At 43.3% G+C, this 144,179-nt stretch overlaps 7 protein-coding genes across 11 annotated transcripts; 3 read left to right on the top strand and 4 right to left on the bottom strand.

Annotated features, from left to right (window-relative positions):
- The first annotated feature begins 2,539 nt into the window (after positions 1 to 2,539).
- Positions 2,540 to 18,404, top strand: LOC109407990 (glutamate-rich WD repeat-containing protein 1). Its single transcript, XM_019681199.3, has 2 exons — positions 2,540 to 3,706; positions 17,934 to 18,404. The coding sequence occupies exons 1-2, from the start codon at positions 2,674 to 2,676 to the stop codon at positions 18,290 to 18,292; spliced, it is 1,392 nt and encodes a 463-aa protein (XP_019536744.3). The 5' UTR covers positions 2,540 to 2,673; the 3' UTR covers positions 18,293 to 18,404.
- Positions 18,353 to 38,517, bottom strand: LOC109403658 (mismatch repair endonuclease PMS2). The gene is made up of 4 exons (XM_019676477.3): positions 37,528 to 38,517; positions 36,616 to 37,400; positions 18,592 to 19,517; positions 18,353 to 18,513 (listed from the first exon to the last, which is right to left on the bottom strand). The coding sequence occupies exons 1-4, from the start codon at positions 38,373 to 38,375 to the stop codon at positions 18,421 to 18,423; spliced, it is 2,652 nt and encodes an 883-aa protein (XP_019532022.3). The 5' UTR covers positions 38,376 to 38,517; the 3' UTR covers positions 18,353 to 18,420.
- Positions 38,518 to 47,289: 8,772 nt separating this feature from the next.
- LOC109407991 (uncharacterized) lies at positions 47,290 to 52,332 on the bottom strand. Its single transcript, XM_019681200.3, has 4 exons — positions 51,981 to 52,332; positions 49,558 to 49,921; positions 49,039 to 49,496; positions 47,290 to 48,970 (listed from the first exon to the last, which is right to left on the bottom strand). Exons 1-4 carry the CDS (start codon positions 52,221 to 52,223, stop codon positions 47,390 to 47,392), a joined length of 2,646 nt encoding a protein of 881 aa, XP_019536745.3. The 5' UTR covers positions 52,224 to 52,332; the 3' UTR covers positions 47,290 to 47,389.
- Positions 52,333 to 53,687: 1,355 nt separating this feature from the next.
- LOC109407993 (WD repeat-containing protein 89) lies at positions 53,688 to 63,179 on the top strand. Of its 2 annotated transcripts, none has more exons than XM_062853294.1 (5): positions 53,688 to 53,714; positions 53,772 to 54,708; positions 54,775 to 54,877; positions 62,520 to 62,775; positions 63,044 to 63,179. In XM_062853294.1, exons 1-4 carry the CDS (start codon positions 53,705 to 53,707, stop codon positions 62,670 to 62,672), a joined length of 1,203 nt encoding a protein of 400 aa, XP_062709278.1. In that variant the 5' UTR covers positions 53,688 to 53,704; the 3' UTR covers positions 62,673 to 62,775; positions 63,044 to 63,179. The 2 variants fall into 2 exon arrangements, with proteins under 2 accessions (XP_062709278.1, XP_029735119.2); XM_029879259.2 differs by having other exon boundaries at positions 62,520 to 62,780; positions 63,044 to 63,178.
- LOC109403652 (calcium and integrin-binding protein 1) lies at positions 63,107 to 88,209 on the top strand. Its single transcript, XM_019676465.3, has 3 exons — positions 63,107 to 63,295; positions 87,732 to 87,989; positions 88,062 to 88,209. The coding sequence occupies exons 1-3, from the start codon at positions 63,107 to 63,109 to the stop codon at positions 88,170 to 88,172; spliced, it is 558 nt and encodes a 185-aa protein (XP_019532010.3). The 3' UTR covers positions 88,173 to 88,209.
- Positions 88,197 to 103,978, bottom strand: LOC109407994 (mitochondrial thiamine pyrophosphate carrier-like). 2 transcript variants are annotated; one of them, XM_062853295.1, is made up of 3 exons: positions 103,456 to 103,978; positions 101,822 to 103,387; positions 88,197 to 89,352 (listed from the first exon to the last, which is right to left on the bottom strand). In XM_062853295.1, the coding sequence occupies exon 2, from the start codon at positions 102,746 to 102,748 to the stop codon at positions 101,825 to 101,827; it is 924 nt and encodes a 307-aa protein (XP_062709279.1). In that variant the 5' UTR covers positions 102,749 to 103,387; positions 103,456 to 103,978; the 3' UTR covers positions 88,197 to 89,352; positions 101,822 to 101,824. The 2 variants fall into 2 exon arrangements, with proteins under 2 accessions (XP_062709279.1, XP_062709280.1); XM_062853296.1 differs by having other exon boundaries at positions 101,822 to 103,384.
- Positions 103,979 to 111,003: 7,025 nt separating this feature from the next.
- On the bottom strand, positions 111,004 to 131,817 carry LOC109407996 (uncharacterized). 3 transcript variants are annotated; one of them, XM_062853293.1, is made up of 7 exons: positions 131,376 to 131,817; positions 131,244 to 131,316; positions 129,333 to 130,432; positions 129,094 to 129,267; positions 128,331 to 129,000; positions 112,005 to 112,165; positions 111,004 to 111,854 (listed from the first exon to the last, which is right to left on the bottom strand). In XM_062853293.1, the coding sequence occupies exons 2-7, from the start codon at positions 131,304 to 131,306 to the stop codon at positions 111,290 to 111,292; spliced, it is 2,733 nt and encodes a 910-aa protein (XP_062709277.1). In that variant the 5' UTR covers positions 131,307 to 131,316; positions 131,376 to 131,817; the 3' UTR covers positions 111,004 to 111,289. The 3 variants fall into 3 exon arrangements, with proteins under 3 accessions (XP_062709277.1, XP_062709276.1, XP_019536751.3); XM_062853292.1 differs by having other exon boundaries at positions 131,394 to 131,817; XM_019681206.3 differs by having other exon boundaries at positions 131,398 to 131,817.
- Positions 131,818 to 144,179: the final 12,362 nt, after the last annotated feature.

Here is a 144,179-nt window from a genome sequence, read left to right as displayed (position 1 = left end):
CTAACAAGTCTGTCCTTAACGATCTTTTTAAATTTTCATAGTTGTGGCTTTCACAACCAGAGGCGCGCGCATCGTTTTTCTATGCGTTTGACGTTTCACACTAGCGCCTTCTGTTGACGATATTGCACAACACAGTGATTCGTGCAACTTTTCCACCAGGTGATGGTAGTGTGAACTGGGCGATGGATTTCCATGAAAATCGTTCAAGGTGTTACGTCTGTTTGTCTGTGGTTTTTCTATGCGTTTGACGTTTCACACTAGCGCCTTCTGTTGACGATATTGCTCAACACAGTGATTCGTGCAACTTTTTCACCAGGTGATGGTAGTGTGAACTGGGCGATGGATTTCCATGAAAATCGTTCAAGGTGTTACGTCTGTTTGTCTGTGACACAGTGATGCGTGCAACTTTTCCACCAGATGATGGTAGTGTGAACTGGGCGATGGATTTCAATGAAAATCGTTCAAGGTGTTCAACCTACTGACAGGCATTGTTGTCAACATCTCTTTTGTTAAAACGGTCCCAAAATGGGGTCCGGTACGTTTGGCATAAGGCCGTTTGGCATAAGGACATTTGGCATAAGGACGTTTGGCATAAAGGACATTTGGCATAAAGGACATTTGGCATAAAGTACGTTTGGCATAAAGGACATTTGGCATAAGGGACGTTTGGCATAAAGGACGTTTAGCATAAAGAATATGTGAAATATATTTTCCCTCTGGAGAAAAATTAAAGAACAGCTTTCAATGGAAAGAAGGCAAACTTGTTAGTGGTGCATTATATTGGATCTTTTATTTTCGAAATAACCTTTTGCTTCTATAAATTTGATTTTTTTTTCCGGAAAGGGAATGTTCCTTCTTTTGTATATAGGCTGTTCTTTATCGATACACGCAATTTAGATTCCGGCAATGGTTCTTTGGGGCTGTCCATAAACTACGTAGACTCTGAGGGGGGACGGGGGGGGGGTCTGGCCAAAGTCTACGGTCCTTACAAATTTCGAAAATTTTGTATGGACGAAAGTCTACGAGGGGGGAGGGGGGTTCTGAGATTGCCAAAATTGAGTCTACGTAGTTTATGGACAGCGCCTTTCCAGCAAATCATCCTTGTTTGCATTTCATGTAGACTCAATGGAGTCCGATGGAAGTTAGGTTCAAATATTGTGGATTTGGAAGAAAACCGAAAAATGAGCATCGCTCAAACTTCACTACATTACTAGCGAACTTAAGGGGAAATGAGACGAACTCACCATGGTAGTCAGAAGCATTTTTCCATGGTGAAAACAAAAACTAATTTCACACAAAATTCCGAACTTGCTAACCTATTGTACCCGTGCGCTTACTATTTTTAATAAATTAATACTTTTCAGTTTGCGTTTTCGCAAAAAAAAAGCCGATCGACATAACCGAAACAATTTTTCTAATTAATAGCGGTTAGCGTACCGTTTCACCTTAACCACCAACACCCATGCTCACTCACGAAAATTTTGGCGCGCTCGCACTGACAGACGCCCAGGTAGGATAAAGTCGTGATTGTCGACACGGCGTCGGACTGAAAACGAAAACATCAGGGATGCATGTCGGGTCGGATGAGGAATGACAGAAACTTCGCTGAAAACTTCGCTTCTCTAGTGCAACTGGCGAACTCCGATTTGGTGCTGCGAGGTCAATACAAATACAAATACAAATTATATCCAGAAAAAATAATGCATTGTATTATCCTTCTTTAGAATGTATTATCCTTCTTTAGAATACTTTTCCTTCTATGACGATGTAGTTCATTTTTTACTGAAATCAGTTTATGCCAAACGTATTTTATGCCAAATGTCCATTATGCCAAACGTCTTTTATGCCAAGTGTCCTTTATGCCAAACGTCCTTATGCCAAACGGCATTATGCCAAACGGCCTTATGCCAAACGTACCAGACCCCCCAAAATGTGCTGGTCAAACGAAAGTGGGCCCCTGATGTCACTACTGTCACTTCATGCTATAGGTATACACGGAGAGACGAAACTACCCAAAAGTGAGTTCTTTCCACTCAACTTCGGGGTTGCGTGCGTCAAGCCACTTTTGAGTTGATGGAATCGATGTGTTTGTTGGGTTGTTCCCGCTTGCTTCCATGTGAAAGGAATACCTAATTTTAGGTTTTTTTCACCCAACCGAAATTTTGACTAGGTTGTATTCACTCAAATTTGAGTACTGTGCTAGAAACTCAGTTTTGGCTTGACGCACTGAACTGCAAAAGTTGGGCTGTTGCTCTCTTCACTCTCTGACAACATTAGAAAGAGCGCATGAAAAGGGAGACGAAAAAGAACTCAAAATTGAGTTTAAAAGTACCTAATTTTGAGTTTTTCAGTTTCTCCGTGTAGGCGTGTCAATGGCGTGGTTACGTCTGTTTGTCTGTGGTGTAATGATCCTTCCATGCCCGTCTCGCCCATCATTCCCCTTTGCATAGTTTCCGACAGTGACACCTTGACGGCGCCACTGTCGCAATGTTTACGATGTTGCATCACAAAAGGAACGTCAAAACGCGACACCGCAGCCAGAAAACATGTGCGCGTGATTTTCGTCGGATGAGTTGTGCGGGTGGTGCGTGAAATTCAAACCGTTTTCGTGACGATTTCGTGAACATTAAAAACTGATTTTGTGCAAGTACTGTGAAGGAATCCGTCGTCAGAATGTCGTCCAAAGACGAGGAACGTATGGAAGTGGCCGAGGACCAGAACATCGAGGATGCCATCATAGCCGGCGAGAGCGATGGCGATGACGATGACAACGAGCAGGAGGACGATGCCATGGAGAATGAAGCGAATGGCCAGGTTTATTTGCCCGGTAGGAAGCTGAACAACGACGAGGAGTTGGTTTGCGATGAGTCGGCGTACGTTATGCTTCACCAGGCACATACCGGTGCGCCGTGTTTGAGCTTCGATCTGATTTCGGATCCTCTGGGAGATGATCGGGAAACGTTCCCACTGACGGCATTTATGGTGGCTGGAACCCAGGCTGCTAGGACACACGTCAACAGCGTGATCGTGATGAAGATGTCCAACCTGCATAGAACATCGAAGGAGCGGAAAAACGACGATGATGGGGATGATTCGGACTCGGAGTTGAGCGACGATGAAGATGAGCATGAGGATAAGCGACCGCACATGAACTGCGCGCTGATTAAACACGCCGGATGTGTGAACCGGATTCGCGCTACAACGTTCAATAACACGCACTATGTGGCCACCTGGAGCGAAATGGGACGGGTTAACATTTACAACATCAACGATCAGCTGGCTGCCGTGGACGATGAGCAGGCCTGTAAGACATACGAAAACAACAAGGTCGGGGACGGAGTGAAGCCGGATTTCACCTTTTCCGGTCACCAGAAGGAAGGGTTCGCCATTGATTGGTGTACCACGACTCGTGGAATGTTAGCGACCGGGGACTGTCGCCGAGATATTCACATTTGGCGCCCGAACGATAAGGGATCCTGGACCGTGGATCAGCGGCCACTGATTGGGCATACGGATTCGGTGGAGGATATACAGTGGAGCCCGAACGAAGCTAATGTGCTGGCGACTTGCTCGGTTGACAAATCGATTCGCATTTGGGATTGTCGGGCGGCACCTTCCAAGGCCTGTATGCTGACGGCGGACAATGCTCACGAAAGTGACGTCAACGTGATCAGTTGGAACAGGAACGAACCGCTGATAGCTAGTGGTAAGTTGGAATTAGAATGTATCATGGCCTTTTAAGATTTTAAGTAAAGTAGTGTGGCAAATTTCAGCAAACTTGGACACATGAAGGGATTGTTTATATCCTGTTAGAGTAGCTGGGTCATTTGCACGCCAATGGCACGCCTATATCAATAGCATTGAGTAACAGCAGAGACATCCGGGGTCTAATTTCGGTTGATCAACACATTTGGGCTGGTCATTTGCCTATCGCTTAAGTGTTCTACAATAGCGAAGTTAGCCAAAAATGTCGTTTTGAAAAGCTTGTGACAGCGGGAAGACCGGGACACTTATAGCAATTATTTTGGAAAGAAGTTTAACCCTTATTTGACCGACAGGGTACCCGGGTACCCAGCGCCCATTTAAAAAGCAAAACATTTTTTGGATACATAATGGTTAAATAGGTTCTTGAACTATTTGCTTTGATATAGGTATAAACTAATGGTGAAAATCGGAAATACTCTAAAAACAATTTCATAGTCTTAACAAAAATTCATGTTTTTCATAAAATATACGAAGACTTTAAGAAAGATTTTAAATTATGCCGTGAAGCGACTCTAGTTTTTTTTACTAAAAAGAAGACAGGCTTTCCGTAAATAGAATTTAAAAGTTGGTTTAGTAATGTTTGGAAATCACTGCGCCTGAAAGATTCTTCAAGAACTTCTCCGGATGTTTTCCCAGCAGTTTCTCAAGGAATTCATTGCCCCTGTAAAGATTCCTTTCTGGAATTTCTTCAAGTGCTCTTACAGGATTTTGTGGGCTATTGAGTACTGCAGGAACTTCTGGAGGAATTCCTAAAAGAATGGCTGGATCAATTCCTGAACAAAACTGCTGGTGGGATTCCGAAAGAAAAAATCCTTGATCCAAAGATGCCTAAAATATCCTTCATGAACTCTTGGAAAACTTGCTGACGAAACTCCTAAAAGAATGTCTAGATGAAATTTAGAGAAATTAATGAAAAAAAAACTTAAAAGCCTAACAGGATTCATGAAAGAACTTTTTTAAAAGGATTTCAAGTGCAGGAATTATGTACTTGGCTCTCTGAAACTTGCAGAGAAAGACCGGGATAAAGCAGATACCGAAAGATTTCATAGAAGAGCTCTTGAAAGTCTTGCTGATGAAAATTTTCTTGAGGAATTGTCCCAGGGCCATTTAACCGTTATGTGGCCCGCAAACTTTTTGCTTTTTTCTACACCGTGTATTTTAAATGGGTGCTGGGTACCCGGGTACCCTGCCGGCCACGTAAGGGTTAATTTATTTCCTGAAGGAACATTTGGAGGGATTTCTGGGCGAAACATTCGTTTGTAGGTACAGTAGACGTTCACTCGTTCAAATGCTTTTTAACTGCAAGTCCGGTAAGTGCAACAATTTTGCAGTTATCGCACGGCCATCCGTCGGACACAAAATGACAGCAGGATCCCGATGCACTTTTAGTTACATTGTGGTGTTGCTGAAAAGATTTTGACTGCGTTCGAAACCAAGTGACAGCAATTTGACGTTTTCAGTTGTTGCACTTATCGAACGTCTACTATACTGTCCCCACTCGCATAACAGTCCCATTTGTGAAAAAGTAGGAAACGGCATTTGAAGTTTGAAAACTTGTTTTCATATAAAACTTTGAAAAATCGTTAAAATTTGAAAAATATTTCGATCATCTCGAAACTTTTACAGATTGCTTTGCACGAGAATATATAACTGTGAAAAATATTAGAATCACTACAAAGTTGTTCAGCTTTGTGTTACGTGACACAAAAATCCATGATGGGACAGTTATGCGGGTACTTTTGATATGGGACGCTCATGACTTGGAATTTTTTTCACAATGACATAAATATTCGTATTTTTTTCATTTTTTTTGGAAGTACATCGAAAATGATGACTATTCATAACGTTAAAGTGATGAAAAGTGAAATGGGACTGTTATGCGTGTGGGGGCAGTATATTATTTAAAACAAATTTATGGAACTTTGCAGAGGAAGCTTAAGGAATTGCTCGATTCTTCCTGGAGTTTCTTGGAGGAAGTTATAGACCGAATTCTACTGGAATTTACAACTCACATTTAAGACGAGTTGGATTGGATCCTTGGGATGAACTCCTGAAATACATTTAGGAAGAATTCTTGAAGGATTTTAAGAACGAGTTCCTAAAGAAGTTTTTACATTACATTTATTTGAGAAAAAATATTAAAATTTAAATTAACCTGAAAGCTCTGAACCGAAGTGTATCCACTCGTATTCACATTATTTCGAGTATGATTTCTACAGTAACTTCTACGTCGGTAACAAACGGTGTCACGAAGAGATAGGGTATTTATATTCACCAATAGTATGCCGCTTAGTAGCTGGAAATTGCTCTGGTCGTGAAAGCAATATGAAAATCTAATTGCATTGTCTTTATCAATAATTGCGCAACAGATTCTATGTCTTTCATACATATGTATTGTACACAAAAACCAACAAAAAACACCTTATACTTCTCATAAAATAATCATTTCAAATCTGGCTTAAATTATCCTATAGTGGATCCCCGGGGGGGTTCATTATTGGGTTGTTGGGGTCCAGAGAAACAGATCGGGAGAAACAGATTTGAGCAGGAAATTTAGAAAAAAAATAAGAGGGGTCCACTGTTGGAGAAAATACCATATTGCCGCGAATCATCGCGGATTCGCTCTCTCTACAGTCCTCAACGCCAGAAAATACTGAATCTCACACACGTCATCCACCATCCTCGTTTACTGGGGCACCAATCCAGATTTTTCACGATCTTCAGCATACGGGAAGTACTTCTCATTGACATCCCGAGCAATAACAATTCGTCTGGTCGATTTGTTCCATAGCATGTACCCATGTGGCACGTATATGCGACTATCGACAGAGCGGGAATCCACGCGAAAGCTTGACAGGCGAAAATTCTTAACTTCTGCAGTCAAGGTTTCTCTTCATACCACGATTTAGCGGGGCTCAGATTCCCTGGAATTGCTGCAGTCGGACTCCGATTCGTAATGCACACGCTCGTCAAAACATCTTCCCCCAGAGTGACTTCAGAACCTTGAAATCGGAAGCTATGTATGTACCTTCTCCACCAATGTCTGATTAAATTGCGCTCCGCTATTTCTTTTTGTTACGGGGAATAGACAATCGTTTATTCGATCTGTAGTGTTCCTTTGGCTGCATAGAATTTGCGTTGACTTCCAGAGCAATATTCGTTTCCCTGGTCAATCGTTAGCTTCGAGGTTGCCACGTCGTGTGCCGCTGCAATTTCGCAAAAACATCACACTTTATTCTTGATCAGGTATACAGCGGCGTAGTTATAATCGTCAATGAAAGATACAAAATAACGGCTACTGTCCCAGCATATCGTTTCTATTGGTCCGCGCACGTCCGAATGAACCCGTTGAAGTGATCTTGTTGCTCTTTTCCGCGAGCCGTTGAAAGGATCTCTGCAATGCTTACCGAGGACACAGACTCCGCAAAAGTTCAGTTTCTGTGGTATGCACATCAGCTGAAAGAACTTCTAGAACTAGCGCCGTCATGCTTCCTTGACTAGATGGCCGAGGCGACGATGCTACAGCTTGATGTCTTCAACATTTGCCAAGTTAGCAACTCAACTGTGCGCTTCCAGGCTCAGAACGTTTAAATTTCAACGCACTAAGCTCGGCATCTTTCATCAGGGTTGCAATGTTTACATTGAACTGGACTAACGCCAGTGTGTGTCAGCATCTTAACTGATAGAAGTCGATAAAACAGTTCATGTAGATGCTGAGCTACCTACTGTATTACAGCACAGCTGACAGGACGAAACCCAGTGGTAATAGCGAGTGACTTGAATGTCTGGGCCGTGGAATAGGGAAGCGGTTTCACGAACCAGCGCGTTCAGATTCTGTTAGATGTCGATCTGGCTAATGTCGATACTAAAAGTACATTTTACCGGAACGGAGCGGAGTTGATCATCACCGTTCCTTTTTTGTAGTCCTGATCTAACAAATAGTTCGCACTGGAGCGTAGAGGACATATTTTGAACTCAGCGGTACCACAATATATTTTGAACACTTCCGTTTGTTTTTGCCGTAAGTGTCCAACATATATTGGCGCGTTGGTTCCCGAACAGCTCCGAACAGTCTTGTACTCTTGTCCATAGATTATGTTAAGACGACCTTTTATCGGCTATCGTCCAAATCGTCCTGGAGCTACAAAGGAGGTGGCGGGTTAGATTTGAGAAGTGGCTAGTTCATGTGCAAGTCAAGAGGTGGTCCAAGGGTTCGGAGTCGTCTACGCAGGTCATACCGGTGCCCTGCGGTTAAACTCGAACCTTTTATCGAACAAGTGGCCGCGGGGAGAACATTATGGTAGTGTCGCTATCGTGACGTCGATCTACTAGGTTGGATCAGTGCCCGTGCATTGAAAGGGGTCCCCGGCAAGGTCCGGTACTGGTTGAGGCCCCATGTCAACAAGTCCTTCTGTGTGCTAGTAAATAGGGTGTTACTTGCGAGAAGATCAAATCACGGTGCACGGGGTATCAGTTCTTAATACTTGCAGTCTCTGAGCGCTCTTGGAAGAAGGTGTGGTGTCGGACCTGTCTCGCCGTCCAAATACAAAGAGAAAGGCCTGGTAGGAAGTCGACAATGCGCCAGCACCTTACTTGGTGTTTGTTGCTACAAGGCTACAATTTTCGTAAAAATCTATTGCCCATCTCACACTACCATAATCTGGTGAAGATGTTGCACGAGACACTGCGTTGTGCAATAAAATCAATAGAAGGCGCTAGTGTGAAACGTTAAACGCAAAAAAAAACATGCACTTGCCTCTGGTTGTTATGGACACAACTATGAAGATTTAAAATGATCGTTAAAAGCGTGGTTGATATAAATTTTACCAGTACCACGTCTGCTTATCTGTAGAAACATGTTTACCAGATCGTGATAATGTAAACTATACGATGAATTTTGCGGAAATTTATTTGCCCTGAAAGATGAGATTTCGATCAACGATCAAACGATCAAATCTGACTATACATGTCAATGCACTAAGGGCCAGAATCGCAATCTAGCGGAACAAAATTAATTACTCCAAAACGAAGCATTTCCGAAACATGGTATCTTCGGCAAAGTTGCTTGACATCAGCTGGGGAATGTTTGTCTGTGGACATAGCACTTGTTTACGTTTTTCGCCGGTGTTAATTTTTCAATTTTCCTTGTGTAAATTCGACTGAATCGTGTTATAAATATTACCTGTTTGTTGTTAATTGGTGGTTGCATATATGTTTGATGGGCGATCGCGTCTAGTGTGTGATAATATTGTGAAATTACAATTCATCAACAAACACTTTTTCGAGACAACGCACTCTTTTTCGCTGCGAACATTCAGTGTCGCCTTGCTGCACTTTTCGGGCTACCGTAGTTTCACGTGTTAGAGCATCTCCACCGGTTTCACATATTAGACTAACTCCACCGTGGTTGTGTTATTTGACGATTAGAATCGTGAATCGTTGCATTATGTCTCTCGTGTGCGGTTCGTGCGCCGGTGATATCGACGATGTGAAAGTCGTATGTCGCGGTATTTGCAAAGCGGTATTTCACCCCGGATGCTGCGGTATTTCTGCCGAAGTGTTTGAAGAGGTGATGAAAAATCCCCAAGTTTTCTGGTATTGCCCATCATGTACGTCGCTGATGGAGGACATGCGCGTGCGTAACATCATCTGTGCTGCGTATGAAACTGGTCAAAGCCAAGCATTAAATTCGCATAGCGGTATTATGCAAGACTTGAAATCCGAGATCATGGTGGAACTTAAGGAAGAGATAAGAACTAGTTTTGCGAGGTTGATCAACTCTAGCTCGTTTACTCCGAAGTCTTCCAAACGTGTCGGTATCAATCCTCGGTTAACCCGAAGCCGACGGTTGTTCAGTGCTGCTGACGATGGAGTACCGAAACGACCTCAACCGCTGTTACTCGGGACTGGCAGTACTCCCTCCCCATCAATGGATATTATTACAGTTCCTCCGGCGCAACCAAAGTTTTGGCTGTATTTGTCACGGATCGCAAGGGATGTTACAGCTGACCAAATTTGTGCCCTAGCAAAGAAACGTTTAGGCTCAGATGATGTCCAAGTTACTCGACTTGTCGCAAAAGGAAAAGATGTGAACACTCTGTCGTTCATTTCATTCAAAATTGGGATGAACATGGAATTGAAAACCAAAGCCCTTTCGACATCTACATGGCCGAGGGGAGTTCTCTACAGAGAGTTCTCCGACAATAGGTCGGGAGGAAATTTTTGGCGACCAGAGCTTGTCAATATACCGGACGACCCGCTGATTATACCGACAGACGAGGTCGTAGGAATGGAATAGTAAGCAATATACTAGCCAGCATACCGGGACGCACAACTGCCGCAGGCCTTGAGGAAGTCTCTATCCCTCTCAATGCAGTCGAGCCCCTCCAGCCAGCGACCAGCAGTCGTCCCGGTCCTGCATTTGAGAAGGGAGACGAGATCTTCCGACCTCCAACCTCAGGCAAGTACGCAACTCTTTCAAGCCCTTCGCACCCTGATTCGTGCAACAATTCCAGCCAATTTCCTTCAAGCGGCCCTCGGATAGCCTCGCGGAACCGGACACCGGGACGCACACTTGCCATATGCCTTGAGGAAGTCTCTATCCCTCTCATTGCAGTCGAGCCCCTCCAGCCAGCGACCAGCAGTCGTCCCGGTCCTGCATTTGAGAAGGGAGACGAGATCTTCCGACCTCCAACCTCAGGCAAGTACGCAACTTTTTCAAGCCCTTCGCACCCTGATTCATGCAACAATTCCAGCCAATTTCCTGCAAGTGGCCCTCGGATAGCCTCGCGGAACCGGACACCGGGACGCACACTTGCCATAGGCCTTGAGGAAGTCTCTATCCCTCTCATTGCAGTCGAGCCCCTCCAGCCAGCGACCAGCAGTCGTCCCGGTCCTGCATTTGAGAAGGGAGATGAGATCTTCCGACCTCCAACGTCAGGCAAGTATGCAACTCTTTCAAGCCCTTCGCACCCTGATTCGTGCAACAATTCCAGCCAATTCCCTACAAGCGGCCCTCGGATAACCTCGCAGAACCGGACACCGGGACGCACACTTGCCATAGGCCTTGAGGAAGTCTCTATCCCTCTCATTGCAGTCGAGCCCCTCCAGCCAGCGACCAGCAGTCGTCCCGGTCCTGCATTTGAGAAGGGAGAGGAGATCTTCCGACCTTCAACCTCAGGCAAGTACGCCGCACATCCGAGCTATTTCTCTTCTGAGACGTCCATTGATTCTAGCCGATCTTCTCCAAGTCAACACCGTCTCATTGGCGAGAATGTTTTACCGGTACGCACGGTTACTGTACATTCCGAGAGACGAACCACCGGTTCCACCCAGGCAGTTGCCTCGCGGTTTCAACGGACTTCCAAAGATCTGCTAATTTATTATCAAAACGCCGGAGGAATGAACACCGATGCCAATAGATACTTGTTGGCAACTTCGGACGACTGCTATGACATCATCGTTTTGACTGAAACTTGGCTCGATTCCCGTACCCTGTCCAGCCAAGTGCTTGGGCCTTCGTATGAGGTGTTCCGTTGCGACCGTGGACCTAGAAATAGTCTTAAGAATATTGGTGGCGGTGTTCTTGTTGCGGTAAAAAAGGAACTAAAATCCAAAACGATCGATAGTGACTCCTGGGCAAGTGTGGAGCAAGTGTGGGTTCAAATCAAACTATCAGACCACAACGTGTACTTGTGTGGAATTTACGTTCCTCCTGATCGCACCCGCGATATCGCTTTAATTGACGCACATATCCTATCGACTATGCATATGGTTGATGTAGCGACTGCTACTGATGAGATTATTGTGATCGGAGATTTTAACCTTTCCGGTATTTGTTGGAAGTCGTCCCGCGACGGTTTCCTTCATCCTGACCCAAGCTGTTCTACCTTCCATGCTGGTGCAACCCGTCTTATCGACAGTTACAGTACTGCAACGCTGCAGCAGGTTAACAACGTGATGAATGAAAATGGACGTTGTTTGGATCTTTGTTTCGTCAGTTCGAAAGATGTGGCTCCGTTGTTAACAGCTGCCCTGTCCCCCTTGGTTAAGACTGTTACACATCATCCTCCACTTGCACTCGTTCTCAACTATAATGACGCACACATCCAGGAAAGCATTTCTTCGGTCTCGTACGATTTCAACCGGGCGAACCACCAAGACATAGCTGAATTTCTTGGTTCAATAGACTGGCTTGACGTTCTGGATTTGAACGATGTGGAAAATGCTGCTCTAACACTTTCGCATATCATGGGACATGCAATTGAAAGATATGTACCAAAAATAAATCATTCCTCCTGTGGCCCACCTTGGCAAACTCAAGAGCTCCGCAGAATGAAGACTACAAAACGTGCAGCCCTTAGACTGTATTCCAAACGCCGAACGCTCCTTCTACGTGACCATTACTTGAGGGTGAACAACGAATATAAGAACACTAGCAGGCGCTGTTTCAGAAGATATCAGCTACACATCCAACGAAAACTGAAGTCGAAACCCAAAGCGTTCTGGCGATATGTGAATCAACAACGAAAGGAGTCTGGGTTGCCTTCCACAATGACGCTTGAAGGTCGAGTGGCCTCTGATAGGAACGATGTGTGTCGTCTTTTCGCCAGTAAATTTGCTAGCGTGTTCAGTGAGGAGGTTCTATCCGAAGAGCATATAATGCTTGCCGCTAGTAATGTTCCACTGAACGGTGATGTACTAACCACGATTGGTGTTGATGATACAACGATTGTGAGAGCAGCCAGGCAATTGAAATCATCGTTCAATCCCGGGCCCGACGGTATTCCATCATCTTTCCTAAAAACGCATATTGACCAATTAGTCGACCCTATCCGGTTGGTGTTTTCTTTGTCCCTAACTAGCGGAATTTTTCCGTCAGTCTGGAAGAAAGCTATCGTGTTTCCCGTTCACAAAAAAGGCGATCGAAAGGATGTCAGTAATTACCGAGGAATATCATCTCTCTGTGCCATCTCGAAACTATTCGAGCTTATTGTTATGGAACCACTGATATCTCATTGCAAGCCGTACATCAGTGAAAATCAACATGGTTACATCTCGGGTAGATCCACTACCACCAATCTCTTGAAGCTTACATCTCACATTACGGACAGCATGGCTGAACAAGCCCAAACTGATGTGGTCTACACGGATTTGAGCGCTGCATTTGACAAGATTAATCATGCTGTGACGATCGCTAAACTTGAGAGACTTGGGATCGGCGGCCAGACACTACGCTGGCTCTACTCCTACCTCACAGAACGCTTTCTGACGGTTGGAGTTGATGGGCATTTCTCGGAAACTTTCAAGGCTACTTCTGGAATACCTCAAGGGAGTCATCTGGGTCCCCTAATTTTCCTGCTGTATTTCAACGATGTCAACTACGTTATCAAAGGCCCACGATTAAGCTTCGCAGACGATTTGAAAATGTTCCTGCGCATCCGTTCTATCTGTGATGCTACGATGCTTCAAGCTGATTTGAATGCCTTCGCGAACTGGTGCAGTTTGAATCGTATGGTAGTTAACCCCGAAAAATGCACCGTTATTTCGTTCTCTCGGAGAAAACAGCCAATCCTGTTTAACTATCAGTTACACGGAACAGAACTTCAACGAGCTGATCATGTGAAAGACTTAGGTGTAATTCTGGACGTTCAGCTGACTTTCAAACACCATTTGTCGTATGTTATTGCGAAGGCTTCTAGGACTCTAGGATTCATCTTCCGTATTGCCAAGGACTTTACCGACGTCTACTGCCTTAAGTCACTCTATTGCTCGCTTGTTCGTTCGACTCTAGAATATTGTTCCGCTGTCTGGCTTCCATACTATCAGAACGGCATAGAAAGGATTGAATCGGTTCAGCGTCGCTTCATCCGTTTTGCACTTCGCAGGCTTCCCTGGCGTGACCCTCACCGATTGCCGAGCTATCTTAGTAGATGTCGATTGATACACCTCGAAACGCTACAAACACGCAGAGATGTTAATAGAGCGATGATAATCGCAGATTTGCTGCAAGGGAGAATAGATTGTCCTGCTATTCTTGCACTGATCGACATTAGTGCTCGCAGCAGAAGGCTACGGGCTAATGCCATGTTACGATTGCCGCTCCGACGAACTCTCTTTGGACAAAACAGTGCAATGATTGGCCTGCAACGTTGTTTTAACAGAGTAGCGTCAGGTTTTGACTTCCATCTTCCCAGGCAAACCATCCGCCGTAATTTTATCGAAGAACTCACCTCCAGAATAGTATAATGAATTGTATTGTAGTTGTTTTGTTCTGTTGTATGTATTATTTTTTACTGCTACTTGACCGAGCTTTGTTGTTATTTTTAAGTACTAACCATCATTGGGATAATAAGTCTGTTGATGTATTAATAATAAATAAATAAATAAATATTGCTAAGAACGTAGTAGTTCGCAAATCATCCGCATAGGTGGCGCCACTATCTAACTTCTTTGTTTTACGTCCTAGAGTATTGGCGTCTTCGGCAAAGTTGTTCATTTTGGCAAAATAAACAACTCTTTCTCAGACGTCAAAATTCCACAGCCTACTGTTTTCGAGTTATTTTAAAAATAAAATACATTCAATGAAAAAACAGTTTTTAAAGCTTATTTTGACATTTTTACTAGAAACCATGTGAGTTTAATTTTTTTCCTAATGCAAATATGTCAAACCAAACACATTCTATGGAAATACATTCAATATTATCATTAAAAATATAAAATTAAAATACAAATTCGAAAAAATAGTGTGAATTTCAAGCCTTAATATCTCACAAAGCGCAAAAAATCGCAACTTGAAATTTTCAGCAAATACGAAGCAATACTAGGTGAACACACTGTCAAAAATTTGGAGAGGTATTTTTTGGTGTTTTTGAGATAATAGATTTTTAGTAACACCATAAATATAAGTAGTACCAGCGCGTAACTTTTTACTGTTACACATAAGAGAGTTTATGTCTTCGAGAAAGTTGTTCATTTTGACTAAATAAACAATTGTTTCTTGTAGTGTCTACCTAATGGTTGTGTGCATAGGATATCTACCTACATGAAATACTATTCATTACAGTACCTAAATGTCTAGGTATGATTCATTATGTCTACCTATGGTGGTATAAATACGTGTGGTCATTGGACCGCACAGGAGAGACTGCACAAGCCTTGGACTTGTCAACATCTTTATTATTCTTCTTTTGAAGGATATAAAAGTGGCGACGAGGATCAAAGAACGTGTAAATTTCTTTTGAGTTATTCCGAAATTATTTCCTTTTGGTTTTCAGGTTGTTGTAATAACAAATTGTTATTTTTGTGGAGAACGGAATTGTTCTTTTATGGGTTGCCATTATGTTGTGAACAGAATGTTCGTTTTGGCCGATGTTGCATTGACGAAATTGTCCTTTTGTTTTGGTAATAACGAAATGTTATTTTTTGTGGTGAACGAAATTGTTCTTTTGTGGCGGAATTGTCGTATGTTATGTTTTGGTGAATGAATTTGTGTTATTTGTACTTTTTGGTAAAGTTGCCGATATTAAAATGACGAGATCGTCTTTTTGTTTTTGTAGTTTTGTTAGCGAACAGATTATTTCAGTTCAGTTTATTTGTGCTATTATTAATTTGGTGATGACTTTCTGAGATTTCTAAAGGGGAAAGGGCTGTAGTGTCTACCTAATGGTTGTGTGCATAGGATATCTACCTACATGAAATACTATTCATTACAGTACCTAAATGTCTAGGTATGATTCATTATGTCTACCTATGGTGGTATAAATACGTGTGGTCATTGGACCGCACAGGAGAGACTGCACAAGCCTTGGACTTGTCAACATCTTTATTATTCTTCTTTTGAAGGATATAAAATTTCTTAGACGTCAAAATTCCACGGCCTACTGTTTTCGAATTATTGTATATAAACTAGATTTTATTGATAGAAATTGTCAATAAAACACATTTTGATGCAATAGTATGGACTATTTTTTTTTGTTTTAATTTTTACGATACATAGTAGGTCATGAAAATGTCAGTATACTATTGTCAGCATGGCTCAAGGTAACTTTTAATTTTTTGCATGTTAAACTTAACCTTTTTTGTCAATCATTTTAAAATTAAGAGCGCAAAATATCTTGCCGAGAGCTCGTGGATTTGTTCCTGGATGGTAAGGACGTTTATCAATCTCTAGAGATTGTGAAACTGGAGCTCCACGAAACTGATATTTTCAAGACCTACTATGTATCGTAAAAATTAAAACAATAAAAAATAGTTCATACTATTGCATCAAAATGTGTTTTATTGACAATTTCTATCAATAAAATCTAGTTTATATACAATAATTCGAAAACAGTAGGCCGTGGATTTTTGACGTCTAAGAAACAATTGTTTATTTAGTCAAAATGAACAACTTTCTCGAAAACATAAACTCTCTAATGTGTAACAGTAAAAAGTTACACGCTGGCACTACTTATATTTATGGTGTTACTAAAAATCTATTATCTCAAAAACACCAAAAAATATCTCTCCAAATTTTTGACAGTGTGTTCACCTAGTATTGCTTCGTATTTGCTGAAAATTTCGAGTTGCGATTTTTTGCGCTTTGTGAGATATTAAGGCTTGAAATTCACACTATTTTTTCGAATTTGTATTTTAATTTTAAATTTTTAATGATAATATTGAATATATTTCCATAGAATGTGTTTGGTTTGACATATTTGAATTAGGAAAAAAATTAAACTCACATGGTTTCTAGTAAAAATGTCAAAATAAGCTTAAAAAACTGTTTTTTCATTGAATGTATTTTATTTTTAAAATAACTCGAAAACAGTAGGCTGTGGAATTTTGACGTCTGAGAAAGAGTTGTTTATTTTGCCAAAATGAACAACTTTGCCGAAGACGCCAATACTCTAGGACGTAAAACAAAGAAGTTAGATGGTGGCGCCACCTATGCGGACGAGTTGCGAACTACTACGTTCTTATCAACAGATGCCCCTACTGATGTAAAGCAACTTTGCCGAAGACACCATGTGTCGGAAATGCTTCGTTTTGGAGTAATTAATTTTGTTCCGCTAGATTGCGATTCTGGCCCTTAGTGCAATGGTTGCTACTCCGTTATTGATCTGAGCTGGTACCAATTGCACTGAGATCCAAATGAATAAGGGCTGGGACACTCCACTTATTCTCAAAGTGCAATTCCAGCAGCTCATACATTTTGGATCAATACCGGCGCCGGCCACGTCCTTATAGTCAGTTGGGAAGGGAAAGGAATGATAGAGTGTGCTGGTTGTTGCTACTAAATACCGAGATCACCTCTGCATCCCCACAACCAGCACGGACTGGGGTATTTGTTAGACGGAAAGGATGGGAGATCTGGGAGTCACCGTTGGGTCGGTGATGCGATCCATGGATAGGGGGTTATTTATAGTGTTCGTAAGATGATAGATTGTGTGGTGAATGAGGTGAATAAGGTTAAGCGGCACAGCACGCTTTGGTTGCATAACTTGTAGGCGTTATATATACACTGTGCTGTGAGTGGAAGTTGGAAGGGAGGGAAACGACTTTTATTTCAATTCGTTCCTGGTTCTAACGATGGCTATGAACATATGAATATACATGAGTTGTATATGTAGAGAAGAGAGAGAGAAAGTGGATAGAAAGATACAAAGTAGGATGAAAGGGACGGGCCAGGGATTGAACCCATGATCTTCTGTATACGAATCAGAAGCGGTAGCCACTAGACCACCAAGCCCGTCTTTTATTTGCCCTGAAAGATGATTTGTCTATAAAATACTTTATGCAATTCAGTATTATAATTTAAATTCTATATAACTCATTTTGATATCATAATAGCCAATTTTTCCGAAGTGGTTCATTATGCAACTGAAATGAGTTGCATAATGAAAAATAGTTGTATAATGTTCATAATGCAACTCATTTGAGTTGCATTATGATCATTATGCAACTCAAATGGGTTGCATTATGAAAAAATCGTTGCATAAAATGTTGTATGGAACTCGTTGCAAAACTCGATTTTTTCAGCACTCTTCGCATTTATCCAACTCGGCAAGCCTCGTTGGATAAATGTACGACTCGTGCTGAAAAAATAAACTTTTTGCAACTCGTTACATAAATACACCATGCTCACTATAAGAACTTTCAGTAAGCATATTTTTCATTATTCACAGGTGGCGACGACGGTTTCTTCCACATCTGGGACCTACGTAACTTCAAGTCGAAATCCACCGTGGCCACGTTCAAGCACCACACCAACCACATTACCACCATCGAGTGGCACCCGAAGGAATCGACCATCCTGGCTACCGGAGGCGACGACGATCAGATCGCCCTGTGGGACCTTTCGGTGGAACGCGACGACGAAGAGGAACGGGTCGACCCACAGCTCAAGGACCTACCGCCGCAGTTGCTGTTCATCCACCAGGGCCAAACGGAAATCAAGGAACTGCACTGGCATCCGCAGCTGAAGGGCGTTCTGTTTTCGACGGCCCACAGCGGTTTCAACGTGTTCCGAACGATCAGTGTATAATAGAGTAGGTCAGTGGCAAGGAGATTCTTTTCTCTGTTCTCCGGATGGATGATGGCCATGTCCCGTTTGTGTAACATTTAATATGAATCAAAAATAAAAGTTATCAAAGGAACTTACTTGTGTGACGCTCACTCGTCTTCTTCCGGTTCGATCACTTCTCCCTGCTGTATCATTGAGAGATTCACGAGGTGTCGCATGGTTGGTCGACCGTGGGGACAGTTCTGCAAAACGAATTCAGTTGTGGTAAGGATGAATTTCGTATGTCAAGTAAGAATATTGCTCAGCAATTTCACACCTACCCACGGTTGTTCAATCTCTCCCATGTGGGTCACGAGCCGTCGCATCTCGGCCTTGGACAGCGCCTTGCCAATCATGACCGACTTGCGGCACGCCCTGGAAGCGAACATCGCTCGCACCCGCGACGGTCTGCACACCGAATTCGGCGCATCCTGCAGCATAAAGATCAACTCGTCGATGTCCTCCTTGCCAAACTCCCAGTTCTTGCTGAACGGCTTGGCCACCAGTTTGATCTTCCGCGTAGGTTCCGCCGAGCCATCGATCTCAAACTTGAACCCATTCATTTCGAAAATCTCCAAATTGTCCATCAGGATCATCTCGTTGACGGCCGTCAGCTCCAGCTGCTGGGGAACCACTAGCTTCTGGTTCTGCAGCACCGTCGTTCGCTGGAGATCCTCGAAGTTGTACTTCTCGTCGGTTGCATGTTGATCGATAATGAACAGGTCCTGATCGAGACGGGCGATTATGAAGCCCAGATTGAACTGTCCGATGATTTCCATTTGGGTGAACTTATCTTTGGATATCTCCGTCTGGAGCTCATCTTCGGCGGCTCGGTTGTTCGATGGATTTATTTTGCTTTTGAATTTGAGACGGCTCAGAGAGACATTTCGAGAAGCGGCGTCAGCCGCCATCAACTGTCGTTCTTCTTCTATCAGAGACTTCAACGAGGACAAGTCGATATCCAAACACTTTTTGTTTGTCGCGTGGAACGATTCTTCCTTCAAAGACGGTTGATCGACTTCGAAAACTTCCGGCTTTCGGTCCACGACGGGGCTATCAAGTGCAGGTTCTTTCTTGGGACTGAATACTGTGACCTTGGGCGTAGGTTCGAAGTCCGGAATTGCTTCAAATTTCAGTTTCGGGTGTTCCTCGTCAGGTACTTCGTTGCGGCATCTGATTAGATGTACATCTTCAGGTGCATGTGAGGCTGAAAAAATGACGATTTTCTTACTTTAATACGTACATACTACAAATGATGAAGGGTGAGAAGTGAGTAATGTTCAATGAGAAGAATGAGCAGTGAAGAGTGAGATGTGAACAATTCAGGATGAGAAATGAATAGAGAAGAATGAGCAGTGTAAGGTAAGAAGTGACAAGTAAGGAGCGTAAAGTGGCGAGTAAGAAGTAGGAGGAAGGAACAGTGAGAAGCGTGAAGCAGTGAGAAATTAGCAGTGAAGAGTGATCAAAGAACTGGAACAGGCAGTGAAGTGAGAAATGAAGAGTGAGTAATGATGAGCGAACAGTGAAGAGTGAGGGATAAGTGAAAGTAAGGAGTGAAAAGAGAGGAGTGGGAAGTAATTAGGGTAAGTGTGCCCATCGTTGTGGTATTAAGGTAAATTCATTTTAAGAACAATGATCGTATCATCTAATGAAAAGTTGCAAAACGTTAGTTGGTAGTTTTCTATCCAAATTTGCTTGGAAAAATATAAAAACTATCGTTTCTTTCTGTTTTCGATCATAAATCGCTTACCACAACATTAGGCACACTGTTCCTATTATGGAGGTAAACTTTAATTTTGGTTCCTATTGTTGCGGTATCCCATTGAAATCATATGGGATACCGCAACATTAGGAACACTACCGCAACAATAGGAACACAGCAGCAAAAAATTTAAGGAAAATATTTTTTTAAATAGGTTTTTTGGGCATATCTTAAGCACACAAATGGTGCAATCTCATAATTTAAGCATAATACATCTATTAAAAATGCCTTTTGGTAACATTTCAGTCGAAAAAGTGCTCAATTGTCACTACCGCAACATTAGGTACTACCACAACGATGGGAACAATTACCCTAGTGTGCAGTGAAGAGTTAAAATTGAACAGTGATGACTGAGCAACGAGAAGTGTGGAGCAGTGAGAAATGAACAGTGAGGAGTGAGCAATAAAAAAAAAGTAGTGGTCTGAAAGGAATGGGTAGTAAAATTGAAGTGTGAGGAGTGCGATTAAATAAGGAGTGAGAAGAGAGAAATGAAGAGTGAGCAGTGGAGAGTGAGTGAGAAGTCAGTAGTAAGCATTGAAAAAAGAATGAAAATAAAAGTGAATCCGTCTGGAGCGAAGAGTGAAAATCAGTGACGTGTGAAAAATGAAGAACCAGAGGTGAGTAGTAAACAGTGAGGATTGTTCCGTTTTTGCCACTATCTGGTTTCGTCAACATATTAAGCCGTTTTTGTCAACACTCTAAGTTTTATCGTTATATCAATTTTTTCCTCAAATATTAGATATTTATAGTTTAACATTAATCTTGAGGTAATGCATCTATCAATGAATTAGAATAAATCACACATGATTGTGTTCCTTCCGGGGACTCCTCCACGATGTCCATTAGTATGGGACAAACATCGAATCCTCGCTCCAGTCGACTTTTTTGAATCCATTTAGGTCCCATATGAACTGTACAAAATTTCAGCGCAATCGGTGAAACTATAATTTAGCGCAAGCGGTTCAAAGTTTTCATAGGATTTACTATGGGAAAAGTTACACTTTCAGATAAAAAATCCCAGAGGTCGCCCCTTGTCCCCTTAATTCAAATCGATCAATGCTTCTTGTAGAAAAATCATTTATCAAACTTTCCTTCGAAGACCGCAAAACGATTGGATGCTTGTGGAAAAAGTTATTGATTTATTACCGATTAGTGATCGAACGAACGGCTTTTTGTTTTGTTTTATTAGCAGCACTGTAGCTGCTGCCTTGGCTGCTGCTGTTTTTGGGGGTGGTGATGCCTCCCACCACCCCATGCAACAACGGCAGCAGCAGTGCTGCTAATAAAACAAAACAAAAAGCCGTTCGTTGGATTACTAATCGGTAATAAATCAATAACTTTTTCCACAAGCATCCAATCGTTTTGCGGTCTTCGAAGGAAAGTTTCATAAATGTTATTTCTACAAGAAGCATTGATCGATTTGAATTAAGGAGACAAAGAGCGACCTCTGGGATTTTTTGTTTGAAAGTGTAACTTTTCCCATAGTAAATCCTATGCAAACTTTGAACCGCTTGCGCTAAATTATAGTTTCACCGATTGCGCTGAAATTTTGTACAGTTCATATGGGGCCTAAATGGGATCTAAAAAGTTGACTGGAGCGAGGATTTATTTTTTTCATACAAGCGAGTCCCACACTAATGTCCATCTAGTTATTCCTCTAAGAACTTCCTTCTGGTGATTCTAACAAAGTTTATATCCGGGATTTCATCTTTCGATTATTCCAAAAAATGCAATCTTGCAACCATCAGTTACTCCTGCTAGGGATTCCACCCTGTATGTCTTCTGTGGATTCCTCCAGATTCCTTAATGGATCCGTTCTGGGAGTTTCTTCAGAGGTTCCTTTAGAGAGTTTATAGTCTGTTAAGAAGTCAAGCCTAACTTTACCAAACACCGTATAAAACAAAATCCACGAACGGAGAAAATCGAAGGGGAAGTTCGCTGTTCCCATAGTAACTGAACATACGAATTTCATAAAGTAAACTTTATGAAACAGCGTGAAAAATGAATAAAATATGTTCATAGGGCAGCTATGATTTTTCGTAACGACCATGCTGATTTTCATAGAACTGATGAACCTTTTCAATGCATCTATAGTTAGACAATCATAATGTGCTTCATGAACTGTTTCAGTTTCCAAAAGTGAGGAACTAAATTTGCACCACGGCGACATCATTGTCACAAGTATGCAGCGGTTCGTACGGAACAGTTACCGTAAACCATCTTCGTAAAATTAGGAGAGGTTTGACTCTTGAGCGAAAGCTTCATCCATGAAACTGAACAATTAACAAAAAATAAACTAGTTCCGGATTCAAAATGGTTCAGCTCATGCGTAAAGCAATCACTCTAGAGTCAACTTATACGTGCATTGCATCATTCCACCCAGAATCTAATTCCATGCTAAGCGCTACGATTTTCTTAATTTGGCTACTGAACTTCATAATTCAGCAACAAGAAATCATTAAACAACATTATGAAACCATAATCAAGCTCTGATGAATTCATTAACACACGCTATGGTTTCATAAGGTCTCATTTGAAATCTAGAGAGAACATTATGAGTTTCATAATGTGACATAATGAATTCATATGGGCTTGTCTATGATTTCATAATACAGTTTTAAGGATACCGGCAATTTAATCTGTTCCGTTTCCACATGTTTCATAATGAGTATTGCTGACTGCACCCCAAATTGGACTGACACAATATTGCGATTATTTTGTATAGTTTTTCTTTCGTTGCGCAATTTGCGCGCCGGGCAGTTACGCGCAGCTCCACTCCAGTTGCGCGCAGCCAATCAGGAGCAAGAAAGCAGACGACGTCGTAGCGCGCCAAAGCTATACGCAGCACGTTTCCATTCCCAAGTAACCAGTAAGCATTTAAAATAGCATTCCTTCAGCATTATAGTAGCCTTTACGACAAGACGTTCAATGCTATTTAGCCGTATATGCGCCTATAGTGCTACCTCACAGCAGGTTTTGGCAAAATAACGGGCTGTCTTAGTGCTATCCCTTCAGGAACGTCGTGACGAAATGTCAAAGAAGCGTAACGCCTCGTAGAGCAAAAAAAAAACAAAAATAGATTGACGTCTGCTTCTCGTTCTCTCAGCCTGCTTCCCCGCTTCATCGTCCTTCCATATTCCAGTCGGTGCTAGGTGGTACTTTTTTGCTGATTTTTGTAGTGATGTAGATTTGAACTTACGCTCCGGTGATTGATTAATCATATCTGCTTCGGATTCTGTTGCTCCTGATCCACGATGCTAAAGCTGTCCCGGTGGCGTGCGTTGATTTAATCGCCAATATAAAGAATGATTCGATAGCAGCTTCAGATTCAACATCCAAAACTTGCTTTCATTGAGATATTTCATTGTGATATAGGGTAAGTGTGCCCATCGTTGTGGTATTAAGGTAAATTCATTTTAAGAACAATGATCGTACCATCTAATGAAAAGTTGCAAAACGTTAGTTGGTAGTTTTCTATCCAAATTTGCTTGGAAAAATATAAAAACTATCGTTTCTTTCTGTTTTCGATCATAAATCGCTTACCACAACATTAGGCACACTGTTCCTATTATGGAGGTAAACTTTAATTTTGGTTCCTATTGTTGCGGTATCCCATTGAAATCATATGGGATACCGCAACATTAGGAACACTACCGCAACAATAGGAACACAGCAGCAAAAAATTTAAGGAAAATATTTTTTTAAATAGGTTTTTTGGGCAAATCTTAAGCACACAAATGGTGCAATCTCATAATTTAAGCATAATACATCTATTAAAAATGCCTTTTGGTAACATTTCAGTCGAAAAAGTGCTCAATTGTCACTACCGCAACATTAGGTACTACCACAACGATGGGAACAATTACCCTAGCATTGCGATCCCTTCTTATAAATATCTGTGGAATATGATTGTTTCTTCCCTCTTTCAAACAATCCTATGATCCACCAAAGCATCCACCTACTCGGCACATATTTTCCGACGAAATGATTAATAATTGGTGATTTTTTGATGGACAAGTTCCCAATCGAATCCAGCTGCAGTAATGTTTTTTGTGCTTTTGGATGAGTAGGGGAAAATGAAGAAACAAATAAGATGCACAAATTTGTAAACAGAAGCATAGGCTCTGTAAGAAAGAGATAAAATGTGTTGCCAAATGCGTAACATATCTCCCAACCTTTTTGCTCCAAGCATTTTAAGAGCAGTTGAAAAGCATTCTGCATGCTCCCAAGTGAAACCACTTCAAGCAGTTGAAATGCTAATTAACAGCCGAAAGCTTTTGAGCAGCTTTTGAGTTAGCATACAAGGCAGCTATGCATTCGAACTGCTTATGTAGGGCAGCAAGCAGTTTAAATGCGTAATACGGGCTGATACACGGCTTATTCAAATGCTTAGTGGTTACCTGGGTTGTCTGCGACCAAAACAAACATCGACGCTCGCTCACCGGCTGATCGTTGTTGTTGATAACTTGCGTGGAAAGGTAAGTTAACTCATTATGGTCCCTTCCGAGATTGTTTTAATGAAACGGAAATAAAATAATATTTTCTGGAATTGGGTTTTTAAATTATGAAAAATGTATTGATTTTTTGGTTTTATACAAAAGAGCACCTTTTTCTGAGTCACTATGACTTTTTCAGATTTTTAGAACATTGTTTTGGTACCTTAAATCAATTCCAAAGAGATTTTTTGAAATCACCTTTTGACAGCTGGGCAACTGTTTGACAGCTCCGCCCAGTACAAACTGCGATGAGGGGTGATTCGACAAATCGCTCCCATACAAACTTTAAATTGATTTTTAAATAGGTTCCCGGACACCAAAATTCATGAAAATTTGGATTTCGGGTCAGTTTGACACAAGCTGCAAAAATCTCTACAGTTTCAGAAAAGAAGAGTGTCATTCGCCGCTCGATGCTTGAAATCAGTATACAGGGCCCGTTTTACCTCACTCTCTCTCATTTTTACCTTTTTAGAAAAATCGTTAAGTGTAAAATGCATGATTTATTTAATTCGTGCTTGTGTAAAAACTTCCGTAGTATCGAATGGAGCTGTTTTGGCTCACCGCACGGCCTCAAAAATTAAAATATCTTCAGTTAACCCCGATGACCCCTATTTCTTTAGAATTTCTCATGCATCTCCACCCGGAGTGGAACGAAATTGATAAGAGCAGGACCAACCTTATGTCAAATTGCCGATACTATGGAAGTTTTTACACAGATATGAGTTAAATGAGTCATTTATTTTGCGCGCCAGTCGGGAATAGATGAGAATTTACTCAAAAAGATGTGTTTGAGAGAGAGTGGGGTAAAACGAGCTCAATACACTGATTTCCAGCAACGTGCGGCGAATGACACCCTTCTTATCTGAAACTGTAGAGATTTTTGCAGCTTGTGTCAAAAATTCATTCAAATCCATCCACTCCGAGCAGCGATATTGAATTTATTCGCGTTTTATGCCTATTTTTTCCCACTGTGCAGTGCTTCTCCACCGTATTTTAAAAGCTCGCTTGGTAGTTGATCTGCTCCAGCGGCTTTGTTGTTTTTCAACCGGCCAACCCCCTCCTCAATCTCTTGGAGGTCAGGGGCCGGAAGTGTTGATTAGGTGGCCGTCAATCGAGAATTAATCGGAAAACAGAGTTTCAAAGAAAACGATAACTTTATTTAAGCGAAACGATGTTAACACTTCGAACTTTAGTTCACGAATGAAAAAACTCAAAACTGTACTCGCGTCGCGTCGGCGGTGATGCGAGTTACTTCCTCTCTCGTTTTGTTATGTTGGCTGCGCTGCTTTGCTCCCGTTTCAGTTCATTGGATGCGGTCGACGAGGGGTGCTCACTGCTTGCACCAACACTCCTCCTCAGTGAGTAACACTCATACCGATCTTGCTGGCGAACTTTCGTTGCTTCACGACGCATAGTGGCTTCGTTAAGATATCCGCCGTCATTTCTTCTGTAGGACAATATACTAGCTGGAGTTCGTTTCGTTGGCACAAATCCTTGACAAAATGTTCACGGGTTTCAATGTGTTTCGATCTCTTGGTTGACCTTTCTGAACGAACAAATGCAATACAACTCTGATTGTCCTCGTTGATCAAAGTTGGCTTCTTCTGCGCGCATCCCATTTCGAGTAACAGCCTTCGTAGCCATATTACTTCTTGGCACGCTTCACTCAGTGCCATATATTTACTCGGCCTCCATTGACGATAGAGTCACTGATGGTTGCCGACGACTAACCCAAGATATAGCTGCTCCTGCCAATAGGAAACAGTAGCCGGTAGTAGACTTCCGAGATTCCTGATCGCCTGCCCAATCAGCATCACAAAATCCAAGAAGGCCCTCTTCTGTTCCGGTGAATTCCAGTTTCCAATCTCTCGTTCCTAGCAGGTAGCGGACAATTCTTTTTGCTGCGGTCCAATCGGTATCTGATGGACAACTTACTCTGCGTCCCAATATGGATGTACTTACGGAGATGTCAGGTCTGGCGTGTACAGCGATATACAGCAAAGCTCCTATCAAGCTACGGTACACAGTGGAGTCTTCTAACGGTTTTCCATAGTCAGTCAACTTCAAATAACCACTGTCCATAGGTGTCTTCGCCGGTTTCGAATCCTTCATCCCAAAACGATTTGCCACATGGTCAATATAGCCACTTAGACTGAGACTATACTTTCCATCTTTTCTGTCGATCTGCATCCCCAAGGAATAAGTGAGGTCTCCAAGGAATGCAATATCGAATGTTTTCTTCAGATACTCATACACTTTTATGGATTCAGACTCGTTCTTGCAGCCCACCACTATGTCGTCAACATAGATTAAAACGTACACCATGTTTCCGTCAACGATTTTAGTGTAGAGGCAGGGATCCGATTGACTCTGCTGGAATTTCATCCTAGTCAAGGCCTCATGCAACTTGCGGTTCCAACACCTTGCCGACTGCTTGAGGCCGTATATGCTTTTTCTCAGTCGGCACACAAGATGTTCTCGTCCAGGTTCCTCGAATCCCGGCGGTTGTCGCATGTATACTTCTTCCTCAAGCTCACCATGGAGGTAAGCTGTTTTGACGTCCAGATGCTTCAAAACGATTCCTTCCCGACTGGCTATAGCAAGAAGTGCACGGAACGTCGTTTGGTTTGTTACTGGAGCAAACACCTCATCGAAATCAATTTCATACTGCTGAGAGTAGCCCTGTGCTACAAGTCTCGCTTTATGTCTGATCACGTTCCCTGCTGCATCCTTCTTCAACTTAAAAACCCATCGACTTCCGACTGCCTTCCGGCCTACGGGCAATGGCACTAGCTCCCACGTTCCATTTTCAAAATGACTTTTCAGTTCCGATTTCATAGCGGCTTGCCAAGCTCCTGAGTTCTGCGACATTTTCACCTCTCTCAAATTCCTGGGTTCGGGTTCATCCTCTGCTCGAACAACCTTTGCTTGTTCGCCGAATCTTTTCGGCGGAACTCCTTTCGTCGTACGATTCGATCGTCGCCGACACTCTTCCTCCGGAAATCCTCTGAACAACGATTCACTGTTTGAATCACCCAGCATTTCAGAAGCACTATCATAATCACTTTCGTTCATTTCAGGCAACGCTGCATTTTCGTAACCATCATTCACATCAGGAAATTCATGTCCAGCACCGCCCTGTTCCTGCTGCTCCTCAAGTTGGCAGTCGACCTTCTTTGGAGATTCACCACCACTTTCGAGATTCACCACCACTCCACGTTGACCCGAAACATCGATGTCACGAACCGCCTCCTGCGTCTTCATTTCCGATTCCAGGAACACAGCATCTCGGCTCACGATGATTCGATTCGTTGATTCCTCGAGGAAACGATAGGCCTTCCGGTTCTCCTCGTATCCCACGAATATCAAACGAACAGCCTTCTTGTCCAGCTTCTGGCGCTTTTGGTCCGGCACATGGACGAAAGCATGTGAACCGAATACGCGCAAATGACCATACGAGGGCTTTGATCCATGCCACAGTTCAAAAGGAGTACGTTCAATGGAGGCAGATGGGAGACGGTTCAACAAATAGTTCGCAGTCATGACTGCCTCCCCCCAGTATTTTCTGTCCATGCGGCCTTCGGAGAACAGGCACCGCATCATCTCCATTAGAGAACGGTTCTTCCGCTCAGCAGTCCCGTTCTGCTGCGGACTATAGGGAGCCGTTTGTTGCAAGGTTATCCCGTTTTCCTTCAAGTACGTCAACAGATGCGTGCTACTGTACTCTCCCCCGCCATCGCATCGTAGTACTTTCGGCTTCCGTCCGAATTTATTCTGCACGTGGTGCACGTACTCGCGTATCTTCTCAAATGCTTCAGATTTGTGTTTAAGGAGATAGATCATGGTGTACTTACTGTGGTCATCGATCATGGTCATGACGTAACGGTTGCCTCGTGGTGTGCTCACCTCCAACGGTCCCGCCAGGTCCGTATGGATCAGGTCGAGACGGACGACGACGACAACGACGACGGTACCAACCACGCCGTCGACATCAACAACGGAAGCATCGTTTAACAACACCGTAGCTGCCAGGGGTTACTACGCAAACCCTTGGCTATATACCATAATTGCCGCAACGGTAGTGATTACAACATTAGTGTTAGCCATCGTCATATGGCACAAGCAAAAGCAACATAAAAGGAAGGAAGCATACAGAGAACTCATAAGGGTTATAATAGCAGCTCAAATGTCTGTGATCACTAATCACAAATCAAACCAAGAAGACGAGATGCAGTAAAGTTATGCCGACATCTGCTACTGGAGAACAAGTACGGTGAGACAAGCTGAGACAACGAAGCACTGTGTACAACAACAAGTTAAGTAACCTAGATTAATATTCTGCAATTAGCAATATTTTTCCTTATATACATCTTTGTGGGCTATAATACAAATTTGGATCTAACTGAGTACAAACCCAAAGTTTTTTTTTCGAATGACAATAATAAATCAGAAACGAATCCTAACTGAGTGCAAAACCAATGTTTTTTTTTGTGAGTGACAATAATAGTTTTCGATGAGAAATCTTGAGTGTAAAACAAATTCCTCCACATGAATCGATTATTAGAACTCAAACTTCAAATCGATAAAGAATACAACAATTTACGAAAAAGCATCTATCGAGCTAAAACCGACGCACTTATTAAGCGGAAACAGAAACTTTTTAACGATTGCATATATGAATATAAAACCTTGCTAATTTCAAGCCGGGATACGGTAGAAACAGCAGAGTTTAATAACCTAGTAATAGAACTTGAAGCTTTAAAAGGGAAGAGAGAACACGCATTTGAAATTCTCAACAAATCGGTGATAGTTCCACCCAATTACCAATTTCAACAATTGGCAAAACGCGCCCTGTTGTGGAAAAAACAAAATTTAAAACCAACCATGCCGTTCGATATAAAAGAAGCCACCGCCGTAGTGCAGCCGTATGATGGCTCGCCAAGCAGTTTGGATACCTTCATTGACTCAGCCAATCTTTTGAAGGAACTGGTGGATGACGCGAATCTAGCAACAGCGATAAAATTCTTACGTACCAGATTAACCGGTAAGGCACGATTAGGCCTACCTGAAAATTTTGCAACTATCGACGCTCTGGTTGACAATGTTAAATCAAGGTGTGAAGAAATAGTAACACCCGAAAGCGTTTTAGCCAAACTGAAAACAACAAAACAAAAAGGAGATACAGACAGTTTCTGTAATGACGTCGAAACTCTCTGTAGTAAGCTCCGAGCGACTTACATAGGGAGCGGAGTACCTGACGATGTGGCAAAGAAAATGGCTACAAAAGCAGGAGTAGAAGCGCTAACTGCTGGAATAACCAACCACGAAACGAAAATAATTTTGAAAGCCGGAAATTTCACAGACGTGAAACAGGCAATTCAGAAAGTTGCTGAAAACGCGAACAGCAACACAAATAATTCACAAATTTTGAACTTCAATTCATATCGGAACCAGTTCGGCTCCAATCGAGGCCGCGGGAACCGACATTACAATAATGCCTACAACAATAACCAACGCGACTATCGCAACAACAACTTCAGACGCCAACAAAATCAAGTTAGAGACAATGCTGGCAGAAGCGACCAAAGAGATCATGGATCCTATGGAGGTCATGGATCCTATGGAAATCATGGATCTTATGGATCCTCTAATACAAACCGCAACAATCGCGGCAGAGGAGGTCAAAACTCCTACCGCCGCATATACGCCACCAACGTGGTTGAAAATCCAAACCAACCACAACTAGTACAACAGCTTACGAATCCAGCACAGATAATGCAACCACATGTGCAGCCAGTAACTCTAAATGGCAACTCTTTTTTAGGGAATTTGGCACCCCAAGCCAATCTGGGACAATAATATATGCACTAAATTTAAGTGCAGCGAATTTCATCAACATATTTGTTGGTATGACCGACTCAATATGTTCATTTATAATTGACAGCGGAGCCGACATATCAATCATAAAGGTCGATAAGCTCCTACCACACCAAATAGTTGACAGAAGCAAGAATTACCGAATAACTGGAATAACGGATGGTGTTAAAGAAACACTAGCGGAAGCAATTACCCCACTAAAATTTAATAACGGTTTAGTAGTCAATCATAATTTTCAATTAGTAGAGCCTAATTTTCCTATTCCAACCGATGGAATACTGGGACGTGACTTTTTGACCACATTCAAATGCACCATCGACTACGAGCATTGGTTACTAAATTTCAAAATTCAAAATACGGACATATCAGTACCGATCGAAGATAACTACAATGGAAAAATATTGATACCAGCAAGATGTGAAGTAGTGCGAAAAATTCCAAATTTCAATATTTCAGAAGACACTTTAGTGCATTCACAAGAAATACTCCCTGGAGTTTTCTGTGGAAGCACTTTAGTTTCTCAAAGCTCACCTTGCATAAAATTCATTAACACGACCGAGAAAGAAGTGTTTATACAAAACTTTAAACCAAAAATTGAACCACTAAATCATTATGTAATCATTGAAAATAATCAGTCGAGTATCACGCATAAATCAAATCGCGTGCAGGAAATTATCTCACAAATAAATGTCGACAAAATACCTCAATTTGCAAAGAAGAATCTCCTATCACTCATCACAGAATTCCAAGACATATTTAGTCTACCCGATGAAAAGCTATCTGCAAACAAATTTTATAGTCAAAGTATACATGTTAACGACAAAATTCCGGTGTATATTCCCAATTACAAAAATATACACTCTCAAAATGGCGAAATGGAAGCCCAAATTAAAAAAAGTGTTGAATGATGAAATAATAGAACCATCTATTTCATCATACAACTCCCCAATTTTATTAGTTCCGAAAAAATCGGACAATGATACAAAAAAATGGAGACTGGTTGTCGATTACCGACAGCTGAATAAAAAAGTGTTAGCAGACAAATTTCCTCTTCCACGTATTGATACAATACTTGATCAATTAGGAAGAGCTAAATATTTCAGTACACTAGATTTGATGGCAGGGTTTCATCAGATAACACTGGATGAAGACTCTCGCAAGTATACAGCTTTTTCATCAGCTTCGGGGCATTTTCAATTTACAAGGTTACCGTTTGGACTGAATTTAAGCCCAAACAGTTTCCAGAGAATGATGAATATAGCCATGGCAGGTTTAACCCCAGAATGCGCATTTGTATATATTGACGATATCGTTGTCATAGGATGTTCTGTCAATCATCATTTTGAAAATTTAAGAAAAACATTCGAACGACTGAGACATTACAACCTTAAGTTGAACCCGAGTAAATGCAATTTTTTTCGAGTAGAAGTGACTTATCTAGGTCATAAAATAACAAGCAACGGAATTCTTCCAGATGATTCCAAATTTAAAGCTGTGGAAAATTTTCCCACGCCTACAAATCCAGACGAAGTTCGTCGATTTGTAGCATTTTGCCATTATTACCGCAAATTCGTCCCGAATTTTGCGAACATAGCAAAACCCCTGAATGACCTATTGAGAAAAGACACAAAAGTTGAATGGAATTCAGTACATCATGAAGCATTTAACAAACTAAAAATGCATCTATTATCACCTCAAATTTTAAAATACCCAGATTTCACTAAAGAATTTATCGTGACCACCGACGCTTCAGATACGGCTTGCGGAGCAATCCTCTCGCAACGCTACGAAGAAGGTGATTTGCCCATAGCTTACGCCAGTAAAAGTTTTACAAAAGGCGAAAGGAATAAACCCATTATAGAAAAGGAATTGACCGCCATTCATTGGGCGATCGATTACTTTAGACCTTATTTATATGGACGTAAATTTAAGGTCCGTACAGACCATCGTCCATTAGTATATTTATTTAATATGAAAAAACCAACATCTAAGCTGACTAGAATACGACTAGATTTAGAGGAATTTGAATTTGATATAGAATTCGTTCCTGGGAAAGCAAACGTGGGTGCAGATGCACTTTCACGAATTGTCCGAAATTCCGAAGAACTTAAGCAATTATCCATTTTATTTGTAAATACTAGATCTATGGTAAAGAAACAAAATTTAGGGCAAGAGAAAGCGATACCTCGAAGGTTAGGCGAACCACAATTACAGACTGATCACCTGGTTGTGCGTGAAACTGAAAACCCTTCTGAGGTTCAAAAACTTTTAAAACTTGATTGTGTGGTGCACCATAATCAATTAACGATAATATTATTGAATAACAACAGTAGAAAAATTCTTAAACAATTTACAACGAAATTTACGCGCGAAAATGGAAGTCAAGCTTTAGAGTTTGCTCTTCTAGAAATTATGAAACTTATGAAATTTTACAAAAGAGACAAGCTTGCATTATCAATTGATAATGAAATCTTCAAATTCATCTCGTTACACACATTAAAGGAAATCGCAAACAACGCCATTTCCACGTACGAGATAATTTATCTATAAGCCTCCGACGTTTATAGAAAACGAAGAAGAAATTTTGAAAATTTTATCACACTATCACATGACACCTACGGGAGGTCATGTAGGCCAACACAGGCTATATCTAAAACTTAGGGAAATGTACAAATTTAAAAACATGAAAAATTTAATCTCCAATTTCGTCAGAAATTGCGAAAAATGCTAAATCAACAAAGTAACGAGACACACTAAGGAACCCGAAGTTGTTACTACAACTCCAACTAGACCATTTGAAGTACTTTCAGTGGACACTGCAGGACCACTGACAAGAACAAATAATGGAAATCGATATATTCTAACAATACAATGCAATCTAACTAAGTACATTGTGCTAATTCCAGTACCAACTAAGGAAGCAGCAGTACTAGCTAGAGCATTGGTCTACAATTTTATATTGACTTTTGGAACATTCTTAGAAATCAGAACCGACCAAGGATCGGAATACAACAACGAGGTTCTGGAAAAGATTTGTAAACTATTAGAGATAAAGCAAAATTTCTCCACCGCCTATCACCCACAGTCCATTGGAGCATTAGAGAGAAATCACAGATGTTTAAACGAATATCTGAGATGTTTTACTAATGTTCATCAAACAGACTGGGATGATTGGGTTAAATTTTATGAATTTACATTCAACACAACACCTCACACAGAACATGGTTTTACTCCTTACGAACTAGTATTCGGCAGAAAGGCAAGATTGCCACAAGATTCCAAAAATTTGCACTCAGGTAGAGAACCAATATATGATTTCGAAAGATATGACGCAGAATTGAAATTTAAACTCCAAAACAGCAATAAAATAACCAGAGAAAATTTGATTAAAAATAAAGAAAGCAGAAAATCACTAGCAAACACAAATGTGAACCCCATTACATTAAATCCAGGAGATAGAGTTTACATCACAAACGAGAACAGGAAAAAACTTGATCCATTTTACATTGGCCCATATGTTATTGTAAATACAGAAGAACCCAATTGTATTATAAAGCATACAGTAACACATAAAGAATCAAAGGTGCACAAGAATAGACTAATTAAATCATAAAAAAATATATACAAATAGATTACATCAAATTATTCACATTTTCAATTTTCTTTTTTTCGAATGGTTACACCATTCTCCTAAAGGGGGGAGGTGTAGCATACTGGATATGTTAAAACTATAGATAAGCTCATTAATAAAAGAATAATAAAATCTTACAAGGGTCAGGAATTTCCAGGTCGTAAACAGATGCAAAAAACCCGACCGTTATAAAACCTTTTGTTTATAACGCCATAAAGTAAAAAAAAACCAAACTACCCAAAACAGTCATCATCACATTTTGTCCAATGTCAAGAGCGAATAGCTACCCGCTATTCGCAAACACCCAAACAGTTTTTACAATGTCACGAACGAACAGCTACCCGCTATTCGTAAACATGAAAACAGTTACCTGACTAATTGTAAGCTAGTATTTAAGACTTTTGTGCAAATAAACGACAGACAGTTGATAACCAAAAAATAGTGTGCGGACACGCCGTCCGCTGTTCTTATTTAAACATCACAACCACAACCCATCTGAAGACTCTGTTATCGGAATATAACAAGAGTATACGAAAGTACTACCTATGGCGGATCGGATGTCCCTCCAGCCATCTTCAAGTGTAGCTGCGCCAAGCTACTCTTCCGTTGGTAAAGCCACTGCTAACTGCTGCGCGTAGTCTTGAGCCACTTCTACGTTACGCAGCTGCTCGATGTTGAGCCACGGCGTTCGACTTCGACGCGTGGTGATAACTGTCGAAAGTTTTGAGCGCATGCATACAGCGACTATAGTGATCCGAATCTATATTCGCATTGCGGTCTGTGCGGACATTGATTATATCCGAGAAGAATTTACCATCGATTAGAACGTGGTCGATTTGGTTTTCTGTTTGATGGTCGGGTGATCTCCAGGTGGCTTTGTGGATATCTTTGCGGGGGGAGAAGGTGCTTCGGAGTACCATACCACGAGAGGCTGCAAAGTTTACGCATCGCTGGCTGTTATCATTCGATACGGCGTGCAGGCTGTTCCTCCCGATTACCGGTCAGTACATTTCATCCCTTCCTACCTGCGCGTTCATGTCGCCGACAACGATGTTCACGTCACTCGGCGAGCAACCATCGTATGTTTGCTCTAGCTGCGCGTAGAACGCTTCTTTCTCGTCATCAGGTCTCCCTTCGTGTCGGCAGTGGACGTTAATGATGCTGTAGTTGAAGAAACGGCCCTTAACTCTCAACATGCACATCCTTGCGTTGATCGGCTGCCACCCGATCACACGTTGTCGCATCTTGCCCAACACTATAAAACCTGTTCCCAGTTCATTGGTGGTGCCACAGCTTTGGTAGAAGGTAGCCGCTCGATGCCCGCTTTTCCACACTTTCTGCCCAGTCCAACAAAGTTCCTGCAACGCCACGATGTCGAAGTTGCGGGGATGTAGTTCGTCGTAGATTATCCTGTCACATCCTGCGAAATGTTCCAAGTTTCCAATCGTAGTCCTTATTTCGTCGCGTGGGTCTTTGCCGATTGTATCGAGTCGTATTTTCTCCTATGTTATTCGCAATGGGGATTTTTACGGGTGGCTTATTGGGCCTACACCAACACTCCTGTCTCGCCGGAGGGCCATCGTGCCAGTTGTTTATCGTCTTAACCAACACTGGGATGACCACGCTGATGGGGCTACCACCTTGGATCTAGCTGGGCGTGGTGCAGCGTTTCTTATTCAGCCGCTGGATGCCAGAACAGACGCTGTTTGAGCCGCACCTCCTTGGTGAACAAACGCTCGGGTCGTACCTCCTTAATCTAGCTGAAGTCAGAAGGATAACAGTGCCCATGCTGCACTACCAGCAAAGCACACAACTCTAAGCTGGCGGTCTTTGTCATCGCTTGACCCGTGGAAGCATGAGGTAGGAACTAGCGAGGACCAGAGCTATGTTGGACGCTCTCCTTATCGACTCACCGTTTTGCAGCTCAAGGATTTATGCTATCACCGCTATTGATCCTCTTCGTAATTGACGAGATCATGGACTGAATCGTGAGCTACATTTGGCAGCACATTACTATGGAGCATCTGAATGACTTCGACTTGGCCGATGATGTTGCCCTACTAGCCCAATGGCCAACTGGAAACGTGGCCGCGAACGCTCCTCTGCGGCGTGTTTAACCATCAACGTTAACAAGACCGCCAACTTAACAGTAGCAGTGGAAAAGGTCGAAAACTTTCAATATCTTTGCAGCCAGAAGTCGTCAGACGGCGGTATTAAGATTATAAGAAACTGTTTTCAAATACTCAAAATAAACTTTGTAAATTAGAACGTGATCGCTTGTCACAAACTGTTTTCATTGTTCATAATAATCATCCATGCTGAAAATATGTTTATATTGCGAATCAATGTTTAAAACAAGTGTCCATCTTGCCCCATAATTCCTCATAGGTACCTAATATTTTTACTGCTATTCTGCAAATGATTCTCTCAGAAAATAGCGGGAGAGTGGATGTAGAACGCTACTGTGAAAACCGATTCTGTCCCATTTGAGACGTAATGCCGTAAACACAGAAAAAGAATGCTAGTTTATTACGCTTACCTTTCGGAGTGGAACTTCCGGCAATCTCCAGCGGATCAAGAACCTTCACAATGTATGGCTTGCTGTCAGCAACCACTCGGCTTGTGATCTCCTCAGTCATATCATCTTCCTCAATCATCGTCGAATTCCGAGCAATTTTCGGTAACGTTTCCAACTCTTCTTCCTCCACTGGCTCCCTTTTAGCGATCCCGTCCGTTTCTGACGCCTTGGGCGTCACACTTATGAAATCGTATATCTTCGGGGTGGACGCGTTGTCTTCGCGCTTTCGCTTCTCCGCCTTCGCCGGTGTACTATCATCACTGGTGCTTTTTCCGGCCGCCGCACCCCGATGGCTAAACGCCGCCAGCAGTCGTTTAGGGTTTGGGGCAGCCATGCTTTCGTTTTCGAACGACTCGTCATCTCCACCGTCTTTCGATTTGACGGAAATGTCCAACAAGCGAGACGTGGCGCTCACATCCAGATTCTGCATTTTGAACGTCGACGGAATGGTTCCGTAGGTTTTCATGAGGGACTTCTTCAACGCGAGCAGAAGGATTTTCTCATTGTTCACCAGAATCTGTCGCTTGTCCGGCGTAAGATTGACGTCCACATCCGAGCGGGCCATTTTCAAGTTTAGGTACACGAACGGACACTGGTTCACGTTGTACTTGTGGTAGGTTTCGTTGACCAGTTTGATGATCGCTTTCGGTTCGCATGGCCTCGAGTTGACGAAGAAAAACTGACGATCTTTTGAGGATCGACCTGATCCATGTGCACAACTGGAAATATAGCCATCTATGGTGTACCTGTAGCAGATAGTAAAGAAATGGATAAGAAACGGCGAATCATAAAATTAGTGACTTGACTAGTGATTTCACAAGAAAAATTTTGTTGTTAATAGTACCCACACCCTATGTTCCATTTCATATTTACCTGGACAGATTAAATTTATCCACCTCCTCCTGTGTCAACGGCAGACTATCGTCAAAGTCACTCTCGTTCAAATCCATTATCTTGCCACTGCTGCTGATGGCTGGCTTCAGCTGGATTAGCTCCGTTGCCTGCTTGGAGCCAAACACCGTTGTAATGTTGTCCAGTACCGAACCCGTTCCCTGCGTACTCATGATGACACTTTTGACCCCCTTCTTGTTCTGATTGCTGCAGATGATTCGCACTCCAACCGACACCAAGCAGTACGCCTGCAGAATCTGACACATCCTGATGAACTCCCGTTTGATGTTTTTCTGGAACTCCTTCTTCCGCACCGGAAGTGTCGAGAACAAATTCGACAAGGACACCGTCGTTCCAACGGCTCGGGCGCAGGGGCTCCTCTTAACAATCGCTCCCCGATGATCCAAATCCAGCTTGGTTCCATGGGGTGCCGTCTCGTGCCGGGTAACGACCACCATATCGGACAGGGCACACAACGAACTGAGTGCCTCCCCTCGAAAGCCGAACGTTTCGATGCAAGCCAAATCAGAGAATTCCTTCAGCTTGGAAGTGTGATACTTGGCCGTCAATCCTTCGAAATTCTTCTCCTCAACCCCACTGCCATTGTCAGATACCTCTACCAGATCGGCGCCTTGCTCCTTGAGTTTCACTTCCACAACCGTTGCGCCGGCATCGATTGCATTCTCGACCAGTTCCTTTACAGCTGTGGCCAAATTTAGCACCACTTGACCGGAGCATATCTTGTGCACGGTGTCCCTGTCGATGGCACTGATCTTCTTCGAATCTTCACTGGTTGGGGTGGGATCGATCACATCCTCGATTTCGATCATTGTTGATTTGATTTATAGCTTTTAAATGTAATTTAATTTAATTTATGCCGATCAGCTCTTTACATTAGTTGTTTTGATTATTTCCTGTTCGTCCTTCCTGTTCCCAGGAAGACGCGCGCGCACTGGTCTGGCTGCGTACTTGAATGTGTGCTGCATACGGAGAAAACCGAGAAGACGAGAGAGATCCGGAGAGAGCAAAACAAAAAGTTTTCCCTTCAGAAAAGTTATGCCGTTTTTCTTTATTATCCAGTTCCAACCTGGGTTGGAACTGGATCAGATCACAGTTTCAACCCCAACCCGATTTCGGTTTCGCTTGTACTAAAGTTTGTTTGACGTTGTTTGTTTACACATTTTCCGTCAATCCAGTTCCAACCCAGGTTAAAAAAGAAAAACGGCATTAATGCCGTTTTTCTTTATTATCCAGTTCCAACCTGGGTTGGAACTGGATCAGATCACAGTTTCAACCCCAACCCGATTTCGGTTTCGCTTGTACTAAAGTTTGTTTGACGTTGTTTGTTTACACATTTTCCGTCAATCCAGTTCCAACCCAGGTTAAAAAAGAAAAACGGCATTAATGCCGTTTTTCTTTATTATCCAGTTCCAACCTGGGTTGGAACTGGATCAGATCACAGTTTCAACCCCAACCCGATTTCGGTTTCGCTTGTACTAAAGTTTGTTTGACGTTGTTTGTTTACACATTTTCCGTCAATCCAGTTCCAACCCAGGTTAAAAAAGAAAAACGGCATTAATGCCGTTTTTCTTTATTATCCAGTTCCAACCTGGGTTGGAACTGGATCAGATCACAGTTTCAACCCCAACCCGATTTCGGTTTCGCTTGTACTAAAGTTTGTTTGACGTTGTTTGTTTACACATTTTCCGTCAATCCAGTTCCAACCCAGGTTAAAAAAGAAAAACGGCATTAATGCCGTTTTTCTTTATTATCCAGTTCCAACCTGGGTTGGAACTGGATCAGATCACAGTTTCAACCCCAACCCGATTTCGGTTTCGCTTGTACTAAAGTTTGTTTGACGTTGTTTGTTTACACATTTTCCGTCAATCCAGTTCCAACCCAGGTTAAAAAAGAAAAACGGCATTAGGTTCTTCGTGTGCGATTTTTGACAAAGGACTACAGTACAGTAGACGTTCGCTCGGTGCAAACGGTTTAAGGCTCAAGCATCCGTCATCATTTTTCGGAAAATAAAAAGCAGTTTTCTCGCTGCGAATCAAAACAAGGATCATCAAAATATATTCACTGCATTATATTCCTCATGTGGAGTACAGTGAATATATATTCATAGCATAAACTTTTGTTTTGAACGAAAAAACTGCTTTCAATTGTTTGATGATGACGATGATTTCAATGACGAAAAGTTCAACGTTAACTGCAATGCTTTTTAACTGCAAGTCCGGTAAGTGCAACAATTTTGCAGTTATCGCACCGCCATCCGTCAAAAACAAAATGACAGCAGGGCCTTGATGCACTTTTAGTTGCATTGTGGCGTTTCTGAAGGGATTTTGGCTGCGTTCGACGCCAAATGACAACAATTTGACGTTGTCAGTTGTTGCAGTTAGCGAATTTCATTCGATAACTGAAACGTAAACACGTTGCACTTATCGAACGTCTACTGTAATAGAGTTAATAAACTATAGAGGACGAATGTCGCTGCTGTTCCCTTTGTTCTCACTCGCAAACATGTCGGGTATCTATCTGTCAAACTGCATACTTTTTCGCTTTGACACTTATAGCCCGGCCTATCTCCGCCAGCAAGAGATGTTTCGGCAGCGACGCCAGCGACATTCTTCCTCTATAGTTTATTAACTCCAGAGAAAATAGGTAGAGAAGCGAAGAGTGTGAAGCCAAAAATACCTTATCGAACCGTCAAACTGGTATCCTATCGAGCAAAATCAACAAACCTTGACGATTACCGTATAAGTGAAGATAAGTATTGCAATCATTTGAAACATATTTTTACCAAAGTTTTTAAATATCATGGATAACAGTATAAATAACATTGATTCCTTGAATTAATGAAAATTGTTCCATTTTGGAACATTAGTTTGATAATGCCTAGTAAATAAAACAACAGTATGAATAGTTTTCAAATGCGGTATGCGAGATAGGCACTACTTTCGATGGGTGGATTAATCTGCTTTGCTGCGGTTGCCAGCATCCGAGCGATGAAATCAAAACAGAAAAAGTGTTGCCGTTCTGGCGGCTGTTCACTCTTCGCTTCTCTACCTATTTTCTCTGATTAACTCTATTATTTTCGGGCCGCCACCAAACCGGACTTCGCACAATCAAGTCGCGACGCAACCCAGCTCGCGACGTTTTTTAATCATGTCAAAAGTAGTGCGCATCCTTCCCGTTGTTGTCAGCAACACAGCGCACTAGATGCGAAACAGTTGCGACACTTGTGGACCAAGAAAATTGCAATTTTTGATTGAATGTCGGTCTTGATTCCAACCGGATAGACAGTACCCAAGTAACCACAAGCATTATATCATTGCACGAATTATACCGAATATCAACCTTCGCAATGCGAAATGCAGTAATTCCACACTTGTCATGCAATAATCCTTTAGATTGCCATTATCAATGTAATGATGCATTGCATTTTTCTTTACATTAAAGTTCATTAAAAGGTGATATAAGATAATTCAACAATTCAACACTGCAAAAACTGAATAAATGCAATGCACAAACTGACAAAGTTTGCTCTAACGATGCAATTATAAAATCTTGACTCTAATGGTAAACAAATGTAACCAAGAAGAGTGAACAACTTTACTCTAGCGGTCATCAACACGTCTGGTTCGACTTCCGACCAACTTAATCACCGTTTGAACCACCGATCGACAACTTTTTTTTTTAGAAAAACCATTTTATGAGATTACCTTTTCTCTTTTTTGTTGGCTGCTATCACATGCCAATAATGATGGAAACCACAATTAGCATGTGAGCAGTATGCGAAGGGTGTTTTAATTTTCTTATAGGGTGCGGGCACCGGTTTTGGCCAGTCTAAGGAAAATTATTTTTATTAAAATATCCAATCATCCAATGAAAACAACCAATGTGTTAAATGAAAGGTTTTGATCTATACTTTATTAGAAAAATGCAGAAATCAAGCAAATACTTGATTTTTGTATTAAAAGTGGCACTGGCCAAAATAGAAGCATTGCCGCAGTTTTGGCCATATTCTCAGCTTTGGTTTCTATTTTGGCCAATCACGTGTATTTCTTATGGGAGTGGCCAAATTAGAAGCACCCTGGCCAAAATAGATACAGTAGACGTTCGATAAGTGCAACGTGTTTACGTTTCAGTTATCGAATGAAATTCGCTAACTGCAACAACTGACAACGTCAAATTGCTGTCATTTGGCGTCGAACGCAGCCAAAATGCCTTCAGAAACGCCACCATGCAATTAAAAGTGCATTGGGATCCTGCTGTCATTTTGTTTTTGACGGATAGCGGTGCGATATAGGGCCCATATAGCCGAGGCGGTAAACGCACGGGTATTCAGCATGACCATGCTGAGGGTGACGGGTTCGATTCCCGGTCGGTCCAGGATCTTTTCGTAAAGGAAATTTCCTTGACTTCCTTGGGCATAGAGTATCTTCGTGCCTGCCACACGATATACACATGCAAAAATGGTCATTGGCAGAGGAAGCTCTCAGTTAAAAACTGTGGAAGTGCTCATAGAACACTAAGCTGAGAAGCAGGCTTTGTCCCAGTGAGGACGTTACGCCAAGAAGAGGAGAGGAGGACGGTGCGATAACTGCAAAATTGTTGCACTTAACGAACTTGCAGTTAAAAAGCATTGCAGTTAAACCGTTTGCACCGAGCGAATGTTTACTGTACGAGGGAGCTAATTTTTTAAGGAAAATTATTTTTTTCTTCCAGTTTTAAATCAAAATGTATGGTTTTCACAGCTGTAATCATCATATTATATTAGAATCTACAAGTAAAAAATAAATTTATGCCAATTTAGATCGTAACAGGCTGAATACCGCACTATGGCCAAAACTCCGGGCTGGCCAGAACTGAAGCTTCTACCCTATTGATTGAATATATTCTAAAATGCATTATGTATTTATCAGTGATTATCAGAATGTGATTACAGGGACTCTATTACATATGACATAGTCGTTTTGCCCTCTACTGCAATGATTGAGACAGAAGAACAGTCTCCTTTAGTTAATGAAATATCTGTTGTTATCACTGCAGCAGAAACGGTTCAAGGAGCCAGCGCGTATGGAACTCATCTAGCGGTCTTCAACAATTCTGGTTCGACTCCCGACCCAACGACAAAAAAGTAATGGTTAAACATTCATGTGTGGGGCATTATTGTAAGTTGCTTTCATAACAAAACGCGCTGCCAACTTCCAGTCGGCATTTCTGAATCATCGCAACGAATCAAGCACCATCTCTGCTGCTGATTGTGTTAGTGAGATCGGAGAAACGTCAGACTCCTGTCTGCTGATTGGCTGCGACGACTCTGGCGACGGTTTCATCCGCGACGGATTCAAATCGTCGCGTTCGATAAGGGGGGAAACCGTCAATAGTACGGCCGATAATGAAGCGGTGCTAAAAATAGATTTTTGTTTTGGTTTTTCGTGTTGCACGTATTTAGCATGTATAAATGCAAATGTACAGCACATGCATTTATGTTACTTTAGCAATGGCTGTCAACGTGCTGCAATATGTGGCATTAATTTGATTTTAGTGGGGCCCTTTTCGACTTTAATATTGCTTCAATGGGGTGTTTAAAGTAATGCAGCATTATATTCACAATTTTAAATATAAATATATAGCAAAATTGATGCACTCATATACGCCTCGTGGTTACTTGGGTACTACAGTAGACGTTCGATTGATTGATGCACCAAGCGAAAAGAAGAAGTTTTGACATCCAAGCGGTGTGCCGTCGATAAGATCCTCGTCGCTGATTGGTCGATGGATGTAAACGGCACACCGCTTGGATGTCAAAACTTCTTCTTACCACTTGGTGCATCAATCAATAAGGGGCTGTCCATTAATTACGTAAGGGTTTATGGGGGGAGGGGGGGTTTGAGAAATCTTACGCGCCATACAAAAATATTTGGATTCTCATACAAAAAATCTTACGAGGGGGGGAGGGGGTGTCGAAAAATCGTCAAATTTCCCTTACGTAATAAATGGACAGCCCCTAAGTGCAGCATGTTTAAGGACAGACTTGTTAGAATCCCAAAATGGCCGCCACAATCGCCGACTTTGGCACCTACTCACGATTTTGAAAGCACAAATCTCTTCGTAAACAAAACCATCGCCCCTGAGCTTCTTATTTTAAGCTTATTACATGTGAGCAAGAACAGAATAATAAAATGCACTGTTGTTTGAAGCTTGCTTCTTAAGATTTGTGGGTCTGAAGTTCTGATGCAATGTTGAAACGGGATTTCAAGACGTTTGTCCTTAAATACGTTTTTCCGAATTTGCTGTAACTTTGGTTTGCGTCGATGGATTGAGCTCAATTGTTGACACGGAATTACTAATATGCTGAATTTTATACGTATACGAAGTACAAAATGTTTTCGTTCACAGGTTTGTGCAAAAGTAATCGGACAGTGGCACGCGTCCATTGGCGCAAACCAAAGTTACAGCATCTCAAACTTGGCCATTTTGTATGAAAATCGTCGTTTGTCCGATCAATTAGGCACCACAGTGTACACACTCTTTACACGCGGTTAAATGGAAGCATGTACGCATATGGCCTCCACTTTAGCATCCTATAAGAATTTGTGGGTGGGCCATTTCTGGCGGGATTACCTTAAATTGCATGTGAGTGATGACGACGATGAAGAAGCGAAAGCACAGACAAACAGACGTAACACCTTGAACGATTTTCATGGAAATCCACCGAAGGCGCTAGTGTGAAACGTCAAACGCATAGAAAAACGATGCGCGCGCCTCTGGTTGTGAAAGCCGCAACTATGAAAATTTAAAAAAGATCGTTAAAAGCGTGGTCGATGGAAATTTCGCAAGTGTTACGTCTGTTTGTCTGTGGCGAAAGTATCCTCGGTGCACACGAAAAATCGTCTACCGACCCACGATGAACGAAACATTTGTTTTGCTGCTACTGGAGGAAAAGAACATGAAGCGAAGGATGCGAATGATGATGAATTCTAGACGAACATTTGAAAAGGGCCTATCTGCTTTTTGTAAACAAACATGTTTCTGTTTCTGCAGGGCCCATCTGCATCCACCCACGCACATCAACACCCTTAACAGATAGCTTGAAGAACACTCTTTCTGATAAGGGTGTTGTTGTGCGTGGGTGGATGCAGATGGGCCCTACAGAGACAAAAACATGTTTGTTTACGCAAAGCAGATAGGCCCTTTTCAAATGTTCGTCTAGAATTGTGTTTAGATTCCGGTTGCTTGATGCACTTGGCTGGAAACGTAGTTGGTTAGATTAGTGGCCTGCAAAAGAAAAGTCGTTTTGGCAGATTTACTCTATAGAGCAATGGATACGGCAAAATTGACATTTAGTAGTGAAATCAACAAACGAGTCATTCCGGTTGGAAATGTTTCACTTTTGTTCCTGGATTAGCCGGTAATTTGTTATCTGTTAGTAAAATTGTGGAAAGAGTCTTTAATGTGAGTTTTGAATCTAGAAAGTGCCTGATTGTGAAAGGAGAGGTGATACCAATAGGCAAAAGGAAGAAGAATGGATTGTTAATCGTTAATTAAAATGTATTTGTAAAAAGTTCAGAAAGTTGTCCAGAAAGAAGTGGTGCGAGATAGAGAACATGTTTAGAGAAAAAATGTTGCAGGAGGAGCGACAAAATGAACATTAAGAAGATATGTAATAAAATGAATGTATTTGTTGACGATAGCAATGGAAGTTATACGGGGCTTACACTGAGGAGTGTTGGATGTACAGTGAGCGCCCCATATAAACTGGCAGCACTGCCACGATGAGCATGTGTTATTTTTTTATTATTATACCTTTTAGTCAATAAGTAAACGTTCCGAGAGAAACACCAAACATGTATTCGATAGTCCTTCCCGCATAGAAAATAACAATTTGTCATAGATTCCAAACAGTATGTGTCCTTTAAATGTTAATGTAAGTTTATCACAAACAGTTGCTCTAATGTTGAATAATAAGATTCCTAATTGTTTCGACAATGAAAAACAGTTCCAGTAACCCATATCAGATTGTGACATTCTGTCATCGTGTCCACACATTGTTTACAATATGAGAAAGCAAACTTGTCGCATATTGTCGAAATATTGAGCTACCCTCTGACAAATGGTTTGGTTTTCTATTAGTGCAACACATTCACATATATGCATTTAATAATACACAACTCATGTTCAACAGTATGACAAATTGTTACACGCTTTGGTAGTAGTGAACTTTACAAGTTGTGTATTCGCAAATTTTCACCGCAGAAATTTTTTTGTGATTGTTTTGTTTCGCTTCCGTTGAAAGTAAACCTTTGGAGAAAAAGGCTCCCGCAACTTTCAAAAACACCTTGAACCCGTGCAACCTAGAAAGGTGAGTCATCCAGTTATGAATCAAACAGAATTGCTTATCCCGTATCGTTAGTAATGCCTAAATCCTTCTGTTTGCAATCATTCCAGCTGCCACAACGAGCAATGAAACGCAACGTTTTGTGCTGAACACTACGGGCGGAATAATTCCGGCTTGGAGGCGCTCCGCAGGTTGCTTAAAATACAAAGTGGATGTTTTCCTTGGTGTTTCCACTATGACTGCCGAACTTTTATATGGTAGCGGATGCAGGAATAATAGTGCGGATGTAGCTGGTGCAGAACAACGGATTGGTCGGCACAGGAGCCTCGGAATCGAATGCGGGGAAGGCACACCTGAGGTAGCGCCAGTGTCAGCAACCCCGAGAAAAGTGAAACGGGGAAAGAAATATACCGGATGAAATGTTGGTTCCGTTCATGGCTAAATGGGAACTAAATTCTCCTGATGTAACCGGAACCCAAGTCGGCGAATCAAACATCGTTTTTCGCATTTTTCTGTGGGAGACGACGACGCTCCGTTTCGTGTCCCTGCTACTATCTCAGGGTATGGGACCATTTAGGCAGGGCATCCTTTTTTGGGCACTTTCCGCTTGTAACGCAGTCAATTCACTTATGTTCGTATACGGTGAAATACTGCACATATATGCACATGCCAATAAATTCAACGATTGGAGACGTCAAAAAAAAACTCAACGATTTTGTGCTTTTATTGTTACTTTCTGCGATAGTCCAGTAATGAATTAAATGCGCTATAAAAAAAATTTCCACATTCAATTCACTACTAGACTACCGCAAAAAATAGTTATTTGTAGTTTTTATTCCTCTACTAATAGTACAAACGTACTCGGACCGTAAATCGTAATGTTATTACAACTGTATAAGAACTGTATACTATAGGACTAAGAAACCATAATACACAATAAGGCAATTACTACACATACATTGATTATCTTTTCTAATTTTATAGTTCAACTGTTCTAGAACAGTTTGCTTAACATTAAACAGAGCAAAAAAATGGATAGTATATTGACCTTATGGCTTACTGTAATCGGAAAATTTGTTCGAGAAAATGGGCGATTTTTTATGGTAACATAACTTAACCGCCTATTCCACATACTGTAATTTGCTCGAAAACCATCTACCACACTGTTGAAACCGTTTACGGTAATGTTGGTTTATTGTTACTTTGGGTGTTATACGATACTGTTGAGATACTGTAGTTAATTGTTGTGAACAGTATGGTAAACAGTACTGGTATGGTTCATGGTTATGCAGGTTAGTAACATCGCGCGTAGTCTTTCTTTTGTTGTCGTGTAATCTTTCTTCATTTTGGAGGTCGGCCAACACTACTGTACCCTACATGAAGTTCAAAGAAATAAGAGATTAAGAAGGTTCTTTTACATTGCTTTATTTAAAATGGAACACTATACACTTCTGGCTTTGTACAAAAAGGCATACTGTTTAAACCCGGAACGCTGAACTAAGTTGCTGAATCATGTATGAACTTAGGAAAACCAGCCAAGATTTTTCCAATCTCGCGTATTTCCGTTAGCTGATTTGTGCTCAACATGTTTTGCTCGTGTAGCCGTTGCAAAATATCGATCTGTTGTCTCATTCCACCAATTGCTTCCTCAAACGTCGTACTCCGGACTTTCTGATGTGACTTGCCAATATCAGTCATGCTTTTGGAACAGTTCAACTTCAACCGTTTAGCCTCCGGACTTGATTCTGTCAAGGATTCTGCACTACGCGTTACCTGTTCCACACGGAAACCGAAGTCATCATCTTCGTCATCGGGAAACAGTTCGTCTATTCTATCGCTAATGTGTTGGGTGATTTGAACTGCTTCGCATTTCTTTTCACATCGATGTTCAGGCGTCACGATATCGTATGACCTTTGTTGGAAATCGTGGGTCAAACTTTGCTGGTTTTTGTAAATTTTCGCTAATGCTGAAGAAATGGAAATACTGATCGTTGAACACTCAGATTGTTTAAGATTTGCAGCGTAATGCAATGTGGTTAGTTTTACAAGTACATTTTGGTCTTCAGTTAGAAAAGGCAGAATTTGTTCAGCTTTTTCTGGGATAAAGCTCATAAGCTCTATCACCTTTATCCTTGAAGAATCGCTTAGTAAATCGAAATATTCCGTTACTTTTTCGAAGCAAGCGATTTTTAAAGCATTTGAACAAATTTGAAACTCCGCCAATCGAATGGTAATAAGCAAAAGCGTTTGAATTAATGTGTCACATTTTGCTTTGTATCGTCTATCAATCCTTATCCGTCGCCATAGCATAAGCACATCACTTTCCAACCCTTGTAAAAGGTGTGCATCGTGACAAGTTGATAGTAGATGTAGCATTACCAGACATTCGTAAAACTTCTCAACTGAACACTTTCCAACTAAATCAGAACAGTTCTGTTTAACGCGTCGCACCAGAGACTCTCCGATTGCCTTCGTAACGCTTTTGTCCACCGATTGTAAACCCACAGCTATCCACAATCTATGGTTCTTTTCGTCCATTATCGGGTATTCCGCCACCAATTTTTGCTGCATACTGTTTGGTAAGAACAGATACATGTTGTGGATCAACCTCCTTACAAAAACAACTTTAGCCTCTGAGGCAAAAGATGAGAATCGATCATTAACGGATTTCCAAAACGCCAAATACTGCCACAGTAGCTCCACTGAATGGTAGCGTAGATATATACTCCAGATGTCCAGCCCCATCAATCCGACCCAATACGATTCATGAAGGACCATAGTCACTAGTGTCCCCTCTAACAATTTTTGACGCTGCTTCGGAGGATTCTTCGAACACATGAGAACGAAAGCTGATAGATGCACCAATAACTGACGGTAAATTTGCGGTTGCTGGTTGAAAACGCGATGGCTCTTGGATATGTAACCGACACAATTCTCCAAAAATCCACAATCTGTTACATATAAATCGATTAAAGTTGGGCTATGCTTTTCGGCGAGTACTTTTAGGATAACAAGTTGAATGATCTTGTAGAAAGCAGTTATTTCCTCTGTCGATTGGTAGTCCGTCGATGTCAGAGCCTATTGATAATGGAGAATGAAGTTATACGAGACTTTTTTGTAATTTTACGACTATACTGTTGGGTTACCTCGACAAAGCTCTTCGTCCTGAAGATTAATCCAATCACGTTCATATAACCAACGAGCAAATACTGTCGAACTGCGTTAGTCAACTCTTCCTCCGTGTTTCTCGACTTTAGTGCATCCTCAATCGTGACAATGGTTTTTAGAATGCTAGGATATTCGTTGTACTCGTCGACATTTATGAGCTGCAAAAGTTTGATAAAAACGCGCAACATGAGGTTGATAAGCTTCAATTTGACCATGTCATTTTTGGTAAACTCCTTATTAGTCAGCAACATTTTGAATGATGCCTCGATGTCAGAGTTGGTTTTGAATAGTAGTGGGTGTAGCCACTCAGTATCATTATGTTTTATTGCGCCTTCATGTAAAGAACACAGTTTCCCGACAGCTTTCCACGCTTCCGTACACCGCATGTTGTCTAGTCCCATAGTGAGCGAACCAATTTTACAGAATGTGGCTATGACTAGAAGAGATAAGCAGCCAATGAACTAACGAGTCATGTTCTTTAAGAAGTAGTTACCTACCGTCTTTCAAGCAGCAGAACTGTTCTTCCACATCAGTGTGCTGGAAATAAGAGCCCGCCTTTTCGGACGGCGCCAACAGATGCATCATGATGACCTGAATTTTCTGGCAAATTGTAAAGATCTGCTGAACGATGTCCTGTTCGTTCGACTCGTGCTGTACTGACGTTTTGCTCCGCTTCACTATTTCATAGCTTCGCACGAGAAATTCCAAAAATATGGTTGCCGTTCGGTACAGTTGGTAGGTTTCCGACACTTGGAACACATACTCGGCAAAGCTCAGCAATATGTTTGCGAACGATAGAAACGATTTGAGGTTGTCTATCAGAAAACAGGAAAGTGCATTGTCCTTCAATTCGATGAGGATCTAAAATTTGAAGAAAATACGATAACGTGAAAATACACCGCCATGTATTGAGAGGACGGCAGACTGTGTAACGATCAGAATTCTTCAGGATGTAGCAGTCGAGCCCGGTACCAAGACCTGCAACTTATCTGAAGCAAGAGAACAAAAATAATAAGTCAGTAATGAAGGTTTCAAGTACGGAATGTTTAGGCACTATGCGTCGGAATGTCCAATGAAGACCACTAACAAAAGCGAGACGAAGCCTCTGGCTGAAGACGATGTCCGTGTCTTTTCTAATACAGTAGACGTTCGGTCGGTGCAAACGGTTTAACTGCAATGCTTTTTAACTGCAAGTCTGGTAAGTGCAACAAATTTGCAGTTATCGCACCGCTATCCGTCAAAACGGTGCGCCATGTTAGCCCAAATGAACAATTGAATGAATTTTTCGTTCATTTAACGTCAATTGATGGGTTGTTGACGCCTATCTGACGTTGCAGTTATCGAATTTTGTTCGCTAAGTGAAACGTAAACATGTTGCAGTTATCGAACGTCTACTGTACGCAAGCTTCTTCTTCTTTATGACTCTACGTCCCAACTGGGACTTGGCCTGTCTCGCTTCAACTTAGTGTTCTTCGAGCACTTCCACAGTAATTAATTGAAGGGCTTTCTTTGCCTACCATTGCATGAATTTGTATATGTATTGTGAGGCAAGTACAATGTTACACTATGCCCAGGGAGTCGAGAAAATTTTCCCGACCGGAACGGGAATCGAACCCGCCGTCTCCGGATTGGCAATCCATAGCCTTAACCGCTAGGCTAACTGGAGACCTAAGCTACGCAATCTTGTGAGGATTAATTTCAAGACCAACAATTGAAAAGCCCGCATCAACATTGCGTAAACAAACATGTTTCTGCCGATTTGAGGCCTTCTGGGATCCACCCACGCATCTCACCACCATTAACAGAAAGCTTGATGTTTGCGCTTTCTGATAGTGAGGCACCATGGTGAGATGTGTGGGTGGGGTTCAGATGGCCTCATGTCGGCAGAAAGATGTTTGTTTACAAAATGTTGATGCGGCCTTTTCAATTGTTGGTCTTGATTTGTTAGTTTGTTGACTGCAAGTCCGGTAAGTGCAACAATTTTGCAGTTATCGCACCGCCATCCGTCAAAAACAAAATGTCTTCAGGCTGTGAACCATTTCGCTGGTTCGTTTAACTTTTAGTTAAAATTTGACACTTCGATAGTTATTTTGAAAATAACCCTACTCCCGAGCAGGGTTAGCCTTGACAGTTCGATAGTTATTTTTTGTTCGCAATGATTTGGTTGCGTACTGTATTTTGTTCCAAATAACTACTCGTCTGTCACATTTCAAATGGGCCACCCTCGTAGTTATTTTTTAACCATCCGATGGAAAATAACTACCAAAGTGTCAAATTTTAACTAAAAGTTAAACGAATAAGCGAAATGGTTCACACCCTCAGAATACAGTAGACGTTCGATAAGTGCAACATGTTTACGTTTCACTTAGCGAATGTAATTCGCTAACTGCAACAACTGACAACGTCATATTGCTGTCACTTGGTGTCGAACGCAGCCAAAATCCCTTCAGAAATCCCGGAATGCAACTGAAAGTGCATCAGGATCCAGATGACATTTTGTTTTTGACGGATAGCGGTGCGATAACTGCAAAATTGTTGCACTTACCGGACTTGCAGTTAAAAAGCATTGCAGTTAAATCGTTTGCACCGAGCGAACGTCTACTGTACCGATGCACTTTTTGCTGCATTGTGGTGTTTCTGAAGGGATTTTGGCTGCGTTCGACTCCAAGTGGCAGCGATTTGACGTTGTCAGTTGTTGCAGTTAGCGAATTACATTCGTTAACTGAAACGTAAACATGTTGCACTTATCGAACGTCTACTGTACGAAGTTTGTTGAATTCGCTATTTTAGCCCAATGCCCCTCTAGAGCTCTGATCTTATTCTAGTACTGCACTATTTTGTGCGCCATCATCCGAAATAAACAAACAAAACCAGATTTTTTTTCATGGGATAAAATTTCAGAGCATAAAACTGTACTCACCTTATCCAAATGTTTCTGCACTTCCGGCAGCAGAACCGCCGACACTTCCGTCTCGAACTCATCCGGATCGAACCGATGCACCACCTGCCCGAAGATGAACTCGTACACCTCCAGGTCGCTCTCCTGCCGGCGGAGGCTGTTCAACGATATGCGGCACACTTTCCGCAGCGGGATCCGATCCAGCTGGTCACCGACCAGGCGCAGATCGGTGAAACTTTGCACTTTGATGTCCTGGTCACTCATATTTTCCCCGGCTGGGAAACTGTTCCGATAAATTTTACGCGGAACCGATCGGAACGGACACGCACGGAATCTCAACTGAAAACAAGCGAAGCGATCTGTCACGATCTAAACAAAACACGCTCGTTGAAAACTACTCTCAAGTGAGTAAATTATACTCACTTTCAAACTTTTGCTAAATCTGTCAAAGGTGAGTAACATGCATTTGCCAAAGTGAGTTATTAACTACTCTGTCACATCGGATCTTTGCTTTACTCACTTTTGAGTAAGGCGTTTTTTCTACGAAAAACTCACTAGCCGTTGTGATGCAAAAAAAAAAACAAGTTGCAGGAAATTCTTGTGTGCCAAGATGTAAGCCGGCGAAAAACATGAAATCGACGCTGAAATAGATCACGTACAACAGCAGTGGACCCGGAAACTGTCCAACCAACAGGTGAGACTTGAAAAAAAGTTAATTAATGACGCCAATTGATGACATGTAAAATTGCTGTCGCAGGTTATGTGGCTGAGCGGCGGAGCTGAATCGCCACTTCTGGGAGGTTCACTTCCTTAACGCCAGTTAATCAGCTAACAATTCGTATGTTCAGAATATAGGAGCATATATAGACGGTTCAATACAAGGACCAAAGAGGAAGATTGATGGAGCAGGTTTCCAAAGAACGAACGGCAACGGCAACACAACACCGCTTATTCGTAATGGTAAAAGTAAGTTGTATTTAGTATTTAATGAGTTGTAATGATCATCTATTTTCTAGTTTCAGTCCACGACTAACAACGGCGAAGATTCGGCTGATAAAGTGCGGTAGATCCGCACAGCTTGCATAAATCAGCCACTTCAAATAAGGCAACTGTTCGTAGTAATGAACAGCCAATCCCGAGGCCAATCCAAAGAGCATCATCAAAGTTGAGATCAAAGTCCAAAGGAAGTGATTTTATAACTTTATTATATATAATGTTGTATTATATTTAATTAATACTAATAGAATAAAAAGTAGGCAAGATTTTTGCTCAACTTAATTTTTTGTGTTTTTAAATATTTGAAAATGAAAAACAATTCCAAAAACCATCCCGAGGAATTTTTATCTACTCACTTTCGCTAGTTTTGCAAAAAAATAAAAGTGAGTAAATAGTACTCTCTTTCAACAAAATCAATGATTACTCTAAAGAGAGTGAATCCGCTTTACTCTCTTTTGAGCTGATGCACTTTGTAATGAAGTGAGTGGAATTCTACTCACTTTAGAGTAGTTTTCAATGAGCGTGAATAATGCGCGCGAGCGTGATTCACTTCCTGATCGAGGCCCTTCGGAAACGGTGAACGACGCCGGCGTCGTCAAACAGCTGATTGGCTAGTTGGCTGCGTCCTTACGAGCACGTGCTTCTGTTTATGTTTACTTCGCGGCATAAAAAAAAAACAGCGAGTACCGGCGTTTTCCATAAAAAAAATCGGTGTTTTAGTGACTATTTTTTATTACAAACCGGGCAGAATGTTTGAAGGTAAGTTTTCAAAGTCCAGGATTACAAAAAATACTCACGTTGCTTCTTTATTTGCAGACGATGCCCACAGCTCCGACGAAGAGAATCCCGTCCCAGATTCCGACTCCTGTAAGCCGAAGGAACTGAACCGATTGTTCGAGCAACGCATCGAGCCGAGTTCGGAAACAGCAGCCTCGTTGAAGCGGACATGTGGCCTTCACTTGGCGCTGTCCAACGATAGCCGCAAACTGGCGGTAGGTTTATCCCGGAAGGACCTCCAGCTGTACGACCTGGGTACCAACGGGGATTTGGTGCTGAGTGAAGCTAGCTTTGCCACGTACGAGAGTGCAATCAAAGGTGTTCGATTCTTTGGGACCGATCCCAACTCGCTGATGGTTTGCACCGAGGAAGGAAACGTTAGCTTGTACGATTTGCGTTCCGGAGCTAAGGCGATTCATGTGTTCGACGATACCTCGGAAGGGCCCAAGAAGACCATGACCGCCTTCGACATCAATCAGAATGATCGGGTGTTGTGCGCTTCAACGGAGGTTCAAAAGTGCGGGGACACTTTTCTGCTCTTCTTTGACATCCGGGAGCGTACGTTTCTGGGAAGCTACTGGGAGTGCCACAGCGAGGACATAACCAACGTTAAATTCCACCCGACCAATCCGGACCTGCTGAGCAGTGGGAGCGTAGATGGTCTCATCAATGTGTTCGACATCTCCAAGTCCAACGAAGACGACGCCATGCAGACCTGCTTCAACGTTGAGGACTCTATCGAATCGATCAATTGGCACACGAGTCCAACCGACCAGGATTGGATATCGTGCATCACGACCACGAACAACTTCCACCTGTATGACACCGAAACGCAGGACATGATCGTCGAGTTTGATAGGGCGAAAATTACGGAATCCATGAAGAGGACCTCTTCGATAGACTGCAATGTGATCAACAGCCACAACGATGGGAACGGGGGATTCTTCCTGCTGGCGGGGTCGAACTTTAACAAGGGGTAAGCATATTTGCTAGAGTATAACGAAGATCTCCTGAAAATAATTCCTAAATTTCATTCACACAGGGAATGTCTACGCTCGCTGAAATACGACAACAAGCACTTCCTACCGCATCGGAATTTCCTACATAACAGGCAAATCATTCGGGCCAGCGTGTACAACGAAAAGGTAAGCAATAAGCATTCGTCACTATCATATACATATCTTTATCATTTATCTATTAGTGGGTATTGCACGTTCTTATCAGTTTCAACAACCACTCTGCAGACGGCAGGCACGGTCCTCCGGTGATAATAAATTGGCTATCGACGACATGCTGTCGTTGTTGGTTGTTGGCGTGATAGCCAACCCATCCACTTATCACACATACATTTTTTTATCACTTTTCCGCTAGTATCTACATGTACATATCGTACAAACAATCGAGCTTGTTGAAAATTTACCAGTGCATCACATTTCTGGTATGTAATTTGTTTAACTGAAAGGTGATGGAATTAAAAAAAAAAATCGGTATAGAAGAAAAGGTAGGGGAAAGTTAGGTTTACATGGATTGTCTATCCATCACGGTACAACGGAAAATCAACTTTTTTCCGCTCTGCTCTCAGATTTTAACTTTGCTTGCGACCAGAAACTTATTACATCCGGATCCGACGTTTTAAGCCTCTCCATTTTGGGAATTGCTGTCCCTTATTGGATTTTCCAGCATATGAAAAAAGCTATCCCACAAATGATAAGGAGTAACAAGTGATAAATTTGGAGTGAGTAGTGAGCAGTAGAGAATATAGAGTAAGAAGTGAAAAGTGAGAAATTGCAATAAGCTGTGAGGAATAACCATGAATAAAAAGTGAGAAATATAGGACAGTACGGTGTGCGAGGTGAGCAATGCGGAGTTAAGGGGCTGTCCGTAAACTACGTGGTCATGAGGGGGGGGGGGGGGGGGGTTCGGCCAATGACTATTTTGTATGGACAAATAAAAACTTTTGTATGGACTAATGACCACGCGGGGGGGGGGGGGGGGTTAAAAAGTCCCAAAAAAATGACCACGTGGTTTATGGACAGCCCCTAAGTGTGAAGTTTTAAGTGAGTAGTGAGCTGTGATCAGTTTGGAGTAATTATTGTAGAATTAACTGTCACAACTAGCCAATGAGACAAGCCGTATGAAGCTTGAGATCCTGGGACTGAGCGAAGTCCGTTGGCCGAACTTTGAGGAATACAGTTTGGCGTCGTGTCAAATTCTGCTATACTTTTTCCTACCAAGTGAACAAGTACCTGTGGACCACAGATGATACCTGGAGGAAGACAGAGGAGCGAAGGAACGCCAAAGCCGCGATAGAGCAAGCGAAAACACGAGGAGCCAAAGCCGTAGTCCGTCAGCGCTATTCGGCTCCTCGAGAAGGAAGTGAAACGCTCATGTAGACGGGACAAAAGAGCGTGCGCGGACTCCCTAGCCGACGAAGGCGAGAAAGCCGCAAACACTGGCGTGGCGACATCCGTCTCCTCTACGATGTTTCACGCCGCCTTAGTGGGACTATGATGAATGCTACGATGCTCGTGAAAGACACGTTTGTAGTTACTGACCGACCCGGCTGACCAGTTGAAACGCTGGTTCGAGCACTTTGGAAACCTTTTTCAAGTGTCGGCCCCGCCATCAGCACCTCAGTATGATCCGCCAAGTGTTCGACGCATTACCCCAGCAGGAGATAGAAACATCCGTAGCATAAAATCGACTAGGGCCCCAGGGGTCGATCGCATATCAGCTGAGATGCTCAAAGCTGACCCCGTAGTATCCGCACAACTACTGCATCAATTATTCTGCAGCATATGGGAAACCACGACATTTCCGGCCGACTGGATGCAAGGCGTCTTTGTAAAGGTGCCCAAAAAGGGTGACCTGACTGTATGCGATAATTGGTGGGGCAGCATGTTACTGTGTATCGTTCTCAAAGTCCTCTGCAAAGTGATCCTTAACCGGATACGGGAGAAGATTGACGCAACTCTCCGAAGGCAGCAAGCAGGATTCCGTGCCGGACGACCCTGTGTGGACCATATTGTCACGCTCCGTATCATCCTGGAGCAAATCAATGAATTTCAAGAGTCTCTCTACTTGGTGTTCAGTGATTACGAAAAAACTTTTGACCATCTCAATCACGGAAACATGTGGGAAGCCCTCAGGCGCAAGGGTCTCCCTCACAAAATCATCGGCCTCATTGAAGCATAGTATGTACAGGGCATTTTCGTGCAGAGTACTGCACACCGGTGTTTTGTACGATCCCATCCGGGTTACCCGAGTGAGGCAAGCACTGCCGTGAATCGCATATCAGTCCCATCCTTGCTGGGTTTCCTATGCAAATGGGACAGATATGCGATTCACGGCAGAGCATGTATCCTATCACCGCTACAGTTCCTCATTGCAATCGACAAGATCCTGGCAGGTGCGATTGATCGTGACCCAAATCGTGGGTTGCTGTGGCAGCCCATTGCCCCACCCAAATGACCCAACTGGCTGATGGCGTTGCTCTCTTAGCTCAACGGTGCTCTGATATGCAGAGTAAGTTCGACGATTTTGCCGATTGCTCCTCGGTGGTAGGTCAACAAGACCAAATCGTTGGATGTAAACACAGTCCAGCTTTACACACTCAAAACAGATTCGCGGGCTCGGCAAAATCGCGCACAGCCGTCTGCTCAGCAAAATCTTTATCTGGTATCTCAGCAAAAAGTGACGATTGTTAGCTGATTCTCAGCAAAACGATTGCCGACTATCAGCAATGAACTGTCAAAATTGCCGAGATCCCGGCAAAATGATTGTTTGCTGATTGCTCGGCTGTGCGAATCTCGGCAAAAGTTTGAAAAAATGCTGACATCCCGGCAATCTGAATTAAGTGTGTACGATAGCTGGGCAAGCGATGGAGAATGTTGAAAGCTTTAAATATCTTCGGCATGCTTGACCAGCCGAAACATCCATGTAGGTGGTTTCTTTGAGATGTCCATGCAGAAAATGCCCGTGCCCATGCAGAAAATTTGATGGAAAAAACTTGTGGTGAACTTGGCAGCTAGAACAAATCGAAACGTGGACATTTTTAGGTTTCCTCGACATTCGTAGACATTCGCTCGGTGCAAACGCTTTAACTGCAATGCTTTTTAACTGCAAGTCCGCTAAGTGCAACAATTTTGCAGTTATCGCACCGCTATCTGTCAAAATGAAATGTCAACAGCGATGCGATGTTTTTCGCATGAGCTTTTGTTGCATTGCGATGTTTTCTGAATGCACTTTCGCTGCATTCTGCAGCAACTGACAGCTCTTTGACGTCTGTCAGCTGTTGCAGTTATCGAATTTCATTCGGTAAGTGAAACGTAAACATGTTGCAGTTATCGAACGTCTACTGTATCGTCCTGCTTTCTGGAGATAGCCTTTCGCCCTTGTTTTCGTCACTAATATGACTTTGTAGCAGTTCTCGTCTTCCTTCAACCAGCACACCCATTTCGAATTGAGAGGTTTAACGCTTTCTAGACACGTTGTTAGCTACCACATGCTGTTGAGGGATTCCTGCCCACCGCTCGTATAACCAGTCCTCGCTATATCTTCTTCTATTCTCCATCTTCCGGCAATCTCGTCATTAATGTGGAATATCTGTGTCTGTGAAAAATTAACCAATCCACATTACTGTGTGGTAGTGGTTTGTGTTCAAATTTCCCGTGTTAATCTATCTGTAAGAACTTTGTGAACATCTTTTGTTCTAACGTATATGGATAGGCTTGCAGTTGGTTTCGTGAGACTTTTTTTAGACAACTCAACAAAGTAATCGAAAAACTTACCAGGAAACGTGTGCTCCCGTTTATTAACGCTTGTCCACCGAACTCGCAGCGTTCTGGACACGAAAGGAAGCGCTGATGGATCATCGATTTGAGCCTCAACGTGATGGAAATGGTCATATGCGTCCTCAACTTCGAAAGGTTAAATACGCCCACCTTCCTCCTCTAGTTCGACTGGGAATACACGATACGATAAATTACTACTATCTATGGGGTCTGCGACATTTCGTTCGACTCAGCAGCATAAGGGACATAGATGGTTACGATGATTCATCGGTGTTAGCGTCCCACAGTCTGTGGCCTACACAATCATTGTTCTGATTTTCTTCTTCTTGTAATTCTGAGATTCATAGATCATTCAAAATAAAATTATGTGTAATGTCGATCAGACTAAGGCCGGGGTGGCCTCTGCTGTACATAGTAGCCGTCTCCATTCCACTCGGTCCATGGCTGTTTGTCTCCAGTTCCGCACTCTGTGTAGGGTCCGCAGATCGTCCTCCACTTGGTCGACCCACCTAGCTCGCTACGCTTCACGTCTTCTTGTACCGGTCGGATGACTCTCGAGAACCATTTTAGTCGGGTTGCTATCCGACATCCTAATGACGTGACCCGCCCACCGTAGCCTCCCGTTTTTTGCGGTATGGACGATGGTTGGTTCTCTCAGCAGCTGATGCAGCTCGTGGTTCATTCGCCTTCTTCAAGTCCCGTCTTCCATCTGCACTCCACCGTAGATAGTACGCAACAGTCCAATGTTGCATTTGAACGCGATCAACTTGCGTTCATGTTCAAATTCGGCACGCTGCGATCAAAACGATTTGAACATTGTTCAGTTCAAAATTTGGAACGCGAGCGAGCTCGAAATTGAACGCACCTTGAACAATGAGCAAGAACTGCACCAGTAGGTATAATGCCAACATGCTAACATGGTACCCTGGTACCCGCTAAACTAAAATGGTCATATTTCTGCCATTTTTTCACCAATTCTAGCAATCTTCTTGGGCTGATTGGATTCAGAATCTGACCTTCTGTGAAGGGGAACCGGTCCTGTCACCGTGTGGATTGCGGATAATCCGTATTTCGGTGCAGAATCTTGCCACAATGTCCTAGGTCGTATGGCGCATTTTTCCGTGCAACAACAAGTGTATGCAAATGCGTCACAAAGTCCTAGGAGAGAAGGCTTACAGGATTTGATGATGCATCAAGTGACGCATCCAAGCTTTTACATAAAAGCGCGTTGTCACCCCGGACGTTTCGATCCGCTCCCTTCCCAACCCCACAGTGCAATGTACATATTGCTAATATGGTATTATGTGGTACAGTAAAGGGACATATTTCAAGAAGTCTGATTTCTGTGGAACTCTGGACGACTGGACCGATTCATTAGCTTTACATATTGATAGAATAGTGCATTAGAACATTGGGCCGAATGGGGATCTGAACGGGCGTTCTTGAGCAGTGAAAAGCTCTGACACGCAAGTTCAATGTTTACTGCGTTCACGTTCAAAAAACTGAACGCGTTAAGTTAATTTTTGGCTCGCGTTCAGTTCAAATGCAACACTGCGCAACACCTTCCGTTCGAAAACTGGTACTCTGCACGTAGGGTCCATGCTTCGTGCCCATAGAGGACTACCGGTCTAATCAGCGATTTGTAGATAGTTAACTTCGTGTGACGGCGAACTTTGTTTGATCGTAGAGTTCTGTGGAGTCCAAAGTAAGCTCTATTTCCTGCCACACTGCTGGTATCGTTGTCGGCGGTCACCAGTGAACCCAAGTACACAAATTCTTCAACCGCCTCGATTTCATCACCGTCGATATAAATTCAAGGTGGCGGGCACAATGATTCCTCCCTGGAGCCCTTTGCCATCATGTACTTTGTCTTCGACACATTAATGACTAATCCGATACGCCTGGCTTTACTCTTTAGTCGGATGTACGTTTCCGCCATCGTTTCAAATTTATGAGCAATAATATCAATATCATTAGCGAAACCAGGCAGCTGAACAGACTTCGTGAAAATCGTCCGACTCGTGTTTATCTCCGCTCTCCTTATTACACCCTCTAACGCAATGTTGAACAGCAAGCACGAAAGACCATCACCTTGCCGTATTCCTGTGCGAGATTCGAAGGATTCGAGAGTGTCCCTGATACTCGAACTACGCACATCACTCGATCCATCGTCGCTTTGATCAATCTTATCAGTTTATCCGGCAATCCGTATTCGTGCATAATCTGTCATAGCTGTTCTCGATCGATTGTATCATAAGGTACACCGGGGCAAGTTGAAACGGGTGGGGCAAGATGAAACAGCGGGTTAACCCCAGGCTTGACAGAAACTCCCTCGCGAGAAAATGAGGAAGCGATTTTGGCGATTTTCTGAGGAGTGAAAATAAAACTCAAAAATCACAACGCATATCCTCAACAGCACCGAGCGTGAGCTTGCCGCGCAGCGAGGAGTTCGTCCTACACTCATAATTGCTTGTTGTGTTTCTCACGTCCACTCACACTCAAAAAGCTCTCGCGAGTTCCACTCCCATACAAAGATAGACTCTCGAGGCGAAAATCGCACTCGAAAACCCGAAATAATCATCGGCTCTTTTTTCGTTCCCCTCTTCCTCGCTCAGTTTTTATTGCCTCTCTGTTTGGGGTTCGTTCGCTCCCTCGCGACGAGGCAAAAGCAAAACACCGCTCTAGAGCATGTTGCAAAACTCTTTTGATTTCGAGGAGGATTATCAAGCCTGGTTAACCCTTTATAAGGCCGAGAGAACCAGGCACGGAATCCACTCGTTCTACATTGGAATATAAAGTACATGTGGTGTAATGAACAAAAACGTTTAACGTTTAACAAAAACGTTTAATCGATGGTCGATTTTGTATGAAAAAAATTGGTCTAAATTTCAACTTTTTGTCAACAAAGTTTAAAATGTTATTTTGTGATGCGTTAATCAATCATGCTGATTTTTTGACAGGTTATTGCCCTAATATTCATGAGTTACTTGTGTGGATTTGAACTCGATTGGTCAATTATTTTGGACGTTATGGCAATTTTAGTACATGTCCATTTATTATAGTACATTTTACATGAGTTTCTAATAATAATGAAGCCATCAAGTTGAAATTTTGTCCACAAGTAAAAGGAACATAGGCCTTTCATTCCCCATCATTCGATTGTCAATTCGCTCACCATAACAGAATTTCGAGCTTATAATCCTTCTTGCACTCAAAAATGGATGTTTTTGGAGACATTTTGTTCTAAAAAAGCCCATTCATATTTGTTATGGCTCAAAAAAATCATGAGTGTTCACAAAGGCCTAGTGTGCCCATCAGTTAAAACAGAAGTTGTAAAAATTTCCTAAACGAGCAGAAAAAAATATGTGTATAAGGTGGCAATATAGTTGCCACTGCCTTATAAAGGGTTAACACGATGTTTTCTAATGATAATAAACAGTTTGATCGCCATAACACATAGTTTTTGATTCAAACAATCTTTTAGCGAAGGATAAATTTCCAAATTGTATTGAAATCTATTTCAAAACTTCGTGTTTCATCTTGCCCCACCCGTTTCAACTTGCCCCGGTGTACCTTACGCCGATTTGAAATCGAAGAACAAGTGATGTGTGGGCACCGTGGGCACGCTGTATTCGCGGCATTTCTGCAACACCTGGCGGATGGCGAACATCTGGTCCGTTGTAGCGCGTTCACTCATGAATCCAGCCTGATATTGCCCCACGAACTCTCTTGCAATCTGTAATAGACGGCGGCATAAAATTTGAGAGAGTATCTTGTAGGCAGCGCTCAGTAGTGTGATCGCGCGATAGTTCCCGCAATCCAACTTGTTGCCCCTTTTTTGTAGATGGGACACACGCAAAATAAAATGATACTGGCCCTATTTCATCATCGGTTGGAACTTTCTATCCATTAACCCTGTATTGCTTTAAGTCAAGCATTTTCCACCTGCTAGTTGCATTGATAAGCGAGTTTTAACGCATTTCTCTCTCCTCAGGAACACTGTCTAATCACAACCGGCGAAAGTGGTCTCATCACGGTGTGGCGCTGCGAGGGTTCGACGGATCAACCGCCATCGGAACACGATATCAGCGCTAGCAAAAACTTGAAACAGAAGTTGCACATTAGTCATCGTTCGAAACCCTATTGAGCTTCCCGGTATTAATGGAACCCGCATAACCGTAAAAGTGCATCGGGTATTTATCAACGTTCTAAAGTAATGACTGTAATCGGCACTCGGTTGGTTCAAGTAGGTAAGGTATGTTTCAATTGTGTCGGTCGAAGTATATCGAGTTGGTTTCCAAATTCTACCGCGTCGTCATACATTCGAAAGAAACTCTCCTTGTAGTCAATGAATTGAATGATAAGAGACGAGTGCACACTATCTGCGACCACCGCAGACATCGCGGGCGCTTCGCAAAAACTTGAAGTTGTCTCATCGCATTCTATTGGTGCCGGTGGTGGCGGGTATACATACCTCCTAATTGACTTTCATAGCCGTTAATCAATATCGTTTATTAGTTTTCGTCAATCCGCATTCGGAGTGCTTGTTTCACATTATTGTTCAGTGTCATCCGAGACGACATGGGTAGTGGCGAAAGTTTGCTGAGCGCCGAACAGCTGGACGAGTATGCCGAGTTGACCTATCTCACCCGGTGGGAGGTGCTGCTGATTTTGAAAAAGTTGCAAGTTCTGGCGCCGGATGGGTTGGCGCGAGATTTGCATATGAGGTTTTCCTGCCGCAAGATAATGGATGTATTCCCGCAGTTGAAGGTAAGATATGGTTTTGTTAACTTGGCGACTTACGAAGCTCTACAAATTGTTCTAGAGTTCGGATACAGCGATTGTTTAGTAACTTACGTAAACTGGATTTCAAATTATGTTTCGAACATGACAAACTGCTCTTGTTGATGGCACATATAGCCGAAGCAGTAAGCGCACGGGCATTCAGCATGACCATGCTGAGTGTGCCGGATTCGATTCCCGGTTGGTTCAGAAACTTCTTGTTTTTCTTAATGGAAATTTCATTGGCTTTCTTGGGCACACCTTTGTACCTGGCACACGACAAACACATATAAAGCTATCATTGGCAGAGGAAGCTCTCACTATGGAAGATCTCCTAATAGAACACTAAGCTGAAAATCAGGGCCCGTCGTCGAGCAGCTTTACAAATTCATTTACTTTGGGTGAAAGACGACGGAAGATGATCTGGGATAGCACCTTATAGGCGGTATTCGGAAGTGTGAATGCTCGGAAGTTCTCACGCTCCAACTAGTTACCTATCTTGTAGATGGGGTAATAACTCCTTCCTTCCACTTCTTCGGTAGATGCTCGGTTTTTCAGAGCCGAACTATTAGCGCCTAGCGGGTGCAAGCAGATGGACGACTTTCCTAGGCCCATTATTGTTCTTGAGCTGCTGGATAGCATTCTTAACCTCCTTCAACATGGCAGTTGGCTCGTGGTTGCTTCCTGCTGCTCTGACGTAATCATTTCACTCGCTGCCTTGGTCCTCCATGTCTGCGCTTCTCGCACCATTCAGGTGTTCATCATAGTGCTGCGTCTACCTTTCGATTACCTCACGTTCAGCCGTCGAGATGGTCTTGTCGTTTCCCTGCACATTTCGGCTCGCGGCACATAGCCTTTGCGGGATGCGTTGAGCTTCTGGTAGAACTTCTGCGTTCCTTGTGAACGGCACTGACCTTCACGGTTCCAGCATATTCGGCCACAAAAGTTTGGCCAGACTTCGAAACCGCCGCAATACGCACCTTGTCAACGGATGTGATTCGTCAAAGTATTTATTTTTTCTGCGCACCATGTGTTCCATTGCACCTGAGTCGTAGAATCTACAGAGTTGTCCACGTCGGCTGAAAGACTTGAGTGAAATCGCTTCATCTGCTCGTTCAGAAACCGCTTCTTCATGTAGTCCATATTAATCGTTAGATCACAGTAACTCATTATTTACCCTAACAATACAACACCAGCCCATAGCAACCTTAGCAATCAGCTTGGTCGGTGGCCTATAAAAGTCGGTCAACAAATGGAAATGGTTCATTTCTTGTTACGCACTTGAAGTTAATAAACGTTCTAATCAAAAAGCCTTAGACATACGTAATGCCTGAAGTTCATAGGCACAATATGTATGGAAAAATGGACAAATTGAGTGGAAAAATTGCGAAAAAAATCCACGTAGTTCTGGTGGGATTTGAACCCACGTCTCCCCAAGTTCGCTAGACAGGGCGCGTTAACCAACTCCGCCACAGAACAAGTAACAATTCTGTGAAGTAGAAAGCCAACCTGAACCCATGCCCATTTCACCCCACGTTATTTCCTCGCAATTCACCATCTCCTTCGGTCCTTAGATGTCCACTTCCAACACTCTCTGAACGTGCCTACGAACAACAGTGAGAGCATGTTATTTTTAGTGTCGAGACTGTTTGCCTATCCACAGCACGTGCTCATCCACAACTTGCGAATGAGACCATCAGTGTGTGTCGGGCGTTCGACTCGGTCGTATGTTCCTCGCACGACCGTTATTGCGATAGAGAGACCGCCGCTCTAATTCAACACGAATGTTGTTGTTTTTCTGTTAGATCATAGTAAGCGTTGAATTATGTATGAATAAAACATCATTAGTTACTTGCACTCTAACTTGACTAGACGTCTCTATCAGGTTATGAGCCCGGGAATGTTTCCATAGAAACGGTCGTTGTTATCGGCCGAAAGTGAAAATTTTTCTCGAAGCAGGAAGAAAGGAAGCGAAGCGATGCCACGGACCCGGCGTTCCGGCGATATTGTGGAGCCCACAGGAAACCAGGCTGCAGGACATGGTGAAAATGTGCACCAGTACGCGCAGATGGGGAGTGCGGCGAGAATCCCAAGCAGCAGCATTTCGCTTCCGGCAGTGCAGAAGCTGAAAGGACGGGAGAATTATGTCACGTGGACCTTTGCGATGCGCATGGTGATGATCCGCGAGGGCACCTGGCGCGCGGTGGATCATCCGGACGATTTTCAAGTGGATCCGGATTTGTCAGACAGGGCGCTGGCAACCATATGTCTCAGCATTGAACCGTACAACTATAGCCTCGTCCAGCGGTCCAAAACAGCGAAGGAAGCCTGGAACAGCTTGAAAACGGCGTTTCAAGATTGCGGGCGGTACCGGAAGATAAGCTTGTTGCGGAAATTGACCAGGCTGGAGTTGGAAGATTGCTCGTCCGTAGAGGAGTACGTCGACGAAATCATGTCAACGAGCCACAAGCTAGAAGAGATTGGGTTCGTGCTGGACGACGAATGGCTGTCGTTAATCCTGCTCATGGGACTACCGAAGCAATACGAGCCAATGATTATGGGGCTCGATGCATCTGGGATCAAGCTCACCGCGGACATGGTCAAATCTAAAATTTTGCAAGACGTCTCCATGGATACAGATTGCAAGTCAAGCGGTACTGTTGGTGCGTTGGCCACCCGTTCGAAGAAGGTGCAGAGGAAGAAGGACAAGTCCAACGTGAAATGCTTCAAGTGTGAGAAGCTGGGACATTACGCATCCGAATGTCAAGCGAAACCGAAGTCAAAGCCCGAGAAAGGATTCCACGGAAAGCAAACGGCGTTGTTAGCAAGCAAGAGTTCCAAGCTAGAGGAAGAAGATTGGATTCTGGATTCTGGAGCAGGGCGGCACATGTGTACATCCGAGCGGGCACTGATCGACAAGAGAGATGTCACGGAGAGTATATTCGTAGCGAATGCCACCGAAGTTCCTGTTCCGGCCGTCGGCAGGGTCAAACTGGATGCCGATGTTGAAGGTATGTGTAGCACACTAGATATCGCTGATGTTCTGTTTGTTCCAGACCTGGCGGTCAACTTGCTTTCGGTAAGCCGTATTTGCAACAAAGGATATCGTGTGAGTTTTTCGAAGGACTCTTGCGAGGTTAGCAGCGAATCCACCGGTGAAATCATCGCAACCGGTACCGAGGAGGACGGTTTGTACAAGCTTAAGCAGTATGACCGACCTAAAGCGTGCGTTGCGAAATCCGGCGATAATCTAGAACTGTGGCACAGACGATACGGGCATCTCAACTTGGACAGCGTGAAGCGTTTGCCGTCAATGGTTACTGGAATCGACGTCCGTGGGAAGGATATTCCAGCCTGCGCCCGGTGTGCTGAAGGTAAGCACCACAAACTTCCGTTCAAGTCAATGGGCAACCGATCGAGTGAACTACTGGACCTGGTTCATTCGGATTTATGCGGACCGATGGAGAAGCCATCGATAGGAGGAAGCAAATATTTCGTCACGTTTATAGACGATGCCAGCCGTATGACGCACGTCTATTTTCTGAAGTCCAAAGGAGAAGCTTTTGACGCATTCGTTGAGTTCAAAGCGTACGTCGAGAAACAGACTGGTAGATCCATCAAGCGCTTCCGGACCGACAACGGAACCGAATATGTTGGTAACAAGTTCCAGCAGTTTCTGAAGGCAAGTGGCATCCGCCACGAGACATCAGTAGCCTATAATCCGCAGCAAAACGGGCTCGCGGAGCGGATGAATCGGACGATCGAAGAACGAGCCAGATGTTTGCTGTTCGATTCTGGTCTGGACAAACGATTTTGGGCTGAAGCGACGTCGACGGCGGTGTATTTGATCAACCGATCACCGACGAAGGGGAAGCAAGTTACACCGATTGAAGAATTCACCGGAAGGAAGCCAGATGTTGCAAACCTGCGTGTGTTCGGGTCGAGTGCAATGGCGTATGTCCCAAAAGTGAATCGGAAGAAATGGGATCCGAAATCCAGGTCGTGTGTTCTTGTTGGCTACGCCGACTGCTCCAAAGGCTACAGAGTGTACGACCCAGCGACCAAGCAAGTGTTCGTCAGTCGTGATGTGGTTATCCTGAGTGAAGATCTGAAGCGTGAACATGTCGAGATGAATGAAGATGTGGATCCGACAACAGTGCCATTTCCGGTGGCCGCCTTCGAAGACATCGAAGAAGACTGTGATCCAGTCGTAGTGCAGCAATCCACTGCGCTCCCTCCGCAATTAACTCGGAACGTTTCACAACCTACCACGAGGCGCAGCGCGAGGGAGCGCAAAATACCAGGCAAGTATTCTGACTTTAAGGTGACGTACAGTATCCTTCCTCAGAATCTTGCACTTTCACAGAATCGTCCAGACCTAGCGAGGTCGTCCATCATTGCGCTCCCGTCACACGAAAAGGAAGAAGATGTTGGACCGCAACACGATTCTGGGCACAGTGACTGGGAGCGCCCAGTCCAAGGCAAGTGGAGTAATAATTCGATCTGCAGCGGTATGCTTCCGTCGTCATCTATTCCACAGATTTCCGGGGAGCCGGAGACATTCCAACAGGCGTTGGAACGGCCAGATCGTGACTGCTGGATCGAAGCGATGAAGTCCGAGCATCGATCGTTGTGCGATAACGATACATGGTCCTTGGTCGATCTACCAGCAGGTCGGAAAGCACTCAAGAGCAAGTGGGTGTTCAAGCTGAAGACGAATGCCGACACTTCCACCCGGCGGCATAAGGCTCGACTCGTGATAAAGGGATATTCACAAGTCAAAGGCGTGGACTACGATGCGACTTACTCTCCCGTGGTACGGTATGCGACCGTGCGGTACCTCTTGGCGATGGCAGCCAAGCACAATCTTCAGGTGCACCAAATGGATGCGGTGACTGCTTTCCTGCAGGGCGAGCTGCACGGAGAGGAGATTTATATGGAGCAGCCGGAAGGATTTCGGGACGAACGAGCTCCGACGAAGGTATGCCGTCTCAAGAAGGCACTTTATGGCTTGAAGCAGGCCAGCCGCGTCTGGAACCAGAAGCTGGATGAAAAGCTCAAGGCGATTGGATTCCAGAGATCGATGTACGACTCGTGCGTATATTATCGTTTCGAGGATGGGAAGGTTATCATCATATCCGTTTACGTTGATGACTTCCTACTATTTTCCAACAATCAAGCGCTAGTGGACCAGGTGAAGCAGCAGTTATGTTCCGAATTCCAAATGAAGGACATGGGGCAGGTCAAGCAGATCCTGGGACTGCGGGTCACACGATCCGATGGCATGGTAGCCATAGACCAGGAGCATTATATTGATGAGCTTTTGAAGCGATTCCGGATGGAGGAGTCAAACCCAGTATCGACACCCCTGGACGTCAATCAGAAGCTGACCAAAGCGATGAAGCCGGAGTCTGTGGAAGAAAAGGAAAGGATGAAAAGTATTCCGTTCAAAGAGCTGGTTGGTGGTTTGCAATTCGTTGCACAATGCTCTCGGCCTGATATCAGCTACGCGGTAAGTGTTGTCAGCAGCTTCAGTAACGATCCGGGATCAGCACACTGGACGGCAGCGAAGCGTATTCTACGATATTTGAAGGGGACGAAAAACCACAAGCTAGTGTACCGGGCTGATTCGGAGCAGGATTTCCAAGGCTACAGTGATGCAGATTGGGCAAACGACGTTGAAACTCGGCGTTCAGTTTCCGGCTACGTGTTTATGCAGAGCGGCGGTGCGGTTTCATGGAGCTCGAAAAGGCAATCCACGGTAGCACTGTCTACTACCGAAGCCGAATATATGGCACTTTCATCTACTACCCAGGAAGCGGCTTGGTGGAGAGGATTCCGTCAAGAGCTTCATGGCGCCGAAATGTCAGTACCGATCAACTGCGACAACAAGAGCGCCATCAGTCTGGCGGAGAAAGATGTGGGCTACTCTTCAAGAAGCAAGCACATAGACATAAGACACCATTATGTACGAGAACAATTAGCATCTAGGGCAATTTGTTTAAACCATGTATCATCGATCCTTCAGGCAGCCGACATTTTTACTAAACCTGTACCAAATTCAAAGCTGTTTGAAGAGAGAAAAATGTTAGGAATTACCGCTTAAGGGGGGATGTTAGATCATAGTAAGCGTTGAATTATGTATGAATAAAACATCATTAGTTACTTGCACTCTAACTTGACTAGACGTCTCTATCATTTTCGGATAACCAACCGAAAAGGTACATATGTTAGACATACGTAATGCCTGAAGTTCATAGGCACAATATGTGTGGAAAAATGGACAAATTGAATTGTTACTTGTTCTGTGGCGGAGTTGGTTAACGCGCCCTGTCTAGTGAACTTGGAGAGACGTGGGTTCAAATCCCACCAGAACTACGTGAATTTTTTTTCGCAATTTTATAACGAATTTTAATCGATCGTAGAATTGACACGAATCGATTGCCGACCAGCTCAAAACAAAAGCGGATCAAAAGCCCAAAACACAAAACCACAAATACTAAACATTGTCTGGCATATATTTTCTCCTACGTACATATTATTCTAGCCTGTTTTCCCTACTGCGCCTCCTAGTACAAATGCGCATCGCTTTACAATAAATGCATAATGGGTTTTTACTCACGGGCCCGTTTGTTTACTTAATCCTCTACTGCAACTGCATGTCGCTCTCTCGGCTTGCCGCACCGTCGCTCGCATGCATCGCCACTCGCCGTCTGCCGCGTCACTCACCACCATGCAACACCACGGCTGAAGTTGAAGCTGTATTCGGCGCTCACTCACACCACCATTCCTCCAAGGTGAGTTTATCTCGATTGGCGTCGTCGCAGGCGTACAGACTTCGCGTATCGACCTGGCTCACGGTCATCACACAACCCACAATCTCGCGAATGCACTCTCACGTCTCAGCAACCACTGCCGGCGTTGTGTTTTTCTCCGTCCCCACACGACGACGGTTAATTTCTCGAACACCGCGCTGTATCGTGGATCCCGGCGACACTACACACCTCACTCTCGTGATGCACTCCCGAACCGACGCCTGCAAACAAAGAGCCGCAGGCCTTGAAAACACCGGAAAGGGGACACCAAGTAGTCAGACGTGATGAGCAACAACAGTTAGATTCCTACCTCTCCGTCTTGATGAAGCACCTCCACCAACACCAACAGGATGCTTAAACAACGACTTCGCTAGGTTTTCACCGGCATCCTACCTAATCAGCAAGCGCCAAGAGCGTCACTGAGGAAACAGATGAAGCAGAGAAATCACTGATCTGAAGGCGGCAACAATTTAGTCGATGGGTCCATATGACAGTTCAAAACGGCACAACAAATCCCAAACTTAAATTAGTAGTTGAAATGTAGGGGTTCGGCAAGAAATTCTTCCCGGGTACTACCCAAAAGTAACGCGACCCGAGGCGCGGTAAAACCTCTCTACATGGGCTCTTGTCGATACAGGAAACTAAATCCTCCTGACGTCCGCATCATCGTGTTCCTGCCCGAGCGATCGGCCAGCTTGGGATTCCCTCGCCGCGAATCCGCACAATGGAATTTCTTCACGGTCTGTTCGGCGTCGACACGTGGCTCATTCACAGCGCCGATCCCGCTTTCGGTGCGACGGTACGGTACCTCACCACCGTGTCCTCGATCAACGTGACTTACTTTCACTTGATATCGCGCTTTGGTTGTTAACTTCTGTTCCCGGATTAATGCGATCCGTTTCGTTTGGCGGTTGAAAGCGAAGAGAACCTCCCGTATTCACGACAACTTTTTGCCACCGTTCTTCGTCCAATCTCCTTTCTTCTCGCTTTTTTCCGATCTGTCAAACGTGCCGCGCGCCGCGACCAGCGGGGTAGCGCGGACGTCAACCACGAATAGATGTGCCGTAGCCCACATGGATTTGACATGTTTGGGAAATTGACACTTTTGGGCACTCTGACAGATCTGGGAAGTGCACGACATCTGCGAATTAGTCATTACCATAAGTTATTACTTAAGTAATACGTGTAAAACTAGCAAAAGGTTACAAAAATTTTGGCGTGCAATCGTTCGAAATTACACGACAACGCGAAGATAGCAAATAAATAAGTAAGAAATTGTGTAACGCATCAGTTTTCAGCACAAACAATTTTGAACGTGTTTTTGTTGTGAGCTACGGGGATTTTGCCTTTTGCTGGCCCCCTGGCCGCGACGCATTTCATCGAGTGCGTTCAATGTTCCATGGCCGAGAATATTTACTTTGCTGAGGGATTCTGCAAGCCGGGCGGGAGTGTAAGCAGTGAAGATAGGGTGGATCAATTTATACCTTTTCTTCGACGTTCACATTTTTTTAAAGAAATTAACAAAATAGTTCACTTGGCTAATAACATTGACTCCGAACCAAATACAAACGTAACAATTTTTCCACTCAATTTGTCCATTTTTCCACACTTATTGTGCCTATGAACTTCAGGCATTACGTATGTCTAACATACCTTTTCGGTTGGTTATCCGAAAAACAACAACATTCGTGTTCAAAAGGCCTTGTCAAGTCATTCCAACTCCGTTCTCACTGAAGAACATCCCAACAAACATTTTTGCTGTACAAGAGTGGAACAAACCACTCTTAAGCAAACTTTAGCTTAAAAAACTGTTATTCAACTAGCTCTGTTACTTGGGATATCAGCTGGTGACAATAAGTTTCTGAAGCGTTCAAGAACCCAAAAACGGAATTCAAATCCGGCCGGGGGCAACGAGTTACAAGAAGCGATCCTGTAAATCACTCAACTTCTTACGCGACTGGCCGCTCCAGCTCCCACGAACACCGAGCAAGTTCTAGAAGCGCTATCAACCAACATCAGTGAATTCACCTTCGATCCGGACAACGGGATCACGACTCCTATCCCGCATCGAAGGCGAAACGGCGGAACACCCGGTAACTCTCCAAACACTGATCGACGAATTTCAAAGACTCGTAAACTTGAAAGTGGACACAACGATAATTGAGCAGCCATCAAGCTTGAAGCCATCGGTTCGTGCGGTTTCGGAGAAGAAAAACGGTAAGTCTCAGCCAAATTCGATGAAGATCGAAGCCAAGACCCCCCGTACTCCCTGTTGGCAATGCGGCTAAATGCTTTTTGTTCGTTACTGCCCGTTTTATACACATCAATGCAAGACGTGCAACCGGACTGGCCATAAGGAGGGCTACTGTGGATGTGCCAAGAAAGCTTCGGACAACCCAGTCCAACCACTTCAAAGCGATTCAAGAAGAAGAGCAACTCTGCAGCGCACACCATTAGCCTTTTCATCGTCAAGCAAATAGCAAATCGGAGCAGAAAGCGAAAGTGTAAAACGACTACCATCAATGGAGTTGCAGTTTTACTTCAGTTGGATTCAGCTAGCGATATCACAGCGGTCTCCGAGTCAACCTGGAAGATGCTCAACAAGCCAGAAGCGAAGCGCCCTTCGATTGAAGCTGTCAATGCATCCGGCAAACCTCTGAAACTAATCAGCGAATTGTACTGTGAAGCAACCATCAACGGCGTAGTGAAATCAGCGAGATGTTTCATAACACCTGTTCCGGATCTCAACGTTCTGGGTATCGAATGGATTGAACTTTTAAACCTCTGGTCACACGCTATGTCCAAAGGGAAGTATTATGAAAAGTGAATGTACCTCAAAGTTTAATCGCTAGAACCATATTTTTGGACCTCTATATTCAGAATTAGTGCGATTTAAAATAATCTGTCTTGGGTTTTTTTTCATACATTTTTGTATGGGATGAAATTACCCTTAAAACGGCTTTTTCGCCATTAGTATGGAAAAATAGGAAAAAATTCAAAAAAATCGAAAAACCCAAGATGAAATATTTTAAACCGCACAGATTCTGAAACTAGAAATCCAAACCTACGATTCTATGGAATAACATTTGAGGTACATTCGATTTTCATAATACTTCGCTTTGGACATAGCGTGGGTCAATACCGTTCGACGCAATCTGTAACCAAATTGGATCCAAGGACAAACTATCTTTCGACAAAGAACTCCAGCATTTGAAGGCAAAACACGCGGAAGTTTTCAATGAATCGTTGGGACACTGCAACAAAACCAAAGTAAAGCTTTTCCTCAAAGCTGTAGCTAAACCCGTATTCTGCCCCAAACGTCCGGTTCCATTCAATACTGTTCCACTAGTTGATGCTGAACTGACCCGTCTGGAGAAACTTGGAATCATCACACCAGTTGATTTTTCGAAATGGGCGTCGCCAATAGTAGCAGTTCGCAAGCCAAATGGACGAGTACGGATCTATGCAGACTACAACTACAACGGGCCTAAACGATTCACTCGAAGCAAATTACTATCCCCTACCAACACCGGAATAGATTTTTGCGCAACTACACGGAAGCACGGTATTCAGCATCAAAGACCTATCCGATGCATATCTGCAAGTCGAAGTCGATGATGAATTCAAGAGCAGCTATCAACACCCATAGAGGATTGTTCCGTTTCAACAGACTCGCATCGGGAGTCAAGTCAGCTCCAGGAACCTTTCAACGGTTAATAGACAGCATGATCGCAGATATCCCCGGAATACGTTCGTTCATCGATGACCTGATCGTTTTCGGAAAGGACTGGAAATCCCATGCAGAATCTCTCAACAGGCTGCTCAGCCGTTTGCATCAATATAGTTTTCACGTCAAGCTGGAAAAATGCAGATTCTACCAAACGGAAATTGGATATCTTGGACACATTGTTGACCCTAAAGGAATACGTCCAGATCCTGAGAAGTTGAAGACCTCCGCATCAATTCCATCACTATCGAACATTTCGGAGCTTCGATGTTTCCTTGGAGTGGTGAATTTCTACGGTAGATTCGTTCGAAACATACACAACCTACGGCATCCAATGGACACGCTTTTGAAACAAGGAGTCAAATGAGAGTGGAACTCTGAATGCCTGCAATCTTTCGACGAATTCAAGAGGATTCTGCAATCCAACATACTGTTAACTCATTATGACCCCAAGCTATCCATAATTGTTGCAGCAGATGCATCCAGCACAGGAATCGACGCAGTTATTTTCCACAAGTTTCCAAACGGCAATTTGAAAGCAATCCAACATCACTTACACCAGATCACTTACACCAGCGGAAACAAGTTACGGTCAACCGGAAAAGGAGGGACTCGCTCTAGTGTATGCTGTTACGAAGTTTCACAAATATTTGCTTGGACGAAGTTTCACGCTGCAGACGGATCACAAGCCTCTACTGTCGATATTCGGATCCAAGAAAGGAATTCCTCTCCACACTGCAAACCGGCTTACAACGATGGGCACTGATACTCCTGAACTATGATTTCAAGATCGAACATGTGTCAACGAACGATTTTGGATGTGCGGACATGCTTTTTAGGCTCATCGACCGCAGTACTCGACCAGAAGAAGAATACGTGGTAGCTGCAGTTACTCTTGAAGAGGACATGTCAAGCATCCTGACAGACACTGTAAGCAAGGTACCAATATCGTTTGCTGCTCTACAGAAATCTACCAAGTCTAGTAAAACACTACAGCTGATTTTGAAGTATATTCAAGAAAGATGGCCTGGACTGTTTGGCAACTCCTGATCCAGATGTTGTTCCTTACTACCAGAGGCGTAAATCACTAAGTTTGATCAACGGCTGCATAATGTTCCACGACAGAGTAGTAGTTCCAGGCAAGTTCCGACATCAAATTTTGAAACAATTTCATCGTGGACATCCAGGAATAGTGAGAATGAAATCAATCGCTCGAAGTTTCATCTACTGGCCCGGTATCGACAAAGACATTGAGGACTTCGTCAAGCGATGCACACCCTGTTATACGGCTGGAAAATGTCCAACGAAGACAACACTGGAATAATGGCCTATTCCTGCCAAACCGTGGTCGCGTATCCACATATAATACGCAGGTCCTGTAGATGGTATATATTTCCTGGTGATAGTCGATCGGTATACAAAATAGCCAGATGTCAACACAACGCGATCTACAACATCAAAAACGACGATCAAGCTACTAAACCAGACGTTTTCAATAGTCGGCGTTCCGAAAACAATCGTTTCGGATAAGGGGATACAGTTTACCAGTTATGAATTTCAAAAGTTCTGTGAAAACTACGGCATCAATCACATTCGGACAGCACCATACCACCCTCAATCTAATGGCTTGGCAGAGCGGTTTGTAGATACTTTCAAGCGAAGTCTGTGGAAAATTCGTTCGGGAGGAGAAACCATAGAAGAAGCTCTAAATACAAGTATTTCTACAAGTTTATCGCAGTACACCCATAAGTGACCTGAACGGGAAATCCCCTGCTGAGATGATGTTTCAAAGACCAATACGAACCGTCAATTCGTTTTCGAAACCTCCGGCTCAAGTTCCAGCGGATTCCAGTGGAAAACCTGAAAAGCATAATGCGGCTTTCAACAAGAAGCATGGAGCGGTTAAACCAAGGTTAAACGGCAGTTTGAACCAGGTGAAACGGTTTTCGCACAAGTTCATCAAAACAATTCATGGAACTGAAAAAAAAATCATCGAACGGATTGGTCAAGTCAACTACAACGTGCATTTGGAAGAACGTCAACGTCTCATCCGTTCACATGCATATCAATTGAAGACACGTGTACCTGAGAGCTCAACAGCCCAAGGACCAACACCTCTTTCTGTGTTTTTCGACGGATTCGGACTCTCCAACAATGAACCTTTAAGGCAGGATCTCAAAGCTGAAGAAATCGACCTGAAGGAATCTGACGAATCATTTTATTCGGAGGAGTCTGAAGAGCAAGCTCCAGCATCACCAGTTTTGGCTTCCATTCCTGAAAGAGATAGACGACTGATTCGGCTACCATCAAGATTCCAATCCTACTGGATGGCTTAAAAAGGGGGAGATGGTCACAGCAACTCATAAATTAATCGTTAGATCACAGCAACTTATTATTTACCCTAACAATATTTACAACATCAGTCCATATAGCAACCAGCTTGGTCGGTGGCCTATAAAAGTCGGCGAATAAATGGAAATGGTTCATTCCTTGGTACGCACTTGAAGTTAATAAACGTTCTAATCAAAAAGCCTTGTCAAGTCATTCCAATCCCGTTCTCACTGAAGAATATATCAAGATGATACTCCGATGTCCATGTCCTGATATCGCTCCTGTGTCCACCGATCAGCCAGCACCGTCAATAACCTGTTGAAACGACAAATAAAACATAGGCGGGACCAGGCAATTTTTTCTCACTACTTCTCCTTGACATATGTACTCCAACTGATCCTCCTGGATGCGATGGATTTAAGAGATTCTCGAGCTTTCAGTTCAGTGGCTTCTTCTTCCGTGCACATCGTTCCGCGGGAGCTATAACCGAAATCCTTCGCGTGCTGTTTTTCGTTGGTAGCCTTCGTCAAGCAGTCGAGCATATTACGCGGTGACGAGCATACCGCGGTGACGATTCTATAACATTCCCCAGAAAACCATTCCCCAGAATACCAATCCCCAGAATCCCATTCCCCAGAAAACCATTTCCCAGAATGTACCATTCCCCAGAATGTACCATTCCCCAGAATGTACCATTTCCCAGAAATCCATTCCCCAGAAATCCATTCCCCAGAATGCACCATTCCCCAGAAATCCATTCCCCAGAATGTACCATTCCCCAGAAAAGCTTAATAGGGTATCGGGATGCTTCGTTGGCATAGTCCCTTCGTTTGGCCTATCTTAACGTTTACCAAAAACTCAAATAAACACGCATAACTGGAGATAGGAAAAGCTATGCGCCAAATAACTGTAATATTTCGTTTCAATTTTAGCACTTTGGAGCATAAAAATTGAATGAAAATGTCACTTTGTTCAGCTTTTGTAGATGCCATGATTCTTCGGCTTAGTGGGTAGTCTATACACATGATCATAAATGGCCTGATTCTGGAACATTTTGAATTGACTTTTCGATAAGTGAACATTTTATGCGACGGTCAAAGACTCTTTTTTGAACTTCTATATTTGTTTTCAACGAAAAATAACTATTTTACAAATTAAATGTGGGCCGAATATTGAGGACATTTTTTTCACTATGTACCCAAATCTTGGCCTATCAATAAAGTGAGGCCAACAACACCGAAAAAGTGACGTCAACAACATTGCTTGCGAATGAACCAGAAAGAACGAACGGGAAGTAAGATTTTGTGTGCGATGACTGTAAAAATATAACACAATAATGGGGTTGCGTTGTTTTCATTACTAAATTAAGAAAGAACTTTAGTTTAAGTGATTTATTTATGGTTATGTGAAAATTTGGCTCCGAAAATGTAATTTGAAAGCAAGATTGGTGAACAAACAGTGATAACACTTCAGCAGAAATATTAAGAAATATAGTATAAGTGGTTTTAACGCTTGGAAAGCAATAGGCCAACGTTGTATCCACTAATAGGCCAATTTTTGTACCATAGACCAACGTTGCATACCATCGCATCGAATCTTTTCAACGTAATTAAGTAAGTTCTTGAATATTTATGCAAGTTTACTTCCAATTGCAGAAACATGCACTGCCTAGAGTGCGTGATAGAGTCAACACATCATTTATAGTGCTATTAATTCACGAGTTACGGTCAAAATTGTCAAGGCGGCTGGCATATTAGGCCAAGCAACGGTACACATACCCTATACTCTGTTAAAAAGTTTAATTCGATACACAAACAGTAAAATGTTGATCATAATGATATGTTATACCCCGGACAGACATGTGATACGAGTATGATTCCTGTACAACGGTACGCAGTGTCAAGAAAATTCTAACAAGACTGACTTGAACTGAGAGAATTTTCAGTATGGCACTCATTTCAAGCGCAATTGTACAGTGATTCTTGTATCACATGTGTGTCATAAGTATTATAGGCAAGGATTTTAACATTATAGTGTTATTACGAGCAAATATCTATTTCTTATACGGTATACAGGGGATGGCCAAAATGTTTGGGATAGGCAACTTTTTTTCTCCCACAAAAAAAATCAACATGCTGTAACTTTTAATAGAGTGCATCAAAAAATCTCAAATTTTGACTGTTTGTCAACCTATTATATGTGCATCATTGGTACAAATTTGGGCTCGATTGATTAATTTTTCGCGAAGTTAGAACCGTCCGGGTAAAACACTATTATTTAGACAACTCATTTTTGAACTGTCATATCTCGGAAACCAGTGAACCGAATTGAATGAATTTTTTAACGATTATCAGCAATATATTGATACTTAATATGACGTTATAAAATGTAATATTTTCTCACGGGGAATTAAGTTATACCGGATTGAAATTTTTACCCATATAGAGGAAAATAAGTCAAATTTACAATACCACACAAAAATTACTGAATGTGTTCTTCCTTCAATCTAAATAGGCTCTAACATATCTGATTAGAGATAACTTGATAACAGAAGTAGAAAATCTTTGGAAATCAACACTAAAATTTATTGACATTGATGTAAAAAAAATACATTTTTTCGAGAAAAATCAAAAAAGTGTCAATCCATGATAACTTTTTTCAATGTTTAAAAAGTACCTATGTTTTAATTGTTTGTGAAGCATTTACATATTGTTAGTGTACGTTCAAAATTTCATTCAATTCGGTTCACTGGTTTCCGAGATATGACACCTCAAAAATGAGTTGTCTGAAAAATAGTGTTTTACGCGATCAGTTCTAACTTTGCGAAATATTAATCAATCGAGCCCAAATTTGCACCAATGATGCACACATAATCGGTTGACAAACAGTCAAAATTTGAGATTTTTTGATGCGCTCTATGAAAAGTTATAGCTTGTTGAACTTTTTTGTGAGAGAAAAAAAAGTTGCCTATCCCAAACATTTTGGCCATCCCCTGTATGTAACAAATTAAGGTAAAAATGTATACATACATACATATCCATAAAAATATTCTACAATGGTTCAAACGTTTAATTACCATTGTACACAGTTGCATGTTGATCTTTAAACCTATCTTGAAAGTTCACAAACTGTTATCATTCCAGTTGCGTTGCTATAAAATGTTTTGTTTTTGACAGATTTGTGAAAATTGTGCAGCACTTGTTTTACGATGAATAACGTTTTAAAAGTGATGTGCAAAATTTACAGAGAAAACGCATATTCTTCTGATGTTGTTCAGTGTACAAGATACTATCCCAAGTAACCACAAGCATTATAACATTGCACGAATTAGACTGAATATCAACCTTTGCAATGCGAAATGCAGTAATTCCACACTTGTCATGCAATAATCCTTTAGATTGGCATTATCAATGTGATGATGCATTGCATTTTTCTTTACATTCGGGTTTATTAAAAGGTGATATAAGATAATTCAATAATTCAACACTGCAAAAACTGAATAAATGCAATGTACAAACTAGCAAAGTTTGCTCTAACAATACAATTATAAAAGCTTGACTCTAATGGTAAACAAATGAAATCAAGAAGATTGAACAACTTTACGGTCAACTCTAGCGGTCTTCAACATTTCTGGTTCGACTCCCGACCAACTTAATCCCCGTTTGAGCCACCGATCGACGACAGCAAAAGCTATTTAGAGATGAACTTTGCTCTTTTCTGTAGGCTGCAATCACATGCCAATAACGATAGAAATCACAATTAGCATATGAGCAATGTGCGAAGGGTGTTTTAATCGAGGTTTTTATTTTCTTACTAGCTGTCCCGGCAAACTCTGTCTTGCCAATCTTGTGGTGGTTTGACAGCTTTTAAGCTCATTTAAGCACCGCACTCTAGATTGGTTTGACTTCGATCATGTTGATTTTCTTCCCAGCTCATAAAAATCAGTACTTTATCAATTTTCTAACTTCTTGAGTTGATTTTCGTAACTTTTTATACATATCCAGCTTTTTACGCTAATGCGAGGGGTGATTCAAACATGACGTTTCTTGCCGACAACCGAATTTCAGTTCAATTTTATCCTAGTAGACTGTTTGAGATTTTGTTGTTGGTAACGAAAACGTCAGAAATTTTCACTTGAACTATTTTGTACCAACAGCGATCATCAGCGTAGTTTGTTATGGTGTCATACATACATTTATTGGTTCTGCTGGAGAAATTAATCTAGTTTTTAAATCTTTTTAGGTCAACTTCAAAAAACTGACGCACATTGATTGATTGTATGTGAAAATATGCCAATATACCTTGACGCTCTGACAAATCGACCGAGCTTACAACGTGCATTTTCCATTTGACGTTGTGTAGTGTATAAGAGCCCAAAACTCTTATTTCTCCTTCAAAGAGCTCAAAAAGAGCAGAATGACATGTGAGTTGCATAGAGACTTGTTAGGGACACTCGAATTCGGTAACCTGTGGTCCATATTCGCATAGTTCGCAACAAATAACTTTAGGTCAAGCTAATAAAACAAATAAGTTGTCAAAAAATGATTCGTCTGATAATAAACATATTTTCCGTTTAATAAAGAACATTTTATTCAGTTCTTATTAATGCAACCGGGTACAATATGTTGCCTGAAGGACGACCATCCGTTTGCGAAATAGCGTTCAAGCTGAGAAATCAAAAACGCAAATGAGCTATAAACTAACGTCCAAAGTGCGTGAAGATTTACAAAACTCTCATGATTAAATTCATCAGATTTCAGCCCTCAGACTTTCTTCCAGAATTTTTGATTAACTTGCTGGAATATAACCTAAAAAGAAACAAAAACTAGATGAAATGCTTCAGCAGAATAAATATACAACACCATTTTAAATTACGCTTGGACTCGATGTCGATGAAGTGAAAAAAGTTGACACTTCAATCAACAAGTTCTTAAACCAGTCTACTAGGACGGCATTGAACTGAAATTCGGTTGTCGGCAAGAAATGTCATAGTCGAATCACCCCTCGTGTTAGCGTAAAAAGCTGGATAAACACAGCCACCATGAATACGAATCGAAACGTGCAAGGGTCATGCAAGGTTCGGCCGTTCGTGACTTTTGTTGCCTCAAAGAAGCTACAAACTCATTTTTATATATATAGATGTTGATTAAATATCTTCTAAATGCATTATGTAATTTTCAATAATTTATCGGAATGTGATAGTTTACTGTATTCCATTACATATGACGTAGTCGTTTTACCCTCTATTACAATGATTGAGATAGAAGAACATTTTCCTTTTAGTTAATGAAATATCTGTTGTTATCACTGCAGCAGAAACGGTCCAAGGTGCCAGCGCGTATGGAACTCATCTAGCGGTCTTCAACACTTCTGGTTCGACTCCCGATCCGACTACAAAAAAATAATGGTTAAAACATTAGTGTGTGAGGGCATCAGTACCGTCGATAACGAAACGGTGCTAAAAATAGATTTTTGTTTTGGTTTTTCGTGTTGCACGTATCAAGCATGTCAAATGCAAATGTACAGCACATGCATTTAAATTACTTTAGCAATGGCTGTCAGCGTGCTGCAATATGTGGCACTAATTTGATTTTAGTGGGGCCCTTTTCGACTTTAATATTGCTTCAATGGGGTGTTTAAAGTAATGCAGCATTATATTCATAATTTTAATTATCAATATATGGCAAAATTGATGCACTTATATACGGCTTCGTGGTTACTTGGGTAAAGACTCAACTGACCACGTTTTTCTTTGCAAACGGTTGGAGGGATCCATCCCAATGGCTGTTCCTAATTATTCGCTTCAAAGGCTCTTCATTCATGCGGTATGAGAAGGGCTTTCATCATTATTCCAATACTATGGAATGGAATAGAAAAAGTGAACATATAAGCAGTTTTAATGCCAACAATTCTAAATATTTTTAATGAAGAAGGGAAAAAGTATCATTGTTTTCCTTTTGGCATTCAAAAACCAAACAATGTTCCTTCTTTTTAAACAATATTCTTCTTAAAATTAAGGCAATTAGTATTTTTTTTTAAATTATAACTGCTTACATTTTCATCACAGATTCTCCTTTCTTTTCTACATAGGCTGTTCTTTCGAATTGCACTTTTCAGTAAATTATGGGCATTATTACAACCACCGGTGTTAAATTGCTGTTAAATTTATTATATATTTTTTTTTCAAATTTCTAAACACCTGTGCTTGTGGTGCCGATTGTAACTAGCCTAAACATTATAACTCGAAAAGAAGGGAAAATCTATGTTGAAAAAGTAAGCAGTTGTGATGCCGATAATTTCCTGAAAAGTGCAATTCGAAAGAACAGCCTATGCAGCAAAGAAGGAAAAGTCTATGTTGAAAATGAAAGCAGTTATAATTCCATTAGGGGGTGGAAGCTCAGGTAAAATATTATCTCCTGGGCGCCCATTAAAAACACCACCCCCGGCGAAGACTGGCGCTCGAGCCTAGCTATTTAGCACTGTAGTTGGAGGAAATGCCAATGCAGAACCCGTAGCTTCCGGGAAGGTAAGCCCAGCTCCCTGGGTTAGTGGGTTGGTGTCAGGCCCTGCGAGCCAGCCGTAAAAAAGACTAGCACCGGAAAATCAACAAGAGAAGAATGCGAACCGATACCAATGGCGACGACCACAGCGACGAAAAAGGACTTGCGATTGGAAGCTCGGTACGTGGAACTGCAGATCTCTCAACTTCATCGGGAGCACCCGCATACTCGCCGATATACTGAAGGACCGCGGGTTCGGCATCGTAGCGCTGCAGGAGGTGTGTTGGACAAGATCCCAGGTGCGAACGTTTAGAGGTAATCATACCATCTACCAGAGTTGCGGCAACACACGTGAGCTGGGAACAGCTTTTATAGTGATGGGCGACATGCAGAGGCGCGTGATCGGTTGGTGGCCGATCGACGAAAGAATGTGCAGGTTGAGGATCAAGGGCCGATTCTTCAACATCAGCATAATAAACGTGCACAGCCCTCACTCCGGAAGCACTGATGATGACAAAGACGCATTTTACGCGCAGCTCGAACGCGAGTACGACCGCTGCCCAAACCACGACGTCAAAATCATCATAGGGGATCTAAACGCTCAGGTAGGCCAGGAGGAGGAATTCAGACCGACGATTGGAAAGTTCAGCGCCCACCAGCTGACGAACGAAAACGGCCTACGCCGCATCGATTTCGCCGCCTCCAAGAACATGGCCATTCGTAGCACCTTTTTCCAGCACAGTCTCCCGTATCGTTACACCTGGAGATCACCACAACAAACGGAATCGCAAATCGACCACGTTCTGATTGATGGACGGCACTTCTCCGACATTATCGACGTCAGGACCTATCGTGGCGCTAATATCGACTCTGATCACTATCTGGTGATGGTTAAACTGCGCCCAAAACTCTTCGTTATTAACAAATGTACAGTACCGGCGGCCGCCCCGGTACGATCTAGAGCGACTGAAGCAACCGGATGTCGCCACCGCATACGCGCAGAATCTCGAGGCAGCGTTGCCGGACGAGGGTGTGCTCTATGTGGCCCCTCTAGAGGACTGCTGGAGTACTGTCAAAGCAGCCATTAACAACGCAGCCGAGAGCACTATCGGGTACGTAGAACGGAGTCGACGAAACGATTGGTTCGATGAGGAGTGCAGAGCGGTTCTGGAGGAGAAGGATGCAGCGCGGGCGGTAATGTTGCAGCATGGAACCCGACAGAATGTGGAGCGATACAGACAGAAGCGGAAGCAGCAGACCCGTCTCTTCCGGGAGAAAAAGCGCCGCCTGGAAGAAGCGGAGTGCGAGGAAATGGAACTGCTGTGCCGTTCACAAGAAACACGTAAGTTCTACCAGAAGCTCAACGCATCCCGCAAAGGCTACGTGCCGCAAGCCGAAATCTGCAGGGATAAGGACGGGAGCCTCCTGACGGACAAACGTGAGGTGATCGAAAGGTGGAAGCAGCACTTCGACGAGCACCTGAATGGCGAAGAGAATGTAGGCACGGAGGACCAAGGCAGCGGAGGAAATGACTATGTTGGTGCACCAGAGGACGGGAACGAACCAACTCCCACGCTGAGGGAAGTTAAGGATGCCATCCACCAGCTCAAAAACAACAAAGCGGCTGGTAAGGACGGTATCGCAGCAGAACTCATCAAGATGGGCCCGGAAAAGTTGGCCACCTGTCTGCACCAGTTAGTAGTCAAGATCTGGGAAACCGAACAGCTACCGGAGGAGTGGAAGGAAGGGATAATCTGTCCCATCCACAAGAAAGGCGACAAGTTAATGTGTGAGAACTTTCGAGCGATCACCATTTTGAACGCCGCCTACAAAGTGCTATCCCAGATCATCTTCCGTCGTCTTTCACCTAAAGTAAATGAGTTCGTGGGTAGTTACCAAGCCGGTTTCATCGACGGTCGGTCGACAACGGACCAGATCTTCACCGTACGGCAAATCCTCCAGAAATGCTGTGAATACCAGGTCCCAACGCACCATCTGTTCATCGACTTCAAAGCGGCATACGACAGTATCGACCGCACAGAGCTATGGAAAATCATGGACGAGAACACCCAGTCAACCAGTGATCGTATAAGATGTTGCATAGGATGTAAAAGTGGAGGCGATATGCGTACATTTTACATGCGCCTAAATGGAGGCATGCACGCATATGGCCTCCACTTTATCATCATATGCAGCATCCTATACGATTACTGGTTGTCTGGGCAGCTTTCCCGGGAAGCTTACCAGACTGATAAGAGCAACGATGGACGGTGTGCAGAACAGCGTAAGGATTTCGGGTGAACTATCCAGTTTATTCGAATCTCGACGGGGACTACGACAAGGTGATGGACTTTCCTGCCTATTATTCAACATCGCACTGGAAGGTGTTATGCGACGAGCCGGGCTCAACAGCCGGGGAACGATCTTCACGAAATCCGGCCAATTTGTCTGTTTTGCGGATGACATGGACATAATTGCTAGAACATTTGGAACGGTGGCAGAACTGTACACCCGCCTGAAACGCGAAGCAGCAAAGGTCGGACTGGTGGTGAATGCGGCTAAGACAAAGTACATGCTGGTAGGTGGGACTGAGCGAGACAGGACAAGCCTTGGCAGCAATGTTACGATAGACGGGGATACTTTCGAGGTGGTAGAAGAATTCGTCTACCTCGGTTCCTTGCTAACGGCTGACAATAACGTGAGCCGTGAAATACGAAGGCGCATCATCAGTGGAAGTCGTGCCTACTATGGACTCCAGAAGAAACTGCGGTCAAAAAAGATTCACCCCGCACCAAATGTACCATGTACAAGACGTTAATAAGACCGGTGGTTCTCTACGGTCACGAGACATGGACGATGCTCGAGGAGGACCTGCAAGCACTCGGAGTTTTCGAGCGACGGGTGCTAAGGACGATCTTCGGCGGCGTACAGGAGAACGGTGTGTGGCGGAGAAGGATGAACCACGAGCTCGCTGCACTTTACGGCGAACCCAGCATCCAGAAAGTGGCCAAAGCCGGAAGGATACGATGGGCAGGGCATGTTGCAAGAATGCCGGACAACAACCCTGCAAAGCTGGTGTTTGCTAACCATCCGGTTGGTACAAGAAGGCGTGGAGCGCAGAGAGCACGATGGGCGGACCAGGTGGAGCGTGATCTGGCGAGTGTTGGGCGTGACCGACGTTGGAGAGCTGCAGCTGCTGCAAATCGAGTATTATGGCGGCAAATTGTTGATTCAGTATTATCATGAATTTGATGTTAACTAAATAAATGAATGAATGAATAATTCCATTAATTGTACCAATTGCCTAAATTCTAAAAAAAAGCTTGTTTAAAAAAAGGAACAGTGTTGGGTTTTTGAATGCCGCAAGGAAAACAATGTCACCACAGACAAACAGACGTAACACTTCGAACATTTTTCGATTTAAATTTTAGTCTCGGAAATAGGTTCGCTTAATTCTAAAAGGACTGAATTTGGCCAATCATCAACTAGGTGGCAGTAGTGAGCAAACGTCAAACTCAAACAAAAACTATGCGAGCGCCGCGAATTGGCAGTTGATCAACTCTCAAATTTTCAAATAAACCGTTAAATCGATGTACGATGGCAATTATCAGAGTGTTACGTTTCCTTCTTCGTTAAAAAAATGTTTGAGTCGTTATAAGAATTGTTGGCATTACAACTGCTTATGTTTATCAAAAATTTTCCCTTCTTTTGCATAGGCTGTTCTTTCCAGTTGCACTTTTCAAGAAATTATCGGCATTGCAACTGCTTACTTTTTTAACATAGATTCTCCCTTCTTTTTTGCATAGGCTGTTCTTTCGAATCGCACTTTTCGGGAAATTATGGGCATTACAGCCTCTACCGGTGTTAAAACTGCTGTTATATTTATTTCATATTTTTTTTCTAAATTTCTAAACACCTGTGCTTGTGGTGCCGATAATTACCTGAATAGTGTTACTTGAAAGAATAGCCTATGCAGAAAAGAAGGAAAAAACTACGTAGAAAATGTAAGAAGTTTTTTATGCCGATAATTTACTGAAAAGTACAATTCGAAAGAACAGCCTATGCAGAAAAGAAGGAAAAATGTATGTTGAAAAAGTAAGCAGTTGCGATGCCAATAATTATACCAATAGCCTCAATTGTAAGGGCAAATCATGCTTATTTCCGAAGTTTTTCTCTTCAAATAAGAATTTTTGGCAGGATGTTTCTTCCGGTGATTTTTTACGAATAAATATTTGATTTTTAGCTATTAATATAAACCATTCAGAATTAAAGCAATAGTTTTATTTTTTTCTGGGGAATGGTACATTCTGGGGAATGGAATTCTGGATGGTACATTCTGGGGAATGGGTTTCTGGGAAATGGTTTTCTGGGGAATGTTATAGAATCGCGGTGACGGCATCTTTTATCAGGACTTCGATTCGGAACTTGCCAACATTGTTTCCGTGGAATAGCGAGAGCTTATCTTCCGACATTTACTTGATGGCGTGGTCTCTTTGCTCCACACCTTCTTGTGCCAACCGGATCAGTTACGAACACCAACTTGACAGGGTTGTTCTCCGGCATCATAAGCTACACGACCTGCCCACCGTATCCTTCCGACTATGACCAACTTCTGGATGCTGGGTTCGTCGTAGAGTGCAACGAGTTAACCCTCTACTTCCCATGGTTGCTCTAGAGCACCATCGATTTTCGACGAACTCCGGACAAACGGAATTAGATGAATATGATGCAATAATTTTTAGAATATGGTTATAACCTCATAAGGTTAACCCAACTACTACCTACTTGTTTCAATAGTTGAACTATTGATAAACAATCAAAAACCTATTGATTTACAACCAAATTTTTTTCATTGATTTTGAAAAATTTAGCCAATTTGCAATAACTTTTGTTCTACCACTTTTTTCGGAAACGTTTTTTTGCCATAGATATTGTCGTTCAAAGTCGTGGGAAGGAAAGGGTTAATGGTTCACTTCGACAAGTTATTCTATGTTGCTACGTTAAATTATCGATTATCATCAAACATAAACATCCCGTTTCCCATTTCACAGTACAACCCCTTCCGCGATCGGTTGTTCAAGGTGTTTTCCTCGGCGCAGGACACCCGTTGCTCGTTCGAAGACATCCTGGACATGTTCAGCGTGATGTCGGAAAACTGTCCGCAGCACGTGAAGGCCGCTTGGGCGTTCCGGGTGTTCGACTTCGACAACGACAGCATGATCACCAAGGAGGACATCTTCACCATGTGCGATCGGCTGACCAAGTACGATCGGTTGGAACCGGACGAGAAGGAAACCATTGCCGAGGTGGTGAGTTGATGCGTTTGGGTTTCTGTTTTTTGTTGAAAGTGATTTTGAAACATGAGGTCTTGATTTTTTTAGTTACTGAAGGAGCTGGATCTCCACAACAACGGAAGCTTGGGCGAGTTCGAGTTCATCCACGTGATTGCCAAGGTACCTGAGTTTCAGCATTCATTGACCTTTAAACCCTAGTGTAGTAATAGAAATAAAGAGACGTTTGTGTTCGGAATTTTGTCGTTTTATTAATATTTTTCCTTTATTGTCAATACATTTAGGATTTAAATGTACAATGACTGTTCCTTTTTAACTTATCCTGGTTGGATTTTCTGTCTTGTTCAGTTTTCGAGGCTTAATTCGTTTCAACCTTACACAGTTCGGTTTCATTCGCGATACACACATACACTTTGAGCTGAATAAGAGACCATTCGTTTGTTTTTTTTCCTTTAAACTTGTATATAATGACTATTTCGTTCACTTATCGCAGTAATGGAAGTCTGGTTGATTAATAATACATGTTTTGCTCTCTTAATGTTTTGTCAGCGATCAAAAAAAAGAACGGTACCAGTTTCTACTAGCTCTAAACTCACTAACGGCGTCAACTCTAGAACGGTACACATTTCAACTGGTCAGATCTCTTTCCCCGCAAAGGTCGTATAAGTACAAATAAATAAAATTGAGAAAATCCTAGCAAAAAAAAATAATAATAAAGCAAGCTTCGTTTATCCTAGTTGAACTGAGAATAAATACTCGTAATTGACCGCTTTCCGCGCTTACGTCCGAAGAAATTCGTGTCATTTTGGTTTTTAACGTGCTTTACTACGAAGAGTGCTGAGCTACCTGGTGCTATCGCCGAGTCCTACAGTGTGCTTCTAAACTCTACAACTCAATGATCAAGATGCGACTTTTGTTCCTAAATAATATTCACAACACTTTTTAGCCTTCTTGTCGCACGCTCTGGTGCTGCTGCAACTCAGACTGAAATTCATTCGCACAAAAAACACTAGCTAACTACCTAACTACCATTAGTGTGTAATGTTACAGAGTAGAAGTAACGAACAGCTAATTGACCACATCGAAGCCATCGCATCGGTATAGTCTTCATAAATCCCGAGTTTGCTTGTTTTGTCTAACTTAGTACTTTGCTCTAGCTTTTTGAAAGCCTTGCACGCGGTGTTTAGCTTTGCTCTGTTGTTTTAGTTTAGGGTTGCTTGTGTTTCATCCAGAAAGCGGTTTATGTCGCGGTGCGTGCGCTCACAATTATCAAGTGCCTAACTGTATACAAAATAGGAATTTCATTGTGCACAGCAGCATAATGGTCATCACCGGAGCCGAAGTTTAGGTACCTGGTTGGCAAGCGGCGCCGGTTGAGTATCTGGAAGGAGACAGGAGAGGTTGCGGATTAGTAAGGTTTAAGATGAAGGTATGACAAGGCCAAAACTCGAATTTTTAAGAGCTCAAATCAGAAGAACCATATGACGGTTTGTGCTGAAGGCCTAATCAATTGGTCACTTGCTGATGATGAAATTGGAACGGAACGATATGCGGAGGTTTTACGCAACTGTCATTGGTGCATGACACAAGACTGCGTCAGTGCCCGTGAAAGGATCACTCAGAAAATTTCGTCTGTGGTAACAATGAAGGGGTATATAGTTGAAAACGACCAAACAAGCTGAACAATGCTGAATGAGAGGTTTAGGAAGGCACTAAAAAGCTGAAAAACAATAAAGTTGGAAGCGTGGAATCAAACAGCTGCTTTGCTTTATTCAAACAACAATATTGTCCCGTGTCCTGTTTAACAGACTGGTGCCTATTGAGATCAACGACTGGTCAGATTTGAAGACTAGACAAATTTTGGGATTTACACTCACAGTTTCGACAGGGCGAAGTAAGCCTAGGCGTGGCGGGGAGCTTCTTCTTCTTTTTTTGTTGGGTTCGAGGGACTTTAACCCGAAGGTCATTCGTCCCTTAATGGCGGGGAGCCAGCAGTGGGCTCTGCTGGGCCTCTTCAGAAATTCCACACTTCCGGAAGCAGCTCTGTACAAGCGATACGACTCCGCTTCCAAAGTGTCACAGCCCAGATAGGAGTGTCTCGGGCACATCAGGAACGACGCCAGTAAATTCCTGATTCCGACATTGCACAATGGTTCCAGAGCCGTATTTACGAAGACAAAAATGTTTGTGCCTAAACCTTAAGCTTTAGATACATGGTGTCTTTGGGAAAGTTTCTTCTTATTTTTCGACCTTTTTTCTCATTATTGTAAAATTAGGGTGATCCCTCTAGTTTCACTGATCCAAACATCCTTTTTTTTAATAGTTTTATGTACGTTTATAAAATGTTCTAAAACAACTTATTTGGAGCAAGTATGCCGAAGAAACCATTATTCTATCTCTTATGGTTCCTAACTTATATTTTTTTTAATATTCATGTTAGGGTGATACATGGATTTCAGGTTTCCTGAAATAACTTTTAATTCGTTCGTTTCTCGTAAATACTTTGTTCCGAGCACTTTTAGAACTATCAACGACGCATATTTTTTTCCAAAGGGCTCAAAGTTCTAATTCTCATAGTTCAAAAAATATTGGCATTTTTCTTCGAAAAATCACTTTTTTCAAAAAGTTACATCTCAAAAAGGAGCAGATGGATTTTCAATCTCTTGGTTGCATTGGAAAGATCGTACTCTGTTCTATTTATGGTGAAAAAACTGCAGGTACCTTTTTTGTTTAAAGCTTTTTATTGAATTTTGAAAATACGTTTTTTTTCATGGGAAAGCAGTTGTAACTTTGAAAATCGATGAGATACAAACTTGGCGTCTTCGACAAAATTGTGAGTTTTTGGCTGTTCTAAAAGTGCCCAGAACAAAGTATTGCGAAAAAATCAACTCATAAAATTATATTGAATGAAAACCGATTTTCATATGGAAAACGACACACTTCAAGCAAATTCAACTCGTCTTTGTTAGATAGATCAAAGTAGCTTGGTAAATGGCCATCCATTTCATTCTAGAACCAATGTTTATTTATACTGTCATCACCATTTACGCACAATGTTGATAAGATAGTGTAAATCATGTAACTTTGATAGGCTTTTACGTTAACATAAACATATACTAGTGATTGACATTTTCGCTAACCATACATTGAAGTGATACAATTGAAATTAAATTGGGTTCTTTAGGGGTATCCGGATTATTTATTAATCGGATTCTCCGTCCAAAAATTAGTCGAAATCCAAAATTTCATAATTTTTGGAGTCCGGGAACTATTTTTAAAATGCATTTAAAGTTTGTATGGGGAAAATTTTTTGTTCGAGTTGAACTGTCACTTTATCGATTGACTGTCATTCTATCCACGAAAATTAAAACTGTTTTGTTGATTTAACCATCAAAACAAAGGTATTGTAATCCAATAAAATCACGATATACTCAGAAAAACGAGCTCTTTCGATTAGGATATAGAAAATTTGTAGAAAATAGAAAATTTTAAGTTGAGTTCATTAACGAATTATGAATTATAAGCAAATTTAAAGATTTTCGACATGGTTACTTCGATCTATCTAACAAAGACTAGTCGAGTTTGCTGAAATTGTTCCGCTTTCCATATGAAAATCGGTTTTTATTCCTTATAATTTTATGTGTTGATTTTTTCGCAATACTTTGTTCTAGGCACTTTTAGAGCAGCGAAAAACTCACAATTTTGAAGAAGTTGCCAAGTTTGTATCTCATCGATTTTCAAAGTTACAACTGCTTTTCCATGAAAAAAATCGTATGTTCAAAATTCAATAAAAAGCTTTAAACAAAAAAGTTACCTGCAGTTTTTTCACCATATGTAAATAGAACAGAGTACGATCTTTCCAATGCAACCGAGAGATTGAAAATCCATTTGCTCCTTTTTGAGATAAAAAAAAAAAGATTTTTCGAAGAAAAATGCCAATATCTTTTGAACTATGAGAATTAGAACTTTGAGCCCTTTGGATAAAATATGCGTCGTTGATAGTTCTAAAAGTGCTCGGAACAAAGTATTTACGAGAAACGAACGAATTAAAAGTTATTTCAGGAAACCTGAAATCCATGGATTACCCTAACATGAATATTAAAAAAATATATAAGTTAGGAACCATAAGAGATAGAATAATGGTTTCTTCGGCATACTTGCTCCAAATAAGTTGTTTTACAACTTTGTAGAACATTTTATAAACGTACATAAAACTATTAAAAAACAGATGTTTGGATCAGCGAAACTAGAGGGATCACCCTAATTTCACAATAATGAGAAAAAAAGGTCGAAAAATAAGAAGAAATTTTCCCAAAGACACCATGTATCTAAAGCTTGAGGTTTAGGCACAAACATTTTTGTCTTCGTAAATACGGCTCTGGACCCAATGTGCATTGGTCTTGTTTTGTAATTTGGTAACTGAGACGGTGCACGCTTAGGTAACGACGCACAAGTGAGTTGGTAGCGACATCATTCTGTCCTCTCAGTACGGTCGGGTGACACTGACTAGAAACGGCGGATCTTAACGCTGCCCTCCGTCCCATGAAACCGTGGCGTGGCCTTAAAGTACGTTCCTGACCTGTACCCAGCTTAGGTATCTAACTAGGTGGAAGTAGGATTAGATAAACACTCCTGATTAGCGCTGATCCGGCTCTTAGCTCAGTCCCCATAAGGACCTGTGCCAACCCTCGGGTGACCTCCCTGCTTGCATAGATAACCACCAGGATCATTGGCGACTACTTCATTGGCAGTGAGGGATATCGGCTCTAAGGGAGACCAAACAGAAATGACTACTAAATCCGTAAACCTCACCGTAAACTATGCGATCCAGTAGAGTGACGTAGGGAATGGCCGTTCGCGCGAGGATTGACTAGATCGCCATTACGAGGTGCTGGTGTACTTACCAGCGAGCAAGCTGTTGGAAGTTCAACAGAAGGAGCACGAGGCGACGCAGCGCTGGCCGAGGCTTGGGCCAAGGAAACGCAATGATCTCACGCGGGTGCTGAACCGCAACAGGAGCGAGCTACCAAAGATGTCAGTTGGTCGAGCTGATCGACTTCACTAGCAGGCGGACTAACATTAGCAAGAACCTGAAATAGAGCCTGCTGAAGCGCCGCAAATCGCTAGCTTTGGCCAAGAACCGCTGGCCACGCGACGACGGCGCATGAGACCATGCTCGCCGGGAACTGGGTAGCGGATAAGGCCAGGCTAGCGGTGATCTGTACAACTGCTCGTTTTCCGGCCCAGGAAATAATTTCGACGTCGCGTCCAGGGCTTCGCAATAACGGTGCTCAATGGGATGTATTAGATACTGTGAATATTATCGCGAACGTAGGCGACAAAAAAGAACCTATAGGAATACAGTAGGAACCGTGTAGAGTCCATTATTGAAGTGACTTTCTGAAGCTCGGATCTAAACCCTAGCTCGGACTTGAGGGTCGACGATGGATACACGCACAGTGACCATCTGGCCAGTCGATACATGGTGGAACACAGAGGAAGACGACCACAGCCGAAGGTCATCGACCGTCATCGGGGATGGCTGACCTCGCGCTTCGATGAACTGGCATTTGTGGAGCGATTGCTTATGGAGGGCAACACCGACGATCAATCCAGCTATGATCTAGTCGGAACCCTAAGCCGTGCATGTGCCGCTATGCCAAGGCAATCTCTACCCAGAAATGGACGCGAATCGGTGCACTGGTGTCTTTCGGAAATCTCACAAATCCGCGCATCCTGCCTAAGAGATAGAAGGAGGATGCAAAGGGCTCGCACCGATGCGGATAGAATAGAACGAAGTGAGGCCTACAGGGCAGCTGAACTGGCACTGAACAAAAAGATCAAGGCAAGTAAGCGGGCGTGCTTCGAAAATTTCTGCCAGGCGGTCAACACGACCCCATGGGGTGATACCTACAAAGTAGTCATGGCCAAAACGAAGGGCGCGTCAACACCTCCAGAACGATCCCCCGATATGCTGCAAAAGATCGTGGAAACGCTGTTCCCGCGCCACGTTACATTACAAGACCATGAGCCCCCGTCTCTTATGGCCAAACCGGCCCTAGCGAGGTCGCCCCGGTGACGAACGACAAACTCATTGCAATAGCGAAATCGCTTAAGTTGAACAATGCTCCGAGTCCGGACGATATCCCGACAGTAACCATCAAGACGGCCAGCGAGGCTTGCCCTGATGAATGACTGCAGATGAGCCTGAACAGAGGCGAATTTCGAATTTAGGAGCAGCAGGGACGAAAGTCCTGGGGCCTGACGCACCCCCCCGCTTGCGAGTCAGCCGCGTAGTCGCCGGCTAAGAATAGGACTACTAACCCCAATTCAAGGTGTCAAGCGACCCGTGCTGAGGAATGAGTGATCGAGGGGGTGAAAAAGATGCTCGATCTTTAACGGAGGTTGTGGGGTACCTGGGCACCCCCCACAGTAAGCTGTCCCTTACCGCGTTAATGCAGGGCTCTGGCGTGGTGGACATTCTTTCCCGTGCGACTCGTGGGATTAATCATGAAATCAAACAAATCAAGCAATCAGAATTCAGGTGGAAGTAGTGGTGGGATCAACCCCTTCGCAAGAAGCGGGTTGATGAGATCTCCGACAAGGAGAAGTGAGGAGATAGGCGCTGGGAGTTGCGTACGCAGCTCAAGCGTGGGTGCTCCAGTCCACTTCCCGGCAAGCCAGCCGGTGGAGGTTATGGACGGAATGTGGTTGTTGAGGGCCGTCAACCGAGTATCCAAAGGATGGTCCGCAATAGAGGTGGCTGAGCAGCAGCTTGGCAAAATCATCGACTTTGCGTCCAATAAGTGGAACATAAGCAAGGACCTGAAAACGGCCTTGCTTCGACTTAGGGCGTCGATCGACGATGCCAAGCAGGAGCACGCGGCACTCGCGTTGCTGACTGCTGCAGTTGCGGAGCCTGCAAATGAGAAAGTGCCGAAGTTTACCCAAACGGAGGCCTTCTCCTTCGCAGGAAGTCCGAATAAGGCGGAAGCGACTGCTCGCGACAAACGGGGCAAGCAATCGCAGAAGCGGGCGAGGCAACCGTCAGGCGAGGAGCTGTCTGGCGGTGCCCGCAAGGCCAGGCGAATCATTACCCCGAAAGTCGGTAATAATGCCGGAAGGTCGGACCCCAGCCAGGGTTCCCGGAAAGCTGGGAAGGGTGGGCCTGAAAAGGCTGGCCCGTCCCGGAACGATGAGAACAAGGGGTTGCGACCGCTAGTGGGCCCTCAACAGCCACAGAGTAGGGCGATCCAAGGGGAGGACCCCCCTTGGACGAAGGTAGAGCGGAAGAGGAAGAAGAAGGAGAATCCGCAGGTAGTAGCGCAGGACGCCAAGCCAAGGCGGGCAGGGCACGTGTCAAGCGCGAGAAAGGCAACGCGCTCATCATCAAGACGGAACAGTCCAAGTACTCGGACATCTTGAAGGCGATGCGAAGCGACGCCAAGCTTGAGGGTCTTGGAGCCGACGTACGCAGTATTAGACGTACTCGTACGGGCGAGATGATCCTGGAGCTAAAGCGCGAGAAGGAACACAAGGGCGCCGCCTACAAGAGGCTGACAGAAGAGGTCCTGGGTGAGGGTGTAGAGGTGAGGGCTCTCACACATGAGGCGACTCTGAAGGTCAAAGACCTAGACGAGGTCACCGAAGTGGGGGAGCTCGTCACAGCACTGCGTCAACAGTGCGATGTGCAGGTGGCCGCCGCAGCTGTTAAGCTACGGAGAGGGCCAGCAGGGACACAGATTGCTTTGGTTCAGCTACCTGTGGCGGACGTTAAAAAGTCCGTTAAAGTAGGGAGAATAAAGGTGGGCTGGTGCGAATGTCACCTGACATTCCACGAGGCACCAGAGGTTTGCTTTAGGTGTCTGGAGCCAGGACACAAGTAGTGGGCCTGCAGAGGGCCTGACAGGCGCAAACTATTTAGGTGATGCGGCGCTGGAGGTCATAAGGCCCAAAGCTGTACGAGTCCACCCATCTGTATGATCTGTACTGGAAAATCCGTGAACAACAGACATCCGATGGGTGGTCCAGGGTGCCCGGCCTTCAAGAAAGCCGCAGTGAATAACAAATCACAGTGCAGGTAACGCAGCTGAACCTGAACCACTGTGACGTGGCTCAGCAACTGCTTTGACAGGCGGTTTCTGAGTGGGAGACGGATATCGCCATCATAGCGGACCCATACCGAGTACCCGCCGGCAACGGCAATTGGGTCGCGGATGGATCCAGAAAAATGACGGCGATATGGACGACGGGTAAATACCCCGTCCAGGAGTTGGTGTCCACTACCTATGAGGGCTTCGTGGCCGCCAAAGTAAACGGGGTCTTCTTCTGTAGCTGTTATGAGCCTCCGCGGTGGCCGATCGAGCGGTTCACGCCAGTCTTGTTAGAGATCACAGTCATTTACACCTTTTCGTCGATATTCGGCTGCCTTTGTCTCCGACATTCGCAACATAAGCAATCAAACTACCGTACGAAACAAAAATGTCAAACGAATGCACTTGACCATGATTGGGTCTTCGGGAGACGGTTCGGCTTTTGTTATTCCTGTCTTCTTCCACAATGAGAGCTGTGATGGCCATATGTGTGTTGTATTCAATTCAACAAACAAGAATAAACTAATATTAACATTCATAATCGGAATTGGCTAAAATCCATGCGAAAAGCTAGAATTAGACAAATGTCATCGTGTCAGACGACATTAATTTGGCCCTTTTCTATGTTTATTGACCTTCGTCCTACCGCTCGTGTTGTGTGTAAGAGGTAACAGTAGCGCATGAATGTAACAGAGCAAGCTGACACCCGACTGCGGCATCGAAATGAAGGTAGTGAAAAATGTCGAATGTTTACAAGACTGGTTCACGCAAATGCTGGACCGCTTAACGACCGTGCTAACAGGGCGAAGGCCGGTGGTAATAGCGGGTGACTTTAATGCCTGGGCCGTGGAATGGGGAAGCCGTTTCACGAACCAGCGGGGTCAGATCCTGCTAGAAACACTGGCCATCTTAGATGTCGACTTGGCTAATGTCGGTACCAAGAGTACACTGGGAAAAAATCTTCATTCCTTCTATGTGTCCGGGACATGGATTTTTGCAATGGGGGTAAACAAATATTTTCCATTAGTGCGACTCATACTTCTGATGAGTACTCATACTAAATGTTCATGCGCTAATTTGCCTGCGTAATCGGGTATTGGTTGCATATACTTTGGATGTGGTTTGGCACATGGATATTTGAGGCAATTTTCCTGAGTGTACCTATAGTCGAAACGGAGCGGAGTCAATTACACTAGTTTACAAAATAAAACGAAAGTCTGTCTACGACCAAAATTTTTGAAGCATAATTTAGCGCTGATTTTGAAACTGTGCTTAAAAAAAATTAAAGTAGAACAGTTTTTGAGTTTCAGCTCAATATCGAGTTTTACAACTTTTTAAAATATGGAATTAAATAAAATTCATATATCTTGTTCAACCAATTTTAAATCTTTTTCCATAAATTTAAAGCTGAATATAATACCATTCGATCATCTGAATCCAGGTTTTGCGTCAGATTGATTAAAGTCAAGATATTGGCAAGTTTTGGGGACAATCTCCTTAAATTTTAGCAAATTTTCTAAAAATATATAAGGAAATGTATTTTTTTTTTCAATAAGAAAAAAAAACAATTTAAAAGTTCTTTCTCAACGTTTATTTGACATATCATATGTTGGCGAGTTACAGTAAAAAAAATCAGCTCAATCGGAGCATTGATTATGGAGAATGAGATGTGTGAAAGTGAGCGACTTTTCTTAAAAGTAGAACAAAAATCGATTTCAAATCATCAACCTTGTACGGAAAGTCGAAAAATTTTCCGCTCTACTGTATTTTTTTTCCTTCGCGTTTTTGAACTACATGTACGGGCATGATTCTACACCAAAAACGATCATCAGCTTACCGAGTTCAAAAATGCTGTAAACTAGTGTTATTGACGTGACCTTTTGTAGTCCTGGCTTAACAAGTAGTTCGAACTGGAGAATAGACGATAGCTACACTCACAGCGACCACCTGGCTACAGTATCGACTACAACAACAGCAGGCAGCGGGTAGAAGAAGAGGCGGCAAGGCCAAGGCCAAGCCCTCGATGGTGGAAGACATCATACTTCGACGAAGGGGTATTTAGGGAGGCGCTCCGCCGTGAGCGAAACTTACTTGGTTTAGACGGCGACGAGCTGGTAGCGGTGCTCTCACGTGCGTGTGATGCGAAAATGCCTAGGCGAGTCCACCCTAGAAATGGAAGATTGCCGGCTTACTGGTGGACTCAAGCGATTGCGGACCTGCGGAGCGCCTGCCTACGGGAGGAAGAACGCAACGAACGGCAGGTGATGCTCGCCGCTGCAAAAGCCTCGCTGAAGACTGAGATAAGAGCAAGCAAAAAGGCCTGCTTTGAGATCTCTGTCAAAGTGCCAATGCGAATCCGTGGGGTGATACCTACCGGATCGTGATGGCCAAGACGGGAGGCAGAGAGTAAAAAATTCGAAGATTGAAAGTGAAGATTGACATTCTCATTTTTTCATTCGTATTTGGCCACATTGAGGGCCCATATAGCCGAGGCGGTAAACGCACGGGTATTCAGCATGACCATGCTGAGGGTGACGGGTTCGATTCCCGGTCGGTCCAGGATCTTTTCGTAAAGGAAATTTCCTTGACTTCCTTGGGCATAGAGTATCTTCGTGCCTGCCACACGATATACACATGCAAAATGGTCATTGGCAGAGGAAGCTCTCAGTTAATAACTGTGGAAGTGCTCATAGAACACTAAGCTGAGAAGCAGGCTTTGTCCCAGTGAGGACGTTACGCCAAGAAGAGGAAATTTGGCCACATTCATTGTCAGCTGAATGCCTCTCTTTTTTCATTCAATTCTCTGTCACGAATATTTTTTCGCACGTCGTAAAATGTCCAATTTCTGTTAACAGACGCACAATCCAGCTTAATGGACAAATAGGGAAAATAATTAGTATTCTAATTAACTTCTATACACAAGTTTTGAGGTGATTGGAAGTATAGTCGGGAGTTACGGTCCAGTTATATTTCTCAGTGAAAATTGTCAGTGACAGAAAAATGAATGAATAAGTGAAAAAATTCATTCACCAAAATGAATTTTATTTTGATCCCTCAGTTGATCATTTTCAAAATTCATGTTGAATTTCATTCATTGAAAATGAAAATTTTAAACTCTGGGTGTAATTTCGTAGGACAGCCGGGGCAGGCAATGAGGAGAGGGTTGCCGATATGGAACTTGCGGCGATAACAAAGTCCCTTAGTGTAGGTTAGGCCCCAGGTCAGGACGGAGTTCCGAACCTGGCCTTTAAAGTAGCTTTTGCGGAGTCTGCCGAGATGTTCAGGTCTGCTATGCAGAATTGCCTGAACGAGGGAGTTTTTCCAGAAGTACATATGGAAGAGGCAGAGCCTGGTTCTATTGCCAAAGGCGGGGAAACCACCCAGAGACTCGTCGGCATATAGACCAATATGCTTGATCGACACGGCGTGGAAGGTTCTCGAAAAGATCATCCTCAATGGAATGTTGAGGCACACCGAGGATGTCTTCTCGAGTAGCCAGAACGGCTTCCGGAAGGAGAGGTCGACCCGGTGCACTTACAGGCTGATGTACTTGAGAGTTGTTCAAAATGCGTGGCACAAGAGGCATACGTAGGACTGCCAGGATGGCTTCCATGGTCAAATTGCAGCACGCGTGGGACAGTTCCACCAAAGGAAGGTGGACCCGTAGGTTGATTCCGAGGGTAGATAAATGGATTAATATATGCCTTTGCAAAGTAATATTTTACTTGACACAGGTCCTTTTAGTTCTGTGCCGATTTGTTCGTGTGCCCGAACAATGCGTGACCGCATGCTTGCCACATGCGGGGAAGACACAACTCCGGACAATCTTGTCCAGAGGATGTGCAGGAATGAGTTTGGCTGGAATACCGTTTCAACGGCTATCACCCACATCGTCTTGGAGCTACAGAGGAGATGGCGCGTGGACTCGGAGAATGGCTAGTTCAGATGCGGTACAAGAGGTGGTTAAGGGGTTCGGTAGCGTTGCTGTCGTGGCGTCGGTCTACTAGGTTAAATCCGAGGTTGGGAAGGAGTCCCCGGTAAGGGCCGGGTAGGTGGAGACTCTACTGTCAGCAACCTTCTAGTGCAGCTGATAGGGTAGTAATACCCTTGCCGTCAGCAGAGCAGATCTGGTTGCACGTAGGTATCAGTTCTTGATGTCTGCAAAACAGTTGGGCGCGGGCGTAGGGTTGACCCTGCCCGCCTTCCGAGGGCAAAGGAAGTGGTGAAGACCACTCCGGAAACTGGCTAAGCGCCAGCATTCTACCGTGATGGACTCTCCAAATCGAGTCACTGATGTTCGTTGTTACAGCCTACGCAGCTAACCGTGAGGGTGCGATGTGCACTAGCCCCTCTCGGAAGTAATGCCTTCTTGGTGGTTCCGGAAAGACTAAGGGTTTGGCGACCGTAGGAATTTTGTTTAGTGGGTCGAGGAGAGAGTAGTCCTGGCTTTTACTTTTGTTGTAGAAGACGGTCTTAACCCTTCTTAACCCCACACTCAGGCTTATTCTGCGCAGCGTGTGAGGTGAGACTGACGGTTTCGTCTCACGTGACGTTAGACGACTAATTCAAATTTAATGGGATCGAGTAGACTTTTGTCACCTCATTCGACTTGTCTCACCTCACACGCCGCGCAGAACAAGCCTGACTATCCGGACCTTCCTGTTCGGGTGTCTGTTGAGCAGATTTTCCCAACAACATTGTTGAAAGGATATGTATGGGGCGGAAATGTGGGATTCCGTATCTTCCACGCTCTCCCAAATCGTACACAGAGAAAATGGCGGGCTGATCAACAGCAAGTTGTGTTGAGGCTGCTGGAAAGGACGAACTCTTGATGGAACTTTTCAAACACGTCAGTGAGCAGCTGTATGAACTGTATCACCATTACTTTGTTAAACATTTGGAAAGCAGAAGAGCTATGTACTATCTGATTCAAGGACCTCATTTGTCCTCTTTACAGAAAAGAATACAGACTGGAGTGTGCCAATTACCAAGGAATAACACTCCACACAGAATTACCGTCAGTGTACCAGTAGCCGCTCGTGTTCCAATAGCCGCTCACGAGCGTGGAAAACGAAGTTCTTTGCAAAAATACAATCTTTTTTCCACGGATATTCAAAATATGCGTGCCGAATTATACATGGATGAAGACAATCATACGTATTTATGCCAATAAACATCATTTTCAAGACGGTGAGCGGCTATTGGAACACGAGCGGCTACTGGTACACTGACGGTACGTTCAGTATTCTGTACAGAACCGGGTCCAGTGGAAAGGATGCTTTTTTTAGCATAGATTCAACGGAACAAATTGTAGCCTAATAATAATTCAAGAAAGTATGGTTTAGTGGACATAAATAAGCTTCAAGAGAGAAGTCCCAACGTAGTTTTCGCCGGAACATATTTGACTGAGATAAGTACAACGCTACATTGGTCAACATCTAGTAGGTATTCAAATATTGCAGACGAAATGCCTACATTGTTTATGACCTTATAGGTATATTGAAGCAGAGTGATGTAATTACTGTTAAATGATACATGTGACAATTACGTTTCAAGTGAAAAGTCGTATCTAAACATATGGGCTTTGAAGGAGGTCGTTCGAAAAACTTTCGGAGAGACAAGCGCAAACGTGTTGGCTGCCCGCAGCTAAAAAAAAGGGAAACCCTAAACGTTCGGGGAACTTGGGAGGACAAGGGCTAATTTTCTCGCCGTGCTGCTTATACCTAAATAAACATCTTTCAAGTAAACGGTACTCACCTATCAGTGATTCAATATCCACACCATCTCGTCATAGATCGCAAAGTAGAAAGCAGACATGAAGCACGCTTTTAGCAACGCCGGGTAGAGACCCTTGTACAGGCCCCAGAATCCTTCCTGCTTGACTATGTTGTACATACAGTTGAACATGTTGTCGCACACAAAGTGCCGACCGAACGTTTGGCGGCTTTTGGCGAATCCCTGTATCTGTAGGCGCTTCTTGGCCAAATCCAGGGGGTAAACTAACAGCTTGGTGCAGATTCCGGCCAGACCTCCGCAGATGAACAGCTCCACTGCCGGTAGCGTTTCCGTTGAAGCAATGTTGAAATACTGCCGGAACATACTGCCAAAGATGTTGTAGAACATGAACTGGCCCCCGGTGAGAGGCGCTATCTGCAGTACGCTGGGACTCAACCCTCGGTACATTCCCTTGACTCCCTCGTGCCTATAAATCATCCGCAAGCCTTGCATGGAGTTTTTATATCCCCGGTTAGGGTCCTGGGATATCAGTCGTGTTCGGACCACATCCAACGGAAGGGTTATCACAGTGGCCACCGTTCCGCTCAGGGCACCGCAGAAGAAGTTTCTCGCATTTTGGTGCTGCTCGAACGGTTCGAATTGTCTCAGGAAAAGGTTCGTGTGCTCGTAGGAGGAAAACTGTGACACTCCGTAGATGATGGAGAGCACCTGGGCCGGATTGTGGCCCTTCCAGAACGCACGGAGACCCTCCTCCTTGTACACTAGGCGGGTGGATTGCACAATGGTGCGATATTTGGATGTCATGTGGTCCTCGCTGAGGGGTTCGACCTGTAGCTGAAAGCGGATCTTCAGGACATCCAACGGCTGGCAGATGAAGCGAGTGATACAGCCAGCAAAACCTCCGGCAATGCCCGTGTTGGAAGACGTATCATTCTTATCACGATCCATCGTGCGAGATCCTCCCACCGTGAGCGGAAGAACCAGAAGCAGTCTCGCCGATTACCTAATTCCAAGGCCACTCCAGGTTTTTCTTTCGGCGGCTTACTTCACTCGATCCCGCACGAGAGGTGTTATATCACAACTTTCGCTATTCTTCTACCACTGTGCACTGTTTTTTTTTTTCTTTTTCTAGGTTAGTAGTTATATCCTTCACACAGGAACAACCACACACCACCCCCTCAATTGGAGGGTTGTTGGCTGATATGCCAATGTCCCTTCTCCTCTCTGCTCGTGACACTCTCTTGCACTATGGACTGTTTAGATGCTATATGCTATTTGTTGATGTCGATATGTGAGATAATAATGCTATGCTTCGCCACTAGTTCGTCCACCTTCTTCGCAGTTGCATTGTATCTCCCCCGGTTTTCTTCTTCTTTCTTCCCCAAAACTCGTGACACTGTTCCGTCACACACCCCCGCGCTCACTGCCGCAATGCTACACCCCACAACTTCAACCGAGCGCTCCTACATTGTCGCACAGGTGTCGTCACTACGTTCCAAAAACTTTACCAATCTGGAACCCCCGAACGGAATTCAATTGTCCGCTTTGCCACCTCAATCCCATTCAATGCCGACGAAGCCGTTCCTGCTGAAACGATAAAAAGCCAGATTATTAACCCTTCTATCCCGAAATTGTTATTGCGAATTTATCCACACATCGACCTAGCACATATACGTGACCATGTGGACGCAGATATTTTTAGAACTGTCGAACTGATGTTGTTATTTTGATCGCATAACCGAACGACCGTAAACAAAATCGTATCGCGGGCACTCACGGGTCACCACCATCGCACAGCGGAACTCACGTGCGGCCTTCTTGTGCTATCCGTACACACGTGTGGAAAGGTGTGGAAGATTGCGCGCCACCACCACACCACTACCATGACATCACGCTTGGCGGCGGGCTACGTGAGTGGATGCACTTCAGCATCGCGTTCCGAATGAAAACACACCTGTGTTTATACTGTACCACCGCGGATTACAACTGGAACAGCCCGATGATCCGTGACTAGAGCTTGTAGATTATTTCAAACTAAGCACTTCGTAGACTCAATCGTAATAAATCAAGCCGCGAAGAATAGCCTTCAAAACGTAAATCTCCGCGTTGAATTGACGTAAAAGTATTCGGCTTTCTGATGGCCTTGCGAACGGACGGACTCGGACAGGATTGAGTTCACCAACACCAACACGTGTCGAACGAAAGGCTAACGGTAAAATCAAGGTAAAGTTGCGCAAACGCATAGCTCCTCCAACAGGAGTTTTGTTTTGACAGCGGAGGGATCATTAAATGATCTTTTTTTTAATGATAAACGTTCACAAGCACGAACATTGCAGGACAGGTAAAACTTGGGTTAACTCCATTGATTAGACTTGTTCAGATTTTTTCTCCATTTTCCAGTCCATTGGCGACAAACTCTCTTTGTTCTGATTTTTATTTTAATTATTACGATGTCACAGTGGAAATTTTGACAATTTGTGATGTGTAGATTGGTAAAGGATTGTTTAATCTACCTTATGACACAAGAAGTAAATCAAAATTTATATTGCGCATTGCGCAGTTAAAAGTGCGACAAGAAAATGCGGAATCTCAAATAAAAGTGCAATTTGGTGTCAGATCGTCTCGGTGTCTTCCCGGATAAAAAATGACCATTTATTACATGGTAAATATTATTAATATATGACTGCTTTTATTGTTCACAATAAAACACACAGTAGACATATGGTTACTTTTTACAATAGAAATCAATCCGATATAGTTCGTACAATAAGTGAACATTAGCTTTATTAGTGACTAATTGATTCGATCGTTTTTCAATCGTTCTTTAATAATTCAAAGTTACGATTAGTAAAAAAAATTAATTGTTTTTATACATTTGGAAAAGTGCCTGCAAAGTTCTCATGGACTTTTTTTTATTAAAAAGGAGTTTATTTCTCAATTACACTTAAAAACAATTCGTCACAAATTAATAACAATACATATTATTGTTGCTTGGTTCATGTTATTCTACTCTGTATAATCAAATACCAAATCACTTGACGTATATTTTTAGTTTTAGTTTTAAATTTGAGTACAGTAGACATTGGCAAGGGAAGCTGTCTATTAAAACCTGAGAAAGTACTTATAGAACACTTGCTGAAAAGCAGGTTTATCCAAGTGAGGACGTTACGACAAGATAAAGATGAACAATGATTTTTCTGTTGTTTTCCAATAAATTTAATGAATCTAGTAAATAGAAACTACTGATAACAATACAAAAACAACTAGTTTAATGGGTTCGATTGAACCGATGTTAAAATAAACATGCAATAGTATTTGTTGTTATGTTAACAGATTTCGCCTTTGAAAAACCATAGAATTCATATTTCTCGGTAACATTTTTCTCCCGCATTTACATATGGCCTTATGTACATATTGTGTACGATTCATGGTATGGATCATATGACCTGAGCTCTTTTTTTTTCATTTTTTTATTTTTTTTTTTTTATAGAATGAGAAAATCTGCAACAGATACCCAAGAGGTGGTTCCTCGGGTGATGTGGGGATCGACCCACTAAAAACTCATTCTCTCTCTTCCTTACCTTCGCGGTACGCCCGTTAGGGATGACTTCGAGAAGGGGGGGACCGTACATGAGTACACTCTAATAGTAAGCGTTCCACCAGCTACCGCCTTAAGTTGTTCACTCTCCCCTGGAGGCTCGGGTCCTGGCTAGTACTTGACTACCCGTTGAACTCAAGCTCCTGGATGGGGAAGGGGGGCCAAACACCTGAGCTCTGACTTGTGATATTTGGCAGTTATTTGAAAAGATTGATGATAGATCTTATCAACAGCTGCCAAGCAATATATACCAGACATCAGAGTGTTTGATTCTTATCATAAAATGTGCATATCATTCTGGCGGCCTTTAGTGCTCGTTTATGCGGGAAATATAAATTCTATGGGTTTTCTTAAGCGAAAACTGCTTACAAATAACAACAAATATTTATTGTATTTTTATTGTAACAACGATTCATTTGACGTCATTCAATTTATTGTATTTGTATTGTAAGAACAATGAAAAAACATTAGGATATAATGTTTTCTTTTGAAAAATGCCCTAAAAATGTCTCATAAAAACACACTACATTCTACTGTTTTTCGCGAAAAAATGTTTGTAAATTTTCTCAAAATTTTATGGTTAAGATACATAACGACCACCATTTTTTATTGTAAAACTGCCATTTACCATTCGCCGAATGTTATAGAACAATAGGGGTGATGGTGAGTGTGCTGTGCAAATTACAATATGTTTAATGGTGAATATTTTTCGAAAAAATGGTGTTGTAACAATAAAACTTATTGTATTTTTATGATATTTTTTATCAGGGTTTACCGCACTTATTCATCAGCTCATTATGAATAAGTGCGGAGAAGACACCAGCACGATTTGATGCAATATCGCACTTTTATTTAAATTTCCGCACTCTGTCGCAGTCCAGTTAGCAATGCAATAAACTACTATAAATACAAGCAGATTATAATTGAAAGAGAGGATACTTTGATTTGTATGTAATCCATTGCAAGAAAATAGAGAGCGTCGACTCCGCAAAATCAGTTGTTTTTCAACGTTTTCTGATTAGGCTTATTCAAGGAATACTGCGCCGAAAAAACCAAATCGATTTTTCGTATTGAGCGTTTCCCCCACCCCACTCCATCCCTTTTGCAGTTAGGGCCTGTCCATAAACTACGTAAACTCTTAGGATGGACGGGAGGGTCTGGCCAAAGTCACGCTCCATACAAATTTCGAAAATTTTGTATCTAAAAAGTGTACGAGGAGGAGGGGGATCTGAGATGGCCTAAAAAAGTCTACGTAGTTTATGGACAGCGCCTTAGTATAAGTGAGGGATCGTGAATAAAACTGCGATTTTGCATCAAATCGTTTCGGAGTCTTCTGCGCACTTTTATTCAGCACCTTGTAATGCATAAGTGCGCAGGAGACACCGACACGATTCGATGCAAAATCGCAGTTTTATTCAAGATCCCGCACTTGTACTAACTGCGAAAGGGGTCCAGTGGGGTGGGAAATGTGCAATATAAGATTTCCTTCTGTGATTTGTATATTATACTGTTTTGCGTACAGAGGCTAGTCCTCTTCTCACGGTTGCCCTTGAGCGAACAACATCGTTTTATTTTATTCTCGTCATTGAAGCTCCCATATACCTACAGGGGGTGGCTAAAACGTTTGGGATGGGCAACTTTTATTTCTCTGACAAAAAAATCAACATGCTGTAACTTTTGAAAACTAAAATTTAATGACATTAATGTCATTTGTTGTAAAAAATTTACATTTTTTTCGAGAAAGATCCAAAAAGTGTCAAGCTATGATAACTTTTTTAAATGTTTAAAAACTACCTATGTTTTAATAACTTGTGGAGCACCAATACATTGTAGATAAATGTTCAAAATTTCATTCAATTTGGTTCACTGGTTTCTAAGATAAATATGACAGTTCAAAAATAAGCTGTCTGAAAAATAGTGTTTTGCGGAAACGATTCTAGCTTCGCGAAAGATTAACCAATCGAGCTCAAATTTGTACCAATGATGTACATATAATAGGTTGACAAACAGTCAAAATTTTGAATGCACTCTATGAAAAGTTGCAGCTTGTTGAACTTTGTGTGAAAAATCGGTGAGAGTAAGCAGGCCAGCATAAATTCGTGCAGTGGACCATTGTCAGAGTTGTCTCTAGTTTTTAAGTTTTCTCGAATAAAGAAGTAGGTATGTGTCTACTGTATAACATTTGGCGACAAGAGACGAATTTAACGCTTTGGAGGAAGAGCTGCTGAAACAAGATTCGTAATGGCAAAATCTAGAGAAGCTCACATCCAAGACCTCTACTAGCAAATCCTGAAACCAAATCGGCAGATGGCGGAACAAAACTGTTGGGGCGGTACAGTAGACGTTCGATAAGTGCAACATGTTTACGTTTCAGTTATCGAATGAAATTCGCTAACTGCAACAACTAACAACGTCAAATTGCTGTCATTTGGCGTCGAACGTAGCCAAAATCCCTTCAGAAACGCCACAATGCAACTAAAAGTGCATCAAGGCCCTGCTGTCATTTTGTTTTTGACGGATGGCGATTCGATAACTGCAAAATTGTTGCACTTACCGGACTTGCAGTTAAAAATCATTGCAGTTAAACCGTTTGCACCGAGCGAACGTCTACTGTATTGTATTGAAATTGGCAACACTGGTCAAATACGAAGACAGTCGAGAAGATAGTAGTTTAGCGAACAGTTAGCAGTAGAATAGTATCTTTGTGAAGTGCGGATGTGTACACGTAAATGTAAGTTTGAAATATTGTAGTTAGGGTATTGCGCGTTCCGCAATGGATCACTGAAATAACTAAAATGGCCGCTACGAAATGAACAGATAGCGCCACCGTAGCTTTGTGGGTTTGACGTAACTCAACTGTTGTCACTGTGTTACAGTCCATATACGGTGGCTCTTTTGTTTTGATGCGGTGAATAGCAAAAAAGTTGGCTTCAATGATCCATTCTCGCGCAAAAATTGTGCAAAATCGCTTATAGATCGCTTATGTTCGTGTCTTCTACAATAAGAGCGGAAATTACCCAAGGATTAACCGCGCAGACCATACCGAAGCGATTAAATGCAATTGCGCACATCTATTAGCATCTAATAACTTTGCACGATATTTTTTCTTGCAACGGATAATATAATTAATGAATAAATAAATTAATTTTACAGCATTGAAGCTGCTAAGATGAAAGCTGCTGTCAATAGGTGTTTTTTCCGTGCAAAGGTGGTGCTCCCAACAAAAACGCTCGGATGATAAAGATGATGGAACGTTTTGGCATTCAAGAAAATGGTTCCCATCGTCCGACGGACAGTGCCAAGTTCACCATCGAATCTCTGGCTTCCAACATCCGGGAGTTCGTCTACGATCCGGAGAATGGTGCCGTTTTCGATCGTTGGTACCGCAAGTATGAAGAACTCTTCCTCAAGGATGGCGCGAAATTGGACGATGCTGCAAAGGTGCGACTGCTGCCAACATTTCCGAATCTCGCCGTACCATCCGCTGTCCAAAGGCCAGGCGGAAAGGACACCTTGAGGAGGTCGTTGCGCAAACTCAACGAGGGGGAGAACATCTCCGAAACGCTTTCTAGATTTTGCTCCAGATAACCCTAGCCGTGTTCTGAATGGTAAGACACCTTCGCAACAGCTGCTTGGACGGAACATTAAGGCAGTTATCGATATACACCACGATCAACTAAAACCCATTATCCGCAATGATCGCCAAGCAGTTCAATTTCGTCGGTGGTTTAATCGCAAGCATGGTGCGATTCCACGTGAATTTAAGAAAGGTGATGAAGTCTAGGCCAAGGTTACACATGTAACACGAAGTGGCAGTGGGCTTCCGGCGTAATCATCTAAGTCATCGGACGTGTTAACCATAATTTGCTCTTGGACGACTGGCATGGACAGGAGAAGCTCACCCGTAGTTACATCAATCAACTGAAATTCCGTTCCTGTGATGAGGTGTCCGTTGAACAAGATTCGAAAACACTATAGTGACAACACTATAGGAATCCTACGTACAGCAGAGGACACTCAGGCCTTAGTCTGACCGGTAAGGTAAGGTAAGAAATCCTGGTGGACATGTTTGGTGTGCAATCCACAAGAGCACCGATACAACCCCGTTCCGAGCCGGAGTCATTCCCTGGAACAACAATTTCTCAAGATCAACCACAATCTCAGAAGCAGCACATAAAGAATTGCAAACAGCTGCCAATCCAGCAGTCGATGATGAAGCTGAAGAAGATAAATCAATCCGACTAGCAGCAGGAAGAAGATGACCAACAACCACCCGGTTCCATTCCAGAGCCTCCTTCGGTCCGCCCTCAGAGGATCATCTGTATGCCTTCTACGTTTCGCCGATGCGTTCAGTGTAAAAATTCAAGGCCCACGTGAAGGAAATGGAATGCTTGAGAACAGATAACGAATTGGAATAATTAAGCCTGCAGTTTCAAGATTTCCTGAAGAAAAGCGGGATGCGGCACGAGCGGACGGTACCGCACAACCCGCAACAAAACGGGTCTCCAGTGCGGATGAATCGTACGATTGAGGAGAAGGCCGATGTTCACTGAGGGACTCGGGCTCGATAAACGTTTTTGGACAGAGGCTGCATCCACGGCAGTACCTTGACCATCGATCTGCAACCAAGGGCAGTCCGGCAACGCCATAGCGTTCTTCTCCTTCCTGTACTCCAGCAATCTCATAGAGGGGCCTCGCCTGGCAACGCTGCTTCGATCCTTCAATCGATTTACGATTCCGTCTCCAGGTGATCTCCACGTGTAACGATAAGGGAGGCTGTGTTGGAAGAAGGTGCGACGAATGGTCGTGTTCTCGGAGGCGGATGAATCAATGTGTCGTAGCCGTTCGTCAGCGCTGAACTTTCCAATTAACGGTCTGAATTTCTTTTTCTGGCATATCTGAGCGTTTCGTTCTATGCTATCTTGGCATCCTATCTTGAACAGCGGTCGCACTCGCGTTAAGGCTGCGCGTGGAATGCATCCTTGTGAGTGCTTCCGGAGTGAGGGCTGTAAATGTTGAAATTGATTGGTCCGTCAAATTGAAGCCTCTTATTCGCGAGGGAGTGGGCAATTGTTTCACTATAGTTTCGTGATCAACAGTGTTGCCGGTAACACGCGGCCCTTCAGTAGATCGGTGAATATGCGGGTGCTCCCATAGAAGTTGAGATATCGGCAGTTCTATGTACCGAGTTTCTATTTGCAAATCTTGTTTCTTCGCATGGATCGGTGCCGTGAGCCTCGATTCTATTCTGTTGCTAATTTTCCGCCGCAGTTCTTTCTTACGGCGAGCTCGCAAGGCCAGACATCAACCACTTACTTTCCGGAGAACCATAGTTTAACGTCCTTCTCTGGAACTCGGACGTCGATCACCCGCCTTAACATGGGGTACGATCGAAATTACCACCGGGTTTGGTTACTCGATCTTAGCCTTGATTAGAGTTTGGTCTCGAATCTCTGTGCTTTGATAACGGACGGGAAGGTGACTGACAACCCGCATAACAGCGGCCTAAGCCTGTGTTTAACAAATTTGTGCGACGTTCATATTGTAATGCTAATACATATGCCTACATTTCTTTTATGTTCTAATCAGCAAAACCCTTCGAATATATATTTCAATAAATTAAGAATTCTTTATTTATTATCGCTAACTTCGCCAACTTCATCATTTTCAACTTGACTACGAGAAAACAAAATAAAAAAGCCTATATTACATCAAAAACTGTGCTTCGCCAAAATAAGTAGAAGTGTTAGCAGACCGAATAATCTGCGGTCTGCAGCTCAGAACGTTGCTCGCGAACAACTCGAATAAAGAGCAAAATGCAAAACTCGACTCTATAGATTTATCGTACAATTTTACCTTTGTGCTCAGCGCTACACTACTCGCCGCCGACTTCATTCGAATGAGATCTGCCTCTTGGCCTTCAGGATGCTGGTGGTCATGGCCGCCCCTCCGACCAACAGTTTCGCCTTGGCCTGGGACCCGCTTTTGACGTCAGCGTATGGACTCATATTTTTCTGATCCTTCCCAGAGAAGGAAATTTGCTTCTGCGACGACTTTTGTCGCTGCTCGCTGTCGATGTTCTCGCGGAGAATTGTATTCTTCGTGGATTCACTGCCGGCCGCCGGTTGGCTGCTTTGGAAGCTCGATGACTGCGACAGCCCGGCGAGGAACTCGGAACTTTGCGAGAAGACCGACGAACTTTGACTTAGTGGCACTGGTGGTGGCGGTTGACTGGAGGAACCGGCGGCCCCGAACGAGCAATCGTTCGAATTGTCCAGGATGAACACCGAGGTGGATTTGCTACGCCGCAGCTTGTTCCGCTCGTACTCTTCGGGCGATATGTAACCGTGAGGTTTCAGTAGATTTCTAGCGTTCAGCAGGCGTGTTCGCTCCCGCTGGTAGATCTCTTCCGCAGTCTGGCCCTGGAGAACATCGAACAGGTGCTTGTGTGCCAACCTAGGAGGAGTAGAATGAATTTACAATTCTCGGATACTTTTTCAAAACGACGTATCAACATAGGATTTGCGTGTATTATACGTCGTTTTGTAAAAGTATCCGAGAATTGTTGAGTATATCTACAAAGTATCTAATGGGCACAAGAATTACCTCAACATCTTTTCGCTGGTGCTGGACACAGAGTGGTCGTTGAATTCAAGAAATAACTTCTTAACAACGTGCGCTAGGATGGAAGCAAACTTCCTGAAGTTTTCGTGCTTCATCGATATTTGCTTGGATTGCAACGCTTGCGACACAGCCCACAACAGTTTCTGTAAAAAAAGATACATGTTTACTATGTGGGTTAGACATTTTGCTTTGATGTTTGAACGCTATTTTTTTACAAAAAGTAAGATATAAATCAAATAAAGCAATGTATTTTAAACTATGGGTAGAATTAGCTATATGTAAGTTAAAATCTGAGAAAAAATCAGGTTAAAATACACGTTAATATAACAAACTCTTCCGGCTTGCGATCCATTTCCTTTAATTAGGTATACCCTCAGTGTACCAGTAGCCGCTGGTGTTCCAATAGCCGCTCACGAGTGTAGAAAACGAAGTTTCCTGCAAAAATACAATCTTTTTTCCACGGATATTCAAAATATGCGTGCCGAATTATACACGGATGAAGACAATCATACATATTTATGCCAATAAACGACGGTGAGCGGCTATTGGAACACGAGCGGCTACTGGTACACTGACGGTAGTAAACACACAGAAAACAGCGATTTATACTTATGACCAGTCCTGAAAATGTCATTTCGGCATTTCTCAATTTAACCAACTACAGCTTATTTTAGAAGCTAAACCTGAGAATGTGGTATATGAGAAACTTGTGCGACTAGACCAGTTCTACAAGAAAGTCACGGAAAACCCGCTCTTTTTCGAATATTCAAGGTAAATGTCACGGACATCCTTCGAAAAATGCAAATGATAATCATGGTGAATATCAATTGGCATTTTTCGAAGGGAGTTTGTGACATTTACCTTAAATATTTAGAAAAGGGCTGGTTTTCCGTGACTTTCTTGTAGAACTAGTCTAGCCGCACAAGTTTTTCATATACCACACTCTCAGGTTCAGCTTCTAAAATGAGCTGTAGGTGGTCGAATTTCGATATGACGAAATGACTTTTTCAGCACTGCTTATGACACACATGTGATATAAGCATCACTGTACAATTGCGCTTGAAATGAGCGCCATACTGAACATTATCTCAGTTCAAGTCAGTCTTGTTAGAATTTTCTTGACACTGCGTACCGTTGTATGTACAGGAATCACACTCGTATCACATGTCTGTTCAGGGTATTACGCTATAAAACTAATTTTTTGATAGCTTCAAGACGCTAGGGCACATGTACCCTGCAGGGTCAAATATGCAACCAAATACTTCAGAGCGATCACTATTTTGCATTCCGCCCACAAAATGCTATCCCAGATTATCTTTTTTTTTTTTTTTCATTCGAGTACGCCATCTTGGACAGATAAGTTGTTCTTGATTATAGCTACTAGATATTTTTGGTTTTTCGTAGTGAAAATTCACAATCGAAGTGTTAAATTGTGCTGAAATTAACTAGCTTAAACCAGATCTAAGTTTAATAGTGCAGAAACGTGAAAGAGTGCGCGAAAGTGAGGTTTTTTTTCTTGCGGCGTCCGCCAACGGGGAATGAGGAAACGAAGGAGCCATCATGGAGACGTATGACATAGAAAAACCACCACCGTTACATCTACCATCAACGTCAGGCACAGTACCGAAAACGGCGAAAGGAACAAGCAACGAGTTACCCCCAACGGGTCAACAAAATGACAAACCAAAGCAGGACTACCTCTACACCGACAAAGATGAAGGACCATTCCGCGTCTACGTGGAATTGAATGACTCGGACCAGCAAAAGAGTATCAACAAAATCTCAGTAGGAAGGATGCTCCGTAAGGTTTTCGGAATCACAAATCACGTCACGGAAATAAAAAATGCAGGAAGGAAGAAGGTACTAGTGTACACTAACACCTTTACAGCGGCAAACAGACTCGTCCAAAACAACGTAGTAGGAAGCTACGGATACAAGGCCTACATCGCGAAACACCTGGTCTCGGTCACAGGCGTCATAGCCGGGATCCCGACAGACCTATCAGATGAGGAAATCATGCAAGATCTACACAGTCTGGTTCCGGTCATGGAAGTCTACCGTTTTCATCGGTTCGTCAACAATGCGAAAATCCCTTTGACTAGAGTTAGCGTTACCTTCAGAGCCAGCAAGCTGCCAGAGCTTGTCAAACTATTCAGTTGCTCCATCAAAGTCGAGCCTTTCTATCGGAAAGCGTTCCTTTGCCTCAACTGTTTGCGCTACAATCATAAGGCGGTGAACTGTCGCAGCTCTCGACGATGCCACGGCTGTGGTGAGCATCACGAATCGGAAGAAGACTGCAAAGGATGTATTGGGTTTCTCCTCAAACCAAATCAAAATAGAGCCAAATTCAACTTGTAAACATTGTGTATTTAGGTCTTCTTATCAGGTCCCCTGTGGGGCAAACCTCCTCTCTCTCTCTTCTAGGGTCCCTATCTACTATGGCTCCTTACGAGCGATGCCTTCATGCTACAAAAATCTTCATGCCTAGGACTTTTAGATTAAGTTTCGTGCATTGCTCACCGCTCCGCTACCTCCGCAATCGCTTGACGCCCACCGCTGCGCCGCCGTCGAACTGCTGATCGGGCGCGGTCCCACCTCCTCGAGACTGATGAGAAGCTCTATCTACCCGAGAGGCCGAATGCCCTCTACTGCGAGACGTCTCGCCTCTTGGTCGGTCTTGTCTCCTTGGGGTCAAACGTCGGCGGTTAGCGCTGTTGTTGCCACTTGCCGCGATCCAAGGACAGCGCATGGAATTACGGGACGCCAATCGTCCGACTCGATGAACGCTCCCTCTCTTGACGTGTAGCAGCAGCCGCGGCGGATGATGACGGGGATCTCCAGCCAAACACAGACCAGAATGGCTGCAAGCCTGAACGTGATTCCTCTCTCTCGGCTGGTCGCGATGTCCGTTGTCGATTCGGATTCAGCCGTGGTTATGAATGGTTCCACAAAACAAAAGGCCCTGTCAAACAACGTTTGTTTAGACATAACACATCTTTTATGCACGATTGCGGCAAATAACTCACCCTTCGGGGCCTTTCGTGTGTTCCTGCCTGATCCGATCTGACGGACGACCGACCTCCCTGCCGGCTGAGCCACCTCCTGTTCCGAATGCGTTGCTGTGCCTGTCGAATGCAACCATGTTAATGTTTGTGTCTGCACGTGGTTAACTCGTGGACTTACTTTTGCTGGGCGATCCAAGTGTGGAGAACCGCGGAAGAACCGGCCGTGTGCTACCAGTTGTGCGACGTGGATGCAGTCGGAAGATTTAATCAGCGGGTACTGGAATATGTTGGCGCCGTCCTTCCAGCAGCTAAGAGTCGCTGATTGGCCGTCGAAACCCTTGCCTTATGTGTGGAATCCTGGACGCAAAGATGGTCGCCGCCGCCGGGTTTCTAGCTGGCGTCTTGCCCGGCCCGCAGGTCTGGAGATTTGGCCCGATTCCGCTCTCACTACACTTCTTTCGCAAACTAGTGGCACCACGCGCGGTTGCTGTTGTCGTCGGTGCGGGTTTTCGTTCTGCCGCTGTTGTGTCAGCGGAAATGAAAACGTCACTCTTCGTTGGTGGTAGCAGTGCAGCCAGCGAGGTGATGAAATTTTTTATTTGTAATTCCTTTCAAGCGAGGAACAGGGCTGAGCGGTATTTTAGTTCTCTTTTGATTGCACACTGATTAAATTATGACCATAAATACACCTTAGTAAATGTTTCTCATCAAAGCGAATCTTAGTACGCAACAGATGTTCGAAACCGCACCGCTGCATATACTGCAAGAAGAATCACAGCACCACAGATGAGAATTGCCCAGAGCGTCAACGTCAGAACAACATCAAGTCGGTCATGGCTCACAAAGCCCTAACCTTCTTCGAAGCCAAGGAACTTTACCCCATCCCCACTTCAAACAGCTTCAATGCACTCGCTGCGTTCATCGATGAACCAAAGCCAGGAGATCAGGACTACGCATCGCAAGTAAGGAAAGAAGTTTTCAAACCCGCAATCAAGCATCGTGCTCGAGATATACGAAGGAAGAAGCCAGAACCAACGAAGTCGGACTCCGAAGAGGAAGAAAGAAAACGGATCCGTAAAACACCATCAAACGATATGTAAAGTATTTTCCGATCAAACATGGCCAAATAATGGAAACAAGAGGCCACTAAAAAAAATATAAAAAAAAAAAACATCAAACGTTAACAACGGAACAGCATTGAACAATCCACAAAAGGTGAATGAACAGGAGCAATGGAGAAAAAAGCTACACGATGCGCGAAGCCAACAAGCCACAACATCACAAGCAACGATTAATTACGCTATTCAGGAAGCTCTACAACGCTATTACAGCGCGATAACTGCAGATTGCACTCTTCAAGGACAAGCGAGAGAAAACTTGATAGAGACAAGCAAAAGATACCTGAGCTACGACGTGATCCACAAAGCGTAAACACACCAAAAATGGATAAGAAAAAAAATAAAAATAATGCAGGTTAACATACAGAGCGTCTCGACACACAAAGAAGAATTGCAGCGGACACTAGCCACAGGGCAGTACACGGCAGCCCTGGTTTCGGAAATGTGGACGAAAGCAGACAGAGAAACCTCCAAGCAGTACAACATCAGCGGATTCAATAAAGTATTAAAATCCAGACACGACGGATATGGTGGTGCGGCTATATACCTGCACAGAGACTTTGGATTCCAGACAATCGATATGCCAGCAACCAGTAACGGTAGCCAATGCGTGGCTATCTACGTCCCTATACTAAAACTAGTATTAGTTGCTCTATATACAGCACCTTCAACCCCTTTACAGGACTTTCAGCAGGACATCAACCTAATTCTAGCTGAACTAGAGAAATATCCCAATGCAATTTTAGGCGGAGATCTAAACAGCCATCACACACAGTGGGGAAACGAAAAAACATCGCCGAGAGGAGCGGTAGTACTACAGGAAACCAACAATTCAGACATGATAATGCTGAATGATGGTAGCCCAACGTATCGACCGCAGCAGTTGAACAAAAAAGCAACCGCTATCGACCTCACGCTGGCCTCGAGTAACATCGTGCTGGACTGTACTTGGACCGTCCTCGAAGAAGCAATAGGTAGTCATCACTTGATAATCGAGATAAAGTACAAAGCAGGACTCCGGGATAAAGAAAGGCACGTGTTCAACAAAAAACAGATCGAATCAGACTTGGCCAAGGTAGGTATGGATACAGTCAACGGTATCGGTGACCTCACCCGGGAAATAGGAGTCATCATAAAAAGAAACCGAATAATCAACCGATATGAACCAAAATATTGGTGGAGTGAGGAGGTGGAGTCGGCTTGGTGTGCCAAGCAGCGTGCGTTGGCGACATTCAACAAGAATAGCACAATGGACAACCTGATTGAGCTGAAACGGTGCGCCGCCGTTTTTGCCAGGAAGAAAAAGCAAAATATAAAGGAGAGCATCAACAAGTTTGCTGAGCAAGTGGACCCGCAAACTAGTTCAGCGGAACTGTGGTCAAAAATTCGACGTCTAACTGGGAAGAAAACAGCTACGCGAAACAGCATCATCCAGGATAGTCCAGAACTTGCTAAGGAGTTCATGGATTTACACCTAGGACCAAACGACATCTACAGAGAAGAAGCTACGAGCTACTTGCAAGTAGCGAACTCCAACATTATCGACCAAACCAAATGGAGCAACATCCTCAATCGTAAGAAATCATCGGCCCCTGGAACAGATCGCATCACGTATGAAATGCTGAAATCACTGAAGCCTCAGGTGTCACAACTCATCCTGATCGATCTTAACAACTATTGGAGACAAGGCAGTCTACCACACCAGCTAAAGGAAATCCGCATCGTAGCAGTACCGAAGCCCGGCAAGGATAACACCACCGCCGCAGGAAACAGCCCATAGCACTGTTACCTACCCTAACTAGAACTATCAATTCGGCTGTACTAGATGAACTGAACCAGATCATCGATAGCCGGGAGCTGCTGCCCAAACTGTCTTTTGGATTCCGAAAAGGACAGTCGACATCCACATGCACCTCATATATCGTGAACCTCATCCAATCAAATAAACGGAAAGGACTAACCACCATCGCTGCCTTCCTAGACCTAAGTAACGCTTTCAATGCGGTTCGCACGGACAAACTAGAAGAACTATTGGGAAGGTTGAAAGTACCGCAGGAGTATATATGTTGGATAGCGTCGTTCCTACGCAATCGCACCGTAACCCTTGGATGTGGAGAAGAGGACATCAAGAGAATTATAAGTAACGGCCTGCCGCAAGGTGATGTTCTGTCGCCGACCCTATTCAACTTGTATACAGCCGGATTGCACAACACTACTGATGAGAAGGTAACACTGGTGCAGTATGCGGATGATTTCACCCTTATAGTGACTTGAACCAACACGGAAAACGCCAAGCAAGCTGCGCAAGAGCAACTCGACAAATTCCAAGAACAGGCACAGGATTTGAACTTGGTGATAAATCCAGAAAAAACCAAAGCGATACTCTTCAAAGCCACTAACGTTGACCTGGGATTAAAGATCGCAGGGAAACCCGTCGAAACAGTCATCAACTATAAACACTTGGGAATATATCTGGATCGTTCTATGAGTTTCGGAGCACACATCCGAGAACTCTGCGGCAAAATACAGGATCGTTTAAATATGCTGAAGGTCATCGCCAAGATAAAACACGGCGGACATCCGGAAACCATGAGAATGCTCTACAAATCGCTAATACGAAGTGCACTAGAATATGGGTGCATTTGGTAACGCCAGTAAGACCAACAGAGAAAAGCTACAGGTGATCATCAACCAGTGCTGGCGTAAAGTAACTGGTTGTTCAAGAACTACCCCGAGAAACACACTGGCGGCTTTGGCAGGAGAAAGCTCATTGGACATACGCTTGGAGCAAGTAACCTGTAAGGAGGTGGCCAAACACATTCAAAACGACAGTGTGGTAGCAGAGCAGCTACTTCAACTGAGAGGACAGGATATTCCAGACGATATGCTCACACTGCTGGAACGAACGTATCTAAAACATCTGAACGTATTTGACGCGATCACCGAATATCACGGTTTACCAACATCAGCCGTTGGACATTCAAGTCACGCTGATGGAAGGAGCACCAGCGAAAAGGAACTGTAATCCACGAGTCCTAAAACAAGCCTTCTTGTACCTGCAAAACACCAAATATAAATTCCGACCGAACATCTACACAGATGCTTCAAAAATTGAGGACGCCTGCGGAGTAGGAGTATTCTGTGCAGCCACGAAGCATAGAATCAGCCTGAAGTTGGATACGGAAACATGCATAATGACTGCGGAGCTATACTGCCGTGAATCGCATATCTGTCCCATTTGCATAGGAAATCCAGCAAAGATGGGACTGATATGCGATTCACGTCAGTATACGCTATACTAGTGGCACTGAAGTATTTGCAAAGCGAGTGCATCGAGGGAGTAGTACTGTTCACAGATTCTCTGTCATCCTGTCAGTTGATTGAGGGTCTGTTGGCGAATCCTAGGAGAAACTCGGTTATCCAGGAAATCGTAGAGATTGCAACAACCATGAACGTGACAATACAGTGGATTCCAAGCCATTGCGCAATCGAAGGCAACGATATAGCAGACGAACTGGCAAAGACCGGTGTATACTCGGACCAGGTCCTGGAAAACGGAATATTGATTAACGATGCACTCCACACCTTCAACCAACTACGAATCGAATGGTATTGCACTTATGCAGAAGAGAAGGGGAAACATTTCTTCTCGATACAGCCGAGTTACAGCGATCACCCTTGGTACAAAAACAAGCCACTGAATAATTTGGAGATTCGAGGCCTGAACCGCTTGATGGCCGAACACAGCTTCGCGAACAACTGGCTGGCCAAGATGAAAATTGTAGACGACCCGGACTGCGACGTTTACCTAACCGAGGATACGGCAGACCATGTAGTTTTGCACTGCAATAAATACGCTATCACCCGCTCGGAGTATGACTTCGATGGAAAATTCCGGACGCTTGTAGACCTGTTTAAATCCAATGATGTGGACACATTCCGAGACGTTGTACGCTTTTTGAGAAAAGTGAAAAAGGAACTGTAAACAACAAAATCGGTGCTTGAGTTTGTGCCCAAGTACCAGATGCCCGACCGCGTTGGCATCAAACAGAGCGCAAACACGAAACCCACTGGGCATATGGTCCCTGTCACCGGTCCCATCACAAATGAGAAGAAGAAGAAGAAGATTATCTTTCGTCGTCTATATTCACTCCAGGTGATCTCTATGAGACACTATGAGGAGTTCCTTCTGGGATTCCTCCAAAAGTTCCTTCTGAGATTCCTCCAGGAATTCCTTCTAAGATTCCTCCAGGAATTCCTTCTAAGATTCCTTCAGGAGTTCCTTCCAGGATTTCTCCAGGTGTTCTTTCTGGGATTCATCCAGGAGTTTCTTTTGGGATTCCTTCAGGAGTTCCTTCCAGGGTTCCCCCAGAAGTTCCTTCTGAGATTCCATTAGAAGAAATCTCTTCCGAGGTTTCTCCAGGAATTTCTTCCGGGATTCTTTCAGGAGTTCTTTCCGGCATTCCTTCCGGGACTCCTCCAGGAGTTCTTTCCGGGACTCATCCAGGAGATCCTTTCAGGATTCCTCCAGAAGTTCTTTCTGGGATTCCACCAGGATTTCGTTCAGGGGTTCCTCCAGGAGATCCTTCAAAGATTCTTCTAGGAGTTCCTTCTGGGATTTCTCCTAGAGTTCCTTCCTGAATTCCTCCCGAGATGCCTCCAGGAGTTTCTTCTAAGATTTCTCCATGAGTTCCTTTCGAGATTCCTCCAGGAATTCTTTCCGGGATTCCTTCTTGAATTGCTCCAGGAGTTCCTTTAGAGATTCCTCCAGGAGTTCCTTCCAGAATCCCTCCAGGAGTTCCTTCCAGGGTTCCTCCAAGAATTCCTTCCAGAATTACCCCAGGAGTTTTTTTATGGGATTGCTCCAGGAGATCCTTCTGGAATTTCTCCAGGAGTTCCTTCCTGAATTCCTTTAGAATTTCCTTTCAAGTATCCTCCAGGAGTTCATTCTGGGATTAGTCCGGGAGTTTTTTCTGGGATTCCTTCAAGAGTTCCTTACGGGATTCATCCAGGAGTTCCTTCCGAAATTCCTCCAGGAGTTGCTTCTGAGATTCCTCCAGGAGTTCCTTCCGGGATTCATTCAGGAGTTCCTTCCGAAATTCCTCCAGTCAGGGTGTCCATCCAAATTCAGTTTTCCGATTCCCGGATTTTTCCCGGGTATGGACTAACTTCCCGAGTATGTACGAACGCAAATTATTGTTGTAGTAGGACGCTCTTCGGCGTATTTTTTATATGTATACAGTTTTAATTTGGTCTATAACTTGATACGAATCTTATAGATTTCCTGATTTCATAAATTATGATTTAAAAAAAAACTTACAACTCTACAATCACTGGTGTTAATTTCCCCTTCTTACACGAAATTTAGGATTAGAGTTAGTTGAAAAGGTCCTTTCTATAACAAGGAAATGGAATCTATATGAAAATATTATTGAAACTTATGTCACTGTGTCTGATTTTTTCACGAAATTTTTGTTGAATATCATAAAAAAATCGGTAGAAAAATATAGAAACATTTTTGGTAAACCTGGTCTTCAGAAACTAATGTATCAATTATCTGCTACATTTTGTGAAAATCTCTATCTAACTTTTTGTTCTGCTTCCATCGTCATTTTAAACAATTTACTTGCTGAATCCAAAATCTGTTGACACCGATTTTCTCCGAATTTTGAAGTAAAACGTTTGAGTTCTTCTCCAATATTAAATAATATCTTGAGGACATTCAACATTTCTTCCTTTAGGAAGTACTCCATGGGTTCTGCAAAAAAAAATCATGCAAGTTGTACCTACAACTTCTTTTAAAATGCTTCGTTCGGCTAATACATATCAGGGATTCTATTGTATACTCTTCCGAGGATCTGAGTGATGCTTCTGTTGGCCGTGGGTGGACACTCAAACCCGAAATAGCCGCAGGGAATACTTTTACGTGGGGGAAATCGTGATAAAACAAAACTTCGATATACGCGCCCGGTTGAAATTCAACTTGTTGTTTTTATTGCGATTCATACACTGAAAGAAAAGAGTTCAGAACTTCGGTTTATTTTTCTCTTAGTTTCTGGTTCGACCAGTTGCATGTTCGGTGGATCAGCGTCCCTGTTGTACTTTTCGCCAATACTCCTCCTCGCTGATTCACTGAACTAATCCGAGCTGCTTGGCAAACTGAAACATCTTCGACGGCCCCAGCGGCTTGGTGAATACATCTGCCACCATCCTGTCAGTAGGACAGTACGTCAGCTGTATAATCCCACGAGAGCACAAGTCCTTAGCGTGATGACGCTTCGTGTCGATATGTTTACTGCGCTTACTTTGCTTGTCCAATGACACAAAGTCCATACAGCTACGGTTGTCCTCAAAAATTGTCGTTGCTTGCTGAGATTCCACTCCTAGTTCGCTTAGTAATCCACGAAGCCACACTGCCTCAGATGCCGCCTCCGACAGCGCGACATATTCCGCTTCCATAGTAGAAGTGGCGACACAGCCCTGTTTCCTACTTGCCCAACTGACTACAGCATCACCCACGAGAAACACAAATCCGCTAGTCGACTTCCGATCTGACGCGTCTCCAGCCCAATCAGCGTCGCTGTAGCCGGAAAGGGTCAGCCTCTTCGATCGATCGCTGATTAACTTAAGTTCATAGTGCGCCGTACCGATCAGGTAGCGCACGACACGTTTCAATTCCGTCCAGTCTCGCTGTGTAGGGTTGTTTGACTTCCGACTCAGAATTGATACAGCCACAGCTATGTCAGGTCTTGAATTCGATGCCAAATACAGCAATGCGCCGACCAAACTGTGGTACATGCTGTTGTTCGGTAGAGGTACACTCTCCTCCTGTTTCAAATAGCCTTGATCCAGAGGGTACTTTGAGGTCTTGGCCTCCTGAAGGCCGAAACGTTCTGCTATTTCCCTGATAAAAGCTTGTTGACTCAAATAGTAGTATCCGCTTTCGTCTCTTCGCACCTTGATTCCCAGAAACAGATTCACAATGCCCAAACTGGAAATCTCGAACCGCCTGCGTAGCTCTTGCTCCAGCCGTTCGATGTCCTGATTCTCCTTGCACACCACGATCATATCGTCTACGTATATGAGTATATACATCCACTCACCGCTGCGTAGTTGCTTCATGTACAAGCAGACATCAGATCTCGATTGCCGGAATCCCAATTTCAGTAAAATCTCCTTCACTGTAGAGTGCCATACGTTCGCCGACTGCTTGAGTCCATACAGGCTACGATGGAGCTTACAAACCAGTTCTTCTCTCCCGGGAACTTCGTAGCCAACCGCCTGCCGCATGAACACCTCTTCTTTGAGCTGACCATTCAAATAGGCGTTCTTTACGTCAATATGCCTTACCTGAAGATGCTTATGCCCCGCCACTGTTAGGAGGACTCGAAAGGTTGATTGCATTGCAACAGGGGCAAAAACTTCTCCAAAATCTATACCCGGGCGTTGAGAATACCCCTGTGCAACCAAACGTGCTTTGAATCTAACTATTCGTCCTGAAGAATCCGTCTTGTGCTGATACACCCATTTGGAACCAACTACTTGACGGCCGGGTGGAAGCGGCACGAGCGACCACGTCTTCTTCGACATCAATGACTCATATTCCTCATTCATAGCACGGATCCATTTGTCCTTATCAGGACCGGAGGTTGCTTCACGAAAACTTCTGGGCTCCGTCATCGCAGCCTGAGCTACTCCTACCACAAAATCTTCGTACCTGGCCGGTAAGTCACCTTGGTTAGTGCGCTGTGACCTCCTGACTTCGTCCTGCTCCTGATCCGTACCACGGAACAGTTCCTCCATTCCGGAATACTCATCTTCAAAATACACTGTTTCGTCCAATCCTTCAAACTCAGGTTCATTGTCAATACTGTCCATTGTATCACTTCTCACCGAACAGTCTATTTCTATTTCGTCAACACTTTTCCGATCCTGCATCTTCTTCTGATAGGGCTTTTTCATTCTTCGCTCCTGCCTGGATGTGCACCGCTCCGGATCATCTGCTTCCTGCGTCAGCTGGTGTTTGTCCACCGGCTTGGTAGACTCCTCCTGATCCTTTGGACCTAGCTCCATGAACTTAGCGTCCCTGCTGATGGTTATTCTGTTGGTACGTCGATCCAGAAAACGGTATGCTTTCGAGCTACACGCGTACCCAACAAAAGTTAACTTCTCAGCCTTTCTCTGCATCTTTCCGCGCTTTGCATTCGGGATAAACACGAAAGCTTCACAGCCGAACACTCGCAAATGGCCAAGATCCGGCTTGTCGCCGTTCCACAATTCGTATGGGGTTTTTCCCACAGCGCGCGACGGGAGCCGATTCTGCACATACGCTGCTGCTGCAATGGCCTCTCCCCAGTACCGTTTATCCAGTTTGGCGTCGAGAAGCATACAGACAGCCATCTCCTGCAAGTAACGATTGCGACGTTCTGCAACCCCATTTTGTTGAGGTGCATAACCCGCCGTCAACTGCATCTCGATGCCTTCTTGCCGATAGAAACTTTTCAGATCGTTGTTCACAAATTCCCCGCCCCGGTCGGAGCGAATCACTTTTGGTTTTCTTCCGAATTTGTTTTCAACCAACCTGACGAAATCCTTGATACAATCCTTGGCCTCGGCTTTGTCTTTTAGCAGATAGACAACAATATATCTGCTATAATCGTCGATCAGTGACAAGAAGTATTTGTTACCACCCGGTGTCACATTCGACATTGGTCCACACAAATCCGTATGGATGAGTTCTAACGGCTGAGTAGTCTTGCGCGTTGACTGCTGCGGATACGGCAACCGAGCCATCTTGCCTTCCAGGCAACACTCGCAAACCATCGTAGCACCACATTTGACCAGCTTCAATCCCGTGACCAGCGCTTCCTTCTGCAATCGATCTAGTACCGCCGGATCACGATGGCCAAACCTGCGGTGCCATGTGTGCTGGCAGTCCAACGTGTGACGCTGACCAACCGCCAACGATGTGCGTTCCTCCTCCTTCAGGACATACAGTCCGCCAGAGCGTTCACCTTGTACGACAACTTCATTCGATTCGTCCAAAACTGCAACGCAATCCCGCTTGAAAAGTACGCTGTACCCGCTATCAGTAATTTTGCTTACCGACAACAATCCGCTTTCAAGCTGTGGCACAAACAGCACTTCCTCCAACTGGATGTCAACAGCGGCTCCAGCAGCGTTCAGCATCTTCACTTTTCCCGTTCCGTGACCGCCAGCCCTTGTGCTTTCACCGTTGGCCATACGCACTGTGACGGCCGGGGAATCCTCCAACCGCTCGAAGAAATCTGTGTTGTTCGCCATGTGGCATGACGCACCGCTGTCAATTGTCCATCGTTTTCCTAACTTCACTGCCGCACATGTAGCTTCGTTCACATCCGTCACAGAAAAACAAATTGCTCCACTGTGCGTATCCGTAGCCTGCTTCGCCTTCTGCTGCTGTGACGTTTTCGGTGGCTTGTTTCCAGATCCAGACGCACCCGCTGGTTCTTTGCACACAGCCTGCCATTTTCGACAATCTCGTTTGAAATGGCCTGGCTTTTTGCAGAAGAAACACAGCTTGTCCTTGGTGACCTTCTGCGTCTTCAGTGCTTGCTCACCTGCTACAGACGATCCATCTCGTTCCTGGCGCTTGCGGTACTCATCCAGCAATTTTGTTTTGATCAGCTCCATAGTAATATCTGCATCCGGACGGGCTTCAAGTGCCGAGACGAGGAAGTGGTATGACTCCGGCATGCTCCGAAGTACCATCGCAATCTTGAGCTTCTCCTCCAGCTTCAGTCCCGCACCTTCCAAACGCTCGAACAGTGCATCCATTTCGAGAAGATGTTTCTCTACATTTCCCGACTCACCGAGCTTCGTATCACACAGCCGAATCAGCAACGAAAGCTGTGACGTAATCGTTGCTTTTTCATGATACGTCCTCAGCGCATCCCATACTTCTTTGGCTGTAGTGGAACTTTTTATCAGGGTGTACTGGCTTTGCTCAATGCACAAGCCGATAGTTGCCTTCGCCTTCTTATCCGCTCGATTCCATGCCTCGGTCACTGGCACTGGTGCCTGCTCCGCAATAACGTGCCACAGTTCCTCCCGAGTGAGGAACATTTCCATCTGGAAACGCCACGTGCCGTAGTTATTGTTGCCGAGCTTCGCGATGGAAAATTTGCTGGGATCCGCCATCTTTGCTCAGAACAACTTTCCGCGTGCCGACCGACAAATCGCGACAACTTTCGCTCTTTCCGCCGATAAAACGTTCCGAATTCACGATTCCCAATCTGGGCCCATAACCTGTTGGCCGTGGGTGGACACTCAAACCCGAAATAGCCGCAGGGAATACTTTTACGTGGGGGAAATCGTGATAAAACAAAACTTCGATATACGCGCCCGGTTGAAATTCAACTTGTTGTTTTTATTGCGATTCATACACTGAAAGAAAAGAGTTCAGGAAGTAACAGTTTGAAACATTTCTTCACAGAGTCCATAGAAGATTCTTCTGTGGATTCTACTACTATACTAAGGAAATCTGTAGGAAATTTCTTATGGGATCCCATCAGAGAGTCTTTCATGAGCAGTTTTTTTTTAAATTCGCTGTAATTTACAGTGTTGTACTTACTCTTCAGAATTTTATTTATATTTTACCTAGCTCCTCAAAAATTCTGTACAGAAGCGGATAGGCAAAATATCACTGTTTTTCAATAATTTTCTCCTTGACTTCTGCCAAAGGGATCAAATTTAAGGGATCTGGCAGAAATATATGAAGAGGTTCACTAAGAATGTCACCAGAATCCCTCCAGAAACTGACACATTTTTTTTTTCAAACGTGAAAATCTCTTCGCCGTAAGTAACTTCTGCAGGTTTACTGAGTTCGCCAGTAATTCCGATTTTCCTAACAAGACTCAAAAAGTCCATCGTGAAATTTTGCAGAAATCTGAAAATTTCGCCTAAGAAGTATATTCTGATTTCTTTTACATGAATTTATCAAGATCCAACAGAAACTACTAAAACTCCTGAAGCTGCCTTTCTAAAAACATATTCAACCGGCAACTCTGTTAATGTTGCTAGAATTCTATTCAAGACTTGCTTGACACTTATGAAGTACGAATAGACACCATAAAGATTTTTCCCGGTGCCTTTTACAATTTCCCGTGTTTTTCCCGGTGGTTTCGAATTCCCGGGTTTTTCCCGGTTTTCCCGTATTTCCCGGATGGTTGGACACCCTGTCAGGAATTCCTTCTGAGATTTCTCCAGGAGTTCCTTCCAAGATTCTTCCAGGGTTTCTCCAGGAGTTTTTTATGGGATTCCTCCAGGAGTTCCTTCTGGAATTTCTCCAGAAATTCCTTCCTGAATTCCTTCGGAAATGCCTTTCGAGATGCCTCCAGGAGTTCCTTTTGGGATTCCTCCAGGAAATCGTTCTGGGATTCCTCCGAGAGTTATTTCTGGGATTCATCCAGGAGATCCGTCCGAAATTCGTCCAGGAATTACTTCCGACATTCCTCCAGGAGTTCCTTTTGAGATTCATCCAAGAGTTTCTTCCAGGATTCCTCCAGGATTTCCATCCGGGATTTCTCCAGCAATTCCTTCTGAGATTCCTTTAGTAGTCTCCTCCGAGATTTCTTCAGGAGTTCCTTCCAGGATTCCTTCAGGGGTTTTTTTCTGGGATTCCTCCAGAAGTTCTTCCCGGAATGCTTCCAGGAGTTGCTTCTGGAATTTCTCCAGAAGTTCCTTCTGGGATTCCTCCAGGAGTTTCTTCCGGGATTCATCCAGGAGTTCCTTCCGAAAATCCTCCAGAAATTCCTTCTGAGATTTCTCCAGGAGTTTTTAAAGACACGGACACGTTTAGTACTTCCAGTGAGCTATTCGCTCTTTGAAGGAAGCACGACAGAGCTCGAGAGACAAGAGACCTCCAGCGTACAAAAAAGACCTGCAGCGCAAAATAAATGAGCTAGGCACACAAACGGATTGGCACGTAGGTACTCGCCTCTTTCGAGATGGTTGGGCTATCTAGTAGCAGAGTGTGCAGCGCGCAGAGTTTCGAATCAATGTGGAGGTACTAGGGATAGGAATTGCTGGATAAGCATCAGGATAACAACGGATCCTATTAAACCAGTGCCGATTGCGTTGAGCTTGCATGAAGAAATAACAAGATAGCCCCAAATGAAGTGAAGATACGTTAATCAACTGCTTACCTTGCGATGATTCTCCGTCAGCGTCACCGATTCCGAGTTGGCCCGGACCAACGTTCTCCCGCTGCCGCTACTTTCCAGCGCACTTCTGGTCACCTTTGTTTGCGATCCCAAACAAAAGCTTTGACTGCGCAGAAGTTTCGACGACCGGGGCGTAAGATCATCGTTCTTTTTGACGGGATCATTTCGGGACATTTTCTGCCTTTGAACTAGATCATCGTCGGCTTCATCCGCCGGTCGTTTCCTCTTGCGGCCGTGCACTCCGGAATCTAAATCGACCGACTCTCCGGTGGAGATATTTTTGATTCCACTGGAGTCGCTCGGGTTGGTAACATTGGTGATTGGCTCAGTCCCTGCGCCGCCGAAAGCAGACAAAGCAAGGCGCCGTTTTACAGGCGGCGAGAATAGGACACGCTTCAGTTTTTGCGTTTTGCTGGATGCAGCCGTTCGACTGACGGAGGGTGACGCATGGCTGCTGACCTTTGGGGCCGGTTCATCCGGAGGGCTTTGAAATAGTGCCCGTTTGGGCGCTTCCCTGGAAAGCGCTTGCGAAGGTTTGACCACCGGTAAGCTAAGGGTTCGCTTTTTGGCCGATGATCCCGGAGTCTTCCGTCGGCCAGGGGTGCGCCGTTTGGGGGTTCTCCCTTTACTCTTGCGGCGGTTGTCTGATTTTCTGTTTGGCGAAATGAAGAATAGGTTTGGGTTGGGTTTGCAAGGAATTTTGAACACAAAAGTGGACTTAAGATCTGCTTTTGAAACGACTTACCTGGTGTCGAGTACGATTTGTCTATTGCACAAACGTCGCTGGTTGCCCGCCAGCGACGAACCACCACCTGACGAGCTGGAACCGGCTGAACTGTTCAGAAGGTTGGCCGATGAAAAAGTCGCTCGTCGACGAGCTAGGTGACTCAGTCGGCTTCCGGGTGATTTGTTCAACAGTCTATAAACATAATTGCAAGAATTAATGGGCTGAACAGAGTGAGATTTTTCTGAAATAGAACTTACTTTAATCGCATTTTCTTCTTGGCACTCGGGGGCGCTCGCGATACGTCGAACGAGGTGTTCGTTTCCCTACCGATATACCGCTCAACGTATTTTAACCCAAGTAGCTCGATCTTCTCGGTCACAGCGGAATGATTGTAGTACACGCCATGGGCCCTTGCTGTCAGTACGTTTGGCCACTCAAGTTCGTTTAGTTCCCGGGGTGGATGTGTTGGTTTGCTGAGGCAAGCAGGTGAAGACGGAGTGGCTTCCCCCGTTTTCGTGGAGTTCTCTACGACAATTTCATCGTTGCGGTAGAACAATCGCTTCTCGTTCTGCTGAAAGAGGCTTAGCATCTGACTGACGTCGATGCGAGAGTACGTAACAGACGGAGGTGGAAGGACCCCCGAAAGAGAGGCCTGTAGCTTCTTCAGGAGTTTCCTCTCGATTTGCTCCACCGGATTCAAGGATACAGTTGTACTATTATTTGCCGGGATGTTTTCAGAATCCGTTGCATCGCCGTTATCCGACCGGGCATCATCATGGCAGCTGCCGTGATCATCATCATCGTCGTCGTCGTCATCGGCGAAAAGATCCGGAGATTTTTCATTGGTGTAGTGCATCAATGAACTGTTCTCCTTCGTCAGCATTTCGTACGACTCATTCAGCTTGTCTTGGCGTACCTTCTCGAAGCCTTTGGTGGCATCGGTCAGCTCGCACTGCGAGCTTCCACCACCGGATGGAGGAGCATTCAAGCTTCGAATCTTTCCATTGAAAGACAGTTCCTTGGGGGGCACTTTCAGCTGGCTGGTTTCACCCTCGCCGGATGAAATTTGATTGTCCACCGCGTTGCAGCTGTCTTCGGCCGTCAGAATGCCGGTGATACGCTCCGGTTGTTCTACGGCGGAAGGAGCCACTTTCGCAGCTGCTTCGTCATTTTCCAGTTTCTCAGCACTTGGTTCGCTGCCATTGTCGTCCTCTTGATTTAGCAAACTTTTAATCTTAGTTTCGATATAATGCGAATCTAAAACCACGGATTTTTGCTCTGAATTGCTTGCCGGGGGGTCCTCATTGCTGGGTTCCGATGAACTGATTACCGACGCTTCTCGATCGCAGTTTGAAACCTACGACGAAAGGAACATAATGTTATTTGAGTAAAACAGCACATATGTATTATCAGTAGGTCGGCTCCAGAGGCACGTTCTCCTCCATTTGGGAAATTTGTGTCATCAATCTGAGTTTCCTATAAATGCTAGTTATAGGGTAACCAATATAATTTGGACCCCCATATATTTTGGACCCCCTGGATCTTATTATCACAACTTTCACACATTTAATGAAGAGATGACGGATGTTTTTAGAATCATTTGCTAAATTAGATTGCTCTGCACGGGTAGCAATCGTTTCCTCACTGGAAATATAGTTATTTGCCTTGAAATTATTTTTTGTCAATTTCGTCATCAGTGCGAGTGTCGCAACATGTTTACAAAAAGAGAATATGGCGCTGAGGAAACTTGCAGATGTAAAAAAGAATGTTTTCCATTCTAGCGCATTAAATTCGCAAAATTCGTCTTATCAGCCTTTGTCGTAAGTAATTAGGATGTGATTCAGTATATTCAAGTGGCAGATTCTTTGAAAATAGATTCAAACGGATTTAAACACCGGGTGTCCAAAACTGAAGAGGGTCCAACATACATTGGGGTGTCCAAAACAGTGAAAACTGATGCTTCAAAAACAAATTATTTTCATTAAATTTTAAACCAGAAATGACCTTTTGGGTATTTTCAACGGACAGTGGAGGTCTTAACGATCATACTAACATCATCATTATGTGCAACATCCGCTGAATCTGGCTGATTTTGACTTAAATTCAAACTAATGTCCTCTAGGGGTCCAAAATTCGACCGTTACCCTAATAGTTCTATGTTTACTAACCAACGAAATGTTTCCAATCGACTCATTGTTGCTAACACTCAATCTGCTGCACTTGGTTATCATCTTTCACTAACTGAAATGAGATCAAGAAAAAAATCATAATTCAAGCTACTCCCAATCCAAAAATGCCACCTTTTTACGTGCATTTACCTACCGCCACCCCAATGTTGCTTGCATTGATTACGTATGTAGAATTTTCCCACTTTTCAGCGCCGAGCCGACCGACGAACCGCGGGATTGACTGACACTGTTGTGGTACTGCGCGTCTTCTTCCTCCTACTGTTCTATACTGCTGCAGCCGATTTCGAATTTTACGCTCCTTTTTTTTGCCAACAATCTCGAACTGTGCCACCCTTGAACTCACTTTTCCCAGTGCATATTTCCCGCCCTAAATTCACTGATATCACTAAAATTTCTAGTAAACTACCTAACCCGCCCTTCGGACTACCATTTGCACTGATTGTTGCGATTATTCGATTGCAAAAACTACCAAAATTTTGACGAAATTTTCTCTCAAACTTTACAAGCCTGATGCGCGACGGACGAACGACTGGATGGACATCTTTTTCGGGTTATAAAATTGCGTTGTGAAATATTTCCATTGCTGATGCGATGCGACGTTGCAACAGCTCGGTAGAACAGTTTCGAACAGTTACCGTAAAATGTAGCGTGGTGCGGAAAAATAAAGGGACAACTCAAGCATAATTTTTCAAATCGACGTATCTAACTTTTTCACTGATCTGAGTAAATTCATGGTCAATGTTGACGACCATTTCACTAAAATAGTTTTTTATAAAAATACTTTTCATAAGTTTTTTCGTGCTTCACATCACCAGGGATATAGCCCGCACTAGGTAAGAAACAAAACCTACTCATTCCATATCATTTTCACAATGAATTTTGACAAAAATACACATACACCGGGTTGGTTAGAGATACGTCATGCCAGATACGTCGCTTTTGTATGGTTCCAGTTTGGTGTATCTGTTACTTTGGATTTTGGCTAGATACGTCGTTTGGTCTTCTCATGTTTTTTTTTCTTTTCATCCATTTTTTGTTTCAAGAATATTACCACAGAGAACAGACATCCAATTCCAGTTCCGAAACTGTGTAAGGAATTTAACGATCATTTGAAATCGGCAACACAAGTGGCAATAGCGTGGCGCTGCAATCGGTTAATTTCCCATACTAATTTAATTCACCACTTGAAATGTTTCAATTCACCACTGACTGTGGCAATATGGTGTTTGGTGGCGTTAGTGTTGTCATCGTGTATTGGTTTGCAACCTTACTCAAGTAAAGATTCAAATCCTTACACAACTTTCCGAATGAAATTTGTTCTAGCCTGGATGTCTGTTCTCTGTGATATTACCTTGAATTCTGTTCATTCTTTACATACTGCTTCCTTTGGAATTGAGCCTGCTTTTTGAATTGGTTTTTTATATGCTTTTTTGGATAAGACTATCTACGACTGATCCCATCCGTAGAACTGCAGGGTAAATTGTTGGATTTACGGAACGGATGATGGCAATATATGAAACAATATAAAAATCAATATACAAATTTTAAAAATAAATAAATCTAAATTAACACTGAATATCTGATTGCAAAACAATGAGAAAATTGTTATAAACATTTCTGCAATTATCCTAAAAAACGATAATCTGTGATAAAAAAAAAGACTGAAGAGACGGTATAAACTATGTGTGAAGTACACGGAGAAAAATGGTTAATCATTTTAGTTTATTATTTAATAATAATTTTTCATTTGCCTGTTTTAAACATTGCCATGCATGAAAAATATGCATTGCTTCATTTATAATATGCAATCCGCGGAATTTGCGGTATTTATTGGTTAACGTGAATATCAAGACCCTTATAGTACTCTTAGGACTTAATAAAATATTCAACTTGACCACCGCCATTATTGATAGGAAGTTATAAAGTTATCCGCGCTCATGTGTTTAGTTTGTCCGCGAGTTCCTCTAGTGTCCTTAGGGAAAGCCATGGCGTATCCCAAACCGCGATCGCGATTACTACTCCATTGTCGGTAAGTACATCTAGAATATGTTTCTTACAGAGGCTAAATTGTATGTTTTTCTTATCTACAACAGCTTTCGGCACTACCGGAAAGATCTGGACTTAACAGATACTGGCACCACCAGGAAGATGCATCGAACCAGTTCCTGCTAGAAAGATGATCCGAACTTCACAGATTTCAGCACCGCCGGAAAGATCTAGTCAGTTCCTGCTGCAGAAGTGGTCCGATCAAGGATCGGACTCCGGCTCCGGTGCAACATCATGCAACGATGAACGAACCGTAGGAGTCTCCGTGCAATAAGCCTGGTGCTAATTATCTCCGACTAATATAGTTCAGAGTAAGATTTACATGTATTTTAGATAAGGATAAAGTTAATAAATTTATTATGTGAACTGTTTTACTCTACTAAACTTATTACATTTTTCTTATTCATCGCAATTGAAAAAAAAAACAAAAACAATTTCAAATATGCCTTGACAAATATATTTGATATATGCATTCCAATGCAAAACTCCAATGTATGCATTGAATGAATAACCACCAAAATATGCATTCGAAAGGGTGGGCAGATCGAATATGCTTTTAGTAAAGATTTTATGCATTTTAGCATTTTCCAATCTCTCCGTGTAGACCAAGAAATCGCTTGCTGTCCGAACTCGCTAACGCTCGTCGGACTAAAAATAAGGATAACATCTCTGTTTGCATTATACCGAGCAAAATCTTGGATTTGTGGTGTGCCTAGAACTGAATCGACGCAAATACGGCGCGTCGGATATCACAAACTTCGGCGGCCTGCTGCCGCCTTGTTTCCTCAATCCTCTATATGCGGCTTCGCCGCATGTGTCCCGCCAGCTGTGAACAGCGAATAATTTTCATTCCGACAGTTTTCCAGGCTAGAGCGAAATATAACTTCATAGCACTCGCAATGTGTCTGAACGATTGTCATCGAAAATCACATGGAAACAAAGCCCACCAACAACGTTTCCTTGTAATTTAAACAACGCTTAATAAGAACTTCTGAAATTTAGGTGGCCCTTACCAAGGTTCTTACGATCATACATCTTAAAATTAAAGTATTGATAATCTTTTTATCCGAAAACCAAATGAATTTCTCGCAACTATGGAAGTGAGTGAATATATATTTGAACATATTTTTGTACGAAATTTGCCTAAACCAGATCTTATCTCTGATCTCATCTCATCTCTCATTTCATCTTGCATCTCTCATCTCGCATCTCGTCTCTCGGCTCATCTCTTATGTCATCTGTCATCGCATCTTTCCCCTCATCTCTTATCTCATAACTCATCATATCTCTCATCTAATCTATAATCTCATCTCTTCATCTCTCATCTAATCTCTCATCTCATCTCTCATCTCATCTCTCGTCTCATCTCTCATCTCATCTCTCATCTTATCTCTCATCTCATCTTGCATCTCTCATCTCGCATCTCTCGTCTCTCATCTCGTCTCTGGCTCATCTCTCATCTCATCTCTTATCTCTCATCTCATTTCTCATCTCACTCTCATCCCTTCTTTCTACCCTAATCCTCTAGCCTACCATCTACCCCATCCTCTACCCTACCTTCTGTCCTAACCCTCTATCCTACCATCTACCCTACCTACTATCCTACCCTCTACCCTTACCATCTATTACACCCTGTACCCAAACCCTCTACCTCAACTCTCTATCCCAACCGTCTACCCTAGCCTCTATTCTACCCTCCACTCTACACTAATCCTCTATCCTACCCTCCACCCTACCCATTCGACCTGTTGTCCCATTTGACCTTTTGTCCCATTCGACCTCTTGTCCCATTCGACCTTTTGTCCCATTCGACCTTTTGTCCCATTCGACCTTTTGTCCCATTCGGCCTTTTGTCCCATTCGACCTTTTGTCCCATTCGACCTTTTGTCCTATTAACAGAGCTATTAGTGAAACATCTGCAGTGGTTGAAGATTGATAACAGAATGAATTATTTATTAAGTTCTAGGATGACATACGTTTGTTAAGGCTAGGGCAATGCATACTATGATTAATTGTTTCTCAACACCCCGCCTCAATTAATTAATCCTAATAACTCTCGCAGCTTCCGAAACCTAGGCGCAGGTAACCCTTTCGTCATTGCATCGGCAATCTGCTCCTCGGTTGGCTTGTATTGTAGTTGTATCTGGTTTTTCTGGAAAAAGTATTGAATGTCGATGTGTTTGATTCTCCGGTGTTTCCGTGGTTCTAGGCAGATGGCAATACAGGATTGGTTATCTTCATAGACGGTCACCGGAAGCTTCACTTCTACATCCAGAACTTTCAGCAAATTAACGACCCATATTGCTTCGCAGCTAGCTTGACAAAGGGCCATCAGTTCAGCTTCAGTTGTAGACAATGCCACGGTCGCTTGCTTCCTCGTGGCCCACGAAATCGTAGCTCCATACAACTTCAGGACATATCCAGATACAGATCTTCGGTCATTCGTATCGTTTCCCCAGTCCGCATCAGCATACGTGCATAATGTTTCCGGGGTAGAAGAACGGCAATATATTAGTTTGTAATCTGCTGTGCCTCGCAAGTACATCAGGATTCGCTTCAAGTACGTCCAGTGTTCATCTGTAGCACAGCATTGGAAACCAGCAAAATAACTGACTGCTGCACAAATGTCCGGTCTCGACGTAACCATCAAATACATCAGGCAGCCGACGAGTTCCTTATATGGCTTCTTCGTGAATTGAGTTTTGTTTTCACACTTTAACAGCTTCAGATGAGGATCTATCGGAATAGACGCAGGTCGGCAATCCTTCATTCCAAAACGCTCGAGAATTTTCTTGACGTACTGCTTTTGGTCAATCTTCAGAATACCATTTGTCCAGTCCCGCTGAATGTTTAGACCAAGAAAAGTTCTCACCTCGTTAAGATCCTTCATTTCGAATTCCGTGGATAACTTCTTTTTCAGGTTTTTTTTTTTTTTTTTTCCTCCCCTGTTGGGGAAATTAAGCCACTGCGTCCAATAGGCTGAACTTTTGTGGCATGTCCCGTTTTGATATTCGCATCTAGCCAGCTAATTACCATGTGTCAAGTAATCAGCTACTGCCACGACGCGTCGTCTCCCAGTCAGGTGCAATGGAATTGATAAACTCCAAGACCTTCCCAGGTTTTGCAGACCAGATCTCACTGGGTTGCAAGCAACCACTATTTAGAAATCTTTGCCTGCGCGTGTATAAAGCACCACAACTGCAAAGCAGATGTTCCGAGGTTTCACGTTCCGTATTACAGAAACGACAGATATCACTCTGAATATGGCCAATATTTTTCAAGTGATACCTGCTCGGGCAGTGTCCAGTTACTAGGCCAGTGTATGTACATAGAGCTCTCTTGTTGAGCTCTAAGAGCTTTTTGGTTTTATAAGCATTTGGTGTTATAAATCGTTTTGACTGATTGCAATTTTTGACGTCCATCCAATTGGATATCACCCTCTGCTCAGCCCAGCGTTTCAGGTCCATTTTAATTGTACAGTTTGATATACCACAGAATGGTTCTGGGCCAGCAAACTGTAAGTTGGAACCACTTTTAGCAAGCTCGTCTGCCATTTCATTCCCTTCAATGCCACAGTGACCTGGAACCCAGTATAAGTTTACTGAATTCCCTTGGCACAGCCTGCGCAGTGAAAGAATGCATTCCCAGACAAGCTTTGAAGTACATTTGTAAGCGCACAATGCTTTTAGTGCAGCTTGACTATCTGAGAAAATACAAATATTTGCATATCTGTATTTTCTCTCAAGGCAGATATTTGCGCATTTCAAAATAGCAAGAATCTCTGCTTGAAACACCGTAGGATAGTGTCCCATCGCCACTGATGTTTGTATTCCAGGGCCGTAGATTCCTGCTCCCGTTTTTATTCCAACTTTTGAGCCATCTGTATAGAATTTGATTGACCCTTGACGAACAGTGGGACCTCCGACTTCCCAATCTGCACGAGTTGTTTCGTGCAACTTGTAAGGAACATCATGGTTCTCCACAGGTTTCATCCAGTCTTTAATCATTTTCATTACTGGCCTATTTTGGAAGTATTGTGAAATGCTCAGGTGACCTACAAGATCACCTGGCATAAACTTTTCAACTCGTTCAAATCTCAGCAATTCCTTCTCTGCTTCTAATTGCACGTACTCGTGCAAAGGTAGCAGATTGAGAATCGCATCTAAAGCTTTTGATGGTGTGCTTCGCATCGCTCCTGTAACAGCAATGGACGCAAGACGTTGAATTTTCGCAAGCTTTGATTGCGTGGTAGCCTCTTTTGTTTTTGGCCACCAGACAAACGAAGCATACGTCACTTTTGGGCGGATTATGGCAGTATAAATCCACATTATCATTTTTGGTTTCAAGCCCCACTTCCTGCCAATAGTTTTGGAGCATAACCAGAACGCACTTGTTGCCTTACCGATCACGGACTCAATTTGAGCATTCCAGTTCAGTTTGGCATCCAGAATCAAACCTAAGTATTTGACTCGATCACTAGGATGAATTTGTATCCCTCCAAGCCGAAAAGCTTTTAGGTTGATCTTCCTTCTCCTAGTGAAAGGGACAATTACGACTTTTGTCGGGTTGATGCTAAGGCCCTCCTTAATACACCATGAGTGTGTATAGTTTAGGGCCCTTTGCATTCTCTCCGAAACAGTTTCGTCATACTTTCCTCTCACTATTATGACTATATCGTCTGCAAAGCCCACAACTTCGAAACCTCTTTCCTTCAAGCTTCTTAGAAGATCGTCTACAACTAAGGACCACATTAGTGGTGAGAGGACTCCTCCTTGAGGGCAACCCTTTGTTGCCCTTACTGTTATAGAAGAACTTCCCAGCTCAGAGGTGATTTCTCTTTTTGCAAGCACAGTATGAATCCAATGTATGATACATTGGTCGAAGTTTTTATTCTCCATGGCACACTTCATAGATGAATAGGAGGCATTATCAAATGCTCCTTCTATATCTAAAAAGGCACATAGAGCTATTTCTTTTGCTGAAAACGTTTTTTCCACCTTTGTTACTAGCGAGTGAAGTGCCGTAACCGTTGACTTACCAGATTGATAAGCAAACTGGAAGTCAGACAGGGGATGCTCTTTTATGTAAGAAGAATTGATAAAATCCTTCAAAACCTTTTCCATAGTCTTCAACAAAACTGAAGAAAGACTAATTGGTCTATATGCTTTCGGATGCGTTTTATCTCGTTTCCCCTTTTTCGGGATAAAGATAACTTTTACAAGTCTCCATTTTGATGGAACGTAATTTAATCTTAAACTAGCCTTGAACATCTCAATTAGTGATGGAACCAACACCGCTTCTCCGTTTTGAATCAGTGCTGGAAATATCCCATCAACTCCTGCAGATTTAAAAGGCTGAAAAGATCTTATCGCATTTTCCACTCTGGCCTTCGTGAAGATTTCATCAGCTAAATCTGAGGCGGTGTTTACTGTACTATTTGACTCCATTGAGTTTATACTAGGACATCCTTCACCTTCCAGAGATATAGTATCATTGGAATCCACACTTAGAACCGAACCCGGAAAATGGGTTTCCATCATTAAATCCAAAGTTTCACGAGGAGTTTTGGTAAAAGCTCCATCGTCACGCTTCAGATTTCCCAATTCATTTGCATGATCTTTTGCAAGCGTTTTTTGTAGTCTAGCAACTACAGGAGTACTGTTTATGTTTTCACATGTCAGCACCCAAGATTTTCTTTTAGATTTTCGTATTTCGTTGTTGTACTCAGTCAGGGCTTTCCTATACTGAGTCCAATCTCCCGTTTGTTTCGCTCTATTGAACATTTTACGAGAAAATTTTCTTAGGCGATCCAGTTTAAAGTTCCACCATGGCACGTCTCTAGTAGAAGACGATTGTATGGTGGGACAACTGCTGTTAAAGGAATTGATGATACTTTCATTTACTCTTTGAGAAAATGATTCCAACTTTTGGGTTGAATCGATAGTTTCCCCCATTGTAAATGAATGCGAATTTAACAATTCTACATATTGATCCCAGTTTGTCTTCCTGGGATTTCTAAATGCAGTTCTAGAATAATCTCCACCGCTCCAATTGAAGATTATGTGTTTATGATCAGATAGAGAAATCTCATCTGACACGTGCCAGTTTGTGATCTTGTCAAAGATTGCAGCGTTGCACAGTGTTAGATCCAAGACCTCTTGTCTGATTGCATTTAAGAAAGTAGGTTTATCACCATTATTACAAATGTCTATATTGTTCGAAGACAGATACTCTAATAGTGACTCACCTCGACTGTTAATATCCGTACTACCCCAAACCGTGTGATGCGCATTGGCGTCACAGCCAATGATGAACGATTTGTTGTTTTCTTTACAGAATTGAACAAATGATGCGATCTCAGGAGGAGGTACCTCAGGAACATCACCAGGAAAGTAAGCTGAAGCCACAGCGATCTCAGTTTTACCCCTAGTGGTTGGTACCTCTACCATGACCGCAACAATGTCCCTTCTGATAAACTCTGTAATAGGATAACATTTGAACGTTTTACGTACTAGGACAGCAGTTCTGGGAGAATCTTGTTGCTCATCATAAAATAGTTTACTATTTTGTGTCAGAACACCAAGAATCTTTCGTTTATTGGACCATGGCTCTTGAATAAGCGCCACTTCCAGTCCTTCTTTTTTAAACCTTCGACTCAACACAGCAGAAGCACCTTTTGCGTGATGAAGATTTACCTGTACAAACTTGATTCCAGTCATGAAAATATACATTTACCCACTTTTGTTAAGCCTCGGAATTGAGACTTAAGAAAAGTAGCCGATTATCCCGGAGACAAATTAGGTCCACTGCGTCATTGCTCCGTTTAACACAGCAAGGGCAAAAATACTGTGGAGGGTGCCCTGGTACTCCACAGGCACCGTTAGCGGCTAGGTTTTTATTAGACCCCCCTAACCATTCATTCCTAGGCACGGTACGCATTAAGCCGCTTGACACCATGAATTAGGGGTCACCTGTTAGTGGACTCTTACCACCGGAACAGACGGTCCGTAGTGTTATTCTTAGCCAGTTGAAGGAACTGCTACCGACACTACACGGCTATCTAGGCTGATCGGGAATAGAAATTAATATTGATGATCAATTTCTTTTAAGCCCGAACAGCCGGCTCTTTTTCAGGTTCGCAATCATGGCTTCCGACGAACTGGCAATCAGGATATCGTCCACATAGATTACCAGGTAAACTGTGACTCGTTGATCCGTCCAGAAGTACAAACACTGATCTTGCTCGCTCCGTTTGAATCCCATCTTGGTGATGAACGAATGGAACCGCATGTTCCAGCTTCTTGACGCTTGCTTCAGCCCATATATCGCTTTGTTCAATTTGCATACTTGATCTCCTATCTTGAAACCAACAGGTTGCTGCATATATACTTCCTACGTTTGTTAAGGCTAGGGCAATGCATACTATGATTAATTGTTTCTCAGCATGTCCCATTCGACCTTTTGTCCCATTCGACCTTTTGTCCCATTCGACCTTTTGTCCCATTCGACCTTTTGTCCCATTCGACCTTTTGTCCCATTCGACACTTTGTCCATTTCAGTAACAAATTTTGAAAACGACGTATAATCAATGCTACACCATTGATTATACGTCATTTTCAAAATTTGGTACTGATTTGACCTTTTGTCCATTCGACCTTTTGTTCATTCGACCTTTTGTTCATTCGACCTTTTGTCCATTTGACTTTTTGTCCATTCGACCTTTTGTCCATTCGACCTTTTGTTTATTCGACCTTTTGTCCATTCGACCTTGTTCCGTCGTGGAACGGGGATTTTGCGGGGTGATCGGAATTCGGGACCGGTAGCTCGATTGGATTGTGGACTGTATAACTTGGGTTTGCACTGGTACAAGAAAAGACGGTATTTCACTACTTAACTAAACTACTGTATGTATTAAGCCCCCAACCAGCGAGTCTTGACTGTACTATATTTCGGTTGTTTCGGATTGGTTCGTACACGTCGGGAGCGATTCTCAACGTCTTCGGTCGATGGTTGAATGTTGACTGATGGCTGGTATTGTTGCCGAGCGCACACAACATATTGGAATGAATGGGAAGGAAGATCAATGTGGTGACGGTGGAGGAAATTTCCTTGCACATAGGCTGCTGATTGGTTCGGTCGTCGTCGTCGGCGGCTGGCACATAAGGACTGTACATGCGAGAGTCGATCCTTGCGTGCATGTTCGTTCACGTTGTTGTTGAATGGGCAGTTGGACGGCGTGGAGTGTGGTAGGGAAAACTGGGGCTCAATCGCGGTTACCACTTCGCGTTGGCGCGAACAGACCTTTTGTCCTTCGACCTTCTGTTCCAAACACCCCGCACCCTACCCTAACCCCTTTCCTTACCCTCTACCCTAACCCTCTACCCCACCCTCTACCATCACACTTTACTCTAACCCTCTACCCTACCCTCTACCCTAACCCTCTACCCTACCCTAACCCTCTACCCTACCCTCTACCCTTACCCTCTACCCTAACACTCTACCCTTACCCTCTACCCTACCCACTACACTACCCTCTACCCTAACCCTCCACCCTACCCTCTACCCTAACACTCTACCCTACCCTCTAATCTAGCCCTCTACCCTACGCTCTACCCTAACCCTCTATCCTTGGTCATCATCTCATTACCAAGCACTTGTTTGCAAATTTTACCAACTTGCATGCAAGCATTACAGACAGAAGGACAGATAGACAGATTAGACAGATAGACAGACAGAAGGACAGATAGACAGATCAAGGCCTATTAAGTAATTATTCTACAAATCGGAATCCTAAAAAATAGTCAAAATCCAAAATTTCATAATTGTTGGAGTGCGGGAATTATTTTTAAAATGCATTTAAAGTTTGTATGGTATTTTTTTTGTTCGGGTCGAACCAAAGACAAAATAAAGACCTCCAACTCCCATACAACACTTGAAAATTTCGCGGCGCACGAAGTACTAGCGTTAAAATATATGCTACCTATAATCAATAATACCTTGCACTTCACTCCAAATTGAATTTCTAGTACTCCGTTGTTGTTGCTAAGAGTAACCAATATGTTGTTTGTGCTAATATAAACAAGAAAGCTGATGGCGGTGGACGGAAACAGTAATTCAAGCTTCGTGCGATATGTTTTATTATAATATAATTATTATAATCTTCTATTTTAGGATCCCTGATAAAAATTTCCAATAAAATCACCATAAACTACCATTTAATAATGATAAATTTGACGGTTCAACAACAAACTATATTGTGTATGTATTTTCCTACTGAAAATGTTCTATTGAAACTACAATACGTGCACAATAAAATCAATGGCACTAGAGATTTCAATAATACAAACACCATTAATTGAATGGTAGTTGACTTGAATTTGCTCCAGAAAATTTGGATTTTTTTATGGTAAAGATACATAACAACCCCCATTTTCTATTGTAAAAGTGCCATTTACAATACATGCTATGGTGGAAAACCATAGGGTCTGTTGTCACTCTATCGTTTTAAACAACTGAATTAATGGTAACTACCATTCATTTCAGCGTGTTGTAACAATACATTCTGTTGTATCTCTATGATCTTTTTTATCAGGGATACCATACAGTCATATGTTGAAGAACTGTAGATGTTTCATCTGAAGGAATGCCCATGATAATACCCTGATGCCATTGATTTTTCAGGATTGGATCCAAAACAATTTTAACTAATTTCGGAACTTGGTGCATAATGTTGCAAACAATCCCCGTCTGGTCTATCAACCTATGGCATTTCCCAGTTCCTGACCTGGCGCGGTAGGAATTTGGGGCTATCCTCAGTACACCGAACTGAGTACCGATGTTTTTCCAACAATTTTATGAAGTGTTTCCGTGTGTGTTTCTTACTAACCATATCGGTTTTGGTCTGGGTCAGGGAGAAGCGCGCCATATTAAATATTATTATTGGAATAAAACTGAATGATTGTTGTTCACCAAATTCATAAGTGGAACGCCGAATGTAATGTGATGGATACGGATCTGATCCGCTATCCAGCGTTACTGTACCCGACGTACGTTTAGAGACGTAAAAAACGGTTTTCGCGTGTCAAGAACTCCAGTTGCAACTGGCACGAATAATTCAGCTTCTCGTAAGAGCATAATGTCTGGGAATCTTTTGTATAGTTTAAATAAAAGTTATAGCTATCTGTGCATAGCGCGGGAAACAGAAAACATTCGGTCAGTTATTTCTAAGTCACATATCTCTATCGACTTCTGGGAAAATAGTCAATAAAAGCTCAATTGAATGCGTATACACTAGTGAAAACCTAAGCAAACAAATCATCACCGCTTCAGAATGTTCAGAATTGTGGAATCGGATTAACGTTCCGTGAAATTTTGATTGACACATTGAAATTTATTTGTTGTCATGAGCTATTACATCGTCGTGGACTACTACGTCACAAAGTTAGTATAAAATGAGGTTGTCAGCCAAACGTCAAACTTGGGTACCGGGGACCAAATGTAGTACTAGAGCTGGTACCCAGTTTGAGACCGAGTGCTACGACTTAATTAGGACTTTGGTCGAACTGTCATTTTATCGATTGAACTGTTATTCTATCCACGAATATTAAAACAAACTGTTTTGTTATTTTAACCATCAAAACAAAGCTATTGGAAACCAATAAAATCACGTTATACTCAAAAAGAATGAGCTCTATCGATTATAGGCTATAAAAAATAACAATATTTCATTCACTAAACAACCCAATTAAACCAGTCCTGTTGTTCGCCCTGCTATATCATATTGTCTATCCGGTTGGAATCAAGACAGACATGTCTGCATGAGCATTCAATCAAAAATTGCCATTTTCTTGGTCCACAAGTGGCGCAACT

The sequence above is a fragment of the Aedes albopictus genome, chromosome 2 (assembly GCF_035046485.1).
Source record: "Aedes albopictus strain Foshan chromosome 2, AalbF5, whole genome shotgun sequence".
NCBI classification, from domain to species: Eukaryota; Metazoa; Arthropoda; class Insecta; order Diptera; family Culicidae; genus Aedes; species Aedes albopictus.
The sequence above is the reverse complement of the archived record's forward strand: the minus strand, read 5'-3'. Positions and strand labels throughout refer to the sequence as shown.

Bases quoted from the DNA above. Each gene is read 5' to 3' on its own strand.
- LOC109407990 (XM_019681199.3), top strand. From the start codon at position 2,674: ATGTCGTCCAAAGACGAGGAACGTATGGAAGTGGCCGAGGACCAGAAC. The intron at 3,707-17,933 runs GTAAGTTGGAAT...CATTATTCACAG, and splicing joins CGAACCGCTGATAGCTAGTG to GTGGCGACGACGGTTTCTTC.
- LOC109403658 (XM_019676477.3), bottom strand. From the start codon at position 38,375: ATGATCGAAATCGAGGATGTGATCGATCCCACCCCAACCAGTGAAGAT. The intron at 19,518-36,615 runs GTAAGCGTAATA...TCATTTTTTCAG, and splicing joins CGGAAGTTCCACTCCGAAAG to CCTCACATGCACCTGAAGAT. The intron at 18,514-18,591 runs GTAGGTGTGAAA...TTCGTTTTGCAG, and splicing joins GAGAGATTGAACAACCGTGG to AACTGTCCCCACGGTCGACC.
- LOC109407991 (XM_019681200.3), bottom strand. From the start codon at position 52,223: ATGAGTGACCAGGACATCAAAGTGCAAAGTTTCACCGATCTGCGCCTG. The intron at 49,922-51,980 runs GTGAGTACAGTT...TTCAAATTTTAG, and splicing joins TGCAGAAACATTTGGATAAG to ATCCTCATCGAATTGAAGGA. The intron at 48,971-49,038 runs GTAACCCAACAG...CATTATCAATAG, and splicing joins GGACGAAGAGCTTTGTCGAG to GCTCTGACATCGACGGACTA.
- LOC109407993 (XM_062853294.1), top strand. The intron at 54,709-54,774 runs GTAAGCATATTT...TCATTCACACAG, and splicing joins GGGTCGAACTTTAACAAGGG to GGAATGTCTACGCTCGCTGA. The intron at 54,878-62,519 runs GTAAGCAATAAG...CTCTCTCCTCAG, and splicing joins CCAGCGTGTACAACGAAAAG to GAACACTGTCTAATCACAAC.
- LOC109403652 (XM_019676465.3), top strand. From the start codon at position 63,107: ATGGGTAGTGGCGAAAGTTTGCTGAGCGCCGAACAGCTGGACGAGTAT. The intron at 63,296-87,731 runs GTAAGATATGGT...CCCATTTCACAG, and splicing joins ATGTATTCCCGCAGTTGAAG to TACAACCCCTTCCGCGATCG. The intron at 87,990-88,061 runs GTGAGTTGATGC...TGATTTTTTTAG, and splicing joins AGGAAACCATTGCCGAGGTG to TTACTGAAGGAGCTGGATCT.
- LOC109407994 (XM_062853295.1), bottom strand. From the start codon at position 102,748: ATGGATCGTGATAAGAATGATACGTCTTCCAACACGGGCATTGCCGGA.
- LOC109407996 (XM_062853293.1), bottom strand. From the start codon at position 131,306: ATGATAACCAAGTGCAGCAGATTGAGTGTTAGCAACAATGAGTCGATT. The intron at 130,433-131,243 runs GTTAGTAAACAT...CTTTCGTCGTAG, and splicing joins CGATTGGAAACATTTCGTTG to GTTTCAAACTGCGATCGAGA. The intron at 111,855-112,004 runs GTAATTCTTGTG...TACTCCTCCTAG, and splicing joins ACCAGCGAAAAGATGTTGAG to GTTGGCACACAAGCACCTGT.